Source organism: Brachypodium distachyon, chromosome 4 (assembly GCF_000005505.3).
Source record: "Brachypodium distachyon strain Bd21 chromosome 4, Brachypodium_distachyon_v3.0, whole genome shotgun sequence".
Classification (NCBI taxonomy): domain Eukaryota; kingdom Viridiplantae; phylum Streptophyta; class Magnoliopsida; order Poales; family Poaceae; genus Brachypodium; species Brachypodium distachyon.
Window position 1 is genome coordinate 6756708 of NC_016134.3, and position 121896 is coordinate 6878603.

Sequence of the window (121896 nt, forward strand, 5' to 3'; positions counted from 1 at the left end):
GGAATCGGAGAGGAATCGTGGGCGGTTCGGGGCGTGCGTGGCCGTGGAATCCGGACGGCAGTTGGAGGTTGAAGACGATGGCGGGGCCCGCCGGTCGGTCCAATTCGGCCGGTTCGGCTCGGTTTTTCTTTTCTTTTTTTCTATTTTCTGTTTTTGAACCTCAAAATTGATTCAAAGCTCCAAATCACTCCAAATAAATTGCAACAAAATTTGTAAAATCATATTTCCCTGTGATCCAACTTTTGGAACAAGAATTTTCTCAAAATAAAATATTTAAAATTACATTTGCCTATAAAATGGCTTATAGGGCCTTTTAGGCTTTCAAAATAATTTCAAAAGCAAACTTATAGGATAGCTTTTATATATGCATTAACTCTCTTTTTATACCAAAACCTTCATGGGTTAAAACACAAATGCTTGAAAGCAAGATCAAAGCCCAAAATCAAATAAAAGCACTTCTGAACAGGGATTCTCAAAGTAAACTTTAGGGTTTTCAAATGTGATTAAATGTAAGGGTGACATGATGCTTATGATATGCAATGCATATGAAGGGTTTTGAAACTTGGGACGTTACATCCTGCCAGGGAAATCCGCCGATGAAGGCCTTCGACCTAGGCGTTGGAACCGCACCACCCCCCGCTTCGCGAAACCGCAGCAAGCCAGCAACCGCCTCGAATCCACTGCTCGATCGATCACAATAGGAACCACGTGCGGCGTGGGCGCCCATCCAGGCGCTTATGTAGGCCCACGTCCGCACCGACCTGGATACGCACGCACGCACCCGAGGCGGGGCGCGTAGTGGGTCCGGAGCGTCACGACGGACGACGGGGATGACACCGGCGAAGGCGCGTAAGCCGGCAGCGCAGACGCATGGCGGCGGGGCCTGAGGCATCTGGATGCATCCCGGCGGCCGGAATCGACATGGCGGCGGCTGATTGCGGAGAGGAGGGCGAAGGGACTCGGACATCTCTGTTGAGAATAATTATTTATGATCAATTAGATTAATTATTAGTTAGTTAATGAATAATTAGTCAGTTGGTTATGTAACTGTTCGTATCCCAACGCGAAGGCAAAAGTTTGGGACACCAATGCATGTATTGATGCCTCTTCACTCTGCATAAATATCATCATCAATCAATGAAATAGAACAAGAATTTCATTCTAACACGTTATCAACCACGTTTTGCTCTACAATCACAAAGGTTAGAATCATGGCAATCAAGGATGTGTCCCTCTTTTTCCTTACTGTTCTTGAGTTCCCTGGCCACCAAGGACACAACCGTCGGTGGATCCCACGCCGCCGGTGGGCGTCCAGATGCTGGGCGCACGAGGATGCGCGCCGCCCGCGCCTCGCCCGCGACGCCGCGCCCCTGGCTCCCGCCGTGTCGGCCTCTGCACCAACGGCCGCCGCGCTCATGGAGGTCGCTGCGCCGGTTCCTGCACCAGCGGCCGCCGCGCCCCTGGCCCTCGCCTCGCCGGCCCCTGCACCAACTGACCCGGCTCCCCGGTCTACGAGCCCACCATGGAATGGATGATGGTCGGACCGGCGGCGCCGATGATCGGAGAAGAAGACGATTTTGTGCTCGCCCTTGCACCGCCTCCACTGCCGCTCTACTGCCCTATCCATGGCCATGGGCCATGCCCTACGCGCGATGGCACGGCACCACGAATCCCGTCTCCAACTCCGCCGGCGACTCCACCGGGGCTCGACGTCAAGACAGATGGCGGCGACGACCTTGAAGATGGATGAGACGACGATGGGGGACTCCACGCTGTGCCCCCGGAGGCGCGAAGGCTCCTCCGCAAGTACGAGGCTGCCATGGCCACTCACCAATCGGGACGGGCGCCGGCAGGTGGAACCCGGCCGCCCTTGGTCTCTCCTCCGTTGAGGGGGGGCTCTTCTCCAACAAAGCATGCGCGGAGGGAGGCGGCGACGGTGACGGACGGGCAGCGGCAGCGGATGGGCGACGGCAGCGGCCGAGACGGGCGGCGGCGGCAGGACGGGGTTAACCCTAACCACCCGCCCCCCCACCCCTCATAACTGCCCCGCCTCCTCAGTCCTTAACAGGCCGGCTGAAAGGCCTAGGCCCATGACCTCCCGAAGCCCAAAAACTCGCCTGCGCCATCCCTCCACTGGTTTAGGCCATTTTGCAGAAAAGCCCGGAACTTCCGGCTATTTGCGATTTGGTCCATGTATCTATTTAATAGTAGTATTTTACATACTTATAGGTTCCTGCACTTATATTTATTTAGATTCCAGTGGTTTTTAGGATATATTGCTACTAAAGACATATTCCTATGTAAATGTCAATGTAAATATTATCGTGTTCAATGTGTTTGTATAATATGCATCCCCTATTACATGTGATATTTACACTTTGCAATTGAGATCTTTATTTCTTGCATTTTTTAGAGTTTTGCTTCAACAATTAAATCCCAAAAAGGCACCAAAAATGCCCAAAAAAAAATTTGACTTGATTCAAGAAAAATCTCCATTCGTGGTAAACAAAAATTATCACCATGTGACTACCTCAATTTAATATATACGAATCACAAGGTACTATGGTCTTTCAATAACAGTAAAACGATATATTGCGTTGAATGTTCCGTGTGAACATACACCTTATTGAAAGCAACGAATTATTTCGCGTAGTGTTGAGAGGTCTACATTGTGCAAATAATCACAATGACTACCTTCACCGTGCTCTTCCAATATTAAATAACACAAGGTGCTACAGTTTTTCAATAACAGTAAAACGATATATTGCGTTGAATGTTCCGTGGGAGCATACACCTTATTGAAACCAGCGAATTATTTCTCGTAGAGCTGAGAGATCTACACCAATAAATCGGTGATTATATTCAAAGTGTTATTTGAGGTCTACACTATATGAATTTAACATTGATTAAATTTCATGCATCTTATTGCAATTTACTTACAACAATGACCACGGTATTTTGGCTTTACCTATTAGTAATTGACAAAATCAATGGTTTTTCAATCCCATGTAGGACAAAATGACCGGAAAAGAGTTTGATGAACTCGCCCTCGACGGTCAAAACTATCCAACTTGGGCAATGAACGTAAAAGTGAGTCCTGCGTCACGCGGACTTTCAGCGCCCATACAACCTCCTATAGAGGGACAAGCGCCCATCACAGATCTACACAAATATAATGCCTTATACATTATAAGGAACCACATCCATGTTGATCTCAAATTAGAGTATCTCATGGAAGAAGATCCATACACACTATGGCTTGCCCTTAAAACTAGATATGAACAGCAGAAGGCCGTAATTTCGCCTGAAGCCACACATGAATGGGCTCAACTACGCCTACAAGATTTTAAATCTATAGGAGAGTTCAATCATGCCGTTCATAAAATTTGTTCAAAGTTGCAATTTTGCGATAAGGAACCTTCTGAAGCGGAAAAGATCGAAAAGACCTTATCTACTATGCTTCCGTCCGATAGATCCTACAACACCAATATCGTGCACGTCAATTTAATAGATATTCTGATCTTATCCATGTTTTACTTCAGGCCGAAAAGCATGATGAACTTCTAATGAGAAATCATCATCAGCGTCCGGTAGGTGCTGCACCTTTACCTGAAGTACACGCTAATTTTCAGAAGAACAACAAGTTCAATGGATCGAATAATCAACCAAACAACTTCAAAGGCAAGCAAAAGGGCAACAACAAGAAAAAAAAGCCACGTGAATAGGATAAGGGGAAAGGCAATTTCAAACCACAATACGACAAATCTAAAGTTTGTCAAAAATGTGGGTGCTACAAGCACATTACAAAGAAATGCCGTACTCCTCGACATTCGGTACATCTGTACCTACAATCCGTAGGACGCGACCTGCTCATCAAGGATCAAGATTTGAAACACACTTCAATTTCCAATCCGACAATTCCAAGGAAGCCGGTTGTTCGCATGATATCAAAAAGCAACCAAGCAACAACCCGACAATCCGATCGTCCGAGGATCTAATGAGCACGGAGAACATGATCATTGAATTAACTTCAAATGATGTGTTTGGAGACCTAGAATAGTTCACCTATCTCTGAAATAGATATTATCTATATTTACGTTCATAAGTATTGTTGTAAATAAATTATAATGATCGTTGTCATCTATATTGTAATATTACATTATTGTATCAGCACATTGATACCAACATATTTGACATATGTATTGTAAATTACGATTGTATTATCAATTTAATACATAAATAAATTTGTATGTATTCTATATATCTATTAAGAATGATATTAAAATTCTTTCTTTTCCATATATAGTTTCTACGGGAGTCAATCCAAAATGGACGAAGAACTTTGCCTTGTGGATAGCGCCACCACAAACACTATACTTAGGGAAACAAAATATTTTCAAACCCTTACTAAAACGCAAGGGAATATTTTGACAATCGTTGGACGCGATACGTTAATTGTCGGTTCTGGACGAGCTATCATCACACTTCCTATGGGTACACAAGTAATAATCGAGGATGCTTTATTATACCCTGATTCAACTCGTACTCTAATAAGTTATAGGGATATCCGTCAAAATGGGATTCATATAGAAACCCACGATGACAACCATGAGGAATTTCTCCTATTTACAAAAATTAACGGATATGGCAAACAAATTCTTGAAAAAATTCCTTCTTTATCGTCCGGATTGTACTATACATACATAAAACCTGTAGCCCATGTTGCGTATAAAACAATTTTTCAGAATGTCAATACATTCCAGACTTGGCATGATCGCTTTGGTCACCCCGGTATCGGGATGATACGAAAAATTATTAATAATTATGTTGGTCATAATCTTAATAAAGCGAAATTCCAGAAATCTCAGGATTTTGTATGCACAGCATGTGCACAAGGCAAGCTAATTTAAGACCTTCTTATCTTAAAATACATGCGGAACCACTACAGTTCCTTGAACGAATTCAAGGAGATATTTGTGGCCCTATTCAACCATTGTCTGGACCATTTTAGGTATTTCATGGTATTAATTGACGCATCTACAATATGGTCTAACGTGTGTCTACTTTCCACACGTAACCATGCATTCGCAAAGATAATAAGCCAGATAATTATATTAACAGCTCGTTATCCAGAGCATCGAATTAAAACAATTCGAATGGGCAATGCCGCTGAATTCTCCTCACGTGCCTTCAATGATTATTGCATGGCATTAGGAATCGAAGTTCAGCACTCAGTCCCATACGTCCACACACAAAATGGTGTGGCTGAATCTTTTATTAAGAGAATTAAGTTTATTGCAAGACCTTTATTACAGAATTGTAATCTACCAACAATTTGTTGGGGTCATGCGGTTATACATGCCGCTGATTTAATTCAATTGCGACCAACTGCATATCACACTACTTCTCCCCTTCAATTAGTACATGGAAATCCACCAAGTATTTCCCATCTGTGAAAATTTGGTTGCGCTACATACGTACCAATCTCACCACCATAACGTACATCAATTGGACCACATAGAAAATTAGGGATCTATGTGGGGTACAAATCACCGTCAATTATCAAGTACCTAGAACCTCTCACAGGGGATTTATTCACTGCCCGGTACGCTGATTGTATTTTTAGTGAGGACCATTTCCCGGCATTAGGGGGAGATTTAAAGTACCAAAAACAAGAATACCAGGAAATCAATTGGAATGTCCAAGGCATTTCCGCCTCTGATCCATGTACTCAAGAAACTGAACAGCAAGTTCAGAAAATTATAAATTTGCAACATATTGCAAACAATTTACCAGACGCATTTGTTGATTACAAAGGTGTAACAAAATCCTATAATCCTGCACAGAACGTACCAAAAAGAGTGGAGGTACCTATAAATAACACTCAACCTCCTGCACCTACCGTTCAAAGAAAGAGGGGGAGAAGTACGACAACTAAAAAGGATTTAGCTTCCAGCAAGCAACAAAAGGAACAAACGAAAAAGCCGCGGCAAAGAAAACAGAAGAATAAACCTTCTGGACCTCCTTCAACAACAACAACAAATGTGAGTCAACATTTGATTGACCGAGATCAATTGGGTAATATACACCCCATGGATAACCAACATCCACAACCCAGCTCAATAGTGCACTCAATTACTGATGCTGGGACATCGGAAAACCTAGACTTAACCGCAACGGGAAATCGCGAACAGTCACCAAAGGTAAAAAAAATCCCATAAATTATTTAGATACTGGAGAAACATATAATAGAAAGGCTACATTTGTCGACACATATTTCTCAACTAAGATTGCAGACAACCTTCTAAATGATCATGATCCAAGAACCATAGCTGAGTGTGAAAAACGCTCCTAATGGTCTAAATAGAAGGATGCAATTCAAGTAGAAATAGCCTCGCTCAATAAAAGAAAAAGTATTTACAGAAGTAATACCTACACCTCCAAATGTTTTCCCAGTGGGATTCAAATGGGTTTTTGTCCAGAAAAGGAACGAAAACAATAAGGTGGTGAGATACAAAGCGAGACTAGTAGCACAAGGGTTCACGCAGAGACCCAGCATTGATTTCAATGAAACATATTCTCCGGTTATGAGTAGAATTACTTTCCGATATTTAATCTCATTGTCTGTTCAAAATCGTCTATCTATGCAGTTGATGGACGTCGTGACTGCATATCTTTATGGGTCATTAGATTCGAATATTTACATGAAGGTTCCGATGGAATCCAAATTCCGAATGCTAACGCAAGACGCAACATGTACTGTGTAAAGTTGAATAAATCTTTATACGGTTTAAAACAGTCAAGTAGAATGTGGTACAACCGACTAAGTGAGTTTCTCATTAAAAGGGGTTAATCTAACAGTGATGACTACCCATGTGTATTCATCAAGAAATCCAAAACAGGATTTTGCATTATCTCTGTATATGTTGATGATTTAAACATCATTGGCAACAAATAGGATATTGATGAGGCTCGTAATCATCTAATGACGGAATTTGAAATGAAAGATTTGGCTAAAACCAAGTTCTACTTAGGTTTACAACTTGAGCACCTTCCTTCGGGAATATTGGTTCACCAAGCTGCATATATCCAGAAAATCTTGAAGAAATTTAACATGGATAAATCCTATCCATGCAAAACACCTATGGTAGTTCGATCTCTAGACGTAGAGAAAGATCCATTCAGAACAAAAGGTGATGGAGAGAAAACTATGGGATCTGAATTCCCATATCTTAGTGCCATTGGAGCATTAATGTACTTAGCAAATTTCACCCGGCCGGATATTGCATTTGCGGTAAATTTACTAGCTAGACACAGCGCAGCTCCAACAAAACGCCATTGGGTAGGAGTCAAGCAAGTATTTCGCTACCTACAAGGAACTAAAAATCTAGGTCTATATTTTCAAAAGGAAAACCAAGACTCTGAACTAATCGGATACACTGATGCTGGCTATTTATCTGATCCCCACAATGCCAGATCCCAGACCGGTTTCGTGTTCCTGCACGGTGGGACAGCCATATCGTGGAAGTCTTCTAAACAGACTCTAGTGGCACGAAGCATCTCATGAAAGTGTATGGCTACGAAGACTGATTAACCACATACAACAATCATATGGTATTGGTTCAATTGAATCACCAACGATTATCTATGAGGATAATTCAGCTTGTGTTACTCAGATGCAATCAGGTTATATAAAAAACAATATAACTAAACATATTGCACCTAAACTATTCTATCCTCATGAATTACAACAAAATGGGGAGATAAATATCTTGCAAACCAAATCATGTGATATTCTTGCAGATTTGTTTACTAAGTCCTTACCCAACTCCACATTTCATAAATGTGTATATGGGATCGGTATGCGACAACTTAAAAATTTGCAAGCATCAGGGGGAGTGTTCACCTGTGTTTAACCTGTTCACAACATCATATTGCACTCTTTTCCTATTATGATTTTTACTCACTAGTTTCTCATAAAAGGTTTTTAATGAGACAATATTAACATAAGATTATATGTCATATTTTCTATTTTCCCTACCGGGGTTTTTATAGATAATATACAAGAGATATTTATTGTCCACATAATGCAATATGAATTATCAAGAGGCAATATTCAAAATATGTTATACCATTTTCTCCTTAATTTTCCCATTGGGTTTTTAAAGGGAGTTATCATAACATATCAATATTATTGTGATTTCCTCAATATTTTTCCCACAGGGTTTTGGAGGAAATTACAAGATTACAAGATTTCATGATGATTCGAGATTATACAAATCAACGAAGCAAATTGATCAAGGGGGAGTGTTGAGAATAATTATTTATCATCAATTAGATTAATTATTAGTTAGTTAATGAATAATTAGGCAGTTGGTTATGTAACTGTTCGTGTCCCAAATTTTCCAAAAGTTTGGGACACCAATGCATGTATTGGTGTCTCTTCACTCTGTATAAATATCATCATCAATAAATGGAATAGAACAAGAATTTCATTCTAACAATCTCGACGAACGGAACGTGATACTACCTCTTCTGAGTTGTTCTAACTTTTTTTTCTTGACCAGTTCTCAAAACAAAAATGTCAGTTCAAAAAAAGACTTTGTTTTGTTTCCCTAAAAAAAGAAACTTTGTTTTGTTGATTCAAACTTTCTTTAAGTTTAGTTTTGCTTAAATTGCCAGAAGTAGCTGTAAAATTGTTCCGACAAATTACCGCATTTTAAACATGTGAAGCAACTATGCGATGGTTGTCTCATCGAAAAGTAGAAACATGGGTTGTTCCCTTGATGGTTGTCTCATCGGAAAATAGAAACATGGGTTGCTCCCTTGAGAAGCATTGTTCAGAGCAAGCGGCTATGGAACCGATGTAAGGTGACTTGATTTTTTTAGGGTAGATGCACGGTGACTTATGTGATCCAATTTCACCGGACAATACTGTTGGCAAATAGAAATTGTTATGTCTTGGTGTTGTTGACGACTTCAGTTTCAGTCGATACATGTGGATCCTGCTGCTCAAGAGTCAAGAGCCGACGGTACTACTCAAGGTTGACAATAAATCAACAATTTCATTGTGCAAAAATCTTGTGCATCGCAATAGGAGCAAGCGAACTCATTACACGTACTCTGAGAGTATGGGGAAGAAGAAAAGATCGATGTTGACTGTGTGCACTGTGCACCGATGATGAGCTTTCTGCCATTTACCAAGTCGTTGGTGTCGATTTGGCGATCTTAGTGTTAGGGAGTGAGAGAAGAGAGAGGCATGAGCACTTGAGCAGGAAGTTGGGGAAAATTTCTGGATGGTTCTCGTCGCCCTGTGCTTTCTCTATGCTACAACTACATATGAGTCATATCATATTATCCATTTTACATTTTCATTCATATAATACTCTCTAATTCTGTGACACACGCCAACAGTTAGGAAGGGTGAAATTCATGGACATGTGGAACAGGATTAGCAGTGAAGCTGCAAACTGAAGCACAACATGCTTAGAGGGTGATTGTAGCATTAAGCAAGTTAGTAAAAAATCTCGCCTCCAAAGCCTAGTTTTTCTGTCTTGTGCTGTAAGGCTACCGCTACAGCGGCAACGATTATACGTTCTATCTTAAGCCATAAGGGCCGCAACAGAGATTCGATTGTGTTGTTTCAACATAGTGTTTATGTAGCTATCATGGTGGTGAGTATTAGTTACCACCATGGTGTCGATGTACTTACCTGACAGGTAATCGTTGCCGCCATACAACTTACAAATTATGGTGGTTATCGATGCATTACTGTCTAGTAACAAAAGAGTTTGAAAAAACTTTGTTGAATCATATCTCAATGAGATCTTGTTTGGAGACTTCATCGATACAAGCCGATAATGAAAATAGGTCGTGAATTGGTCAAATAATTTGAGCAACAAAACATGTTAATTTTCCAAAATCCACTTTGTGCCTTTTTTTTTGTGTGTGCTCTTAGTTGTTCTGTCCTTTCTTCATGTGTGCTCTTAGAAAATCTGAAATTATTATATGCCTAGAATTCATAGTTGTCTAGCCAAACAATCAAATTAGCAACCGAGAGGGGGGCACGCTCCGTAGGATGTAATTATATTCCTTTAATTATCGGTGCCTCATATTTACATAGTTTTGTGGAGACCTTGGTACAATTCACTCTCATGGATTTAGCAAACTGATTATGCGTCCTGCGTTTTTGGATAACAACGCTTCAAGGAATGTTCTCTTTATCAGATCACAAAGATGCACATGTGGGGGTCGGATTTGCAGCTTCCATCAGAATTTGACAGATGGTTTAGTCACGTCAGTTACTTAATAGTTTGGAGGTATGCCAAGTATTTCGTTTAGTTACTGGTGAGATCTGCTCTGCACCCAACTAATACTGTCAATCTAATAACTTTTCCTCAATTTTGATTCCTCGTCTGCTTCACGAATGGAGTGATCTCATACTTAGTTCAAGCATGCCATGTACGAAGTACTCTACCGATTTATCCAAAATACCACCTTATGCTTAAAGGCAATTGTCCTTGCAGCCTGCAGAACTTCATTGCCAGAATGATAATTGCCCTCTCAGTTTACAGAACCATTCGCTGACTTCAACAGTATAATTCTCAAGCAAAAACCTTTAACCAGTTTATAATGCTCAAACAAACGAGTGCTGTTATGCAACTAGGGGAGCACAAGAAATCTGACAACATGTTCAGATTTGGACACAACCAGCAAAGCCGCAGGCAAGACAACAATTTAACTACAGATAACAGGTCCAAACAAGTTGGAACACAAATTCAGAACTATAGACAATAGCAAGAACGCGCAAAAACAGGCATTGAGAGAGTTTCCCATTGCATTACTGATGATAACAAGGCAATAACAGTAGTACATCACACCATAGAACCTCAGGTATCATCATCGCAAGCACGAACCTTAAACACCGAATCTACCAAACAAACAGACATAAGTAAACCCATATAAAACGTCAAATGTCACTCCAGGCCAGGAACCTAGGCCCTCTCCCCACGGATGCGGCGCGCGAGCTGGATGTCCTTGGGCATGATGGTGACGCGCTTTGCGTGGATGGCGCAGAGGTTGGTGTCCTCGAAGAGCCCGACGAGGTAGGCCTCGGCGGCCTCCTGCAGCGCGGAGACGGCGGAGGACTGGAAGCGGAGGTCGGTCTTGAAGTCCTGCGCGATCTCCCTGACGAGGCGCTGGAAGGGGAGCTTGCGGATGAGCAGCTCCGTGCTCTTCTGGTACTTGCGGATCTCACGGAGCGCGACGGTGCCCGGGCGGAAGCGGTGGGGCTTCTTCACGCCGCCGGTGGCCGGGGCCGACTTGCGCGCCGCCTTGGTCGCCAGCTGCTTCCGCGGGGCCTTGCCGCCGGTCGACTTCCTCGCCGTCTGCTTCGTGCGGGCCATCGGGACGGGGAGGAGAGGCGACTAGGGTTTTACTTGTTGCGGGATTTGGAAGGGGAAATCGCGTGCTCTTGGAATTGGAAGCGTTGGGGAATGGGGATGAGGGTGGAAGAAGGGGATGCGGCGGGTTAAGTAGGCAGCGGGTGGGCGGGAGATCAGGAATTTTCGGGAGTGGGAAGCGGGCGGGGTTTGGGACGGAGGGATTTGGACCGTTGGATTGCTGGGACGTGGACGGCTGGGATCAGGATCTTGGTCGAGCACGCGGATCGTGGGTGAGAGACTCGGGTGTCTGGTTGGTCGGAGCTGTGAATACGCGGATCGTCGGGCCCGCCCCGCGTCTGGTGTTTCCTGTTCTTTTCTTTTCCTGCGGCAAAAAAGTCCAGCGGCTCGGCTCGCTCTGTTTCTCCATGCCTTTTCAGTTTTTTCAAAAATATCGCACGGGCATTTTGAAGTTTAGCTTTGTAAAAAATATATTATGTGGCTATACAAATTGCCTGATTTGTATCGGAGTCGTTGGATTATTATTTGAAAATCATTTGAATTATTTTCTTTCCATCGGTTCGTTCTGAATCTTAAAACACACGACCATATTCAATAACTGATCAATCTCTCTGACTAAAAGAATCAGGTGACTTAAATAAAACAAAACCTTACATCACATTGATCAAATTTAAATCACGAAATGTGTGAGTCGTTATTTGAGAAGGGGGGTATTAACTAGCTTTGGACCTTTGGTAATTCATCTCTATTGTGCACAATTTGGAACTAAGGATTTTAACAGGAAATAAATTCTATAGGAAATTTTCGTACGATGCCATTTGGATTTAGTATTGTCATTGGAAATTCTTATAGGAAAGTCACCTTTCCTTTGTGTTTTATAAAATTCCAAACATTTGCTCAAACGTCATGTGTTTTACTTCCTTTGATAAGTCCAAGCCAACATACTTCCTCCGTCCAACAAAGGATGTCTCGACTTTGACTAAATTTGAATGCATCTATACACTAAGTCATGTATAGATACATTCAATTTTGACAAACTTGAGACATTTTTTGTTGGACAGAGAGAGTATGTCTTTATCTCTCTTGTTTTCTCTCGTTTGAAGGAATACTCTTGTTTTCTCTCGTTTGAAGGAATACATCTGGTAAAATTCTTGTGAAGCATCCGAACAACAATGTTATATAATTCAAGTGTTTCATATTGATGTAGGAATCCCCAAAACATGACATCCAATTCATGCAATTTTCATGTTCACGTTTTTTCATATCCTTCATCCCAGATAAGGCCCAACATGTGATTCTTGGGTATGAATGACGCCAATCCCTCCTTTTCTGTTGGGCATTCCTCTATGGAAACGGTTGGTTTTGCTAGCATTTTCTGTTGTGTGCACTAATGATGGCAATGATGCTCCAATAGATGAGGATCAGATGTCACACCCATGACATGACTATGGTACCTCTACGAGTAACTTTGCTCATTGTATGTATCCCCTATAGGAGGTGGAGGACTTTGATCTGGTGCTATCCGAGGTGATCTTGGCTAGGTTGATGCACTCTCGGGAGAAGTTTTAGGATGGTTAGTTCCAGAGGAAACCTTAGCGGGTTTAGGCAGAGCCGTGGGTGGTTTAGTATGTCGATTTGGACACCGCTCGTGTTCAGAGAGAAAACCTCACGATATGGTTTTCACTGTTTGATCTGGAAACGACATATACATGTCTCTCCTTGTTAAAAACATTGTTTTTTTGTCGATGACCCGGCTTCGATTAATTGGACCCAACCTCCTGAATAAAAATCCATGACGTGACCTCCACACAAGTCAGAACCGGTTACTGGTGATGGTGAAATAAATGTTGGTTTTCTTAACATAAGTTTGGGAGGTAATAACACCCGCAGTACAGGAACTTGAGGCGTGCAAGCAATTTCAGACAAGAACTTGAAAAATGAGGTCAAGTGGTCCAAAACTTGTATTGCGGGTTCATTTTTTGTCAGATGCGCTCCGGAGCCGCCACGTGTCTTGCCAGTGTGGCAAAGTCACGGGCCGAGGGCTCGGTGATTTTACAAAAAAAAAACTCATTTCCCTACGCTCTTGCGAAAGCCCTCCCGCACATTATTCTTCTTTTAATTTCTTTCTCGAATTTCTTGTGGCCTAACCCTAAATCACTGAATCCCCGACGCGGCGAGGTATAGGGCAGCGAGGGAGAGGGCGGCAGGCGGAGAGGGAGAGGATGGCGACATGGCTGACATTGGTGAGCCTGGGTCGAGCCGACGAGGTGCTGTCACGGCAGGTATACGAAGAGGTACGGGGCTGGAATGGAAAATAGAAAGAAAACAGTGACATTTTTGCAAAAATTTCATTCACCTTGCATTGCCTGGAGATGAGAAAAAAAATTGTATTTCAATCACAGAGGTTAAAATAAAGAAATGCAAACCGCCCGGCGTGGCTAATTTTGAAATAATCTGGGCACTAATCACCAGCATAGACAAGTTTTGTACTACTTAGCCCCAATTTTCAAGTTCTTGAAATTGCTCGCGTGTTTCAAGTTTTTGTACTACGGGTGTTATTACCCTAAGTTTGATTTCAGGGAAAAGAAATAAAAATTGGTACTGACTTAACATCCCACCAATCACCAATGCGTTTTATTCTTCTTCATTATCAAATCCCCACAGCAAGAACAACACAAATTTAACACGGAAGATAGGCCGGATGAATCACCCCAAATCTGCACCCGAGGCTCGAGACCGCCACACTTACGGTGCCATCGAGGCAAGCAAACCCCTAAATCACAAAGTCACTCCAGACCGTGGCGACGTCCGGCGCAACCGAGCCGCCGCCTCCTCCGGCACCGTTGACGGCCGCCGCCGCCAGCTCCCACGCCTCCAGCTTGGAAACCTTGACGGCGCCGGCGCCGTGGTTGAACACGTACGTCCGGCTGCGGCCCTTCGCCGCGTGCTCCGGGTACACGCGCGCCGTCATGCACGTCCGCCCCCCGTTCCCGAAGCTCTCCACCACCGTATGATCGATCTGCATCGGTTCGCACGAATCATCTCATCGATCTCCGATTGCTAGCTTAGCTTGCTATGTATATCTCGGATAAAAATGGCAAATTAGGGGACTCACAAGTGTTCTCAGCGATATGCTCCTGTCCTTCTCCACGTCCACGTCGAGGAACGCACCGTAACATGGTTTGTTCACCCCTGCTTTGGTAGACGACCTGTGATGTGATCGAGTATACGCGTTATGCAGGACCGGCAAATTTGGCAGTATATACATACTCAGTTGGTTCATAATTCTTCTTGTCTTAAATTTGTCAAATATGAATGTATCTATTCCTAAAAAGTGTCTAGGATACATGTAATATTTCGACAAGAATTATTAAAAGAATGGAGCATATCTGTTCTTGGAAAAATGAAGATAGTCGATGATAAAAGTAAAGTATATACCTTGTGAGGTCGGTGCACATGAGGACCTTGTACTTGCCCTGGTGCCTGAACACCCGGAAGAAGACGGCGGTGTGCTCTTGCAGGCCACCGGAGGCCAAGACGAGCAACCCGAACGGGCCGACTCCGCCGTGCACGAAGGCGCCCTTCTCCGCGCACAGCCTCTGCGGGTCATCCAGCGCCCATTCCAGGTCGTCCAGCGTCTCGGCTTCCTCCAGGCTCGGGATCTCGAACACCACCTCCACGTCCGCCTGCGAGCTCTGGATCCCAGCGCCGATCTCGACCTTCCCGCCGGCGCCCACTTCAGTTCCTTCGGGTCCGAACCCGGAGTCGCGCTTCCTCCGCAGCGTCTCGATCTCCTCCACGGGCCACTGCACCAGCCCCTTCCCGTCGCCGTCCAGCCACATCGCCCTCGGGAACGCCTGGATGCCGGCCCAGCCCTTGGCTTCCGCGGCGCCGTCGTTCTCGTCCACCCAAGCCCACAGCACGCGCCGCTTCTTCCGCGCGTCGAAGAAGGACTTGGACGCGTAGAGGTGCCCGTGGTCGAGCCGCCGCCACCGCCCCGGGTCGTCCCCGCGCTCTGGCTCCGCCGGCGCGAAGGTGTCCCCCGCGAGCTCGTCGTACCGCCCCACCATGTAGTGGTCCTCCTTGGCGAAGTCGGTCAGCTTCAGCACGTGCGTCACCCCCCCGGAAGAAGAACCCCCGGCGGCCATCAACGCGTCCAGCCCCTCCTGCTCCGCCGCCGCCGCCATGGAGATCGGGAACAGATCCGGGCACTCGAGCACGGGCACGGCGGGAGAACTCGCGTGCAAGGGAGGCCCAGGGTTCCGCTCCCAGCGGAGGAAATCGGCGCTCCGGTACACGAGCAGCGTGCCCTTCCCCTCGACCTCGGCGGCGACGGCCACGCGCCAGAGCCCGTCGCTGCCGCGCCAGGGCTCCGTGGGGTCGCGGAAGTTGTTGCCGGTGACGTCCGCGGGGATCCCGATCACGGGGTTGCAGCTCGGCTTGTGCCAGTCACGGAGGAGCGGGTCGGAGGGGTTGCTGGCGAAGGCCACGTTCTGGACCTGGACCCTGTCGGCGTCGATGCCGGTGTAGAGGATCGCGGGGCGGCCGCCCGGGAGCACCGTGGCGGAGCCCGACCAGCAGCCGTTGGCGTCGAAGGGGGAGGTCGGGTCCAGGGCGTTGTCCAGGGCCGCCCAGTTCACCAGGTCGCCGGAGACGGAGTGGCCCCAGGAGAGCTTGCCGGCGTCCCAGGTTGGGCCGTGGGGGTTGTACTGGTAGAACAAGTGGTACATGCCGTTGTGGTACATAGGCCCTGCCCCCACATAACACAAAAAATAACCATTGCATTATGATCTGCAGAACCGAGTGGCTCAAGAATGTGGCTAGAGATCGATCATACATGGACGGAAGATGAAGAGGGGATAAGGTACATACCATTGGGATCTGTTCGTTTCCATCAGTGGCGCGTTCGTCCGAGCCCAGAGATGCAGACGAGGATCACAAAAATTGCGTTAGAATATTGTGCGAATGATAAAAGGTTGAATCACAGGGAATACGCACCATTTTGCCAATTCTTTGCCGGCTGGAAGTGGTAGGCAGTACGGCCATGCTGCGGGTTCTTAGTTCCATCCATGGCCAAGATCGGAGAGGAGACAAAGCTATGTGTTGGTCTGAATTGTTGGTTTGCAAATTGCACAACACGCCGGGCCAAGTACAAATAGCCATCCAAGGATGCAGATTTAATCAAGTCAATAAGACTTCCCTCCACTTGCATGGAAATTATTCGTAGTTTTAAAATGCGGTTTTGAAAATCGCAAAAGCCAGAAGACATCAAAGTACTAGCCGTTCAAGTGTCACGTTCCTTCTCTGCGGTCTCCGTGTGTAATGCAAAACATTGTTAATTCCAGACTTATACCGGTGGTGACTAGGATGAGTGCTAGCCATACGAGACTTCACCGCGTCATTGAGGAGTTGTTTACTTCGGTGGAAAAGAACAGCTCACTACACATTCTGTTTCGACGAAACTTCGCAATCCTGAATAACGCGTATTTAGGGATTAATATGTTATCCGATCCAGCTTCCCCAACAGTTTTTTTTACAGCAACATTCTGGTTTTATGGATTCATGAGACAATACAAAAGATCGAATGAACACAAATAACAGATACTCAATAAAACTAAAAATTTCACTGCAGTCCTTTAAAGTAAACTTCTCTTGATCCACACATCGCTTCTTGATGCTTCTTCACGTATTTATTGACAAAATTGCAAAATAACATGCTTGCACAAGCTGAACGCACAATGGCCAGAGTCATACCCACAAGCCGTAAAACTATTTTTCCGTCAATAAATAAATAAATAAAACATGTCGTGAGAACCATACTGACGTGGCATAGGACGAAGCTTCCTACGCAGCTAAATTGTGAAAGCGTAAGCGCGGATTGTTCCATGCGGCTTGCCGTCTGATGCATCCACAATTTCGTAAATAGGAGTACGCGTTACTCGAGATTGCGATCGCCGATCAGAGTGCTCAAGGAGCGCCGGAGCGACGCACGCTCCAAATTGCGTGCGGAAAACAATTTGAGACGAGGAAGATAGTTCGGGTGTGACCATGGAAAAGCCCTCTATTTCTATTGACGCTGGCATAATCCAATACAATCACCACAAAGTTCAGTCGATCAGGTGCAGTGCATCATCACAGCAGCATGATTTTGAAACAAACAATTAGATTCCCATTAGAGTACAGGTATACAAAATAGCCACAAGTATGTGAAATAAACGGCTTTGCCAGAATGAAAAATTTGATGTGACACGGAGATCAATAGCTGCGACCCCAGAATGACCACTTCTGCGCTGGCTTTCCGGAAGCAAAGCACACGGTCCCTGAATTTCGATGCAGAAGCTTAGTACCGCGTGCATATAAGCATCAGTTATAGGAACTGTAAAAAGAGAAAACACATAGCATACCGGCAGGAAGATCTGGCTGATCAAATGGAGTACACAACGTTTTCGCAGCTCCGAGTTCACCTTTCGTCCGAGCTTTCACGTCCTTCTCAACTTCCTGCACACAACAGAGGAGATATTATGATTAACATGCTTAGTTGTAAAGGCCTAGACAGCAGGATCAACATAGATGGTTCATTAAGCCAATTACAACAATGTTGAAGATTTCCGCAAGTAAATGCTAGTCCATTCAAATAAGTCACTCTAAGATTCAAATTTATTCCCAAATAGATCTATGATCTCAAACAATTTCTACTATTTTCTCATTTCTATACCCTGGCCACCCGTTCATTAGCCATGGTTACTCTCAAGGCCATTCAAAATATAACACGTGACATCCTATAAAACCGGTTTCGCAGTATTATGGAACAATGTACAGAAACTGTATGCGTTAGATAGAAACGTGTGCATAGTCATTAGCCCCATTATCAGTTAATAGTGACCCTGGAAAGAGTGAAGGTGGGAGGGAATATGAGAAGACTTCAAATACCTCTTCATCACACCATGGAGCCAAGATCAACTTTTTGTCATTCAGAGCTCCAATAAATTCATCCCAAGTGCTGATGGTTTTAATGCAGGCATCTCTTTTTTGCTTGGCTGTTTCCAACAAGTTTGCTTGAATCCCTTCCAGCAATGCTCCAACCTGCTCAACCACGTCGGTCGAAGGAATATCCACCTTTGCACCATTGTCTCGCCGGACAATTCGCACCTGAAATGATAAAAGATCATATTTACCAGCGAAATGGAAAATTCTGGAACGATAACAGATTAAATCTGAACAAGGCCATCATTTAGAAAATGGAGGCAAGACTACTCTCCCCCTGTTCCAAACTATAAGATGTTCTAGCTTTGTCCTAAGTCAAATTTCTTAAAGTTTGACCAAGGTTATAGAAAAATCTACCAATATCTACGACTCTAAATTAGTTTTATTAAATCTGTCGCGGTCTATCTTCATACTCCCTCCGATCCATATTAATTGTCTCAAATTTGCCAAAATATGGATGTATCTATGCCTAAAAAGCGTCTAGATACATGTAATATTTCGACAATTAATATGGATCGGAGGGAGTAGTATAATTACTTGATATCATTAGCACAGTTTACTATAACTTTAGTCAAATTGAAAAAGATTGACTCAGGAGAAAGATAGAACATTATATAATTTGAAACAGAAGGAGTAGATAAGTCTTTGCAAATAATTCCTGGAATACCTATGAGTAACTCTAACCCACTAAACCCATTTTTAAAGGTAGAAATACGTTCTTTCAGCTTTGAGGTCAACAACAAACAGGATTTAGGACTTGGTTTTTTCATGAATAATTGAACAGAAGCTTATTTGTAGAAGACTTTGAACAATATTCATTAACATAAAATCCACTTGCATTTAACTGTGAAAACAGCATCCTTCTTTCTTCAACTAGCCATTCAGTAATTATTCACTAAAAGTCAAGTGCAAAAAACAATAGCACAAACACACAATCCTCTAGTAGGAGTAATAAATTAGTACATAAGAAAACTGAATATTTCAACACATACTTTTTTTTTTCTCATTTTCACATTAAAATATAAATATTCTAACACTTTTAACACTCTGTTTATTGACTAGACATAGCCAAAACCGCTAAAACAAGTAACAAGTGAGAAGTACTACAAGTACAAGGCTATGTTTGGACGCGAGTGGAGATATTCCTCACGTCCATACTACTCCCTCCGTCCCATATTAAGTGACTCAAATTTGTCCAAATATGGATGTATCTATGGCTAAAAAGCGTCTAGATACATGTAATAGAAAGTCACTTAATATGGGACAGAGGGAGTATATCTTAGGCTTGAGAGAAACAAAACAACAACTACTAACTTGGAACCAATAGGAATAAGGACAAAAGGTAACATGTTATGAATCAACCAGTCCCCTATTGCATGTATCATGTGCTGGATATGGAAGGCAATAGGGCCAGCTGTGGTGAATATTTCTAGCAAACAAAAAGAAATAAGAACAAATTATGTAGCACACTGGTCTGTGGGATCAAGAATCAATAGCCAAAACGTTTGGTCACTGGCAGACAAGTAAACTAGTAAACTGAATGCTGACAGCTCAGTACCTGTTTGTTTGCCAGATCTTTTGGACCTATCTCGATTCTCAAAGGAACACCTTTCATTTCCCACTGAGAATATTTCCAACCTGGAGAGTAGTTTTCGCGAGCATCCAAGTCTGCACGAATCCCAGCTTGGTTCAAGGTGTAAACAGTCGACTCACATGCGCCTTTAATAGCCGTTGTGTCAGCATCTTTAAATGGCACAGGAATAACAATGACCTGGATAGGTGCCACTCTTGGTGGTAGCACTAAGCCCTTGTCATCACCATGGGTCATTACCATCACCCCGATCTGCAAGAAGAGCATATTATAGATGCGAATTGCAGTGACAGAATACCCCAAGAACAGAATAATGTACAATGCAATACATTATTTCAAAGAAAAACTCACGATAATATTGCTAAAAATTAACACATACAGCAATTTTGCCAACCCTTAGGAAGCTCTGGGGTGCTTGGGGTAAGGCACACAAAAGACTCAACAAATGATGGATAAAATAAAATGTAGCACCACATTTCATTATGAAAAAATGGAGTAGGAATTATTATGAGTTAGGCAACATAAAAAAAATTAGGTAAATAAAAATTGTACTATATTTTGGGGGCATGAAAACAAATCCAATATTTATAACCGCATTTCCCACATTACAAGTTCCTGTTTATTGAATGTGAATGTTTGGCAAAGTTAACATCATACTTTAAAAAAGGTAGCTAGCTGTATTAAGAAAGAAAAGGATGAGCATGATGCAACATACCTGTTTTGCCAACAGCGATTCTTATAAGATCAAATTATAAGCTTATTATTATATTTACAGCATCCAAAAAATGTCTAAGCAGCAAGTAGAGCGATACAAGTTAAAATGTAAAACCCATCTTGCCATTTCCAAGATTTTAGGACTAAAGAAGAACAAAGAAGAGAACCCAAACAAAATCCTTTTGAAGTAAAAGGAATATAAGAATTACCGAGCGGGTAGTGTATGCCCATGAATTCTGCCACACCATGGACCTTTCACCCTTTTCATTCTCGAAAGTGATGTCAAACATCTTTGCAAAGTTTTGACCAAGACAATGTGAAGTTGCACCTTGTATACCACGGCCAGTGTTTGGTATGAATGCCTGAAGAAATGATAAACTTTAAGTTAGCAGTGAAGAAAAATAGAGAAATCATTTGTCTTTTAACAGGACAGCCTAAAGAAAGCTGCATGCAGCAAACAATTTCATATCAATACCTCCACACTGGTGGTATAAAGTCCACCAGCAAACTTTTCCATCTCACTTTTCCTCCCTTTGTACACTGGAACTGCTAAAAATTCTTCATATATCCTCCGGTAGAGTTCCAATATTTGGAGGACCTGGTAACATTCCCATAAATGATTGGTCAACCTTTGATAATTAACGTGCAGAGTACATAAAAAAATCATTTCATCAAACACAAGCTTAGAACTAATATAATATTACATTTATTCAAGTGTCCCTCTGATACATGAGGAATGATTCAGATAGTTTTGGGGCGCAGAACAACTACTTGAATACATGAACTTTAATATTTCAAAATCATGCTAAGGAGGCGTGTATGTGGCGAGGTGCAATTTGTAAATTATCAAAGATCCGTATTTTATCCACAGCAGAAGTTGCATACGTAGTATCTTGTACTCCCTCCTTCCAACAAAGGATGTCTAACTTTGACTAAATTTCAATACATCTGTACAGTAAGTTATGTCTAGATACATCTAAATTTTGACAAACTTGAGACATCCTTTGTTGGACGGAGGGAGTAACTTCGTAAACTGCTGCTTCAGACTAGCCATCATATCATCTATATTCCCAATTGGATAGAAACCAACCCAGCATTAGTTGACTACTAGTTTAGAACAAAACCAGATTAAAATGGTGCAGAAATAAGTGCTTAGTCCCTCTGATTTCCTGAATACATGCCATTCTGGCATTCTTTGTTCTAATTCTACCATTTTGAGATGGAATCGGACAAATTTTGCCTTTCTATAACCCCCCATTTGGTCATTTCCAATTTAGTAACACTCCTTCCAATAGTGGCTTAAGGGAGATGGGTATTAAAGTTTATTCTGCATGTGCACTGGTTGGAGTGCAAATACACAAAAAGCAATGCATTCAAGAATAGAGAAAGTAATGTACCTCCTCATCTGCCTCCTCTTTAGTCGCAAAAACTGTATGCCCTTCCTGCCAAAGGAACTCACGGCTCCTGAGGAAATCCATTGCAAATCATGTCAAACAAATCAAAGGAGTTGCAGAATGTTTAGTGCAGACAGCTGATGAAAATTTATGTGGGGAAAAAGGCCAAGTAGATAAAGCCATCATGGTGCAGCTTTGCAGAATCAGAAGTTGCATGAAATTTCATTTTAGAAGTATTAACATCGTGGTATTGAGTTAGTGAGCATCAGATTGCTGCAATGTAACAGAGGAACAATACGAATGGTGGGAGTTACCAATACCACACACAAATACCATGCCAAAATGGTAAAGTGGCCACAACCAAAATTTCACTGCAAATTCTGAAGTTGCGGAACCTCATTTCCCAATCTTCTGTTGGTCATTTTGTTTCAAATGGCCTACCAAAAGATCGCAATGTTTGCCATTAATGTTTTGGCTAGAGACATTTCATGATTTTAATGTGAAGAATCAATGGGATGTAATTGACCCTTGGAATACTTTAAATAAATGGGTGGTGCCTAGGAGGAACTACCAAACTAGCCATCATTTCAATTAAGATAGTGTTGACAATTGAACCCTGTCTTGGTAGCCCACCATTCATGCTACTAACCAATAAGCCCTTGTGTAAGTTCTCACTGTTGGAATACTTTGGAAGCTTAATACCTCAAAAGGAATCTTTCGATTGTACTTATTCACCTTATAAATTAGTATTCGGCCTCTGTGATAATACATTACCAAGTAGGCAATTTAGGAACGACCGCACTGGTAGGTACTCCCTCTGATCCTAAATTCTTGACTCAAATTTGTCCAAATATGGATGTATCTATTCTTAAAAGAAATAAGTCCATTTTACCCCCCTCAACTACTCGAGAAGTCCAAAAAACACCCTAAACTATGAAACCGGGTATTTAACCCCCCCGAACTATCAAAACCAGGCACCCAACCCCCCTGTGCCTGTTTCCTGCTGGTCTGGGCGGTTTTGACCATGTTGACCGCCATGCTGGCATGCCAGGCTGGCAAGTGGCTGTCCCGAGCCCATCTGCCCAGACTTCTCTCTCCCGTCTGTCTTTTCTCTCACTCTTCTGTTCTTTAGCTCCCGCGACCAGAGTTAGCCGTTATTCGATTCGGTTTTCCTTCTCTTTTCCTCCGCTGGTATCCCTCTGATTTTTAGCCTTAATCATCTTCTCAAATCTGTTTGCAATTCTAGTTGCAGTCTAGGTCATCTTCCATTGCTCTGTAAGAACAGAAGAAAATGCAGCAAGCTAAGCATCGAGCAGAGGAGCAGAAGGAGAGGGAAAAAGAAGAAAAAAGCAGATGAACTCACCGAGCAGCAGCCGCCGGCGTCGGGGAGGAAGAAGAGGGGCGGGCGCAGGTTCCAGCAGTCGATTAGCAGCAGCCCCAACGCCCAATGTCCGCCTCCGCAAGGCCTGCGTCGTCCAGCCCCTGCCGACGCCAGAGCTAGGGTTCCCGATTTGGAATCTGAGAAGAGAGATAGAGGTCTAGGCGCGGGGTTAGGAGGGCTCGGGACAGACACTTGTTGCCAGCGTGGTGGTCAACATGGTCAAAACCGCCCAGACCAGCAGGAAACAGGCACAGGGGGGTCGGGTGCCCGGTTTTGATAGTTCGGGGGGGTTAAATACCCGGTTTCATAGTTTAGGGTGTTTTTTGGACTTATCGATTAGTTGAGGGGGGTAAAATGGACTTATTTCTTCTTAAAAAGCATCTAGATACATGTAATATTTAGACAACAATTTAGGATTGGAGGGAGTACTAACTAGTAATATAACGATGACAGAGTCCTGGAGGCACTAAAAGAAACAAGACAGAATGGGAGAAGTGTCTACAAAAATGAGATACACCAAGAAACAACGAGCTACCTTATGAAAGGAGTTGGATTGCTAAACTCCCATCTAACAACATTGCACCACTGGTTACACTTCAAAGGCAAGTCCCTGTGGCTTCGTATCCATTTAGAGAAGTATGGATACATGACAGTTTCACTTGTGGGACGGATTGCAATAGGAGCTTCCAGATCAGATTTTCCTGATTTAGTAACCCACGCTACCTGAAAGAAAAATGCAAAGGTTTGATACTTTCTAACATAAGTTGGCAGAGGACAGTATAAGAAATGGATAAAGTATCAACAAAAAATTTAGGTGAAATATGGCACAGATTATTAGGACCATAGTACAAAAGAACATTACAAAGAGTTAGCGCCATTGTTGGACAGGTTGATGTGCAGAACAAATCAATATCCTAACTGCCAAAGTACTTAAGTGACCTGGAGAAAATAAGAGAAGAAGGCAAACCTCAGGTGCAAAGCCCTCAATATGGTCCTTCTCCTTCTGGAGAACATTCTCCGTAACAAACAAAGGGAAATAATATGGTTTTAGCTTCAGCTTTTTAATTTCCGCATCAAAGAATTCCTGCACCAAATCTCATAGTGGTTATAAATAAAACCTGGCAACATAAATATATAGAAAGGGACAGCAAGGGCCTTAATATTTAAAACAATAGATATCAGCATGATTCAGAGAAACAAGGTATTGATAAGGGAAAATATACACCGGAAAACAGATAAAATAACAGCTTTCAAACATGAAAGCGGCTGAAGGAAAAATTGAATTTACATTTATAACAGTAAAAAAGGTGCTATAATATCATTAATTAATTGGATATGAAATGTCCATTGGACACAGAGAAGTTCAGAATTAGATGCCAAAAGAAGGAAGCAGGGCATATGCATGAAACAGAAGTTTCCGATGACACCCAAAACCAGTCTCTAGATAAAAACATGGCATTTCTAATCATCACATACACTGCCATTAGACGGATACATCACTTAAAGTTTATAACGAAGTACAGAAAATACAAGTAATAAATAGTACTCCCTTCGTTCCATAATTCTTGTCGAGATATTACATGTATCTAGACGCATTTTAGGAATAGATACATCCAATTTTGCGCAAATTTGAGACAAGAATTATGGAACGGGGGGAGTAGTCCAGATAGTGTTGAGAAAACTTACTTTCAGCAACTCCCATATTTCCATGGCCCAGGGCCTCAAGATATAACAACCAGAGATGTCATAGTACTCAATCATTTCACTGTTAACAACAACCTGGGCGCACAAACAAAAGAAGCTTAAATAAGCTTCTAGCAGAAACGGAATATTAAGGTTCAAGGCAATCTGGTTTGTGTATCAACTAATAATCATCCAACTAGCACACGGTTTTGACTCCAGAGGCAAAAACTGATTAGCTAAGATAACACATTATCGAATTCTTGGCTAGTTTCCCTTTCACACAACATACGAAAAGAACAACTGGCCTAGAACAGTTTGAAAAGAGCAACATCATCAATAATTGTGAGGAGTAATGCAGCAGTATCTGTTATACCAACGTTTAAGCTAACAGTATGAAATCTTGCCATGATACTTTGAGCGTCTTAAATACATCATCACTTCCACATTACACGGACCATGAGCCCAAATCGACTTGGTAAACCACAGATGACCGGCAAAGACGAAGTAAAACGGGCGAGAAAACGAACCTCGGAGTACCACTCCCCGAAGTTCTCGTCCTTCTTGAACGCCATCCCCAGCTTCGTCTCCTTCTTCACCTCCTTCTTCTTCTTCCCTGAAACCCACGCGCCAAGAAACCACCCCAGAGAACGCAAAAGAACGCACGATCAAAACCCAAATCCAGCCCAACCAAACAGCGCAAGACAACAAACACGAGCAGGGAAACGCACCTCCACCTCCACCACCACCTCCGCCCTTGTTGGTCGACATGGCTGGATCCGAACCCGCCGCCGCTGCAGCACGAGGAAAAACCAGGGAAACACAAATCTCGGCCAGATAAGGTCGGAGAAAAAGAAAAGAAAAAACGGGAACAGCGAAGGGGAGGGGATCTGGGGGGTTCGCTTGCCTTCTCTTCTTCCGCGACGGGATCCGGGGGGGCGCAGGGGAAGGGGAGAGAGGAAAATGCTTTGTGCGTTACGAGTTACGACTGCGGGCGAGTCCTAGGGTTTAAAGTGGAGGCAGCGGCGGCTGGGAAAGGGGATTGGGTCGAGTGGGGCGCAAGTTGCCAAGGGGACAAGGCGGCCGGCCGGATGCTTTGCTGGGTGAGGTGAGGTTGACGAGAGGGAGGCTATGGGGGCGAGCTGTCAGTGGGAGGGTGTAAGCGATGCCTCGTTAGCCGGAACACGGTCACGCCGTCACGGTGTCATTCCGCGTCATCTCTAGACCGGAAAACTTGGGCGCCACGTTGTCACCGCCAGTGATTTAGAGCAAGCAGAATTATAAAAAGACCAAATTTGAGTCACTTAATATGAGACGGAGGGATTAGTAACAACTCGGGTCAAGAGTTTCGGCGACATTCTTTTTTGTTTGAAATAGTGATCATCAGTGTACATCCTAAACGGGCGGCTAAATTATTTAGCCGAATAGACAGGAGTTGGATTAAGTAATTCGTCATAAACTTGGGATGGTCTTCTTGACGATTCTTGTGACTTGTTTCCGCCCAAAAGACAGAACCACCATGCGTGTTCATGTTGTGCACCTCATCAAGCATCATGAGAACTGTAATCTCCTCGTCTTTCTCCCATCCAATGAATTATCATAATGCATTTTCACACACAAAATTCATCTAACATTTATACAAACAATGCATCTCAAACTAATTGCAACAACAATTCCACACACATTCATGTTGAACAAAGTAGCCGAGAATAAAGAGGAAAGAAATACCTCCTTGGAATTTTGTCAAACATCTATTGCACGCCGTCGAGGACAACACCCGGAGAGAGGATGACATCGGCCATGCACAACCGAGGAGTTGGTCCATTAGAGGAGGTACGTGCTGGGCGGGATATGGGGTCACAGAGGTGACAGTGTGGGTGGTCGCGGCAAGGCCGCGCACATCTGAAGGATTGGTGTGTGAAACTGACTTAGAGCATCTCTAGCAGATACCGATCTGGGTTTGCGCGAACTTGGCGAGTTCGGTTGAGCTGAATTCATGTTTTCAATACAGAACGCTGCGGGGCAGAACAGAAACAGAACTAAAATTCGAACATTTTGAAAACTAAGATGCGCGGGTTGATTCTTGTCATATATAGCAACAAACCGATTCAAGTTCGTAGAACAGAACACATGAACATAACGAACACACATATATATAGATCCAACCGGTTATATCAATAAAGCGAAGTTCATACACTAGATCTAATAAACCGGAGTTCTAGTGAAGCGAATTCATACAATACATTAAATAACAAAACCGCGGAGGGGGATTCGACACCAACGCCGGCCTGCTTGTCGGTCTTGGAGCAGCGGACGGCCTCGCACATGTCAACGCTGAACTCCTCCTTGCGGCGCAAATCCTCTAGCGCCACCGTCCTCTCAGACTTCACACGATGGCCTCGATGACCTCCTCGTCTTCCTCGCGAACGAGCGAGAGGCGGACGGCCGTCTCCACCCTCGCCCGGTCCTGAGCTTCACGGCGGACGTCGTCGAGGACGAGGTGATCCAGGAGTCCTTGTCCCGCATGATGGGGTCGTCCTCCTCCTCCTCCTCCTCCTCAGACATCACTTACGAAGTGATGTCCCATGGAGACGAGTTGCCATCAGGCAACGGAATGATCTCTGACATGCTTGGGTTGCTGGGGATGGTGGAGGCGGCGGAGGTTGCGGGGTGGGGGGTGGGGGGGGGGGGAGAGGAGTCTTGCGCCTCCATTTTGGCTCGGTCTTGGTTGCTGGAGATGGTGGCGGCGACGACGGAGGGGGTTTCACGGCGGCGGATGCGTTTGGATTTGGAACCAATAAGCCTCTCCGAGCCGTAGATATACGTGCTGCGGAGGTGGAGATTCGGTTCCCCGAATCATTTTTTCTGGGCCGAGCCCGTTTCGGTTACTGATCGGGCCATTTTTTGGCCCAAATCTCGGGTCGCCCCAGTTCGGTTACAACCAGTGAACCAATCATCCTCAGCGAGTAACAGTAGCGATATTACATTATCGTCCAGTAATCACTAATAAGCTAGCCACAAGAAAGATAACGAGGATATGCTTTCAGCACTAAGATATTGCAAAATTCTAGAGCAAGAGTATATATATTCAATCTTGTAGCATTTGGTGTTGCAACGATGAAATTTTACACCCAAAATGTTAATGAAAATGGTGCTAGATTACATTATCTCTTCAAGTAACCCACTTGCCACAAGAAACATGATGAGGATGTGCAACTAATACAGAACATGATGAGTACATGCATTCAGCACGAATATACGCAGAACATCAGTACATATTCAATCTTGTAGCTTTGGCGCTGCAACTATGAAATGTAAGTAACTTCAAGGAGTAGATTCTCTTCAGTCACCCAAAGACCAACTATAGAAAATTACAAGCTGCAGAAATAGTTACTACCTCCGTTTCATAACTCTTGTTGAAATCTTACATGTATCTAGACAATTTTTAGGAATAGATACATCCATTTTTGGGCAAAGAATTATGGAACGGAGGGAGTAGCATTGATCGACAAAAAGGATAGAACCAAATGTATCAGGATCTTCAGCTCGCCTTGATGTGTTCCGCTGACAAATTTTGAGCACTGGATCCCTGAATACCGATGAGCAGTTCAAGGCATTTTGGTGCATACAGGAACACTTCATTGATTGTTACTGCAGTAATATGTTCTATACCCTTTCCATGGAAAACATCATGCTTCCTGCCAGCAGCGCATCATAAATTACAAGCAGTTTAACTCAGACCTCTCCCATATTCACCCAAAGTGCTCACATCTACATGAGACAAGATTCATCATAAAGACACATAAATGCATAATTGCATGGTAGGATCAAAATTATCTCGATAATCACAAGAGTTAATCTTCCTGAACATCACACAATATCTTTTACAAGTCTACTGTGGTTCTGATAGAAAAGAAACCATAAGAAATTAAGAATGCACGGGGTGTTCAGTGGTCTGCAGTGTAGTAAGGCCCACAGCAAAATGTTAAACATAAGAGTTATCTAGCGAACAACAAAAGTAGTGTTCTTTCTATTTGTCAGTGGAACATGTTTACTAATGAATGAATAAAACTGCATATAGCTGATCTGCACATCTGTAGCAAGTATAACCATTAAATATACTGAACAAAGTCCACTCTTTTACCAATGACTTTGCCTCACGTTCTCGTTTCAGGTCAAAACGTCTTAAGCCTCCCGTATTCCTTCTCAACTTAATTCACCCATGCAATGAATCAACTTTCGGTGTATTATCAGGCAAACCTCCCTTTTCTTCTACCCCAACTGACTGCCTCTGACCACACTTTCATGTTCTGGGTGAGATGATTAGCAGAAAGAGAGATCAACTAATCAATAGAAAATAAGGAGGACGGGCGCTCATATGGGGGACCAGGGGTGTAAATGAGCGGAGCTCGAGAGAATACACCAAGGTTTTGAGATCGACTTGCAACTCAAGCTTAAAGGTGGGCTCGAACTCGGCTCGTGAGCTTGGGGCTGAGCCCGAGCTAGACTCGTCGAAGGCTCGAGCAAGCTCATAATGTTCGTAATCTTTTCATTAATTTTTTATTTGCGCAGTACGTCGGCGCAAGAACTGGGCATATTGTTTTGTTTACCTGGCATCCCAAGCCTTTCTTTATAGCCAGTGCTCCACTTTCACTCTCCTGCAGAGATTTATGCTTGTTTGCTGCAATCATGGGCTCATAGCCTCGTAAACTCAATAGAGCTGAACCAAATGAATTGTGGCGAGGTCTGTTCTATCATAGGTTCGCAGCAGTTTTTGTTGTTAAGAACTTAAGATAGGCTTGTGGCTTGATGAAACGTGCGTGAATTGGAATGGCAGGATGGACTTCTCTTACATAATCTTGGGCTTAAACTATTCAGCTTCGACGCATTAGCTAAGAGCAGGAAGAACAGGAGACCCCAGGGCTTATGATATCTCCGAGGAAGTGAATTGGACTGCATGGTGCCTTATCAAACTTTCCAAGCTCGAGTCTGCAATAATTACGAGCTTCAGGCCCAAGCTTGGATTGTTTAGGTCTCGAGCTGGACCTAAAACAAATCAAGCTAGAACAATTTATTGAGTCCAGGCTTTTTTGACAGCCCAGTGAGAAGAATCTGACTCAGCTACCACGATTTCACATGAAAACCCGTGTGGAATGGGACGAAGGGGGCAAAGCAGATGGGTTTGAGAGTTTTGGGTCTGCTTCAAACGGTTTTGAAGTTTTAGGACGAAAAGTGCACTTGGGGCAAAGTTCAGGGTCAAGTGGACTTTTATCTAATAAACCACTTGTTGTTTAGGATGGATAGTTATGCCTGGGAGTATAGAAGCTCACAGACATATTTTAACTTCAAGTTTTACCTATAACAAGTTTCCTGGCACTTTTCTTAGTCGTCGCTCCTCACACACTGATTACTTAAGAGGTGCAACAACGTAGTATCCCGGTGTTCGGTTAAATCACCGAACCACTTATCTGTTGTGATGGTTGTTTATCTGTACTTACTTGAGTATCTCCATGCAATTAGATTGATAGGCTGCCAAATTGCCTATTCCATTCTTCATAAGTCCCCAGTTCGTTTGCGGAAACAGAAGGTCTGACCTCCTGCAGAGCGGCCTCAAAATCCTACCATCCAAATAAGCATTCAGAATTAGAATGTCATCATCTAAGGGAATGATCCATATGAAAGAAGCATGTTATACACAAATATTTGGAATAGATGACCAACTGAGAGAATAGTATATTTTTCCAGTGATCAGGAGCCCCTCATTAGTAAACTCAGATACGCAGACTAGTACCTTGAGCATCACCGGTCGCATATCCTCCTTGCTGAGTTCTGTGATTTCAACACCCCGCTGAAGAGCTTCTCTAAGTGGCCCCATGGAGGCATCTTTCACAAGATTTTTCATGTCAGATCCTGAGTAACCTGGAATTAACAAACAACATAATTCACAACAGGAAAATTCAGTAAGATGGCATGAAGCCTCTTAGTTATAGCAACAAGATGAAAGCAGAATGATTCTGTGCACCTTCTGTTAACTTGCAGACAACACTTGTTTCTTCCTCTGAGAGCTTGAAAAGGCCATCCTTCTCCAATAGATTGCGAATTATCCAAGCACGCGCTTCTTCACATCCACAGGAATATTAAGATTTCAACAGCTATGCCGTAGATGAACAGGAATGGAGCATTACCTGATGAAGGAAGGGGAATGTATAGTCGCTTTGTAAGTCGCCTGCGAGCCGCTTCATCTAATTCTTGAGGTCTGTTTGTTGCTCCTGCCATAATTTTTACTCCACACTGTTAGTATGCTCCTAGTAGTGGTCAAAATCAATGAATCAAAATGAACTACCAAACTAGTTGCCAGTTTCCACTGTTTGTGTACCATTTTTAACACCCCTAACACAGGCTATGCGATATAACTTTTTTGAGTGAATGTTTTAGGTGAATATGCAATATAACATCGAAACATAGCTAATCAAATACTCCCTCCGTTCCAAAATGTAGGGCGTATAACTTTTGTTGATTGTCAAACTTTCTAAAGTTTGACCAACCTTCTAACAAAAAATATCAACATCTACGGTGTCAAATAAAGATCATTAGATCCATTGTGAAATATATTTTCATAGTATCTTGGTTTGACACTTTATATGTTGATATTTCTGCTATAAGTAACTTTAGAAAGTTCGACTGTCAACAAAAGTTATAAGCCCTACATTTTGGAACAGTGGGATTATATGTTTGCAATAATGCATTCACAGATAAAGGGAAATTTCAGACTCAGTTGATGCTTGAAAGATTAAAACCCACTGGGTACTCTTAGCCCTACCATGACACAAATGGAATATCATATTAAATATTTTCAATGTTTGTTGCATGAGATACCTATAAGTAAAATTTGCTCGTTTCCACTGTCAAAACCTTCCATCTCGATTAGAAACTGTGTTTTCAACCTTCTACTTGATTCATGTTCACCATCTGATTTGCGCTGCAATCATGCGTAAGGCTGTCAGGTGTCAAAGCATGTAATGGATATGCGTATAAAAAACATTGAACAAAACCTGAGATAGTAGTGAATCTATCTCATCCACGAATATGACAGCAGGCTGACGACAACAGGCCACGCCAAATAGTGCTCGCACTAACTTTTCACCCTCTCCAATCTTGCATCAGAAAAAGAATTAACAATCAATACCAATATAGCAAAAGAACTCAAATCAGTATGCTCCAGGAGTTTGACTGAAGTAAGCATAGTCAAACTCCAGGAAAACAGAGAACCACTATACAAGCAGAAAACAAATCCCCATTTCATTCTTTCCAACATTTTTTCCTATAATCACAGAACAGAGTCATCACTAATTGCAAAGCTATAATAGACACCAATATGGGACTTTGAAGTTATCAAAAATATGTGAACCTGTAAAGTTCCATTAGAAAATATGACCAACTGTGGCCTACAAAAAAAATAGAACTAAATAATATTGCAGTTTAAAGTTCCATTAAAAAAATTGCACAAATGATTCATTCACATTCTGGATTCGTTTTTTCATCTGTACCATGATATATGAAATATAGAGAGGAAGAACCATTATTGGATATTCGTATAAGCCTAATCCAGATATATTATGAATCAAACTAAGGTCACACAAGAACACGTGCCAAAACAGTTCAGTTGAGCAGTTCAACTTGAATGCACAATCCAATCAATTTCATGTAGTGTAAACATGGCAATCAAGTAATAATACCAAAATAAAGAAAAAAATAACTGGAACCATATGTGTTTCTTTGTTTTGATGATATCAAAACTTATCGAGGAACACAGAAGGCTGCATGCTGCCGCAAGACGATTCATATAGGAAGTAATAGGTTCTAAAAAAGTATTGGAACGGATAAGTTTACGAACATGGTCGCACACGCTACTGAACCCTGCTTCCAATTCTTACTGTTAAGCTTGGAAAGCAAAGATAATGAAAAAATTATTATCACAAACATCAATTAGAACATCGAAACAGAAGCTATGTTCTTGTAACATTTCATTGGTTTGACAAAGATATGCATGCTAAAAAATCTTATCCAGACTTGACAGTAAAATGACAGAATTGAAAATTCAAAACAAGTGCCAGGGCAGACCCATTTGCTTGTGAGTGAACTTGCAGATATGTAGAAAAATGTTGCCTTGGCTTCGCCAGCTATTGCTTTTCCAATCATAGTTTTGCCTGTCCCCTGTGGAAACAGGTACGCATATTAACATTGAGAACATAAATAAGGGAAGGCAGAACATAGCCAGACGAGAAAGTACCCACAGGAGGTCCAAATAGTAGTAGACCTCTTCCAGGAGACCGACAACCACGAAAGATGTCTGGACGTAGTAGTGGCCAAATAACCATCTCTGTTACACACTTCTTAGCATGTTCCAAACCAGCTATTGCATGTTGGCACGGATTAGTCACACAAAGAGATAGAGATATCCTGGAGAACTAGAAGACAAAATGTGCCTACCTATGTCAACCCAGCGAACATTAGGGTCTTTATCCATTATTTCATTACTAACATGCTCGATGAGGCGAGGTTCCAGATTCCTCAGCTTCTCAGGAAGCTCACCATCAGGGCCACAAAGCATTTCTAAACTGATGGCAGTAAAATGAATTAGTAAGATATGAATATAAACACAAGAAAATATATTGGACATGCACATATATTTTGTAATGCTACTCATGCATGTGGAATCCACAACAGATAAAATACAATACAAAATACACATAACAACAAGAAATAAAAATAGTGGTTTGCATTCTCATGATTGAACACGTTTCAATAATGCACCTTCAGTTACATGATTTTTTTTTTCAAGTTTAGCTTTTAGTAATGGTCAGAACTTTAAACTGTATAGTTCTTGGTACATGTCTTCTTTCATACTTAAAGTTACGCATCCACCTGTTCAATTCATAAACCTCTTCTGCACTTCTCAAGGAACTGGTGGTGATATTGGCATACATTAACTTTACCTTGACCTTCAATACTCTGGACCAAATGTCATCGTAGCTATGTTCCAAATGAAAAGCTATCCAGACACCCAACAAAAATGTTGTAACATTGTGGATTGTGTAACCCACCAAAGAAAATAAAGTAAAGTAAGGCGGGATATACCAAATATGAACAGCTGAGAGTGTATAATACTGAATTATTTCCATAAAAGCATACTAAAGTTATCATAGCAGTGTGAACATGAAATACATTCCATTAAGTTGGAATTACAAACCATTTTTTTATTGAATCTTCCATGGAATCGTCATTTTTTCCAGTAACCCTTGAGGTGATTGTACTGCAAGCAGATCCCCCATTGTTTCGGATAGGGGGTACAAAATTACCACGTGGCCCACGACGAGAATTCCAGCTTGGCCTCACACCATAATTCCGTGTACCAAGGTTGTTATCACATTGTGGGGATACAGAAGCACCTTGGTGGCCATTATGCCCATGCTTTTTCACAGCATCCATCGCCTACACAAAAAAGAAAATGAATCAACCGGACAAGGTTACAACACGGATGTACATATATATTGAACTGTAATAAAATCGGCTGTAACTAAACTTCCAAATGAGGAGATTAACTTAACAAAAGAGTTGTCAGGCAAAAAGATAGGAGTAGTGAATTAGTTATGCCAACTTAACATTATTGTGGACGTAGATCCATGCAGCAAGAGCATCTTGCTTGCAACACAGGTGCAGCGGCAGCATTGTTGAGTTGTAGACCAGAACATGGCAGAACTAAGCAAATGAGGCAAAAACTGCCAGGACGTCCAGCAGCAACACACTGTCAGGTTGTTCAGGCATCCGTAACAAATACTAGTAGAGTGGCCAGTAAGAGGTTAGAGAAGTAGGGTCCATATGTTTTATCAATCTATTAGACATCCTCTGTAGTCATGTACTCATGTGTTAATGGTCTATTAGGCATGCTAATGTAGTCATGTGTTAATGATCTATTAGGCATCCTTGTCCAGGACATTTCCTTTGAGTGTCCATGTCAATCTAAATTATGCACCCTTAGCCCTTAGGATTTGAGTACTCGTGTATTAAAACAAAGTACTATAACATATTAAAATGCTTGAAAATATGGCCATACGTGCATTGTGGAAAAGAGACGGAACATAGACCTACATTACATAAGAGTAGTACAATCTTGTATTCATTTTTTTTTTCTATAGTGTACATATAATCATATTATTTTCAATAATTGTTGCATGTATACATACTGTAACATGTTCTGGTACTAAGAAAGTTTTAGGAACTTTTTAGAGCAAATAAATGTACTATCTCAATAAGGGTTGCATATGAACCCATGTTCATATGTTACTTTTCCGTGTATGTAGTCCCTATAAATGGATGGTATATGTACATATTTTCAGTTGAGCAAGAAGAAAGATTGCTCTATTCTATTTGCATCTCTCAACCACTCTGGTTCCCCATCCCAATACATGTCTATCCCTCTCCCATGACCCATCCCAATCCATGTCAGCCCCTCTCTACTAGAAACTCTAATCACATTTGGCACATAAATAATTCAAATGGACACCATACTGACAAAGTAAGGGGGTTGACAGTGACACAAAGCTATTTATTACAGCAGAATATAGCATTCATGTGCACGAGCAGCCCATTATGGAGGTGCTCACGTGGTTAGCGTAGCATGAACAATATCCATTTAAGATAGATTGTAATAGTTGCATAACTCACAACACTTTGACGTTCGACTTCAAAGATCAGGAACTAAATTTAGAAGCAACTCTATAAGGATTTAGCAAGTAGTAATATTTGTACAAATATAAAATTCCACCCAACATCTCCCAAACATGGCATGGTTTCAGGTAATACCACCAAGAAAAATTAATTTTAACTTCAGAAAATATTACAAACAATGATTTGTTGGGTGCTCTTTTGTATTTTGCATATGTCATCCTCTATCGAAGTCTTTCCAGCACTCTTTGGAATGTGCAATGCTGTTTTTTAATAGCATTCGAAGATTTAAATTTGACCAACTATTAGACTGATAAATGATGATTGTGGTTATGTGACACAAAAAATCATATCAATCGAAATACTTTTGAATGTGAATCCAATGATATAATTTTCATGTCCCTTAACCCACATTTTATACTCTAATTGTAGGTCAAACTAAAACCTTGGGATGCATGGGCACCTAGTGGATTCAGCTCTTGACAGGCTGACAGCAGACAGAGAAAAATAAAAGTAAAAATGCACAAAACTGTTAAGTAATAAAAATATAATAATCTAATCTTATATATCTAAGAGGAAGACCCCCACTACCTATTTTCCTGAGCATGGAGCCTAGCCACGTCAGCATATCAATTTCCCTTTTTTTCCCATACTTTTCCCATACATTATTGACAGCACAGCTAAGTAGTACATATTTTGATAAGTGCACATACCAACTTTATCTTGGCAGTAACGAAACCACTGGCACTGGCAGGAGCATCAGCTTCATCATTGCTTGATGGAGAATTTGCATGTTCACAAATTGGACTTCTGAATCCTGTATGCTTTCGTTTTGCACTCTGGAATTGCCCACAATGTTTCTCATCCTCTTCAACCCCCAGATAAATAGGATGCCTGTTATCATTTTGATTTGTTCTGATCTCATTTTCAACACCAGCAAAATCTTTAGATATGTCCCCCTCTGATTCAAACATATTCTTATCTGACAAACTATTTGCCTTCAAGGACTTGTTACCATACAATGATGTTATTTTTGTTTGTGTCATTAATTTTGAAGCCCTGATGCTAAGCTTCTCGTTCTCTATGCCAGCCTGGCTTTCCTCAAGCTGTTGCACTCCTTGAACTGTGAACTCTTGGCAAGTTGCGCTCTTTTGCATTAAAATGCATGCCAAAGAAAGAAAAGGGTAACAAAAGTTAGGAGGCAAACACCATGATTAGCAAATAGTTAACACACATTTCTATGTGGCTTTTCAAATAGTTGTTAAATAGAAGTAATACAGTCCAAAAGAGCTAAATGGCCTTCAGAAAACTTATAAAAAAAAAGGAAATTAAGCAAAAGACAATGTAGTATGGGTGACACCAGAAACAGCGAAACAAGGTAGTGAACGTATAATAGATTCCTTTCAGTGAGGTGCTTGAAGTACAACATAAAGTAGACATACCGGTTGAACAGCAGCATTTCCTTTGGACTTCTGATGAAGAGCCTGGAAATACTTTGAACATTTGATCTTTTCAATGCTGACGTCTCCTTGCTTTGCAAAAACACAATCAACGTCCTTTTTTGCGAGCTCAAACGCTGCACTGAACTCAAACCAAATCCAAAGTGAGGATTGGCACCAAAACGAAGGATATATGTAAGTACAGCATGCCAAAGATTAGGGATCTGTATGAGTACAAAGTGTGGAACAAAAGTAGAGCACAGATGATGGGATAAATTTTAGGGGTTTGCTTCGATACGACGCCCTCTTGAAAAGATTAGGGATCTCAAAGCAAAAAATGGTTCTTGGTAAAAGAAGAAGAAGAAGGAAACATGTACTAATTATTTTGCAGACTTTCTGGCCTTATCTAGATCTAAGTTCCCGTTCTATTCACAAGGAAAATTTGAATTAGTTGTAACTGTCTTGATTCATTTCTCCTAATAATCAGATTTGAAATCAGATTCCCCAATTCCTATTTTAAATCCGCTGATTACTTTATGATATGGAAGCCGCCACCAATGTCCTCCTTGAAGCACTCGTGCATGGTGACATGCAAAGATCCTGCAACATGATGTCCTCCCCTCATGGAAACACAATCAATATAGTTACTTGCAAGTACTGCATACGTGGGAGATTTGGAGAAACATGACATCAGTTTCATCTTTGGCTGGTTTGGCCGAAAAAAGGAATTATGATTGTAAAAGAACACCATACAAATTTGCCCCTTTTGATTATTATTATTTTTTCTTTGAGATCCGCAATCTTTTTAGGGGGGGTGCACTGAAGCAAACCTCTAAATTTTATTACATCTTCTAAAAGAGAGTTTATGCGGCATTCATGAACTAGTGTTTTGATGCCACATAGAGCATGCACTTTGAACATACTCCTACTTGAATATTCAAATTCTCCCATAGATGATGCAAGCATTCTCTAGCATAGCAGTTGTAAAAATGAACATATATATTCATAAAGACCAAGATTCGTTCGCATACCGATAAATTGTACTAATGTATAACCATCTACTGCATGGCTAGACATACTCCCTCTGATCCATAATAAGTGTCTCACATTTAGTAGTACAAAGTTAGTACAAAGTTGTACTAAACATGAGACACTTATTATGGATCGGAGGGAGTAGATTTCAGCATGTGTTATGTTACAGTATCTGGAACAATAAGACATGATCTGCAGAATTACACATAAAGTGATATCATTTACAATTGAGATGCTTGCAACTCATCGGTAACTTTCTTCAGTAAAGCATGACATATCGAAATTGCATTCTCCAACGATGTGCACACGAATCTACCGAAATCTGACTGATTCCCGAGGCTTCACGGCTACCGCATTTAGTGGATCTACAACCGAACTACAATACCCTTCGAACAGCACCCTGCCACCCTCAGTACCCCAAATCCTCGCGTCTACGGTCTACCGTGAACTGAGCCACATAAGACATCATATTGAATAAATCTGCCGGGTAGGGTTTATACCGGTCGGAATCGGAAGCGCGGGCGCGGGAGGCAGCGGCGAGGCGGGAGGAGGCTGCGGCACGGATGGGCGCGATGAAGGCGGCTTCGGGACCCGCGTCGGTGGAGAGGGTCTGGGAATCGAGGAAGCCGAGAAGACGGAGCGCGAGCACCTGCGCCACCGCGGCATCGCCGCGCTCGAGCGCGGCGTCGGCGCCGAAAAGGAGGGAGTGGAGCCGCTGAAGCCGCTCGTCCACCTCCTTCCTCCAGTTCGTCGGGCTTGCGGCGGCGGAGAAATCGGCGCGAGTCTGCTCCTCCATTTTGTGGGTTTTGGTGGCTCGGCTGGGTGATTTTGGCATTTCGGGGTTCTTGTGCTCCTTCCCGCTCTTTTGCTGGATGGTTTTGGCTAGAGATGTTTTTGGTTTGTTGTTTTTAATTTCAGCCGACTGTTTTTGAATTTGCTAACAAGAATCCTCGCCCTGGTAACATTTGGTTTTCTTCTTAATACTCCATCCGTTCCATATAAAATCACTTGGTACGGGACGGTGGTAGTATAATTTAAATTTTGCAGAGAGAAGACTTCGACCAAAAATGTTACTCCCTCCGTTCGAAATAAGTGGCGTGGAATCTATGCAAATCCACGTCACTTATTTTGGGACGGATGGAGTAATTAACATGATGAGGTTCTATAATACGGATTTTTGAACACGAATACAATGGTAGTATGACACTAATTTTATGCCATATAAAATTTGTTGAGAAAATAATTAGTCAAGGTCTTGCTTTTATGTCTTAACAAAACCTATACATGTATGATGTGGTGGTCACCGATTTATTCCATCAAAATTTTGAGACTACTCACTAGTACTCTAACAATTACTCTCAACTACTCAGGGTTACGTTTGCACCGCCCATCCAATCTTCCGAGGGTGTTGTAAGATGTGTGCTCCAACAATTTTTTATTCTACCATGAAGAGGTGTTGTCCGCCTAATGTGGAAATTTTGTGTTCTTTTTCCAAACATACTCCGTAGCGTATGTGTCTATATACGGGTTAAAATATAAGAAGAACGTAATGTGCAAAGGTGTGTTGATTTGAACTGTTGTTCTTCAAAATGTTAGTCACTTAATATGGGACGGAGACGGTATTCAAAATTTTGAATTTCTGAGCTAATGATTCTTGCTAGAAAAAAAGAGAGACAGAGCTCAACTGGGCCGTCTTCTTGGTACAAAAATACTCGTCCAGTTATAGCCCAGCATTCCTCTCAGAAAAAAAACAAACGTTATAGCCCCGCACGAATCTCCGAGCAAACCTGCCCGCACGAAACGCTTATCGCCCAGACCCAGAAGCAGCAGGCCGGCTCCGCGAACCCGCAACAGATCCAACTCCCAGCTCGCACTCCCTCCGTCCTCATCCCCTCCGGCGACTCTCGCGCGCGGCACGGCCTGCGACTAAGGTAATCTTCCGCGCCCTGCCTCTTCCTCGTCCCGTTCCTTCTCTTCTTCCACCCTGTAATCCAAGAATTCCTCTTCCGTTCGACCGGATCCACCGAAACCAAGCCCCGATCGCCGCAGATCCATCCAAGATCCACCCCTTTTTCTTGGACCGATCAAACCACCTGATCCCGTCACGTTCTTTCCTTGGTACGCAGATGGATTGGCAGGGGCAGAAGAGCGCCGAGATGCTGATGCAGGTACTGCTGGTGGCGTCGGCCGTGGCGGCGTTCCTGGTCGGGTACGCCATGGCGGACTTCCAGCTCATGCTGCTCGTCTACGCCGGTGGGGTCGTGCTCACGGCGCTCGTCACCGTGCCCAACTGGCCCTTCTTCAACCGGCACCCGCTCAAGTGGCTCGACCCCGCGGAGGCTGACCGCCACCCCCGTCCTATAGTCATCAGCGCGGCCGCGTTGACCGCGGTTAAGAAGAAGATCGGGAAGAATAAGTAATCCAGAGGAAGAGTTGTTATTGATCGAAATGCCGTGAACATGTTCTACTATATCAATTGCAGAACTTCTGATTATGAGATGTTAGATATGGCATGGCTTTCTTGTTGCTGATAATTAGCTTGCTTGCTGGTATCAAATATCTGCTTGGTGGTCCGGAAATCGGTATAATGATTACAGAGGGTGAAATATTGAACTAACTTCACAAAATAGTTTGGCCTTGATATTGAAAGTGATAAAGATGCCTGCCAATGAGTGTTCACTGCATTTTAGTGGTTTTTGTATACAATATTGTAGCAGCTGGACATGCCATCATATGCTATCATAATCACTCCCAGAGTTCTAACCAAACGATCATCATATTCAGAGTCGTGCCTGCTGGATTGCTGGTAAATCTAGCCCCAAACTACTTTATTCTATGATGAGGTGGCTTTCTTGTTTTGTGATGTTGATTCCTGCTGTTGCTTGCCTGCTTGAAGTACTGCTTAATCAATGGTCGTTTGGAGCAGGTAATGTGTGATTTTAGTTCAGTCGGTTGATGTTGTATTCCTGCTTAATCGCTAGTGATAACTCTTTTCTACTAGGAATCAAATCATCCATCGAAAATTTACTTCTAATGTACTTGGGTTTCTATGTTTGCTATCGTGTTCTTTTCTTCTACTGTTTGTCGGTTTCTGTAACTTCAGTATTGCACACTCAATATTTTGTTCATGTATTGTGCTAACTATACGAAGTTATCATCCAACTCTTAGTACTGAAATCTGATTGCACATATAAAATTAACTACATGTGATGGACATTCGGCAGTATACCAGTCTTTGCTACTTCAGTCTTGATGATATAATCAAACATCAAAACCCACTGCTTGCATGTTCTTTCATTTGTATGTTCCATATTGCGTATCTGTTCACATGTTGGTAGAAGTTTTTCTTACCATACTCATTTGGCCATATTAATTGTTTTATGGTATGGCTGAAAATTGACATCACTTGATCATTTGCACCCAGCAATTCGCCTTATAAGATCTATCTAATTAGACCATTAATCACTGTATGAAACATCCTATTATTTGCCAAAGCTATTAATCTGTGATGAGCAACATTGGTAGGCTAGGTCCTATCTTTTTTCAGATACTTTTGCCCTAAACTGCAGAACAGTTGGTTGTTAAAAATAAATTGACTTGTCTCATTACTCAGTCCAACCATTTCACTCATTTGATATGAAATGTTTTCTGTTTTGCCCTTAACTCTGCTTGGGGTTACTCTGATGAGATGTGTTTTGTAATCCCATAGCCACATTTGTTTCTTTTTGCCTTAATTACGTAATAAGTAAATTTTCCATGAAGACTCGTTTTCTTTTATGTTTGTGCCCATAGTGGTGTACATTTAAGGAAGATTTTATTCATGTTTTGATGACTTGATTATTTTGTATACATTGGTTTTGTCGTGTCTACTAGGTAGTTAGTTGATTTACTTATTGATTCACGTAGGTATGACTGCAATCCCACATTTCTAAGCATTTTGTTGTCACATTGAATTATATAGAGAACTCTTTGCAATCCATTGCTACTGTTGACCAAGTGGTCGTAAACAGATCATAGACTGTCACATGAAAGGTTTATTTCATCATTGATTTTACATTTTCCAGCCCATCCGTCAAGGGCATATTATAGTACTCTGTATAATCTATAAAGCCATTATCGCCGACGCTCTTCACCTGGGTAAGACCTTCACCGCAAGCCTCCCTACAGATCACTATGTCCACATATTTTCCTTAGTAACATTTTGTATGTTTGGGATACCTGCTCATTAATTTTGTGTGCTCTTTAATTTGGAGTACTATTTGTTTGTGCTCGAACTGTTATGCCGTCATTCTAATTCAGGGCATGTATATTTCTTTAGGGGGCATATGTTTTTGTGTGCATTGTTTGTTGGGGTGTTACTACCTTCTGTTAGGAGTGATGGCAGTTTAGCACATTCTTCATAGGCTGATAGACAGCTCTTTAGGAGATGGTTAAACCATCCTTTGCGACAGGCATCTACTACGAGACCTTCGGCCCTTATGGGCTGCAACTTACTGGTGTTGCTTTTGCATTACGCACTCATCGATGTTATATGGATTTAGTAAGTTGGTTTTGGTCTTGGTTTGCGTATTTATCTTCTAGAACCCGGAAAGGGCTGGATGTTTCTGCATTTCAATTTTTTTAAATAGGTTGGCCCTGTTTATAAGGAGATTTTCATTTTTCAACATGCCTGAAAGTCGATAGCCGGTTGTGGAAACTCGGACTTCAACAATTTCCATGGAGCCTGTTATATTTTTCCAAATTCAGGCAACAGTTGTGCCTGCTGTTATACATTCGTGCTTTTGACAACATTTGTGAGAGTTGCAGTGAACAATTCATTTGGCTTCCTCGAAGCATTAGCAAATCTGAGCTAGTGGTAGAGTTGTGCAGCCACTGCCCTCCTCGTCTTCAGGGACCGAGTATTGAAATATTATCTGCTGTGCACTCAGAATGGAGACATCGAAATTTTTTCTGCTGTCCAGAATGGACTTTCAGAGTTCAAATTTGAACTAAAATCACGACAAGAATTATGGAACGGAAGAAGTAACTTTCTGGGCCCATACTCGGTTACACGAGCTATGTACTCTCTCCGTCCGGTGTTAAGTGTGGCAACTTTGTCTGATACATATAACTAAAAAGCGTCTAAATACATGTGTATCAGATAAAGTTGCGACACATAATACTGAACGGAGGGAATAGTCATCTAGCCGATATACCTTTGGAAAGCAATCACCATAATCCAAATTTGTGTTGCCTAGATATTTTCTTGCCAAGTAGCGACAGGTGCAACACTACAGATCAACAAATTGGCAACAGACGCCGCCATTGTTAAAAGTAACCTTAGTTAGCAAGTAGTGTACATTGACAGATGCATAATTAGTAAAGTACATGGCACATGTCGCATCATGTGCGGCACGTATCAAACTGAGTCACTGAGAGGAGACAGTGATTGCCATGTTTCTTGCTGTCAAATTAACACGCACGAAAACACAAGTAGCTGGCTTAGCCTCCAACTCCAAGTTCATTGGTGCATTTACTTATTCCCATGTATCTCTGGTCACGCAAGCTAAAGTCAGTGAGCAGGCGCTAACCTATACGGATGTGAACGGAAGGATGTATAGTTTTCTACGAGTAGTAGGATATACGATCGATATCTCCCCTGATATAAACAAAGCTTGAAATAGGGGAATAGCTTGAAACAGCAATGATCGATGTTGTTGACACTGTTTCCAGTTTCCACGTGGACCTCGAGGTCGAGGCCACTGAAATAAAGTCTTTTCGGAGGAAAATTAGTTTACATGATTGATCGAGCACCTTCTTTTTTGAACGAAACAGGCTAGTGTTCTTGTCACGACCGTGTCCGAGAAAATATCATGTGCTCCCACTCTTTTGGCTGCTACCATCGTACCAACACACGGTAGCATTTTTATTTTCTTTTAGTTGAGTTCATTATGTATGTATCTAGAATCCCACAAAATTTCAAATGCAAACTTTTTATACACAAAGAGAAACGAAAAGACAAATCCAAATATGAATAGTGTCTAAATTTTGTCTTTTGTGACACAATTCATATTTGTGTGTCCCTTTTTTTTTATCTCTATATATGTATAATGAATTTGGATTTGAAATTTCTTGGGATTGTAAACATGTACCTAATCAACTCACTCTTTTATTTTCGAAAAAGAAAAAATGAACACTTTTTAGAGCTAAATGGGTGGGAGCACATGATATCCGGTATACTTTCTTGGCATTTTGTTTAAGGAAAAGACTGTAGGGGAAACTTCTAAAGTATAATTATGAGTACCAAAATTTGTAGGCATTTATATACTCCATGTCTCAAACCACATGTAACTGCAGGCAATTAAGAATGCCATACATGGCAAATGGTTTCACATTTTCACCTTTGCAAGTTGTGGTCAGAGAGTGCTATTTCTTACAGCGGCGATGCCTGACACGGATCGACGGCTTCATGTTGTATTGTCAGCGGACCATCGACTCGTGCTGGTGAAACGATGTGAAGAGTTTCTCATGGACATGGTTATTTTTCGTTCTCTGTAATGTTGGAGTTGTGGAACGAAAATCCTTTATTCTTTTGAAAGAAAGAAAATAAATTGACCGAAACTAACAAGTTTCCATGTGAATGTGCATTAGCAGCTGTTATTTAAACCCAAAGTCTTCAAAAACCATGAGGAATCTGTCTCACGATCAAATATCAAGAATTTTTGGGTTCCTAACTACAGGTCTTTTGAAATCAAGTAATCAACTCCACATTCCTAGAATCCGAACAGGATAAAAAACCTATAACTTGAAGAATTACATCTTAAACAATTGTGCGTGTGCGTGCACGATCGCGTGTTCACGGTGAAGTCAAACCTCACAACGAGATCAAACGGATGCTACGAAAAGAAAGAAAGTGAAGATTCGACGAGAAATTGAAACATCTCAAAAAGGAAGGACAAAAAAACTCTGTATTGCATATCATGATCGGTGTGTAGAGGGGACAGGTGTGATTTTACATGGGGGCAGCAATTATTCAGACACTCCCAGAAGAGAAGAAAATAAATCCTGAATCTACCTGCACATAAAAGAAGGAAGAAAAGAAAGAATTCTGTGAATCTCGCAGAAGCAAGCGAGCGTTCTCTTGCTCCGAAGACAACAACCATGGAGTGAAGCAATTCCCAAAATTGGTGCCGCCAAGCTTCAGTCTCAATGAGCCTTCCTTTTGTTTGCCAGGTGAGGAAACGCACCCAGAATGTTGTGCGCCCTCAGGTCCTGCCTCGTCAAGATCCCCACGATCGGAGATATCTGCGCAGCCAAAATAAGAATAAAATCAGCACAAATTCATCACCAAAATGCGTCACCACAGCGACAGGAACATTCATGTCCAATTTGGCAACAACAATTCTAATTTGCCACCTGGGAATGGATTTAGAAATTGGGGTCGCTCACCTCGGGTCCCTGGAACTTGGGCATGATGAGCATGTGCCGGAGCGCGACGGCGCGGAAGAGCACGACGGCCTTGGCCACCGACATGGTCTCCACGACGGTGTACGGCGTGGTGTTGGTAAACGGATGTAGATCGACGAACATCTCCATCTCCTCGGGCGTGATCTCCTGGAGGTCCTCGAGCTTCGCGCTCTTGTCGGCGAGCTCCACGGACGAGAACCGCTCCCGGGCCTCCCAGTCCTCCGTGCGCCTCTGCTCCGTCAGGAACCACCGCTTCCTGAGCACGGCGACGAGGTGCGAGCGGAGCACGAGCCCGTGAAGCTCCGACAGGCCGGGCCTGGGCCGGCCCACCACGGGGAACCCGTTGTGGCCCGTGCCCCTCAGCACTTCCACGATGGTGGAAACCCTCTCGACCACCTGGAGCGAGACCGTCCGCGGCTTGGCGGCGGCGAGCTCCCCTACTGTGAGGTCCTTCATCCAGGGCTCCGGCTTGGGCTCCAGGAACGGCAGCCCCTTGAGGTCGAGGATGATCTCGTAGATGCTGGGGTTGAAGGCGTCGCCGACCGTCTTGGCGATGAGCAGCACGAACATGGTCAGGGGGAGCAGCAGCAGGTTGTTGGTGAGCTCCAGGAAGATGACGCACAGGGAGACGGTCATCCTCATGGACCCCGACATGAGCGCCGCCGCACCCAGCACCGCGTAGAGGCCGTGGTCGATTTGAGCGAATCGCTGGAGAACCAGCGCCACGATCCGCCCGTAGGCGGCGCCCATGAGGATGATGGGGAGGAAGAGCCCCGAGGGGACGGCGATGCCGAAGGTGAAGAGGCCGAGAACGCAGTAGATGGCGAAGAAGATGAGCAGCGAGTCGAGCCGGAACTCGTGGGGAGTCCCCGTGGAGAAGATGTTCCGGGTCGCGTCGACGTTGGTCGCGTGGAGGAGCGTCGCCAGGTCGTTGTATTCCCCGGCGGCGCAGTTGAACTGCTTGAAGTTGCCGCTCTTCCCCGTGGACGGGCACGCCGCCCCGAACGCCGGGTCGCAGGGGGTGCAGGGAACGGCGAAGGGGAGCAGGTAGAGCCCGGCGGAGGTGAAGACGCAGACGGCGAGCGCGAGGCAGAGCTTGGCGGATTTCCCTTTGTCGTTGATGAGGTTATAGAGGCGGAGCACCATGTGGAGGAGGTAGTTGTAGAGGCTGCCGAGGATTCCCCCGATGACGCCCACGAGGGTCACGAGCAGGAGGTCGCCGACGTGGTACCGGACGGTGACGTCGCTGACGTCGAAGATGATGAGCCCGCCTTCGCCGAAGAGCCCGCACCGCCCGTCGCGGCAGACCTCGATGAACCCGCGCAGGACGACCACCACGGTCGCCGTGCTGAAGAAGGTCCGCCACAGCAGCGCGCTCCGCCACCACGTGGCCACCTCCTCCAGCGCGAAGAGGACGCCGCCGACCGGGGAACGGAACGCCGCGCAGACGCCCGAGGAGGCGCCGCAGGTGATCAGGTCCCGCCGGTCCCGGTCGTTGTTGAAGTAGCGGAGCCAGCGGATGCCGCCGCCCTGGCTCAGCAGGTTCGCCAGGCACGCCCCGATGTGCACCAGCGGGCCTTCCTTGCCCAGATCCAGCCCCGACGACACCGCGCAGATGCTGCCGATGATCTGAACAAGAAAAAAACATGGAAAAATCGATCAATAAAATACGAGCTGTCGGGTTAGCCGGTGACAGGCAGAGCAGGAGCAGGTTCAGGGAAGAAGCTAGGAACTGTGGTTAATTTTGACCTTGACGATGAGCTGCGGCATGCCGAACATGTTGGGCGTGTCGACGCCGTTGAGGTAGGCCTTGATCTCGGGGATGCCGGGGCCGGCGGCGGTGGGGGCGAAGACGACGCAGAGCACGGCGGCGACGAAGGTGAGCGCGAAGTTGATGCCGGAGAAGTAGAGGAACCCCGCCCAGTAGCGCTTGTCCCGGACGAGCTGGACCATGTGAAGCATCTTGAGGCCGGAGATGTTCTCGATGGCGAGGTTGATGAGCGACGCGATGACACCCGTCAGGAGGCCCACCAGGAACGCCAGCGCCCACTTGAGGAAGATGTACTGCAGCACCTCCCCGTTCGACCGCCGCCGCCAGTCGTGCTTGAACAGGTCGTTCTCGATGATCCTGCCATCAATTCAGTCAGAGCAACAACACATGATAATTGACAGTGCAAACGATTGAGTTCAAGGAAGGAATGCTCACTCGTAGTCGAGGCTCTCGATGTGGGAGACCTTGGCGCCGACCATGGCGAGATGGCTGGCAGTCAGGGTGTTGCTCCTCTTCAGCAGCGGCTGCTCCAGGGACCGGATGCCGCCATTGCCGCTCTCCTGGTTCTCCGGGTCCTCGTTGTCGTTGTTGACGCCGTCGTCGTGTTTGCCTTGTTGCGCTCCCGGACTCGCTGTCGTAGGCGGCTCTCCGGCGAGCCCCAGCTGGCTCTGCTCGCCCTCCATGCCCGTCCTTGGCACAGAGCTGTCGCAGAGCGTTTTGGTGGCTCTGTTTCTCCAAGTTTCCGAAGCAGGAAGAAGGTCTCGTGGCAAGTCAAGGATGGGATGTGTGTATATAAATGGAGTAGTGGACAGTTGGAGGCGCCATTTCAATGCTCCTTATCTGGCTTGCAAATGGATCGATTACTTGTGGCGACCCATTGGCAGGCTGAGCCCTGATGAGGGAGGCCATCTCTCATTAGAGCTACCCTCTTATAGGCAAAATATTTTGGCTTTTTCTTGCTCTTCTGCTTATTTTCTAGTGCCTAGTCCTCAGTTCTCACCACATGTATGTTAATTATATGTGGCTATTATTCACATGAATTAGTCCGTAAGTTGCCAGTTCATGTAAACTGTACCATGCCAATATATTTTTCCCATATTTAATTTCTTGTTTTCATAATTGGCATTTCATATTGTAAAGCCGTCCAATAACATTAGGAACTTTTCTTCAGAAGAGAAATATTAAATCTGGAGAACTGACCCTTGCCCTGCCCTTGAGAGGCGCCCATGCCTTTTGGGAAGCAAGTAAGGTTCTTCCTTTGGCTGCCAGGAAGAGTGCAATGTACACAGCAGCTCTTTGCTGGCCACTTGGTCTGCTTATCAAAACATTGGACAAATAAGATGGTCTGTAGTGGACGTATAGAACCATCTCATGGATGCCAACAAAAGGCTTATTAGCTGTTGTCTGCATCTACGGCGCCGAGTTGAACTTTCTGCTGTTTTGCCTACGACACTTTCAGGCCAGAGAGAGCTCTCTCAGATAGGTGCATTTGATTAATTTGCTGCTCCATACCGTCATCAGCAGCATTTCTACTATTTATTCTCTGCCTCAAAGTACACGACAAAAATCCCTCCTACTTATTATTCGTGATGTAAAATTTTCTTCACCTCAAATCGCCTTTGTGGTCTATTTGTGCCTAATTACGCCCAGGGTCTAGCTGCAGAGACGATTAAACCTGAGCAGAAGAAAAAGGATAGACCGATTCTTTTCAGTAGTGATTGAGATAAGAACGGGGAACAACTGAACAATATAAGGACAATATTTTTTTTTTGAGGAATCAGAGGGGGGGAGGGAGAGAATTCCCACCTGAATATATAACTCAAACCGGCGAAATTACATGGGTCGAGACCCGTGAGGACAAGTAGTCGCGTCACATAGCGGCGGCTACTTTCTGATCGGCATGCTTGAGCCGATGGGACCAAAGCGTGAAATCCGCGAGAATGTTACGAACGATTACAATAGGCAGCAGTATTACATGGCGGAAAACAACACTGTTACGAGAATCCCAAATTTTCCAAAGTGTAGTCATCAGCATCGCAGGCCACAGCAGTGGCAGAGCAGCTGTGCAGGGGGGCGCCGTCATCCAGGGCGCAGCCAGCGACGTGGGCATGAGGGTAATTTCATATGTGTTGAAAGTTACTGGCAGATTCTTCTAATTTAAGTTGCTGTTAACTTAACATTGTTTTGGTGCTTTGCACGATGAGATGCACTTTTTGTCCTTGGAATGCCTTTCGTTTCATCGAATCCAATGGACACTAGCTCAGTTTCCTGGGAAATAGGCTAACATGCATGTTCATCTTCACTGCAATTGGTACAGGTTTAAGGCTAGCTTCAAGCCATGTACGTTCTCAGGCTAGTCAAACAATTCCTTTTATCATTATGACCTAGTACAATTACAGTAATTGTGTCTTTTGGTTATTGACGTTAGCCATCTAGATAAACTCCAATGGCTAGTGTTAACTTTAACGTTGCCTGTCATTCAGAATTCCCACCACAAAAATTTACCTAGGTTCGGGCCCCTTGGATTGAGTAACAACGATACTCATGTCTTGTTTATATTACTGAAAACTTGGAGTACAGAAGTGTATACAATGAGGGGTACCCAGTGAGTCCCATAGTCCTCGAACTGGGCGGCAGTGGCGCCGGCAGCGGCGCTCCCCCCTTGGGGGTGGCATTTGGGGAAGCTAAATATTTGATGAGCGGGTCCTGGGGTCGAAGGGCGCCTGCTGGGCATGTGTTGGTCGGTGGCTCGGGCTGGCGTGCTCAATGTCAGGTTTGACAAGTTCAGTGCTTCGATCCCTGTCCTGAAAAAGGGGTGGCGGAAGACAGTGGCCACTAACTCTGAAGCGTGCACAGATGGCACATGTTGTGGATTTGCTTGACCGGTTGTGCCCTCATGCGGCCTACAGATTTAGATGCTGGACGGTGGTGTGCGGTCAGGGCACGCGGTCCTGATAATGGCCATACTCTTCATCAGTCTTGTTTGTGTAGCGATGTGGCTTTGGGTTAATCGATCGATGTATTCATTTGTCAAGCTTGTTGAATAAATTAATAAAATTTGGCCTTGTGCATCATTTTGATGGAGAGGCCGAGGGTTTCAACTTTTTTTCGAAAAAAAGTGAGCGGGATGACTCGACGGGTTAGAATGCGGTGTAGATTGCAGGCTCTGGAATTTTTTGATTGCTCTCTCCTTCTAGCGGACCCCTGGCCACCCTTTTATATACGCGGTATGCGGATTACTCTTCCATATATTTGTAGAACACCATGTCGCGCGGGCCGGTCTTCTGACTCCATATGAGGGAAATCCATAGTATACCTTTCAAGTATCTCGCAAGATTTCCTTTTGGCCCCCCATGGGTATCTCGGAGTAAGTCGGTGCGTCCCTGCACGGGTCTAGCTTTGGGCTGGTGTACTGTACGAGGGGACTATTCACCAACCCCGACAAATCATGCTTTGTAAGGCGACCAAACATATTATAAAAACATCGTCATGTGAACATTGTCAAGCATACGACGAGCGAGCTCATAAGACCGTCGTACATCTGTTACGCTTTAACCATCGTGCATTGATACCTCCTATATATAATAGTGTTGTTCGGGTGCAACAACATATACTTATTGGTTTAGTGCCCAAAAGTTTAATTCTTTTCATTGGTGCTCATCGTTATTGGTTCACACTGGATAACTCCAATAAAACTAATGAGATGCAAGAAGCTAACATTTCTAAGAAAACTTGCAACGGCAACAGTTTGTGATGCCAAAGGACGACACTGCCTTTTTCTATAATATGAAAGGACATTAGCTAGAGGCGCAGTTCGTACTGTGCCAGCTTTATGGTTAGGAAAAGTTCTTCCATGATTATACTGATCGTTCTAGAGAAAATCAATGCAATAGATGTTGCCTTATGCTTGTGGCAAGGGAAGATAAGGCAATAATTCATTTAACAATGGGTGATGAATGTTTGAACCGTTATTATATGCATGTCAGTAGTAGACTTTTGGTGATGAAGTTGGATTTGTGTCATCATATTTGTTAATAGTATGTTTAAACTTCTAGCTTTGTTGATCTTAAATCAAACTTCTCGAAAAGAAAGCCCACACAAAATATATGAATAAGACAATTTGAATTTAAGTATTTTCTTCTGCCACGACAAATAAAACTCCATGTGAATAAAACTCATTTTTTAGGAATAAAAAACTCATTTATGGAAAAGTCATGTAGACTTTTTGTATTGAAGGTAATTACCGACCACTTATGAACATCAAAAGGCACTCATACATTTATTTATCTTCAATTTTTTTGGTCAATGGTTGAAATTTTTGTTTCAAGTTAGTATGTGATCTTTTTTGCTTTCTTGTAAGAATGATGGTTTTTACATTTATAACTTGAAGTCGTATGCATTAATTGATGCAGATGCCAAGATACCCTCATTTTCGAAAAGGAAGAAGATAAGAAGACCGTGAGCATGTGTGGTGTGACCAAATACCTCAATACATTTTTAGTATGCTAATTACTTCCTTTGTCAGTTTGTAATTAATCTAAAAAACATACTTAAAAGTCTAAGATGAGCCTTCACCTATAAGCCTCTGGTTTTCTGCGATGGGACTTGCAGGTACAACGGCCAAACGCTGTCGGACTGTATTTCTGAATAGATCAGATCATTTATTAGGCTGCCAACATTCTATAACAGATCACATGATACGGGATGAGCTTGAGAGCTTCCCTTTACCAACAGGATCTCTTGAGTCCGGAAATGCATTGCTGCAAGCCCATCCTGAAGGTTTGCTCATTCAATCCTAAAAAAAAGTGCTAATTTCTGCATTTCGCAGAAACACAAAGCAATTATGTGCACTTGTATTTGCTATTGTAGACACTAGTTAGGCCCTTTTCTGGTTTATGTAGCATGGTATAATTGTGGTCAAAGAAAAAAAGGACATACTATAATAAAAAATTCGTGCATTCACACTGCATCCAACAATGTACTCCCTCCGTCTCATATTATGACTCCAATTTATCTAAATATGAAAGTATATGTATACTAAAATACGTCTAGATACATGTAATATTTTGGCACTTAATATTGGAGGAAGGAATATATTTTTTAAAATTTTCCTAGCTTGCATACATGCTTTTAATTTTCTTTTCTTCAATCCATCTGGGTGCTGCTACTCCTAACTTACAGAATCCGCTCATTTTACTTATAGATAGAAATGAGCTCTTTTTCCTCGAAACATTTAGAAATGTTCCAAGTTGTGAGGAACTGGAGATATAAGATCAAAACGGAGTTTACTAACTGGAGCAGGACAGTTTGAGGTGGTTGAGGTTTCTCGTCTCACCACCACTAGCACTCACTCATCATTTGGTAGGTACCGGTTCATCCAAGACAAACAAACACTTGGCTTTTCCGGTTTCTTTTTCTCCTCAGGTACCCCTTCAAGCATCCCAAGAAGAAACCACACGTGGATAACCCCTCATCATTATCAAGATCTAGGCGCCTCTAAATTTCTTCCCCCCACTCTTCTGTTCGTTTCTGCTTGTCGAGGGACAATAATTCCGACTTTGCTCAGCCCCATGTTACCTGGGAGTACGAGTAGCATATTTCTGTACATTGTTCACTCTAATGTCATTCTTGACATGTTGTAGCAATACGGCTGGAGCTGTCTGCTCGAGGAGTTTCACGTACAAAATCATCGTTCCTCCAGGGGCCAATTGCCAGCTGAAAACTACTCCTCCGGTCTTAAATTCTTGACTCAAATTTGTCTAAATATGGATATATCTCTCCGCAAAAAAAAATGGATATATCTATTCTTAAAAAGCGTTTAGATACATCTAATATTTTGACAACAATTTAGAATTGGAGAGAGTAATAAACACGAGGACATGAAGAAAGGTGTTTCGGCAATAACATTTCAGGGGGAGAGGTCATGATTCATGAATGCGTGTAGCTCTGACCAGATCTGGATCACATCCATGTTGCTGTCAAGTGATATATGGCGATCTGATCGGCAACTACACATGGAGTGTAAAGTAATACTCCTGTATAGGAGTATGTGTGTGACTCGGAGAAATGGGGAAGCAACGGCAGTAGTGCCGGCGGCGACAGATGGATGTATGATCCGTCCGTCCGACCGGTACAGAGATTCAGACAACGAAAGGGGCCCCAATAATGCAGCGGAGGGAGGCTCACGATCCCCGGCTTCCAAGTCACATGGATGGATCGGGACTGATTGATTGAGCAACCAGGAAAAACGGCCTTTGCATGCTGCCAAGGGACGCTTTATCCAGACATAAAATGGCCCCCGTTCATGGTTTCTCTTTAAATGACACCGGCAATGCAATTGTTTCACACAAATGCCACTGGTTATGCATACTGAACTACTGCTATTCTTGTATTGGTTTTCAACCGTAAATACGGCCAACATGCTAGTACCGTTAAGTTTGCTTCATTCATCATCTTAGTGTGCCTTGAAAAAATATCTTTATGGGTAACCAAAATCAATATGGGTAGGGGAGAGAAAATTTGGGTAGTCAAAACTTGTCCAACTTCCAATCTTCCCTAAATCTGGATACCCATATACACAACTTCCATCCCGGACCCACATGTCATTCTCCACTATTCTTCTCCCCTGCCTTCGTGCGCATCGCTGCTCCAGTCCTCTTCCCATGGGTCGCTCGTGGCCGGACTCACAATGGGAGAAAGCCGACGGCGTTGCCCAGCAGAGACGGAGCAGGCGGCTGTCGCGGCCGGAATCGGGGCGGCAGGCGTCGGACGCGCGGCCCCTGCTCTTCTTCCTCTCCGCATCTTGCCAAGGCAGCGCTTGGGTCGGGGAGGGGGCGCCGCGGGCAAGATTTGGCGATTTCGTTGGGGAGGGGGCGTCGCAGGTGGTTGTGGGAGGCCGGCGATGACGCCATTTGCCGGATTCGGCGGGGAAGGGGCGCCGCGGGGCCGGATTCGGCGGTTTCGCCGGGCGGAATTGGGGGAGGGCCCGTGGGCGGCGGCGCTCGGGCATCAGCTCGGGGCTGGGGGCCAGCGGACGACGCTGGAGGTCGGGGAGGCGAAGAGGACGAGCGGCGACGGTCTGCGGCGCTGCGCGCTACGGAGGCAGCGGTCGTCTCCTCCTTTGATCTGGGCGGCGACCGGCGACCTCGGGGAAGCAGCGTTGGGGATAGGGAAGCACGGTGGTGAGGGGCGCAGGGGCTAGGCGGAGCGGCCGGCAACGCGGGGACGGCGGTTGTGCGGTCCGGTGGCCGGAGTCGACGCCGGTGCTGGCGGGTTTCTTGCCGGACGGGGATGAAATTTCAGGTTTGCGACAGTTGGCTTCGCGCGTGGGATATGGGTAGCTACCCCCATATTTGGGTATTGGAGGATAAAATATGGGTAGGTATGCAAAAAATTTTGGGTATCCAACGAATATGAGTACGTTGCCGGAGCTGTTTTTGAGACAAAATATTCATATTAACAGTTTTTGAGTATTCTCTCGAAATATGTTGGAGATGCTTTTATGAAATTTACTGATTGTGGACGCCATGTAAACACAAATGGCATAACCGTAAATTGCTCTGGAACCATGAGAGTCGGACAAGGGAGGTCGGAGGAATTCCTGCCTGCAAATTCGGTCCGGTTCTCCACGTAGCGCGTGTGGACGGGCGTTTAACAAATCTAGCGACGGGGAACATGGGGCCATGGCGCTTTTGTTGGTGACACCTAATAACATGATTGCTAGCTTGTTTTTTTTTTCATGGTGTCGCCAGTGGGAGCAAAACTGCAAAAGCATCGCCTTAAATCAATTTTGATCAACAATCATTGGCGCATATATATGTGGTGGATGGAAGGATGGATCGGGTCGAAATGTAATTGACCCGGATACATCATCCGATGAAGAAATGAGAAAGTGAAGCCAAGGTTATAACCAAAGCGGTATATTCCCCGGGTAATTCGTGCCACGCCGCAAGCAGCCTGCAGCCTACGAGTTTAGGAATTATCTACACAAGTACTCTACGTAACAGAGTACCACACTCACTACACAACGTCCCATTTTTGGTGTCGGTTAACTGCCAGGAAAAGTCCACTTACGGTGGCAATTTAATTGATAGAAAAACTGAACTGCCGGAAAATATATTGGGAGGTATTTCAACTGCCGGGATAAGTATAGAAATGCAGGTAGAGTAGCTGCCGGGAAAACCCACAAGTTTCAGGGGCAGACAAACTGCCGGCCGGCACAGCCTACGGGAGGCAGTTTACCTGCCGGCAAAAAAACTATGACAGGTGGGGGCGGTAACATCTATATATACATCGCTCACAAACCCATTCCTCTCACAGTCTCACCCTCGATTCCCCATCACCCCCTCTCTAGGGTTTCCGCCACACCCCCAACGTCGCTGCCGCTGCCGCAACCTGCCATCCTTGTAACCTTGTCAACACCTGAAGCTCCTCCGCGTGCCCTGAAGGTCCGTCCTCGTCGCTGCCATCCTCGACCTGATCTCGTCATCGGCCATCTCGTCGGTGATGCGGCCATGATCCGGGCGTGGTTGTCTTAGCGTCTAAATGCACGCGCTCCGGCCATCCCGGCTTCGGCGTCATCTGCTCGCACGCGCTCTCATCAACGAGGTAGACCATGGTGGTGTTCTTGGCTCGCCGGTGTGTGGTGGCCATGACGTCGTAGCTTAGCACCCTCGATGCTCCGCCTACACCATCCCCGCGGGCCGTGCTCAACGACGAATCGGCCGCAAGCTCGCCACATCGGCTCCCTGCTAGTCCCCGTGTTGTAGCCTGGAGTTGGCTGCCTCCGCAAACATGCCTCTGTAGGTATGTATGCAATGATTTCCTGTTCTTCCTCATCCCCGTAGCCCCCTCCACCTCGCTGCAGCGCCGACAGTGCCGGCACTACTAGTACGTAAATTCGGAACGGATAAATAGTTTAGTACACAAGTTTAGAAAACACATACATCAAACACTAAGCTCGGATTATTGAAAGAGTTTAGTCCAAAAAGCTGTCGGAGAAGGTCAAAAGTGGACAAGTGGCCGCCACTTCACACTAAGCCTAGACCATGGGTTATATCTAGGTTTTCTCAAGGCTTTTCCAAAATCGCCAGGGATTATGAGGGAGGTGTATGGTCCATGGGCCCTCGCTCTCTATTATTTCTCTCCTGAAGACCTCCATGAGGTATTAGATACTTCACTGCGTTGTGCGCACCAAACAGACCGGAGCTGCCCCCAAGTGTGGGAGGCAGAGCGGCAAACCGACGACCAGGTTGCCGACGTGTGGATCTACCCCGGCGGCTAGGTGCCCCAGACATACGGCACCAGCATGTCGGGCAGCCCACCGTGGCGTATAAGAAGCCCCGTGGGAGGGAGATGGGAGGTGTCTAGCGAGATCGGTACGACAATGCGTAGCTGCGACTTGGCACGGGGGTTGTCATCCTGGCCAGTGCAGTTTGCCGGCCGAGACAGTGATGGATCCTGCATTGGCGGTAATGGCGACACATGCGGGATCTGCAAGGACGACCTCGATGCCCATGGAGTCGACTAGCGAGACCGTGGCGGCAGCGGGACGACCCCTGTCCGCCCACCGAGGGGCAGAGCTGTGAGGAAGAAGGGCGTCCGTCAACATTGTGGTATTTGAGCATTTGGGCAATCATGGTGGCTATATGGAATTTCCTCTTTGTTCTATGACGCCAGCTTTAAATTTTCTGTTTTGCTATTTCTAAGACGACCGAGAAATAACTATTTCTGAGTCGACGCTAACAATCATCCGATCCAATCACCGAGATTCGTGCAAGATTCATGTAAGTATAAATGATGAGAAAATCTTACTTGGATGGCTATGACCGTCGGCTGAGAAATAACTATTTCTAAGTCGATTGAGAAAAAGACACTCCCTTTCTTTCTTCGGTTTAGAGCAATATATATTCCGTATGTGGGTTCATGGTAATCTTCATGTTCACATCATGCAATCAACGAAAAAATGGTGGTTGACGGAACGAAATCTCTTTTCCTCTAGGAGCACGTGATGAATGGCCCAATTGCCGGGGCATTTTTGATATGTTAATGATCAACTGACAGGCGTGGAAGATTTTGAGATGCAACGGGACGTTGCAAATAGACACTCCGATCAAAAAAGAAATGACCGGAGAGAGATACAGATAGAACAAAGTTGTTATTCCTCTTATGTGCTTCTGTCTTCGATAAGTTGATAACTGCGCTTAATTATCAGGGACGGCCAGTAACTAGGCCTGGGCGGTTCCGGTTCTCACCAATGGCATGGAGACCTTTGTCTGTGATATATATATGCCGGGTCATAACCACAGCTGCTATATGCCTGGGCGGTTCCGGTTCTCTTATGCATGAAAAAGAGAAATTGGGTTGGGTACTATAAATGTAATAAATGTAGATTCTGCTCTTCAGAGGAATCGATCAGACACCTAATCTTTGGTTGTGTCGCTGCTAGTAATGTTTGGAGTGTGCTTAGCCATTTACTTGGGCCGGGGTCAGGCCAAGCTGTTTCTCTCGGTACTTTCGGTGGTTACCCACTTTGGCCCAGGTTTCCACTAATGTGCAGGTGGTTGGTTTAGCTGCTGTATGCTGGGCGTTGTGGATCGTAATAATGCATGTTTTGAGCATAAGAACTTACAGTTCCGTTCCAGTTTTCTGAATGGAGTGCGGCCGCATTGTATGTGGGCCGGTGGAAAAAAATAACCACAACTATATATATGATAGCAATTTTACGTATTCCTTCTGTCTCATATTAAGTGCCAAAATATTATATCTATCTAGACGTTTTTTAAGATATAGATACATTCATATTTCGACAAATTTAAGTCACTTAAGAGAGAGTACAATTAATCCATGCATGCAACGCGTGGCAGTTCTTAACATCCGTCTCTCCTCGATATCGATCAACGACCGACAACCAACAGCATTCTCATCAAGAAGCACAACCAGTACACGTGTCGGTCGGTTGATGTGCCTCCTGAGCAACTCAAAGATCGCGATAGGCCACAATCGTTCTCGTGGAGGAGTGTCAGGGGTGTATACTCTTTGGTTGGCGACATGCTTTGGGGTAACGGGGTCTATATAATGATGCAATGCCACCTTAAAACAAAGGTGGACGTCTCTTGTGTGACACCGTCGACCGTCACCCTCTGGCATGCATCGATTCACCGATAGGAATGCTTTCAGTCCTGCACTGCAGGAGAGAAGATCGTTCTCGTATCATCAAGCAGCAGCTCCTGCCAGCATAAACTTTGTACAGAGGTAGGGGTTCTTGAGGATTGAGGACTTCAACAACGCACTTCTATCTTTGCCGATGATCAGGGCCGTACCTGCAATTTTGAGGCCCTTGTGCAAAATCCAAAATGAAGCCCTGAAATTTGAGTTTTGGAAGCAAAATTATACTCTTTTCACAAGATATCTATGAAGGGCACCCTTTTGAGCTTGAGCGAGAAAACAAAGTGTGCTCGATTGTTGTCAACGGTGCAATCGATCGGAGAATCAGACGGACGTACGTACAGGCTTTTTTTTCTCCACGCTAGGTGGGCTGACCACGGTGTGGGCCTTTTCTTTTTTTCTCGTGCTTGTTGCTGTCACGGGCCTTTCCTTCTATTAACAGGCGATTAGTATTTGTTGCTATCTAATAAAAAGTTCATGCGTTAAAAAAAACATGCGATAGTATTAACTAAGTAAACTTTGGGGGGCCTAAAAAAATTGGAGGTCCTATTCCATCGTTCACTCTGCCTCTGCCACTGTACGGGCCTGCCGATGATGTGGCATTGTGGAAAGGTGGGATGAAAGACGGACCATCCCATCCTCACCAACTCTAATATTTATAGCAGCGAAAATTAAAAATAAAACAGACGTTCCTTTTTTACCCTTCATCTGATGGTACTTTCGTGTATGTACATTTGGCGGATAATTTAACCGTGACTGTTCCATCAGGCAATCTGAGATTGTAAGCATCGAAAGCAAAAGCAAAGAGAACTTTGCTTCAGTTAAATCCAGACTTTGCCATGCCATCCATGATCCTAGTGCACTGACGGCCTGACGCTGTCATTTTCACTTCTTCCTCCTCTCGTGGATGACACGCGCAAGCTGAGGGAAACAGCAACGGCCAGCTTCGTCTCCTGCACGAGAAGACCAGGCTCTGGAGAGTTCGTCGGCGCCATCGATACCAGCTTCTTGCTCCTCCTTAAGGAGGTCACCGAGCTTCATCTGCAGGGGCCGTGGCTTCAGGGGCTCAGCCTTCAGGATGGCCTCCAGCGTGGGCAGCTTCTGAGTCTGAGGCCCAAATGCTGTGGCCAGCTGGTTGTTGCTTGCAGAACTGAATGTTCTTGCAGGTGTAGCATCTAGGAGATGTGCAAAAATGGAATGGTAATTAGTTCATCAAAGTTGCTTCCATCTGGTCCATTTAACACTTCGAATCATGTGAATTTGCATGTTACCTCCATTGACACTGAAGAAATCGTCCTCACAATCTGAGTCTAACCAAGGAGAGGCTTCAAAGAAGGCTTCATCTCTGCTGCTGGCTGCACAATTCAAGCAGGTAATTATACTCTGAAAGTGATTGATAACTGAAACGGGTCACACTTCTGTTCAGACATAATAATGACAATAGCTCAACGGCCACTAGACAATAATTATGCAGGAAAGCGTGAGGCCCATGTTCGTCCCGCGATATCAATCTTCCGTCATTCATCATAAAGAAGATGAAACGTGCTTGCTCCCTACTCGTTAGCATCATTAAGAGATGCAGAGAAATGTCAACATTTTGTCAGCTCCAAGCCTCTAACGTACAGTTTGTACAGAGAAATGCCAACATGATATCTTGCTGATTCTTTTCTCTCATTTTTTTGAGATATTGGTTACTTTTCTTTAGTAGGGCACCAAATCTTCCTGTAGAATGATACAGATGCAAATAATCTTCATTATGTAATTTTTAGCAGTTTAATTATGAGTTGGCGATTGTCTGTTTAGTCGGGCGGCCACGTTCCTACTGAAAAATACATAATATATACTGATGAAGATTTTTTTTTCTGATCACGTAGTGAGTTTGATACACTCATACACAGATACAACTCTGTTTGCTTCCTTCAAAATTGAGCAAGTGCATCATGTCTCTGGTTAAATCCTAAACTTGAATATGATGATTGTTTCAAAAGGATCAATCAATAAAATTGAGAGGGTGGCAGCTTAGTTGTGGTGTGCTTGTGCCGGTGAATGTTCAGTGTGGCTGACAAACATCGGTATAATATTGTAACTGAGTTCCTAGGATCATACCCTTGTTCTGTACTGAACCATAAAACAAGGAACCTCCACTTATTTCGATAAAAAGAAGGAACTTCCACTAGAACAAGTCTCTGTTGAATGGATGCAATCGATGATATCGCTATTCGGTAGGTCATCGATTCGGTCTGAACAATGTTTTTAGAAATCCCAACGTTTGAAAATGCCAAATGACCAACAATTAATATGTGATCACAAAGCATATCTTTGGCAAGCAAGATAAGGAAATTTCTTGTGTAAAAGCCACACTTTCTGCCCTCTCACTAAACAAAAGTTATTCTGAAATCCCTTTAAAAAAGTTATTCTGAAATAAATGCTACGTTGTCACCGCATCAAAAGAAATCCCGAGCTATGTCCAACCCAAAATCGGAACAAGTACCGATATCTCGAAACCTAGTGAACTGATCAGAAACAAGAGACATGGAGACTGATAATCCACACCTACTGATTCAGAAACACAAACAAACAAAGGCCTAGAAAAAAAAGAAAAGCATTACGTACCATAGCCAATGGATGTGGTTCCAACGGGGAGGACATCATCAGGCGCTACTTGCCTGCTGTTGGAGCCAGCAGCTCCTCCATCAAGAGCTCCAGGGGATTGAAATGGAGCTGAGGAGACCTTCTTCGCCGATCTGGAACCTTTACCCCTGCGGATCAACAACATATCTACTCTCCCCTGCAACAACTAGCTAGCTAAGCTCGTGTTCTTGGACGGCTATACTTTGCAAGGTCAAACATGTAACATGGCTGGTTCAGAATTGCGCTGAGGAGATCTGCCACAATGTGGAGAGTCAGCGAGAGATGGTTTATTTTAGTGGGAGAAGTAGAGTACGGCTATGGAGTTCCAGAGTGGACTAATGGCCACAAGCAAGGCAGCATAAGAGACGGATCTGACTTGGGGTTTGTGCTTGTGCAGGAGAGGAAATCGGTTCGTGGGTATGTATGTATGTGTGATGTGACTGTATGAGATGCTTGCCTTGAGTGAGCAAGGCTGCCTGTTTGGGCAAGAGATGGGAATGGATGGTCGGATGGATGGAGGTTTGTGGTTCGACGGGTTGCTTGAAAGCTAACCCTGCATTTCTGGGAAACGCATGCGCAGACAAGAGGCCAAGACTGTACCCAACGACTTCATGATGTGCTGCAGGGGACTGGTGAGGCTAACAGAACAAATTGATTAGAAATAGGGGGGGCGTTTAGATGCCGGCACGAGGCGAAACCAGGCCCACGCGATGTTTAAAGTGGACGACATGGGGTCGCTGACACGTGGGGTCGGGGTGTGACGTACTCCGGGAAATCTTCCTCCTACTCTTGACAACACCCGAATTGACTATTTTTCTAGGGCCAGGCTTGCTAGGACATAGCGAGTGCGGGAGATGTTCGGCTTTGGCGTCCTCTATATATGGAGGTTGTCGGTTCCGAATTCACACTCCTTTGTACTCAGTTTCTGCACAACAAAGACTACTTCCTCGTCTCCGGCGGCAGATTCTTCTTCGGGGGTGCTCCCCTGCCTCTTTTCCGGATGAAGGTAAGTTTGACGTACGACATTAAGCAATGCATGTGCTAGAAATATGCCTTAGGAAGATGATTGTATTTGATTTATAAAGTATTGTCTTTCAATATCATCTTAAACATTGATACACAGTATGTGATTTGCTTATGGAACTCATGTAAAATGACTATTGTGAAGTGGCCATATGTGTAGACAGACATGTGTATTAGTGGATGACCATGTTTCACGTCTCCTAGGCACATAGATCCCGAACCAATAATCTGGACTCGTATTCTACTTTGCTAGTTTTCAGATAATCAGATGGAAATTAAGTTAAAACTTGTCTTATGTTATATTAATTCTGCCCAGGCCGACGGAGCTAGGATTCAGTTACAAGGGGGGCAAATGAAGAAGAAATAAAGATTGGACGGGGCATTTGTGTTTAGCTAGCAAATACACAATTTTTACTTCTAAATAGCACTGATTTTAACCTTGGTGAATAATTGCTAGGGGGCGGGGGAGCAAGAAGCGACCAAAATAAAGCTTTCTTTATTTTCATTTATGGATAACCAATCCATTTCCCAATATAGTTGGACGATTTTACTCAAGTAATGGGTACATATATAAGATGAAAAGATAGGAACATGGGAATAGATCATATACCAATACCGACTACCAATTTCCATCGGTGTGCTTTCTAAAATGATATACCAACCTCGCAAAAAAATAAAATAAAATGATATACCAAGTTCAAGTTTCGGTCGATATTTGCAGAGTGAATCATCCCTCTCAAAAACGCAGATTTGAAGTTGTCCATAATTTACTGAGTACTTGGTCTAACTCACGTATTCGTGTACAAACAAGTGCAGACGAAGTCACATGAATATCTCCGGTACTTAGTCTATTTCCAGCAGCTGCCAAGTGGGAGGGAGAAGTATGGGATATGTCTGGTGTTTCTTAATTCCATAAATCGTCTGGATTTACGTCGTATATCAACACATTATGGTTTCAAGGGCCATCCATGACGAAAAGACTTTCCTCTAAGTGGATATGTGGAAGTACGTTGTGATGGTCCAGAGAAACGTGTGGTTTCTGATGAGATGACCCAAGAATTTGCTATTTTGATTTGCTAAGTCCTTGGGAAGAACATAGTGACAGATAATTCCGAATCTACACTGGTCTAGTCGGGGACAAATCATTAGGAAATCCTATTTGCTTCTTAAGAACTTTTTTGAAATGAAAGAGTTTCCACCCGCGTCGGATATCATTTTTTTCAAATAAGGAAGAAGTGTTATCGAAGGATTTCCTTCCATTCTTGCTAGGGATGGCATATTTGGTTATGAACTCGCCCCCCTCCGTTTTGACTTCCCTTTCTCTTACAATAATGCCGAGGCACTTTTATTTGCTTGTTTCTGGCAATCAACTTCATATCAGACGCGTGTTCCATCCATGCTCACTGCAATCGGAGATTTGTACATATCGGACAATCAAGCTACTGGCAAATATGACAGTCGCAGCGTCCGTTCGACACATCAATGAGAAGTTAAAGATATCAGTGTACATCAAAATATTTCGTGGCTATCAGCAAAGCAACCAAGCTAAGACACTTGCCCTCTCCCAAAAAAAGCATCCAGCTGCCATTGAGAGGCATAAATTCCTCTCAGATCTTCACCCACCTGTACGCGCAAATTTCTTTTCGACGACAATATATGGGCAAATCTACTTCCCCCATCTCTCATCAATTCCTTTGAACTGTTACCTTGACGGAAAGCGCAATGAGCAGTGTAGTACAGGCATTGGAATGGCAACACGGACCTGCACAACAACACTTTTGCAAACCAGATATCACCTGCAAAGAAGTCACCAGAGACAGAACCAGAACTAACACTAGGAGCTGCCTGGCATATATCCTCCAACCTGGCCAATTCTGTGTGAGCTGAAAACGGATTCTTGGAAACGGTCACCTCGCACATTTCTGCGTGACTTGGCAGCAAGTTCTCGGCCAAATCTGCAATGTACCCAATGCCATCGCCCAACAAAGACAAACCCCCAATATTGCTTCTCAGGACTTTGCACCAAAAACGGCGATCCGGGTGCGCCTTCAGCATCCCTCCGACGATCTTGGCACCGAAGAACGACCCATTTAGTTTCTTCGTGATCGCTTCCCCCGCCGCTACCATCCTCGGGTCCTCCTCCACATCTCTCCCCGGAAAGGCATAGGCTTTGAAGAAGAACCAGTACTCGGGATGCGGCAAAACCTTCAGGTTGATCGGATCCACCGTCCCCATGCTTCTTGCCACACGCCTGTTATTGGTGGTGACAATGATCTTGCTCCCCTGCTTCCCCTGTCTCAAGATGGGCAGCAGCTCTTCCAACATCTGTTTCTTGCACATGTCAACATCCTCAAACACGATGAGGAACCTCTTGGTCCGATAATTCTCCTTGAGTACATGCAGCGATTCGATGAGATGTTCAGCGTCTCCGGCCGTGTGTTTGGATCGTAGAACAACGGCTGCTTCTCCCAGTACCATGGCTAAGGCAGCCGAGACGCTAGAGTAAATGATTACCGGGAAGTGGTTGCGCACCCTGGGATCATCGCAGACATGCTGCGCAAGGGTGGTCTTCCCGACTCCCATGTCGCCAACAATCGGTAGCACGCCCAGATTTCCGTTATTCGATCGGCTGCCGTCGTCGGCCTGCAGCAAGAAGTTGATGATCCTCTCCTTCTCGACGTGCCGGCCGAACATCTGCCCTTCCACGAAGATATTCGTGGTCAATGGACGGTGGACCGGCTGGCAGTTCTGCAGGAGCATCATGAACTCCTTGAGATCGCCAGATACCATCTCCAAGATCTCCACCACGCGGTCTATCTTCTCATGAACACCAACATCTTGCCGAGACAAGAGGAGGCTCTTCACGGTGAAGGCCGCTACACGCACGCGCTTTGCAGGATTGAACAAGGACAAGGAGAAAGGCTTTGCGGCTACCTTGTTGTGATCAGCAGCGAGCTCTTCTTCTTCTTCTTCTTCTTCTTCTTGAAGCTGTGGCTCTCTGCTGCATCCGACCGTGTCGAGCAAGTAGTGGCCCTGGTACACGCCGTCGTTGAGCTCCGTGAGCCAGTCGAGGGTGCCGTGGTTCGTGATCTGCCTCCCTTTGGCCTCCTCTATTGCGCTGTGAACCTTGATGAGCATATGGGATATCCTTCGTAGCTTGGCTTCGGTGGTGCACCGTTGCCCTTTGAAGTGGCCGGCGAGAAGGGATATCACCCTGCCCACCATGTCACCCACGACGGCCGAGAAGATGGCATCCGCCATGGTGATTTTCTCTAGCGGTAGCGGGGATCTTCGAACATACCGGTAGAGATGAATGTGTCAAGTATGTGCTGCAAGGTCACTGGCAGTTTCAATTTTCGTTTTGTTTTGCTGGAAATTCTAAAGTTCTAAGCCAATAAGAATCAACACGAGCACGTGCTATGGAACTGACTCGAACAAGTTATGTGGCTGCAAGTCGATCACTGGAAGTCTTCAATGCAAAGCTAGTTTACGGACGACCGTTTCCGTGTGGTCAATTTCAGACCGGCTCCACGGTCGGGAAACCAAGACCGTTGATTCTTTGCTTTCTACAGAGTATATCACAAGCTTCTTCGCTTTGTCTGTCACAATCCGAGCTTTTTTTTACTGTAAATGTGATGCGGGTGTTTGTTTTTAGAAAGACACATGGATTGAACCTTCTCCTCTTAAATAACAATTCCCGTCTTTATTCAGGATCGCTCTTAATCGTTAGGCTTCGGTGGCAGACGTGTTGAGAATCGATCCTCCTAATATTGCTTTCCGAAGGGCAATTATTGGGTCTCATTCAGTGGCTTGGTTGGAGCTATGTCAAAAGTTCAAGCAGTACAACTTGTTTTTCTTTTGCGGGGGAAAAAGCAGTACATCTTGTTGATCAGACTCTATAGATCTCTCATTAATTTTTAATTCCAGTTTCGTCGTAAGATTATTTGGAAGCTTAAGATCCCGCTTAAAATATTTTTTTGCATGATATCTTCGTCACGGGGTAGCACTTACGAAAGATAATTTAGCTAGAGCTCTTTTACTATAACCGCATGGGCAAAAGTGTATGCCTACCAACAGAAAATACTTATTTTTCTATTAATTTATTTTTCTGTGCGCCCGTCGACAACAGTTAGCCAACGGGAAAATTCCTCGGCCTGACGAGCCTCGACCTGACGACGGATTATAATATTATATCACTGTCGGTGGAAGACGGGAGTAGCCGACAGGATATCATCTCCTGTCGGTGAACACACATGCATATTGGATTATTCCTATGCAGCTATCCCTGTCAGCTGAGACACAGGAGTTCTATTCCTGTCAGGAAACGAATTTTCCAGACGGTTTTCGGCCGACAGATCGTGTCTGTGGTAATGGTGACCTAGGTGTGTGGGGAAGATGTTTCGGGTCATGTACAAACCTTTAGAAAGGAAAACCGAACCTGCGGGGTCACACGCCTAACGTCTAAAGGTTTGTAGATGTATTAGAGTTCAATTTTACTAAGTCTCAGTCGGCTGAGAAATCCAATTCCTCAGTCGACGAGCCTGCAAGGGAAGCGACCGATCGATCTTCTTGTCGGCTTCAGGTGAATAGGTGGCTCGTGGCCTTGTGGGTTTTTATGGCTAGGAATAAGGCTTTTGGGCTGGTCTGACATTGAGCTTTTTTATTTGTGTGTTTAGACCTATTGAATGGATGTTTTGCTAATGAAAAATAAAACATCATGGTTACGACTCTAATTTTCTCGGGCAATGTATTAGTGTTCGCATCACTTAAACTTCTTTTAGTAGTAAAATGGAGCGTCGCATGTTAACAATGTGATCTTTTTCATTTTACAATTTCTTTTTTTTGTTAAAATATCCGTCCCATCTAACCTGCAATTTTTAAGAATCGCGCATAAATTTTCACCTGCAATTTTTTAGAATCGCACCTAAACGTTCACCTGCAACTTATAGAATCGCGCATAAATTTTCTCCTGCAATTTTTAGAATCGCGTATAAAATTTCGCCTGCAAGTTTTAGAATCGAGCATAAAGTTTCGCCTGCAATTTTTAAAATCACGCATAAAGTTTCACCTGCAAGTTTTAAAATCACGCATAAAGTTTCATCTGCAATTATAAAATCACGCATAAAGTTTTACCTGTAATTTTTAAAATTTGATTGTTACTATTTTTGTTCCCTTTTTATTTTTTTCGTGGCGTTGGTGGTGCTGTGCAAATGTGTTTTCGTCAGGATCGGTAATTTTCAAATTTCAAGTTTTTAACACCATTTTAAAATTTGTAGCAATATACATGAGAAGCATATAAATGGGCTAGCTGAATTTATGTTACTATAAGGACGGATGTTTTATTGTGATCTCAAACTCCGAAAAAACACACGCACGCGTGTACCTATCGGGACATCACATACACACAAGAAAAAGGAGAATAGAAGATCAATCTATTGTGTGCTGCGCAAAAAAAAGACCGCGGAAAAAGCCCAGGCGCATGCAAACCGAAAAGAAAAAAACCAGAAAAGCCCAGACGCAAGAAGCAGTAGAAAAGAAAAAAAGAAAACTGCACAAATGGATCGACTGAGATTTAACAAATCGTTGACTGCTCCCTGGACACTGTTTCTGGAATTGAGATTAGCGCATCACAAGAAATTCAGTTGATCTCAAAATTGTTTTGGAAGTCCCAGGAGTGTGCCCGTGACAATTAGAAGGTATCAAAAGCGTGTAGATACATGTAATATTTCGACAAATAATGAGTCGGAGAGAGTACAAGATTTCGATAGACCACGGAAGCTTATGGAACATTTAGAATATTCTATGGGCTACATATGGATAGAAATCGAAAAGATCCAATGGATTAACCCCTAATAGGGCTATCTTAACCCTTATATGGCATCTAGATCTAATCCAACGGTTCTGATTAGTTGACTGATATCTAACCTTTTGCTTTAAAAGAATTCGTCCTCCGAAAAAGCAAATCTGATTTCGTGTACCGCATGCAGGAGGGATATTGGAAGTACTTGATCGCCATGTAATTCTTTTTCATACACTCAATATTTTATATAATCCTATTAATTAAGGACGACATGTGTTAAAGACTTCACATAAGTCGTTCGAGTCACTTTCATGCTACGTGCTCGTATTGACTCTTCTTCGCTTCCATCAGAACTTTGAAATTTCCAACAACAAAAAAAGGAAATGTGACCTTTGCAGCTCATACTTGACACGGAGCTTCTCTACCGGTACTATATTCGAAGACCCCTCTAGAGAAAACTACCATGGCCGATGCCATCTTCTCAGCCGTCGTGGGTGACATGGTGGGCAGGGTGATATCCCTTCTCGCCGGCCACTACAAAGCGCAACGGTTCACCGAAGCCAAGCTACGGAGGATATCCCATATGCTCATCAAGGTTCACAGCGCAATAGAGGAGGCCAAAGGGAGGCAGATCACGAACCACGGCACCCTCGACTGGCTCACGGAGCTCAACGACGGCGTGTACCAGGGCCGCTATTTTCTCGACACGGTAGGATGCGGCAGAGAGCCGGAGCTTGAAAAGGAAGAAGACGAGCTCGCTGCTGATCACAACAAGGTAGCTGCAAAACATTTCTCCCTGTCCTTGTTCAATCCTGCGAAGCGCGTGCGTGTAGCGGCGTGCACCGTGAAGAGCCTCCTCTTGCCTCGGCAAGATGTTGATGTTGATAAGAACATAGACCGGGTGGTGGAGATCTTGGAGATGATATCTGGAGATATCAAGGAGTTCCTGATGCTCCTGCAGAATTGCCAGCCGATGCACCGTCCATTGACCACGAATATCTTCATGGAAGGGCAGATGTTCGGCCGGCACGTGGAGAAGGAGAGGATCATCAACTTCTTGCTGCAGGCCGACGACGGCAGCCGATTGAATAACGGAAATCTGGGCGTGCTTCCGATTGTTGGCGACATGGGAGTCGGGAAGACCACCCTTGCGCAGCATGTCTGTGATGATCCCAGGGTGCGCAGCCACTTCCCAGTAATCATCTATTCTATTTTCTCATGTATCTTAGCTATGGTACGGGGAGAAGCAGGGGTTGTTCTACAATCCAAACACACGGTTGGAGACGCTCAAAACCTCATCGAGTCACTGCGTGTACTCAGGGAGAATTACCGCAGCAAGAGGTTCCTCATCGTATTTGAGGATGTTGACATGTGCAAGAAACAGACGATGGAAGAGCTGCTGCCCATCTTAAGACAGGGGAAACAGGGGAGCAAGATCATCGTCACCACCAATAACAGGCGTGTGGCAAGAACCATGGGGACGGTGGATCCAATCATTCTGAAGGTTATGCCGCACGCCGAGTACTGGTTCTTCTTCAAGGCCTGTGCGTTTCCGGGAAGAGATGTGGAAGAGAACCCGAGGATGGTAGCGGCAGGTGAAGCGATAGCTAAGAAGCTAAGTGGGTCGTTCTTCGGTGCCAAGATGGTCGGAGGGATGCTGAAAGCGCACCCGGATCGCCGTTTCTGGTGCAAGGTCCTGAGAAGCAACATTGGGGGTTTGTCTCTGTTGGGGGATGGCATTGGGTACATTGCAGATTTGGCCGAGAACTTGCTGCCAAGTCACGCAGAAATGTGTGAAGTAACCGTTTCCAAGAATCCATTTTCAGCTCACACAGAATTGGCCAGGTTGGAAGATATATGTCAGGAACCTCCTGGTGCTGATTCTGCCTCTGATGGCTTTATTGGAGGTTATGTCCGGTTTGCAAGAGTGCTGTTGTGCAGATCTGTGTTGCCATTCCATTGCATGTACTACACTGCTCATTGCTCTGTTCGTGAAGCTGCCAGTTCAAAGGAAGTGATCAGAGATGGGGGGAGTAGATTTGCCCCATTGGTCGTCAAAAGGAGATTTGCGCGTACAGGTCGGTGAAGATCTATGAGCAATTATGCCTGGCTGGATGCTTTTTTGTGGCTTAGGTTGTTTTGCTCAAAGAAAACATACACGAAATATTTTTAATGTATAGTAAATGCCCGTAGATTTACGAAAATGTACATGGTTGCATAAATGTGTTTTTGTCCTTGTATTTCTATTGTTGCTGACTAACCATTATCTCAAAATACACATCAATCAAAATAATTCTAGGTCAATTTTTTTTTCAAGCAATATGAAAGATATTGATAGAGCGGGATTACGTTGAGTTTTTATCAATTTACGGAACAGTCTTAACGGAGTAAACGGATGACCACTAACTCAAATCTTCATAAGAATTAAAGAAATTGTATGGTCCAAGAGGGTGCCGACTTTTTTCGGCGAGCACCCCACCTATACCTAGAGTTTTTGGAGCCATGAAACACACCATTCATCATGCGGGAGTGGATTGAGAAGTTTAGTCCGGCGTCGCTGGACCGGTGCGATAGGCTCCAGCACGGATAAAATCACCGAGTTAGGCTTGTGTTCCAATATGGGATCAGGATGAACACTTGAGTTTTTGCAGAGTCGCTTTCCTAGTAATAAATTCTCCATTCTCCAATTCAAAATCTGAGGAGATGTCGTGTGTTGAGATTCACCATCTATTGGTGCTCACCTTGACTTTTGATCCAATCAGATTGTCAGAACCTTTGAATTGTCAAAAAAAAAAGGCTAGTGTGACAGTGACCTAGCTAGGAGCACATACAGGACATACATATCCGTATCTTCTCGGCGGTCGTCAGCGACACAGTGAGCAGAGTGATATTTCTTACTCGCCGGCCCGTTCAGGCTATCAGCGACCAACAGAGCAGCAACGCGAAGCTAATAGTAAATTGGTTTGCTACTTGGACTGCAGGTCAGGGCGCTTCCAGTCTCGGCTACAAAATCTGTTGGTGCTCACCTTAATTTGACTATTTATTGATTCCAGTCACAAAATTATTGGAATTGTCAAAATCTGCTGGTGCTCACCTTTGACAGAATCCGTAGATCTGGTGCCAGAGAAACTTTTACCATGGCGGAGGCCGTCTTCTCGGCGGTCGTCGGCGACGTCGTGAGCAGAGTGATCTCCCTCGTCGCCGGCCGTTTCGGCGACCAACAGAGCACCGACACCGACGCCAAGCTAAAACGGATATGCCGTATGCTCATCAGGATCCACAGCGTGGTGGAGGAGGCCAAAGGGAGGCAAATCACCAACCACGGCGCCCTCGACTGGCTCTCGGAGCTCAACGACGGCGTGTACGAGGGCCGCTATTTGCTCGACACGGCCGGATGCTGCAGAGACCAGCCCGAGCTTGAAGATCACCAGGTAGCAGCACAGCCTTTCACCTTGTCCTCCTTCAATCCTGCGAAGCGCATCCGGGTCGCTGCGTGCGCGGTGAAGAGCATATTGTCTCTCCGGCCTGATGCTGGTGCTGATGAGATCGACAGGGTGCTCGAGAGCTTGCGAAGCTTGTCCGGCGATCTCCGGGAGTTCATGATGCTCCTGCAAGGCTGCAAGAAGCGGATCCGCCGGCCTTTGGCCACCAATATCTTCGCCGAAGGCCAGATGTTCGGCCGGCATGTCGAGAAAGAGAGGATCATCAACTTCTTGCTGCACGACGACGACGGTCCCTTGACAGAGAAGCTCCTGGTGCCGCTGCTTCCGGTTGTCGGCGACATCGGATCCGGGAAGACCACCCTGGTTCAGCATGTCTGCGACGACGCCAGGGTGCGCAGCCGGTTTCCGATAATCATGCTGTTCAATATCACATCCACCTATGCCATGGCCATGGGTGAAGCAACGGTTGTGATAAGGTCCAAGCATGTGATTGGAGACTCTGGAAACCTCAAACATCCATTGCACGTGCTCGACGGGGATTTCCGGAAGAAGCGGTTTCTCATGGTATTTGAGGATGTGGACATGCACAAGAAGCAGATGCTGGAGGAGCTTCTGCCGAGACTGAGAAATGGCAAGCTGGGGAGCAAGATCATAGTCACCACAAGCAATGGGCATGTCGCCAGAATGGGGACAGTTGAGCCGATCAAGCTCAAAGCTCTGCGGCACCCGGAATACTGGTTCTTCTTCAAGGCGCACGCCTTCGCGGGCACGGACGTCGAGGAGGACCCGAGGATGGTAGCGGCGGGGAAAGGGATCGCGAGGAAGCTAAATGGTTCGTTCTTCGGTGCCAAGATCGTCGGAGGGGTTCTGAAAGCGCGCCCGGATCCCCGGTTCTGGCGCCGTGTCCTGAGAAGCAATATTGGGGAGTTGTCGTCACTGGGGGATGGCCTTGGGTACATGGCAGATCTGGCAGAGAATTTGCTGCCGAGCCATGTGAACATGCGCCAGCTGATCATATCTAAGAAACCGTTTTCGGCGAATCAGCCTGAATTTGCCAAGTTGCATGATATGTTTCTGCCAAGTGCTCCTAATGCTATTGCTGCCCTGGATAGCTGTCGTCCAGATGTTGTTCGTAACGAGAAGGTGTTGTTGTGTAGGTCAGTTTTGCCGTTCTACTGTTTGTACTACAATGCTCATTGTACTGTACGCGGATGAATTCACAGTTCATCAGAATTCAGACTATAATTATGACTTGAATTCAGGCCATGACTGTAGCAGGGAAACATAAGACTTGTATGCCGGAATCCTATGTGTAACAGTGTAAGCTATTATTTCTTTCTCTTGTAAGTAGTAGAAATACTATGAATACTATGTAACGGGGTTTCTTTTTGAACTACCCAGTAAGTATTTATTTTTCACCGATGACCGAGGAGACAAGGGCCTCCAGCCATGGTAAAACTTCCCAGATGGAAGACCAGTCTTATGAATAATTTCTGCTGAAATTTCCCTATAGAACTAGAGGAGATCCATGTTCACCATTTGCAATGAATTTATGTGGTAAAAATCAGAAGACAAGTCAAAGAAAATTCATTGAGAGGACAGGGGATGACAGATGGTTTGTCACTTCTTCTTTTCTTTTTTTTGAGGGAAAAACAGTAGATCAATACTCTACACGTATCCAGAATTCCAGATGATGCCTGAATAGTTATTGATGAAGACCAAAGACTTCTGATTACTATACCTAGATTTCAAGTGGACGAGGAAAGTAGAGTAAAAGTCAGATAGACCAGGAATCAAAGATTTGATAATTGATAAAGATGGCTTAGGACAATTGAGTTCCATAGAAACTCTCACCTGCCTCAAACTGCTTAGCCGCCTTTGGTACTCAGAAGTCTTTGCTCTTAAGTGGTTGGTAGTGACTTAATCATGTTCACAGCACCTTTATGTCCTTGTCTGTCTGGCAGTATTTTTGTTCAGGATGCACAGGTCTGTATTTTTTGTTTAAACAAAGCATGCGATTAGCAAAATCCTAAAGTAATTTCGTTTTTCCAAACCATGCGTGAGGACTGCATGTAATAGAAAGAAAAAAGGAGTGCAGCACAAGGAAACGAGACCTGAGACACTTGCAGTTCACAAAATAAGCGGAGAAACAATCATACAGAAATGACCTACGACAATCACACTAACACAGCCCACATTACGGGCAAAATGGCGCGCAGACCCTCGGCACCAGCCATACACCATTTCTTACAGTCATCTTTGAACTTGTCGACCAAGGAATGAAGCGGGGTGATCTGATTGTTGAAATGTTGAAGACTCGATTATTTCACTTTTTCCAGATTGACCATGCTCCAAAAAACAGAAGGCTATCAAAACCTTTTCTTACCCTTCTCTGCATAGGGAGTTGACTCAAAAGCCACGGATCATCGAAGCTGAGATTGAACCCAGGTCAAGCATCAAGGCTGACCCAACTGATGATCTGATTCCAAAAGATACGCATCACACTACATCACAACAGGAAGTGATCAGTATCTTCCTGAGCCGAATTGCAGAAGGCGCAATGGGTATTGTGGGGAAGTTCATGTCCTCTCCAGTCTGTCAGCCGTCCAAATATGCTTCCAAAGCATCACACATATACAGGTCTTGCAGCTCAAAGGCGCCCAGACCTTCCAGATATGACAAGAGCCTTTGAAATCTGTAAATGCCACAAAGAAAGCCCCATAAACCGACCTGGTAGACTAGCGACCTGAACTATCCCTTTCCATGACCAGCAGTCAGGCATATCCGGTGTGATATCAACGTTCCAGATGGACTCAAGCACATCCAGAACCTGGTGAAAAGTAGAGATTGGTAAAGGGTTGCGAATGTCCAGCACTCCAGCAACCAACCAGGCAGCCAGCATTTTGAAGAGCAACAGCGACCAACCTTGATGATATGACAGCCAGGGAAACAATACTGTACAGGTTGGGAGCAATCTCTTCAATCCAAATGTCATTGATCCATTTGCCTTCCCAGAGAAAAGAGTTTCTCCCATAACCAATCTGAAACTTGGCAGCGACTTTAAAAAATTTGCCCGTTCAACACAATCAGAAGGGAGGGGGCAAACAACACCAAGATTTTTCAGGCACTCGAAGAAACCACATCCAACATAACCTGAGAGCGACGCCAAGGATGCAGAGATCCAAAATGCCTAGACCACCAGAGCTTTTCGGTCTACAAACTGACAATCAATTAACGAGGCAATGACCCCAGAAAGAGCCTCTGTGCCCTCCCATAGAAAGACTCCTTTCATGGCTTTCTGATAGACAGAGGCAGGCCCAGGTACAAAACTTGCAGCCTGAAATTGGAGAGTGAGTGTTGCCAATTTGAAGAATCTCCATCATCACAATGAATCAGAGAGAAATAGCTTTTCCTGAACTTGCACCACAGACCACTAGCATGACCAAACACTTCTAGTACGAATTTGGTGATTTGAAGATCAATCTCCTGAGGGTGAATGAACAGGAACGTGTGAAGCGATAGACGCTGCGGGGTCATCACCCATTCACCCTAGCAGCAAAAGCGGACAGAAGTCCATCTTCTTCAGCTTTAGAGAACATTAAGTTTAGGAATTCCATAACAATCAACAAAAGCAGCGGGGACAAGACATCGCCTTGTCTAAGACTCCTAGCATACCAAAACCACGGTCTGGGAAGCCCATTCAACAGAATGATAGTGGATCCTGAAGTAATTTCCATATTTTCCATTTCAAGACGACATTATTCTATTACATACAGATCACCAAGTAAGCAAGGGAAAATACAGGCTTACAGCTTACACCTTCACAGTTTACTAGATGCACCAAGATACTTTGAATAGCGAGCTTGAGCAATGATTTTGCCAGATTTCTTCTTCAGTTCGACAGTAGCCACTCCTACTGCCTTTCCAGCACGCAGAACCTTGGCCTCGATATCAATCTCTTCCTGCAAAAATGGTAACAGATGCTGTTATAGATCATCTGTACAATCACAAGAACTTCAGAAATGTAGGATTAGTATTCGTAACAGATCAACTTCTGAATCAAGATTAACATGTGCTCATCCATGAACTGTGGAATGAAAAGAACAAGTACAATTGGCCTTTAGCACTTGAGCATTTTTAACCAGAATTTTAAACTAAAAATGTCTTGATACTTCCAGAATTTCAGAGCCATAATTTATATAGAACTTTTTACAAGAATTGTAAACTAAAATACCAAATAAACAATGCTTTAGCTTTATCATGTTCGGTGGCATCAATACATGGTGGCTGGTGCAGCACATTTTCATACCAATCCACTGCAAAATGGAACGGTACAATTGTCCGAACTACTCCCTCCGATCCATATTAATTGCGCAAATATGGATGTATCTATGCCTAAAAAACGTCTAGATACATGTAATATTTCGACAATTAATATGGAACGGAGGGAGTACAAATTATTGATGCTGTGTGAATATAAAAAACATTGACCTCACCGTCAGATATCAAGGCATGTTTAGCATAAGAGGCTAGATCATGCGCAAACTCAGTTAACTGCAACATAAAGTATGCTGCATTTACGTTTAGAGATCGCCAATAGATTTAGATAATAGGTGTTGCCGATGCCAGACCAACAAGTAATACTTTTATGATAACTTGGTTCATGGGGGTAATGATTAGGAAAAAACAAGAAAACACCCACATGTGAATCGATCAGTTGATCACATACATCAGCAAACGGGCCTCTGACAAACCAACATGTACTCACACCAGATTCGTTAAGAGGGAGACTCACATCTGAAAATGCAGCATCCAGGTAGGAGATATTCATCTCTAGTGGTGAGCCCCTTGTCTGTGCACCGGTGGTGTAGAAGACAGCAGAGCCCACCAAGTCAACAAGGGACGCAGTTGCACCACCGTGCAGGAAGTTGCCCGAGTTCTGCGATTGCTCAAAACAAACAGCCATCAGCGGAAGGCAGTAACAGGCTGCTCCATGCAGGATGGCAGCACAACTTGCTTAATTGAACGTCATTACTGAGCAGATATGAACAAATTAGGTGATGAAGTGCGCAAGATTGACAGATACTCTAAATTTTAGGTTGATTAGCTACCAAAAGGCAATAGGAAGGTAATTTTGTGAGAAATTACCAGTACGCTACAATAGTTGGGGGAAACTAAGCGTGTATACTAGTACCGCAGTAGGTAGCGAGCATCAAACGAGAATTGATAAGAGAAGAGGCTAGATTAGATCTAAGGGAAGCTCACGAGGAGACGGGAGGGGACGGTGAAGTGGCAGAGGAGGCGGCCAGGCTCGACGACGTGGACGCGGATGCCGCAGAGCACGAAGGCGTCGTAGAAGCCGGAGGGCAGCGCGTCCACCTGCTCCGTCGGAAGCGTCTCGCCTGCGGCATCCTCCAGCAGCCGGCGAGCCGTTTCTAACGCCGCCGCCGACGAGGCCATCGGTCAAGTCCGGCACCACCGATCTGATGACTGATGAGAAAGAGGAACGGATGTGGATTTCCTCTCACTTCCTCAAGTCTCCGTTTCCGCTGCTGGCCATTGGGCCGGCCCCGTCCAGGGATTATACGAGCTTCGCCCAGCCCGGCCCCTCAGGCCCAACCAGGCCGGGCGGGCTGGCCTGCCCGTTAAGCCTGATAGGCCCAACAAAGCCCTCCTCAGCAGTTGGACCAAATGTGTAGAACACGTAAAAAAACAGAAGGGTTAGTGGGCCAAAGGGGAAGAAGAGTTGGGATGGGCCAAATGTAGAAAAATACTGTATGGCCTGACCGGCACGTGGGCTGCAGGTAGAGACCTCGGCTCCTGCCGGGCACGGGCTGGCCCGACCCGATTAGTTCTGTGTCGGGCTAAGCCCCTCTCGGGCCTGACACCCTCGTCACCGGGCCGTACGGCCACTCAATGGGACTGTGGAACTTGCTTATGCTTTCAAGACGTATCAACCAGGTGTATAATAAGATGGGTGTAATACAATGAAACTAACTCAGGCAAGTTTAAATACTCAGGAAGTATCATATTTTGTTTAGTTGGAGAAGAAAGAAGGACGGAGTGAAGAGAAGCGAATTGTAAATTAAGATCCAGCTAACACGCGAGCTTCTAAAAACTTTGTGAGAGCATGATGTGCACCAACTATTCTTATTTTAGAGATCGTTGGCAGATAAAATCCTACATAAACTTATTTCTAAAAGGAAGCCCGAGCAGCAATACATCTTGTTGGAGCAGAGAACACAAAGAAAACATAAAAATCCAGTAATTTCTCCGTCCAACAAAGGACGTCTCAATTTTGATTAAATCTGAATGCATCTATACACTAATTCATGTCTAAGTACATCCAATTTTTGACAAACTTGAGACATCTTTTGTTGGACGGAAGGAGTACATAATTATAACACAACACAAAATAAATTCCTATACATCAGCTAAACTGCCTTTAGGAGACAAACGACGAGCAGAAAAGGGGGCTGTCGATGTACGCACTGACGGTTGAAGACAGCACAGAAACAAAACTCTGAGCCACAACATTTGAGCCTGATCATGATTGGATGGCTAAATTTTCCAATGTTGAGACTGATCATGATTGAAACTGATAGTGATTATTAGATGGTGAAATTGAGAACAGATAAAGATGGTGAAACTGATAGATTATTAGATACGAAAATACTTTCCACTAAAAAGAATAAAGAATCCTTAGCTAAAACAAATACTTCCCCAATCTTGAGACCGGTCATGATTGGATAGCTAAATTCGTCGATATTAACAAATCCTACTCCAATTTTTCTAATCTCCGGATGTCCTTTGAGAACTTTTTTCCTGACCAGGATGTCACTATACTGACAAGTTATTTTGTGGGAAGAAAAAGACATATATTGTAGTGGTAACTATTTAAGAATGCATGGAGAGCTCGCAGCAACGTGTCCTCCCCGGACATAGGGTCGCTGACATGTGGGGTCGTCTGACATGAGGCCTCTGTCAGCGACCCAACTGCAAGGTAACTTATGTTATGGCAATGTTGAAATGAATTAAATCAAATCATGGCGATGTTGAAATGACTTACTTAAGCACGTAAAGCTGACCTTCTCCACCTGAGTCCGTTTCGATCGTATCTTATACTCCCTGATCACCTCTATAATGAACGCGTAGTAGACTTACAAATTTGATGCAAATATGATCATTTGTCTCATATATAGCGCGCAGATTGTTAAAGGTTATAATTGTAGTGAAGATTATGTTTTTTTTTTCAAAAAGAAGGATAACCCTCGGCCTCTGCAACGATCGATGCACACAGTCATATATTATTAAAACCAGGCAAAGTAAGTAGCAAAGCCGAACAAAGCCGACCCAGAAAAGAAAAACAGAAACTTCACCAAATTAGCACTAAACCCTTGGTATAAGCCGAAGCGAACGAAAAGACATACAACTCTTATGCAAAGTCTTCAAGAAGGAACGCCGCACGTGCGATGATGACGAATCCAACCATAGATCGAACTCGGGATTTTCATTTCCAAAGCCAATTTTCGATCCACCACCTTCAACAATGACACGACGCATACGCGCGACGACATTGACTGATCTGGCACCAAGTGTTTCCACCGGAGAGCGTAGACTTGTCGCCGAAACTAACTGTACCATCATCACATCACCGCCTCCGAACCAACAACAACATTCATGACTTGGCGGCTCAGCATGAGTCGCTATTCGTAGCACCTCCCTGCCGCCAACAAACATGTTGTAGTGAACATTATGTTGTTTAGAAGCAGAAAAAAATGCAAAAAGGAAGAAAAGTGCACGGTGAATGAAGTCGTATTTTTGCACCCAAATTTGCAAGTGTAAGTGCCGAGTTTATGCAAAGTGCATCATGTCTGCTTTAGCTCCAAAGGATTGAAACTTGTGGTCGCCGGCCGGTGGGTTCGTCCATTATCGATGTACATATAGTACGTGTACATACCTACTGGCATGAGAAATACTTACTCCATCTGGGTACGCAAGGTCTGCACGGAATTTTATGAAAAACTTTGACAAAAAAAATAGTTATATGAGTTTATTGTGACACAAAAAAGATATCGTTAAATACATATTGGAAAACTTTTTCTAATGGTATAACTTTTATATACATATGTTAAATGTTATTTGTATAATTGTTAGTCAAAGTTTGGCAGAAAACCAAATAGAGGCCTTATGAACCCGGACGGAGGTAGTATCTAATATGAATTTGTTCAAAGAAATTTTCAACATTTTAGCAGAGGGAAGATATTTAGAGGGAGTGAATCAGCCTGCGAGGAGATAACCATTTTTGCTAACGCTCGCGACTGACATTTTCTTCCCCGACAAGACAAGGATTGGTTGCAAGAATACAAGTCTTACAAAGTGTACTCCGTGCTAAACTTTTCAAAAAAAAGAAGAAGTTCTCTGCAACAATTTACACAGGATTTACAAATTCTGAATTCACGACAGCACGAACTAATTACTCCCAGCATGCATCATGTGGTGGGTAAATAACGACAATCATTGGTTAACACTAACGTAATCCTCTTATTAGGGTCACGCATGCATCGCTATCTGGGTGTCATCATCCCGAGCGCCTTCTCGAGGTTGGCCACGACGCCGGACATGTCCGGGCGTACCTCCGCGGTTGGCCACAGGCAGCGCTCCGCCGTGTACGCAACGAGCTCCAGCGCCTCCGTCATCTTCTTCTCCGGCGCCGGCCGGGCGTCCAGCACGTCGACCCGCAGCTTCCCGTGGTCGTCGAGCGCGGACTCCACCAGCGTCACCGGATCTGAGTCCCAGCCAGATGAGCTGCCGCCGGTGGCTTCCACGGGCGGCCTCCCCGTGAGGGCCTCCAGCATCACCACGCCGTAGCTGTACACGTCGCTGGCCGGACCCACGAGCCCCGTGCTGAGGTACTCCGGGTCAAGGTAGCCGTGCGCGCCCACGACCTCCGACACGGCCTGCCGCTCGTGGCCGGCCGTGCAGGCTCGGAAGACCGCGGCGCCGAAGCCGGCCAGGCGCGGCGCCCAGCGCGCGTCCAGGAGGATGCTGGACGAGCTCACGTCCCGGTGGATGACCCCGCGGCGGTGCAGGTGGTCGAGGGCGCGGGCGGGCCCGAGGAGGGCCTCCAGGCGCGCTCTCCAGGTAGCGGACACCGGAGACGAAGCGCCGGCGCCGCCGCGCAGGTGGTCTCTGAGCGTGCCGTTGCTGGCATGGTCGTAGACGAACGCGCGCCGCTCGCCGGCGTCCGCGCACCAGCCGACGAGGCGGACGACGTGGTCGTGGCGGACGCTGCAGAGGACCTCGAACTCCGCCACGAACGCGTCGTCCATGCCCCGGCGCCCGTGCTTCCCCAGCCGCTTCACGGCCACGTCCCGGCCGTCGGGGGCGGGCGGCATCCGGCCCCTGTACACCGTGGACGACGACCCCCTGCCTACGCCGACCACGGCTGCCCAGTTGTCCGTCGCCGCCGTGATCTCCGCCCACGTCAGCTTCTTCACAACCCCATCATCATCATCACTCGAGCTCGCCACAGTACCGGTGGGCTTGGAGCCCCCGGAGCCCGCTATTGTTTGTTTCTGTTTGGGAGGAAGGGGAAGAAGAAGCTGGGCCTGCTGGCTCGTCGTGATTTCTTCGAGGCGGCTGACAATGGAGATGTGGCTGAGCAAGGGGATGAGGTTTAGCTGCCGGTCGATCCTGCAGTTGACCTCCCTGAACCGCTCGGCGTGCCGGTCGGCGCCGACGAGCGCGCGCACCCGGTCGCGTTTCCTCTGGCTCTTCTGGCAGCAGCCGTCCACGAGGCCGTGCGCCTCCAGGAGCGCGTCGCGGAGCCCGGCCAGAGGCGCCGCCACCCATGGTTCTTGCTGCTTCAGCCGTTGCAGCACCTCGCCGATCACCGACACGCGGCGCGCCAGCTCCTTGCACTCCAGCTTGTTCCGGCGAGCCGTCTCCGCCAACCCCACGATGGTGAAGATGAGCTTCACCACGTACGCGACCAGCTGCGCCACCGCCGCCGCTTGCCCCACCCCATCCATGACTATACTAACAATTAACTCAAGATGATCAAGAATTCAAGATCCAGAACGGCAAGAGCAAGGGCAGAAAGCTGAAAGCCATCACCCACTACCCAGCGTGTATATAGCTTTGAAATGGTGTGTGGCTATTAACTGTGATATATCTCGGTCGAGTCGAAATATCGGATGGGTATCCGCACGTGGTCACTGCTTCCTATATATCCTTCGTTAAAAGTCGTGACTTGGAGTCTTGGACGTAACAAAACCGTTTAGAATTATACACACCCTTTAGAATACGCGTGAGAAACATCGGTCGATCCACTTAATATTTTCTACTCCAATAGCGATGTGTGTTGAAATCTTCTTCGCAAAAAAAAAGATGTGTATTGAAATCTGGGCATTTATATGGTCTACGATTTTATTTTTATTTTTTAAGATTCATGGGAAATTTCTTGGGTTTTTCCTCCCTCCGCCCGGCATACTGAGTACTTTTTTTTTGCGGGGACCGGCATATTGTGTACTTGTGTGTACTGACGACCGTCCGGGCGTGCATGCCGACATGGTGTGGGAACGGAGAAATTCCTTCGGTACTCTTTTCGTTTTATCTCTTCTATCTACTACAGTCGTATTTTTCATTTGGATTCTAATACTATTTGCAACATCGGAAGTTTTAGTTCCGGCGTTTAATTTACAGTCCGTCCGACTGTCCGGCCGCGCCAACGTTGTGGGGAAGACTGGGTTGACTAGCTAGCTTTGGTTTTGCTGCCATTCTTATAGTCTGTGCTTGCATGCAATTTGAATTTGCTACATACACACATTAACAAAATAATTACTATGTTCACATAGGAAAAGCATAGGTTGGCGGTCTAGCTTGCAAATTCAGAATGCTTAGAAGTGCTATTTTTCTTTCGTTGTAACTATTGATTTTAGTTCCGTACTTTGTTTGGCTGTATGCGTCTCGGCACCGAGGCCGGGGGTGTGATACTATATGGTTGTGTCGTTTGATATTGCTTGAGATCAATAAAAAAGCACAGGTGATGCATCACTAGTAAGTGCACGTGTTATACGAGATCCAACTTTTACATTTTATTTTTTTATTCAAAGAATTTAATTTTTCAACGTGTAGTTTTTAAAATTCATTTGCGAACTTTTAATTGTTTGTGAGAAAAAAGCTCACCTACGGGCTCACGGCAGCGCAAGAGCGAGCTCCTGACGGCGGATCCGCACATTGGCGAGTTCCCGACGACGGCAGGCTCCTGGCGGCGGATCCAAGCACCCACTAAAATCTGTCCTCCGCCAGAGGTTGTGATAGAGGATGGCGATGCCATACCGAGCGGAACGACGGGGGGCGGAGCCACCAAGGCCGGATCCAGGCCGTAGGGAGCTAGCCCGGCAGTGTTGGATCCGTCCTTAGGGAGGAGAGTGAGTGACGACGAAGAAAGCGCAAGGAGTGTGTGGTGGATGCGGAGGCGGTGTGTGTGACCACTACAAAACAGTGTATATGTGATGACTCATCAGTGACGGGCCTTTCGCGCCCGTCACTGATGACCATCATCAGTGACGGGCGCATAAAACCCGTCACTGATGCGCCACTGATGAACCCTCATCAGTGACGGGCGGGGAAAGCCCGTCACTAATATGCACGTCTGAAAAATCACAAAATTCACCAAAACACACATCAATGGTGGGCTTTACATCTAGGTCCGCCACTGATGACTGTTCGAGGCCAACTTTTTTAATGGGCCGGCCCAACATTTTTAGGGTTTGAGGAGGAGGTATAAAATACCCCCTCCCCTCAGCTCTTCTCTCTCTATTTCCTCCCTTGGCTGGTCAGCCCCGCCGTCACTGAACTCCCTCACTTCTCTCTCTCTTTTCTCCACTGCCGAGCGACTCTCTCCTCTACCCCTTCTTCTCCACTCCCGAGAAACCCCCTCCTATCCCCCTTATCTTCTACACGAGCTGCCGGTTCCGACCTTCCCTTCACCGGCCCCCATCTCTCGTCTCCTCCAACCCCATCCCGGCGCCAGCCGCCCCCGACTCTGGCATGGAGCACCCGCCCGCGGGGCCTGGAGAACCAGCGGCGGCGCTGGAGACCTCGTCCACCTGGATCCGGCGGCCCCGACGCCATATCCGGCCGCCCCGACACCTGATCTGGCCGCCGTCCCCCCTTCCCCAACCTCAGGTAATCTCTCCCCCTCATGGCTCCCTCTAAATCTCTCTTCTTCTCTCTCTCGGTTCCTCCCTCTAACTCTTTCTCTCTCTCTCTCTCATGGTGGTGGCCGGGTCTTCGAGCAAGAATCGGGCGACGAAGAATATACCGATTTCTTGTGGTGTCCAAATTATTGCTTGTATCTCTACAGATTTGTTGTGATTAATTGCTTTATCTGATTCCACGATTAATTCGGTGAATTGATGAACGTGCGGGCCTGGGGCCTGCCTTTTTTTTTGAATCGCGAAATCCATATTAGTGTCGGTTGGAGATGGATGCCCGCCACTGATGTTCGTACTATCACTAACAGGCGTTGTGCCCGTGACTGATGAAGCGCTCATCGCTGGCATCTAATTAGTTGCGGGCACCCTGCCCGTCACTGATAGAGTTTTAAGTCCGTTACTGATGTCCTGTTTTGTAGTATATGTGTGTGCGCAGGGGCGTGTGCGTGCGTGTGTGGGAGAGAGAAGACGGTGTAGGTGGGGGCTAGGGCGCCTGGCTATTGAGCCAGTTCGGCTCGACTTAGTTTAGCTCGCTAAGATAACGAGCTAGCTAGCTCGACTCGAGTCGTTAAGATAAGGAGATCAAAATCAAACTCGGCTCATAACTTACGAGTTAGCTCATTTAGATCGGTAATCAAATTGGGCATGTAGGATCTAAATTTGACTATCTCCACACATACCACATCTATAGAAACACAAGAGCTAGTTAGGGAGACGCGAGACTGGTATCGGTCTCAGCCTTATGAGTGCCACATGGCTAGGGCCGGCCAGCAAAATCCGAGGCCTGTGCGAAATTGTAAAATGCGGCCTCCTTCACTAGAAAATCGTGTTTTCTCTATTTATTTTCATTCATTTTTGGCATCAAATTCATGCTTTCTAACATACATAACTTATTAATTGATTAGGTGGAATGAAATCTTGAAACACTGGATACAAAATATGAATAAAACAAAATTAGAGGAATTCGGACCATCAATTTATTGACGGATTACTTGATTAGGCGGAAAATTAGGCGGATTAAGGCATTAACCTGTGTGGCTGTGTCCTGGTCAAATTGCTGCTGCTGCGCTACGGCTCCAGGACTCTGGCGACGAGTTCACGAGAAAACAGGCGTCGACGATTGGGACCGGGCGAAGACGATTGTGTACCGCGCGATGCAAGAAGCAGCATCTGGCTCATCTTTCGCGTCCTGATGCTTCTTCTTCCATCGCGCGGTACATATTCCCGAATCTCTGAACTCGTAGGACCGAAAGGCGAATAGACGAGCAGGTGGTGAAGCACTAGAGTCACGCGAGGGCTGAGGGAAGACAATGCGCTCGCCACTCGGTCACTCGACCTAATAGGCCGGCTGCCAAAGCACATAGGCGGTGCTGCAAGGGGCCGGCCGCGGGGCTGCGAGGCGAAGGCGGCTGGGCTGGGCCGGCGGCGGTGATGCAAGGGGCCGGAGGCGGTGATGCGAGGTGGAGGCGCCTGTGCTGCGAGTGGCCGGAGACAGTGTAGCCGGCGGCGGTGTTCCGAGTGGCCGACGGCAGTGCTTCAATGGGCTGCCGTCCATGCTTCGAGTGTGAGACATATCATACTGCAGGGACAAGTCAATCCAACGGCTCTGGCCGCTTCGATCGAATGGCTCGGAAGGGGCGGGGCCGATCCCCCCGGGACACCTAGCATGCCGCGCTTGGAAATCGTCCACCGAGCACCAAACGTCTTTTTCGACATATGTGTGCATGTGTTCTATTTGGCTTCGTACTTCCGGAAAAGCCTGCCTGGCCGGCGCTCGACCGCGTCTGTCACTGAACAACGCCTTAGTGGACCAGTAACTAAGCCAAACATGCGTCCATCCGTCCACTCACCGTTTCCTGTCTCCTTTCCCGACCAGATTCGCGTCGTACGTCTTTGAACTGGAAACAATGATGAACATAAGCGTCGTCGACCCGTTAGTCGTACTATGGATTGTCTCTAGGTTTTTCTTGCCCGGGAAGTTTCTATTGAGTCCCTTTCGAAAATAAAATAAAATAAAATAAAAATTACACCCCTGTCCATGTCCCATATAAGTCATAACTAATTTAACTTAGTACTAGTGAACACCAAGAAAAGATATCGAGGACAGCGACGGAGCTGCTACTAGCAAGCAGCCAAATCCCAAATGGTTTTCAACCGGTTTGTCGCTAGTCAAATAGAGTACCCGCTTCTATTCATATTAATCGTCCAAATATTACATGTATCTAAATTTTTTAGACATAAATACATTCATATTTGAGCAATTAATATTTACTAATATTTTGACAATTAATATGAATCAGAAGGAATAGCTAGTTTTTTTTATACCACGTATGCCTCTCTTGCTACTTCCCAATTGATTCCAAATTTTCAATATGTGTCATACTTGTGTCTGTCTACACAACTGAGCGTAGGTAGCTTCCTACATACTCCCTTCTATATTAAATTATTATTAAAATATTATATTAATGTAGACGTTTTTTAAGAATAGATACATTCATATTTGGACAAATTTAAGTCAAGAATTTAACATTAGAGAGAGTAGGTGCAAACAACAAACTAAGACGAATTGTGTATCGTTTTCACGTGTGCTCGTAAGTTTTCTACTCCGTAGAAATTAACACATGAGCGCACTGTTCTCGCTAAGGATAGGTTGGGTTTCATCGGGTGTGGGGGAAGACAAGATACAACTTACCATGTCGTCACAAGGATGAATCTTTTGGTGGAGAGAGAGGCCTTAAGACTTCTTATAATCTTGCAATCAATCAACGATGAAGAACGTCAACTTACGTGTTCTTTATAGAGGTGCGATCAGGGAGTATATATAATTAAGATACGAAAGGCACTACACGGGTGAAGAACGTCAGCTTTTACACGCTTAGGACATTTCAACACCGGCATAAGTCAGCGCGGTTCGCTGCGAGCTCTGCATGAACCCTTAAATAATTACTGCTGCTTCCTTTTCTTCCCACAAGATAAGTAAGTTGGCAATAGTGACATCCTGGGGCCAGGAAAAAAAGTAATTTCTCAAAGGACAAGCCGAGATTGGAAAAATCGTAATAGGATTTGTTAATGCTTAAATGTCCACGATTCTAGCCACATCAGACTCGAGATAGAAGAATTCTTAAATGAAATTACTTCCTCCATCCCATAATTCTTGTCTCAAATTTATCCAAAACGGATATATCTATTCTTAAAAAACGTCTAGATACATGTAATATTTCGAAAAAGAATTATGAGATGGAGGGAGTACTATAATCAGTCAGCGGCGCCTAGGGCTGGACATAAAGCTCGAAACTCGACAAGCCTAACGAACACTCGTTAGCTCGGCTCATTTAAGCTCATGCTCGTTTGCAAACGAACCGAGCTGAGTTTTGTTTTCAACTCGATAGCACTAACGAGGCTAACGAACCGAGTACCGAGTTTCACGAGCTACTCGATAAGCTCGATAACAGAGCAGGGCATTCCTAGTTCCATATAGTCTGGCTGTTTCTATACTTTTAATTGTGATGTTTTATATTCTTTATTATACTCAACTTTTTTGAATTAAGTGCCAGACTCTTTGTGCGTCAGTGTATGCCTAGTTGGCTTGCTATTTTGCTAAACAGTGTTGTGTTTATGCATTTGTGCAATTCTGCTAAAGGCTGATCTGCTCCTATCCTATTATGCTTTGCTGCTGCAGACTTGTATAAATTATGCAAATGTGATTCACTACTGCTAACATGTTGTCATCTAACGAGTTTTAACGAGTGCTCGCGAGATTTTAACGAACCGAGTCAAACTTGAGTTTTAACTCGTTAAGCATAACGAGTTTAACGAGCCGAGCCTTAGCGATCACGAGCCTTAACGAGCCGAGCTGATCGATAGTCAGCCCCTATCGGCGCCGGTCTCATTAATTAAGCAAGAGTGAATATTCTGTACAGAAAGAGAAAACTAAAGGAAAGCGGAAAGAAGCAGCGAAACTATAAAAATTAAGCAGCGGCAACATCACCACGTACTGAAAGAGGTAATCGAATATCACGACGGATCAAACCAGTTCAACGCTCTTTCCAGCCTGCAGGAAGCTTCCAGATGCATGGTCACATCTTCAACCATTGAATCAGGTTGAGGAGTCTCGTCGTCGGCGCAGGTCGAAGCGAGACTTGATGCGTCGCCAGAGCTCAGGGGTGAGAGACCGATTCATTATTCTGGAAGTGGCAAAGGGAGCAGCTGATGGGATTGTGACTTGTTAGGCCGGCCAGCCTCCTCTCTTCGCAAGGTCGTCCAGGTTTGTTATCCACTAAGAATTCTTTTTAGCGGAGAGTATTTTCGTATCTACTGCCGATCGGTTTCATCATCGTCATCCCTTGCAAGAAGCTTACTTCGATAGCTTATCTTAATTAATTTCTACGTCTCATTGATTCAGTCCAGTACTTCTCCTTCCTCGTTCCCACCAGGGCCATGTATGGCACTCCCCTTCAGCCTTGATACTTAAGCATATATACTCTGCTCAAATTGTTCCAATTCATCCATCCTGCTTTTCTCTCCCCTCCAACTAAGAAAGGATATAATATTTAAATCCTTATAGTTTGCTTACATCACCTTATTATTCTTGCTCACAGAGGAGAAGTGTTTGAGTTTAATTTTAGGCGTTGTCTGCGGGGGGGTCAGCTGTAGCTTGGAATGAGTTGCCTCCAATCATTCCGAGTCTTCTGACTACAACTTTGTCTGGGAAAAATGATTCTGCTAGGTGGCTTATGGGGGCAAAAGCTTTCCAGTGAAGTCTATGTACTTCCTCCATCCAACAAAGATGTCTTAACTTTGACTAAATTTGAATGCATTTATACGCTAAGTCATGTCTAAATACATCGAAATTCTGACAAACTTAAGACATCTTTTGTTGGACAGAGGGGGTATAATTCTCTTCAGACTAGATGGCCTAAAAATGTTTATAAGCAACTGCGGAAATTGAAACCGTTCAAAAATTAAAATTTTCTTATGACTTGTGATGTGGGGAGAGAATCTTGACGGAAAACAATCTGTTCAAGGATCACCGGGGCATGTTTTGTGCCAGAGAGGGCGCGCGCGCGCGCGCGCTCGTGTGTTTGTTCGGGGTTCTACTGGTTGGTTTTGTCGCTGGGGAACCGGCCTCATTGGAGTCCTGGGTGGGTCAGTTCCATGGTATGGTCTGGATGATTTGGCTGCCGCTAAGATTTTCCTGGCGGCAGTATGCTGGACTTTGTGGAAAGCCCGAAATAGGGCATGCTTTGATAATGTGACTCATTATGGTCCAGTACGTAGGCATCATTTATCATATTTGCCATTGGCTGATTACTGGAGGAGGTGCGAAAGGCGTTGCTTCCCGGAGCTATTCTTCGACGGGTGGCTGGGGAGATCTTCAACAGATCAAGTGGCTGCAGCCTGGCGGGAAGGAGGATTGAAGCTGGCTGACTCTTGAAGTGGATGTCTGGTTTTGGATGGGCATATAGATGGCCTCGGGCTGGGCCTTTGCGAAAAGCCCAAAAGCCCAGCAGGCTTGGCCCATTTGTGCCGGGCCCGACAATAATCTAATCAGGCTGTGCCGGCTTGAGGCCCGCCAGGGCTTCAACCTTATTTTTTTAGTTTTTCTATATTTGGCCCATCAATCCTCAAAATTCTGGTCCATCCCAACAACTTTGGCCCACCCTAACCCTATTTTTTCTTAGCAGGGTCTTATGCAGAGATGGGCTTTTCTCAGGCCCCACAGAGCCTTAAAGGCCCGAGTTGACCTAACCAGCTCTGTGCCGCGGCTAGGCTGAGAGGCTTCCATTTGGGGCTGGCCGGGCCCGGCCCCTCTAATGTCGGGCTTCACCTGGCTGCGCCCGGGCCAGTCCCGTTTATCCCGTGCCAGGCCGCGTTAGCCATCGATACATGGGCACCTGTGCATGCGTTTTCTGTGCAAAACAGATACCCCACACCTAGTCTGTATAGCCGAATATTCACATCTGGCCCATCCAGCCCACCTCATGGTCATCTTCCTCCTCTCGCACATCACAGAAGAACACGCATCTGTCTCATGAAATCACTATTAACTCTAGACCGTTTTTCCTCAAATTGAAACATAGGATTTAATCTCCATCATTCCAATCAATCCACACGATTCAGACAAACAATTTGTTGTTTCCCCAAGGTTAACCGCCCCATCTTGACGCCATTGATGGCCGACCTTGAACCACCAAAGGCGGCTGTACGACATGGCCAGACGAGGAAGACACGAGGCCAGGGGCGCCGGAGGATGCTCTAGCACGCGCTTCGCCTCACCATGCCCCGTCGGGTCTGTAGAAGGAGCTCCACCTGCTGCATGTACCATCCACAAAACGTGAGTTCCGGCCACGACTCATGCCCGCAAATCGAACCTCCTCGCAGAGAATTGGGGTTTGCCACGGGAATCGAACTTCGTCGCCGGAAATTTGGCTGGCTTCCAGCGAGTCCTCGCCGGTCCGATGACGGTTGGGCTAAAATTTCCCTCCCACCAACCATCGCGTGGATTGTTAACGTGTTTAGTTTGACTCCGGTCCCGGAAATGCGGGGTTTGGAAGGCTCGTATTCGGTTGATCTAAACCTTTTTTTTTTACGGAATTCACAAATATACGGGTTCTATTCAGGTCGTTTTTTCACCTAAACCGCAAGTAGGCGGTTATTTGCAAGTTCAGTACCATATACGAGATCTACTAGAGATTCTCTAAGCTAGTTCCACTGAGGCCCAGTTGTGTGAATTGTGTGTTTGGATATTATGCAAAAGAACCGCTCGCTAGTATAGAAACCTCATTTCTGATCTATTTTTATTCCTCACTCATTATCAGTGTGGCGACTGGCCGGCGATCTGCTGTGGCACGACATTGGCACTGACACCTGTTGAGCTACCAATCGGCCAAGAGGTCTAAGCAGATGAACCAACCAAGGGGGACAGGGTCACGCCTCTCCCAATACATCACCCCCCTTGGCCACAATAAATGCTAAGACACCATCTTTCCAGTGCATTGTCTATTACTGTTGTATCTAAATTAAGTGCATTGTCTATTACTGTTGTATCTAAATTAGCAGTTACTTCTTTTATGCCAGTGAATGTTTTTTTTAGGACGCAATGGTCGATCCCGTGATTTGATTAGAAGAATAGAGTTGGCCCTGTTTATGAGGAAAACCGGACAAACCGGGCACGAAAACCGATACAAATGGGCGGTTTATTCAAGGAAAGCCGTGCGAAAAACTCTGACAAAAAGCATACATAGGAACCGAATAAACAAGCCGCTACCGCAAAGACGAAGACCTCCTCCGCCCCAACGACACCGAACAGGGAACGGCTCCTTGCGCCAGAAGAAGGTAGGCAGAGCGGAGTTTCTTCGAGGACCGGAGCCAGAAGAGATTGCCCCGACGGGAACAGCTCGGGACAACCTCTTCTGGCTCCAAGGAGCATGCGGCTTCCGAGGACGTCATCGTTACCCGACCCGGAAACCGGATGAGAGCTTTCGCTCGTAGTCACCTCATTTGCGAAGGGTGGGATGTGGCAGAGCTGCACAACGACGCCTTCAAGAAAGAAGCGACGTCCGAGGACGCCGTCTTCGCCAGCACCAACCACATCGATGCTGAGTTTTCACCCGCAGCCACCAAACCAACTGCGGACAGGAGCAAATAGAGCAATAGCCGAGTCTGACCAGAGGCTACCGCACTACGCCACGCGCCAAACCACCACCAGGCACCGGCCAGGGCGCCGCAACCCACGCACCAGATCAGGCCACGCCACCCCTGGCCACACAATCAGTGGAACAGGGCAGCATGGCCAGGCCCAGATCAGGCCCCCATCATCGCGGACGGCGGCGCAAACTCCACTAGCGCCCAGCCTAGCACCAGATCCAGCGCCGCCCGCCCCGGATCCGGCATCCCCACCGGCGGATGTGGCCCAGCCGGCCATCGAACCGCCACACCTCCGCCCGCCAAGTCGGCGTAGCTCCTCCACACGGCAGCAGCATGGCTGCATCTGTTGTTCTCTGCCTACTAGCTACTAGTGAATGTCGTTAGTACTTCTTTTATGGATTCATACAAAATTTAAAAGAGGTTCATTAGTACACTTGCATAGAAGATAATGGACTAATCTCGCTAGTACTTCTTTTATGGATTCACACAACATGTAAAAGAGGTTAATTATTATACTTGCATAGAAGATAATGGACTAGTCAGTTGTGTTTATTTTCAATGTCTCCAATAATATTATTAACTTGTTCAAAGAGCTTGGTAATTGTACATGTCAGTTTAAACTGATATAAATATGGAGTTTGGAAGACATATATTGTTATGCTTTGATACCAATGCTAATTTAGACTTTATATTATGTTATTATAATATAATTTAATGCGTGTTCTTTGTCTTTTTGCCCCCCTCAATTTTAAATCCTGGCTCCGTCCCCCAGACCAACTTTGGTAATAGTTACCATGGCATTATAAGATAAGCTCGATGTAACACGGCTCAACCGCTATGTGTGCTTTAATGGTCTGTGCTACCCTACGGAACCCCAAAGGACAATGTGAGAATGGTTTTCCTAGGTTATTAGTCCTGTGTGAGTGTGTGGTAGATGACTTCCTGTCTTCCCTCACCCCTTTCGGCCCCGTTCGGTTCTCCCCATCCTTGGGGAGTTGGAGGATTGGCCGGGATTTGAGCTAAAATCTCAACAATCTTGTCAATCCCCCACCGGTAAATCGCTAACCGAACAAGGCCTTCATGGTGAGGCACTTGTCTACACTCAAGATTGACTTAGGCGCTCAACTCCAGTGGACATGGAAGAGAACACAAAGTGCTGACCAAGCTGGAACAGGGTAGCTTAGAAAAATATGTCTAAATATTTGCTTTTCCTTCATTATTTCAGTTTGTAATGCATGCTACCTTTGTTTATGATCAGAAATTCGGAATTGATTGACGAGTACAATGTCGAATGCAAGCTCCAAAGCACATCTAAGTCACAGGCTAGCAAGTCAACAACTACAGCCAAGCCTAGTTCTTTAAGTTTGGTAAACTGCTGCCCTGCTGGCTGCTGCCGAAGTGTACAGTTGTGCTACGTGCCAGCAGCATGGCTGCATCTGTTGTTCTCTGCCTAGTGGCTACCGCCTTTTAGTTTCATCTCAATTCTCAAGTTAGATGTTAAATATTGAGCTGCAGGCTGCAGCTATCTTTGAGTCCACGACTGAAGTCTGGTGTTCATGTCAGTTTGTGTGAAACATTGAGATTATCAAATGTTTGTCTGTGTTCGAAATCCCCAATTTTAATTGATGATTTTTATGTCAGATTCTATGGTCAAATGTCGCTGTTATCCAACCATATATTGTCAGTTGTTAGATGTTGTTTCAACAAATATTAGATAGATGCTGTTCAAATTTTGAGTAGCATCGATTGGTGGGTTCACAGATCTTTGGTACTGTTCGGTTGTAAGTTTCTAACCAAGAACCTAACCGAACTGCCAGTGCACCAACGTTCTCAGTTACTGCTTTTTCATCCAACCGATCAGTGCCCAGTATTGGATAACCAAATTTTTTACCCGAAACACCGAACCAAACGGTTCCCATGCATCCTGACATGCCACGGGAGCAACAGAAGGACATCCCTATGCACGCCATATGACTCAGCCAGTTGCAAAAGGTACAATTCTAAAGGAGAGCCATACAAACTACAAAGTAAGCCAAAATTGAGAAAATGGAACGCGCAGATGACAGTGGCACGGCCTTTTCATTGGTCAAATCCCCTATTACAATGAATCTAGTGAAAAATCCTAATTTCCCATTTGCTTCTGTTTTTTTATCAAAATTTCTTTTGCCTCTGGCACCATAGAATTCAGCTCTCATTTTATATGGTAATTTTGCCAGCTTAAAACAGTCTAGACATAAACAATGATCTTATTGTAAAAAGAGTCAACTGTTAAGGTGACTAAGTAACCACAAATAAAATACAGAAAATGTTTTTACAGCTAAGAAAACCAGATAGCTACGGAAATAATATTGTACTTCATCATCTCTTGGGATCATAATCATGGATCACATAACCATACCTGGCCACTTCTGTTCAAGTAAATGTAAACCCAATTAGCAGGTACATATTATGCTTGTATCAACTCATAGTTCAGGTTTTGATGCGCACAACAAAAGAACCTGCCAGTTATAACAAATTGTTAGGACTTCCTGTACTTCCGACAACATGGAATATGTGTTGTAAAAATAGCATATTTCAGTATGCCTCAATTACTGAAAAAACAATTGTGGCATGCTCTTAAAAAATGCAGAAAATAGTAGTTGTTCAATAATTATAGTAGTGCTTCTTTGTCCTTCTGGAAACTATGAATAATAATTGATGGTAATGCAATGTTAAGCTATAACACGGCAATGACGACATACGCTTCCTAGGAGGCTTGGAATAATCAACCAAGGTCCTTGCTTTCAGATTTCAATGAACAGAAAAAATTTCATTTCTTTTTTCTGCTCAGTCAAGATCAATCATTATACATTATACCAATGCATAAGAAAGGCAAAGATCCAACACAACAGTCACCCCACAAACATGCCAACTTCTGTAATAGTCGTGGTGATACACACCAACAGAGCGAATTAAGCCCTAGACCGGCCCAGCAAATGGCCTTCTTTGCCATGCCACTGAGCATGGTAACATTAATGGTATGAAGTGTGGGTTGGTCATGCCACTGTCCAAAAGGGTTTGATCGTATAATAGTCTGGCAAAAGATCATAAATAGAAACAAAAAAGTTGAATAATAAAATATGTCAAACACTAAGGCCCCATTTGGAACACAGGAACAGGGAAAACATAGGAACAGGAAAAGATTGCCTATAAAAGATAGAGGATTGTGAAACATAGGAAAAATATGCAAGAGCTTGTTTGGGACGTGGGAAAGCAAAAACATAGGATTTCACAACAAAGAAGATAGTAATGTACTGATCAATAAACTTCACCCAGAATTTCTCCAGACACTATCCAAATCCTAAGGACAGAATTGGGGTCACTAGACTGAGAACCCACAAGTCATAGAGAAAAACTAAAGCCCATGCTCTATAGATCCTCCTCATTCATTTATTCTTGTCCGAACTCTCCCCAATCTCCTAGGCAACCACTGCATTTCCCCAGTCTGCCTAATCCATTAGCCCATCCCAATCTGCCCAGGATGCTAGCAATTTGTTCAATCCATAAAAGAATTCCATCCCGATCAACTAATCCAGCCAAAAAAGAGCTTATCTTCCACAGGCGGCAACATGCGCCTCAGCTAGCGGTGGCAGCAGCAGAAATCGAGTGGTGGAAGCAGCAGAGGTACAACCTCGGCGATCATGAGATGCCAGCGTCTTATGGCAGATGGACAACTGGCCGCACGCCGAGCTTGCGGATCCATCAGCGAGGGGTGTCTCTTGGTCCAGCACTGTGCATCAGTGAGGAAGAAGCAGGTAACATTTGATAGTCAGGAGTAGATACCTTGATCTTGATGGTACTGTATGTATATCTGGCTAGGAATTATGGCTGTCAAAAAAGGTGTAGCTCCTTTGTTTGCTTCGATCAACGCAAAGGAAAGAAATAATAGAGGTTGCAGTGGATGTTTCGTTTCCTTCATAAAAACGCTGGTACAAGAAACTTTGCTTTTCCTAAGACAGATTCCTGTGTTCCAAAGGGTGTAACAGATTTTTTTTATTCCTATGAATCTTTTCTTTCAAAAAAAACTGTGTCCCAAACGGGGAGATTTTACAAATGGCCTAAATGAGAGAGATATGAATCCAATACTTAACTTACTGTTAAGCAGACCAAAGGAAAATACACAGAACTACTCTGAGAAATAATGGAGACCATCCAGCTTAGCAGTCTAGTGCACATATAGTGAACAACATGGTGAAACAAATATCCTCCGAATGACCAATGGTGGCAAATGCACTCATCGGCCTCAATATATTGATATAGTTTCCTAGCCTTCAGTAAGTGTAACTGAATTCACCTAGCTTGTCAAAAGATACATTGCCTCATGGAACAACAAAGCTCTAACTTAAAAGATAAGTCAGGTTTGTTTGACTCCATTGGTTGGTCTACAAACTAACATGCATTATACAAGTTAAATATGGATGATTATCTACTGCAAAGTGCTATAACAAAAACATGCACCCATAAGCACTAGCTCACAAGTTGCTTTTTTTTAGCACTAGACATTTTTTTCGGCACAGGACACAGAAATGATCTGTATTCCAAGAAAATTTATAAGTACAAAAAGGACAAAAGGTATTTTTTTTGGAAATTTTTGCATTCCAATTTTAGTTTTTTTTTACTGTTCACTGCAGGAGCAGAAGTTCTCAGTGGCCATTTTGCTGCTCTTCTGCCATGTAATAGTGTGGAGCATACCATATAAATAGTTCAAAGTACAGTAAAATAAAGTAAAAACAAAAAAATGATGGTTTCAAAATGGTCTACAGGTATACATAATCATGTGCTATCATAATAGATTTTTGTTGGTATATTTGAAAACAAAAGTTACCCAGAATTCATGAACTAAAAAAAGGAAAAGAGAACATAATTCATTAGCCACATATAATAGACTTTATTATAGAACCTTAGAAATATCGTCAAATGCATTGCTTGGATTCATCAAATTGCATGCTTGAGAAAAGGTCGTGATGAAGAACAGCTTTACTCACATGCTGGAAGGTTTGACATGTCTGCAGAGACAGCACATGGAATTCCCAAGTTGGTCAAGGCCCCTCTGATGATCCCGCATGGGAAATACAAAAGCATGCTTGTTGTTTGGGCTGCAGTATCACCTAATAATGCAGGGTCACTCTCAGTTGCATCTGTGCTTTCCATAGATGGGTCTAGAGAAACATGAGTTAGCCATGGGAAACAGTTATCTTGAAGAACAAAGGTACCCTGCATATGTTGGAAGTAGGTTAAAGTCATAACACTAACTTGAAGACATAATGAGACAAATGTTCTGCTCATTACCCTGTGATTAGTCTTCAAATTATCAATTTGTTTCTTGAATAGCTCTGACCAAAAATCTTTGCAGATAAATTTGATTGCTTCCAGATGATCAGTAAATCGAGGGCGGTCCATTGTATATCTGAATATGAACATAAATTTGCTATGATTATCAGTACCAGAGCTTTAAGAAAAAACAATGAATGGGCCAAGCTAAGATAAATGCATTCATATTATTATTTTTGTTAGGATTTAAGTGGTGAGAACTAAGTAGTATTGCTGTTAGGACTTAGGATTCAAGCGGCGCCAATACTTTTGGAAATCCTTGATCGTTTGGGAACAATGTACTCCCTCCGTCCTAAAATAAGTGATGCGCATTTGTATAAGAATCTATACAAAACCATATCACTTAATTTGGGACGGAGGGAGTAATTTGTAACCCAAAAAAGTAGTAACTATTTTGCTAGTCTTACTTGAGAGTGGATAACTTGGATGAATTGTAATAATGGCAGAATTTTTTTCAGCCAATTCTTATGCCCCTTGCAAATAATTTAAAATAAGGTGAACCAAATTGTAGGCAAGGTTCCAAAAACAAAGCTAGACAAGGTCAATTCTCAACATTGTCTCGGAATCTGGCATGTGGCGATTAATACACCCTAGATTTACTTGCACAGACAAGAGAGACCGGTGATCGAATAAAATGTTTCTTGGATCTGAGAGTTAAATCTAGGAAGACGCCCGCATGAATGGATCCCAACAGATAATTGATTGGATCCGCGAAAGCGTGAAAGGGACGCACCTCTCGGAGAGCTGGTGGCCGACCTGGAAGCCAATGGCCTCGATGCGGCCGGCGGCAAGCTCCGGCTTGGCGGCATAGAAGCGGCCGCAGTAGGCGGACACCATCTCCATCACCACCCCGTCTAGGCAGCTCCCCGCCACCTCCCGGCCCATCCCCTAGCAGCTCTCCTCTTCCCCAGACTCCTCGTTTGCTCCGAGCGAGAGATCTCGCTAGGGCCTCCTAGGGGGTTGGAGCCGAAAAGCCCGAGATGTTCAGCAAGGTTCGTTTTTGGTTTGTTAGGTGAATGTCCGTCGGATAGGAAATCCTTGACTCAAATTCGCCAAATATGAATATATCTATTCTTAAAAAACGTATAGATAGATGTAATATTTCGACAACAATTTAGAATCGGAGGGAGTACCTAAATACTGAAATTATTTTAGTTTTATTCTATCAAAGTTAAAAAAAAACTTAAAGTTGATCAAAAAGTATGAAAAAAATATAAATATAAATATATATATCATGACGATTTAATGAAATTATCTTGGTTCTAGATATTGGTAGCTTGTTCTATAAATTTGATCAAACTTTAAAAAATTGACTTGGGACAAAGATGTAGTACCTCCGTTCCTAGATATACGATGTTCACTAGCTAAATACACGTGCTTCCCTACGAAATTAAGAAGCTGTATTATTCATGATTTTTCTAAATATTTGTGCCTTGAATTTTTCAAATTTGTGGTAAATAACTATCCCAATCGTTTTTTTACATATATCTTGAGACATCATCAAAACCAATCAACCATAGTCAAGATACATATATGTATTGTATAGAATGAGTGACAATTAGATGATTCTGTAGCAATCAAGGGGTAGTCTTGTGGGAGCGAACGGACATTAGTCAAACTTCTTCGAGTTTGACCAAATTTATAATAAAATGTACTAATATCTATAATACGAAATAGGCCCACTCCGCTCCCTTCATTTCTCCCTTCATTTTTGCAAGACCCAGCCCGCAGTCCAAATCCTCCGGCCCCTTCCTATCTTCCCCACGCGAGGATCGGCCGCCGCCACGCCCGCCCCTGCGCATCTCCCCACGTGCGCCCACTGATGCCTGCCGCCACCGATTCCTGCCACCGGAGGCGCTGGAAGCCTCCCCCATCCACCTCCCGCTCCCACCGGCCTTCCTACCCCTACTGCCCTGCCCGACGCCTTCCCGCTGGGTCCATCCTCCTCGCCTCCGACCCTGACGCCGTCGCAATGTTCGACGCCCGCGCTGCAGGTCTCCCCTACCCCTCTGCCGCCTTCGAGGCCAGCTTCGAGGCCCAACCCGATGCTGCATCAGTCGCCACCCCCCTACAAGGAGGAGGGGCGCAGCCATGGCGGCTCGCCGTCCCCAACGAGCCCACGAAGCAGCCTCGCCACGCGCGCCGCCGCCTACACAACGTTACGCCGCTGCCGCCCTCCATCCTCCTTCTCCGCCGCAACGGGCCACGAGCCGTCCGCAGGTGCACCGCCTCTAGGATGGTGGTGGGATCCAAAGGGACGACGGCAGCAGCGGGATCCAAAGGGGACGACGCCCTCCTGCTCCGGTCGTCTCACCTCTCTGGCGGTGGCAGCGGATGCGTGAGCTCGGGCGGTGGTTGCAGCGGCTGAACGGCAGGCGGCAGGCTTGCCCTCCATCTCCCAATTCTCTGAATTTTTATGAGAGCACCTGATGGACGACGATGGTGATACGGCTGAAATGTACCTCACGGAGAAGACGAGGAGGATGTAGCATCATTGTTAGATGAGCAGGGCCTTCAGGGAATTGGAAATAATGTGGTTGGCCCATCTCTCTCTGCTCCAGTTTCCCCAGATTCATCACCCCCTCTACCTCGCTGAGAAGCAATTTAGTTTTGTCAGAAGCGGGCACGACAACTTCAAAAGCTCAGAGAGCAGTCAGTATAACATAGAATAACTGGAAATGTTGTTGGAGGCTTACTTTGTGGTTACTGACTACACTCGCAGCAAAATTAACTTCGATATGAAGCCTCAATATTTATACATTGGCCTCTCCTTCAGCTTTTCTTTCATTCTTTTTTGTAAGAACATCAGCTATTATTCTTTTTTTTTCAGCTGAAGGGATTATATTGATGAGACAGAGGATTTCATCAATATACAGCTGGTATAGTCCCCAATTCCATCCTTTAATTGTCAATCAAACTTGGCCATTGCTCAGAGTTCATATAGAAAATCGAGTTGAAACAAAGATCTGAAGATTGCACGGCCTTTGTTATCTGAAGATTGCAAAGATCGATGACGATGATTTAGCAATAGGTCTGAGTTTTGTTGAATACTTAAACAAGCAGGTATGTTCTGTATTGAGGGTAGGAAGAACACCGGTCATTTCCTTCAATACTGATCTTTCTGCTTTTCTCTTCTTCTTTTTGTATTCTGCAGCCAGCTATTGGAGTAAGAGATAGGTACATGCACATTATATTAAGAACTTAGAGCAACCTTTCTTCAGGTGTACTGATTACTTTGGGCATTTTAGTGATTAGAGCGGTAGAGTTGTTCGTATTGGACTTTTTAGTGATTCAGGTATGTAAGTTCTGAATCAACTTGTGACGATCACCCAGCCTGCTATTTTCTGGTCAAGTCTCACTTACACATTTTTGGCTGTCTCCAAGCTACGCGACAATTGAATCAAGTTATTCGTTAAGTTTCATTTATTGGGCAGAAGCCGTCGCGACTGGGAAATTTATTCGTTAAGTGGATGGTGCAAAATGCAAAGTCTTCAATTGAATCAACTTGATGAAAAGATCCGCTCAAAATTACAAGCAGAATGAATGAGTAGATTCAATTTTCACCGGTTCAAACAATAGAATAGAACACTGTTTGTGCGGACAGCAGAAATGCCATGCTTGATTGTATATTTAGTAAGTTAATGGCACTTTGATTAATACCATTGTTCGGTTCATTTCGATTGAATCTCAAATTATGTTGTTGTGTTTTCTACAAACATCAATTGTCGCATGCATTACATTTACATGTGAAAGTGAAAGAAATTAAGTGACCGTGACAACGCACGGACACTGTACTATAAGTATACTATAGCATGAGGGACCTAACCAAACTAATTTAGAGTTATAAAAATTGCTAGATTTTTCTATAAACTTGATCAAACTTTGCAGGGAAAAGATAGTTCCCAAAGTTGTTCCTACAACACTATTACTGCTTATTCTCATTTTCTACGAGCCCCGATTCTTTCTAAATCAATTGCACGTTTCAGAAATCATGGTTGCACAAAAAGTACAAGTGAAACTGTGATATTTATATAACGATTGTATTTTTGACAAGTTGATATTTCCCAAAGTCAAGGTTCTTAAATTTTGACAAGTTAATATAAAGTATACTAATATCTTTCACTTAGAAAAAGATATACAATAATGATATATGTCATGATGTCAAAATTTAAGAAGTTTAACTTAGAAAAAGATAGAACATCTCACGAAAGAAACGAAGGAAGTAAGAACTTTGCTTACTTCTCAGCCACCTGAGCAATAGACAACTCTTAAAATAAAATTAATAATTAGCACATATGCAAGATAAATTATACTTTCTCCATTCCTAAATATAAGATGTTCTAACTTTATCCCAATTCAAACTTCTTAAAGTTTAACTAAGTTTGCAGTAAAATCTAATAACATCTTCAATTCTAAATTAGTATTATTAAATCTGTCATTTATATTTTCATTATATACTTATAACTTATTTTATGCCGTAAATATTAATATATTTTTCTAAAAACATTGTCAAAGAAGTTTGACTTAGGACAAAACTAAAACATCTTATATTCAGGAGCGGAGGTAGTGGTACATTATATACTAGAAAGTTACATCGGCATAAACTAAAGTTGCAAGACAAAATTACTGTAAGTTTCATATTTTGCACTAATCTTCAAGGCATTATGTGGGTTGCTAAAAGAAAGAGCGACGAATAGAAAAATAGTCCAGTGTAGAATACTAAAAGCATTCTTTTTGTATTGGTTGGATGAGCCATTTTATCTGGGGTTGAAAAGGTAAGAGGTGGATGAGATAAGCCTATTTTGTATTTTGTGGGTCAGAACATACATCGCCTTACGGAGCAGGGCGGAGTCAGCAACACTAGCTTGATTGAACAACATGTTGTTTTGGCGTTGATAGGGATCGATCGGCCTACCGGGGTAAAGGATTTCCCCAAAAATTATTTACATCCTTTCCAGTCAGCTGCACCATCCAATTTTCAACTCACGTGGAAACGAGGCACCTCTTACAAACTTCGAGCTTCTTTTCCTTCGAAAATAAACTCCGAGCTTCCTGTCATCGCCTTGTTGTGAACCCCCGCCATCCAGAGAGAAAGCTGGCAGGGGATGCACATTGCTGATATTCTAACCTGACATGGGTTTCACAGAACATCCGTTATCCAGTTTGATTTTCTTATGTGAGACGTTGACTTCATCAGCCCAGTTTGCCGTATCAACATCTCTTTTGTGAGCACCGCCGGAGACGTGTGAAATATGGTCCGCATTGTGAGAGCACACTTGAGTAGTATTTACATGGTTGGCATCCATGAGGTGCTCAGCATTGTCATGGTTGACAACTGTGTTCGCCTTGCCTGGTTCTCATATACAAAAAATTAGATAATAAAAAATAAAAATAATTTAAAAGTGAAAAGTAACTGACCATTATGATCTGCACAGTCCCGCATTTTTTCCTCCTGTTCTGAATAAGCATGTTCCTGCGTAGACATAGTTAAACAGTAAACTTGTACGTGATAACAGCAACCATATGAATGCTTTTGTTAAACAAATTCATGAAATGACAGATGGCCAGCAGGTAAAGGCCAGTAGGCGAGATGACGTAAGCAGGAACACTGGCACATCCAAAGACACAATGGCGGTTGTCATCTTATTATTCATTTAAATTCATCCGGTAGAATGGTTAAAGTTTTCTTAAACAATCCAAAAGTAAAAATATAGCATAGATTAAGTTAAAACAAATCACTCGTCAAGTAGACTTTATCTGGAAGAACAAGCAGCAAACACTCACCTGGTTTTTTCTTGTCGGCGCAGTGACAAAATCATTAATAGCGCTACTGTTATTTGTTGAAAAGCTTGCTGTGATTGAATCAGGGTGCTGATATTCTGGAGGCCCTCTACACAGAGGATGATTTGAGTTCTCACCGTAGTGGCACCTCTCATGATTGGCTTCCAAAGGCTGGAGACATTGAAGGTCTTCACAAGTACCTGATTAAAAAAACCAGGGTCTGATTCAGCACCATTATTCTGGTGTTTAGAGAATGATTGAGCAAAATAAAAAGCAGAAGTTCTCCGATCCGCAGCCACAATTCCTCGCTGAAAGAACATTTAACTTATAGGTACGTGAGGTGGAAGATTCTGACCATTTCTTCTGACCCTAAATACACCCCATAGGTAATAGAGCATGTTCCATCCTGAAGCAGAATAAGGAAGAATAAGATCAATGATTGAAAGGTATTACTTGAATGGGTGAGCGAACTCTTACTTTGAAAGTTCTTTGACAGGATATTGGAAGGGAATATGAGCAATTCAGCTGTTTCAATGTTTCCTCTGAGCGCTAAATCATCCTTCAGCATATTTTCTACTAATTTATTGTAATGATTTTCATAGCTGCACAGAAAAGATAAGAAATTTAAACTAGATCTTTGTTTACAGTTCAACTAATATCCTTTCAAATGACTGAATAACAATATGAACAATGAGATGAGCTCCAAGGGAAGTACCTCTGGATATCTCTTGCAAAGAAGAAAAGACCAATACTGTCATATATAGGGACATTTTCATGGAACTGGAGGGGCCATAAATTCTGACGAGGAAGTTCCTCGAGCTGGATTTTAGAAGGGAATTTCTTTGCTATTTCCAGCACTTTTGGTGAAGCAGAAGATGATAAGTGCACTTGCAAACCCTCACAAAGCTCAGGCGATTTTCCAGTCCTCCATAGTTCGAAACAACCCCTATTAAAATACATTGAAATTAAAATGCATATCATGAAAAAAAGTACTTGCTTCACAATAACAATAGTATGAGATTGAGAGGTAAGAATATTACTGCCAAATGCAAGCCAACTCTGGAAAAGTTGGAGCTGTTCCTTCATCACTAGGTGAAAATATTGGTGTTTTGTCCGTCAGCTCAGTAGAATTGCTGTCCAAATATCTTCTTCCCATGGCAGATACAGCCTGATGCTCTTTGTATTTTAGCTCGAGACAATGTACAGAAGATGCACTGCTAGGAGTAGATATACAATTTCCCATCTTCTGTTCATTACTTTGCGCATGGCTACTGGAGTTACATGAAACATCTATAGGCTTATATAATGAGTTGTGACAAGGACGGCGTTTCAGAATTGGCTCAGGTTGATCTGCTGATCTCAAAATATCGTCTTCAGTAACAACCAAAGTAGTAGCTTCAGATGTTCTATTACTTCTGGCAGTTTGGCCATTGGTTTGCTCATTCAAAGGTTTTCTTGCAAACAAGCTAAATCTGTCAACAGGACAGAGTAATATAGAATGGCCCACATCATTACATCGTTCACAACGCATTGTTTGACTGCTGCTAGAAGCACGCGATTTCAAGCTAGGTGGGTTCTTTATCTTATCAACTCGTGAAGTATCTGGGTTCTGAATTACCTTCCTCTGTGCACCTGAACAAAGCAAACATGAGGATGTCTCAGCACTAGTTGGTACAAGCTTTCTCTTTGGTTCACTATGTGTTGAAAATTAAACTATAATTCTCCTACAGTGCAAACTATGCCATCAGAAATACATGATATACAACATATAAAGACATGAGGTCTAAAATTAATGTAAAAATAGACACGGGGCAAAAGGAGAAGGGAAGGAAAAAAAGAATGTACCAGAGTTCATACCGCCTTGTCTATAAGGCATGCCTAAATTATCCATGTTATTTCGATTATTAAGACACTGAGCTGCGGACTGTGCTTCCGAAGAAAATGGCGCAATCATTGATGCAGCATCGGAGGGGTACCCGGATATAGAAGCACCTCTCTTATCTGTTACATTTCGGTTCATTGGTGAATTCATCAATCTTGGCTCCTCACCATGTGGCTCACTTGAGTTTGGCTGTTTGAATGATGCTGACTTAGCAAGTGTGCTCATTGGCCCCTTTTGTTTTGTAATACAGGACAGAGGTCCCTTAAAATTTTTGGGCTTTGGAGGAACTTCAATTACTAGTGGTTTCACCTTAGGGACCTTTGAGTTGTTGAAAGAAATGGACTTCGAGAGTGAACCTGCAGAAACCGTGCTGATTATAGTTTTCTTCAATAGCAGCTCGTAGGAATGGTCCCCACGATGATGATAGATGTTGAAGATTCTACATTGTAGGTAAAGTTCCTCAACAGAAGATAATGATAATTTACAAATTTACCATGAAGAGGTGTTGCCTGATTATTTGCAAGTTTACCACAAAGAGCTGGTGCCTGATTCTTTCGAGCATGAGATAGCAATGAGGATAGCATTTGCCTAGTGGGTTCCTTTCCTTTCTTTGAATCCAACTTAAGTGAGCTTTCGTGCGACGGTGGAACTCTTTTTCTGGAGTCACCTTGCATCGATACACCTCCAGGTTCAGAAAGTTTTTCTCTAATCACTGAATTAATCCCTGCATCTTTTTCCGTCCTCGTAGAAGCCATACCATCAGGTTGATTTCTCATGTTTGGCTCTTTACTACCCACCATTTCAGCCTCAGAAGAACTTCTGCTATTTCTATCATTCACAAGTTTGTTCGTTTGTCCTTCAAAGGACTGTCCTTGAGAGGTACCAACCATTACTTCAAGTTTTTGTAGTTTCATCCTTTTCTTTGTAATTTCCACCTCGGATTGGCATGCTTCACACAACCACTTGACGTCTGGAACCTTTTCCATCATCACCCTCATACAATAACTGGAGGAAAGAAAAGGGTTCAAAACTTGAAAGCATAATAACACCACTGCTTACTGAGAACAAATTAAGCAAAGAAATGCTGAATTGAGAAGTTCAGTTCCTGCTATGTTGAACACAGAGAGGATAATGATTGTGTAAGCTTGTCATTTATCACTGTGCATAATAAAGTTGCTGGGCTTACAGTTTACATGCCAAAAAAAACGATAGCTTGACCTTAACCATGATGATACGCCATCCATCAAACAAGCATGACCAATACAGAAAAGGGACAGAGCAAAGAAATCTTACACATGCTCAGCACCATCATTGCATCTACCGCAAATGGCAAGCTTCTCCACCTCACCGACATCTCCACATATATCACATACTTTCACCTTTTGTCATTTAAAAAGAAGACCAAACACACAGTGATCAGAGTAAGAAGTACACCCTAATCGCATTTTACATGCAACCTTGAGCTGTAGTTAAGAGATAAACAGAACAGAGGAAACTTTAAATTTTGAACTCACATCTTCAATCTCTTCATAAGATTTGGCCTCAGTATGTGTATTTAACCTTTTGTTCCAAGCAGCCACATTAGACATGCCTTCTTCCTTCCTCTTAACAGTTATATCATTGCCCTGATTTTCTTCCCTCGAATCTTTATGGCCCACATTTCCATTATCCACTCTGTTCTCTGATGAAATCATGCCAACATTTACTTGAGATTCTTCTAGTTTCTTCTTTTCTATTTCTACCTCAGCTTGGCATTCCTCACACAGCCACCCGCTCTCTGGTACCTCTTTTATCATTACCCGCATACAATAACTGGAAAGAAAAATAGAGGTAGCAACTCCAAGAAGTTAAACAGCACAATCTTTAGAGAAGATAATATGGAAAAATAAACAAGTATATCACATTCCAAGGCAGCAAAAAGTGTAACTCCAAATATTATGGCATGCATTACAACAATCTTCACTGGCCAGTTTAAATGGAAGAGAATAAAATAAAGAAATCTCACGTGTGCGCAGCACCATCATTGCACCTACAGCAAACTGCGAGCTTCTTCTCCTTACCAACATCTCCACATATGTCACAGACTTTCACCTATAGTAAATCAATTAGATCCCACAATTCAGGTGATTTAACACCAGAATGGTAAGCAATTAGAGCAAGGAAAACGTTCCTTTCATGTTTTGATTGCAATCTGCTGTGGTGGTAAAAGACGACAGAAATTTAATTTAGAGTTCTGGGCTTACATCTTCAGTTTCTTCCGAACTAGTCTCCTCACAGGAGGCAATATTTTCTTCCGCATCAGACACAAGCTGGTTAATTCAAACGATTTCCACGGAATTAGATTTGCAGTAAAAATTCAAAGAGATATGGTATGTAGGTTGAATTGACCAACACGATTTGAAATAAAATCAATCACAACAAGAAAATACAAGTAAAGAACAAAAACAGACTGGGCATACACCGCTTGAAAAAAATATCTGATCATAGATGAAACAAACAAGCTGGAATAAACAAAATTGTAAAAAAGGCACTCACGTCATCCATCAAATGTAGCCTGTCCCTGGTTCTGGTTTAACAAGGTTCGGACTCACGGATGTGCTTTCTTCCTTGAGAGGGAAATTGCCCTAATAATTATAACATGTAAATTCAAAAGGAACAAGTAACTTCAAATGACTATTCCTAATCTGAGTTTCGAACTGCCAATAATCACTGAAAATCTGAAGAGTAAAAATTGGTGCTCCAGAAAACAAGCGTATATGCAATAAACCATATAGTATCATATACTCGACAATGGTAATGCAAAATATGTTGCTGTATTCCGTCAGTAATAAAAATAAAATATAGAACTGATTAGCTTGGTATGTATCAGATATTTATTTTGGTGATGCATTAAGTTTATTTATACCAGACAAAAGATTTGAAGAAGGATCGTATTTTAAAGCTAGAGGAAAAAGTTCAAACAAAGTGATGCATGAAGTTTAGTTGTTCATTCAACGATTTTGTTATAACCTGGATTCCAAGTGCAACTTCAGCACAGTGACCAAATAAATATACACATCGTGGTGGTTGTAAAAAACTGTATCGTGGAATTTATCAAAATACTATAAATGAAATAGCATGGAAGTGCTGAAGGAATTATATATGAAAAAGACATGTTTCAGAAAGGAAAAAAGCACCACCGCTGGACTTGATCTATGATCCCTTATATCAGGGGTAGAAAAAACTTGGGGAAGGGTCTATCTCTAAAGATTTCTAAGAGCAGATAGGAAAAAGACTATCAAAGGGAAATGATATTGTGTTCAATAATCGGAAAGTTCCAAAAAAAATTTGTAGGCTATCCATCTCGCTACTCATTGGATCTGTACCTAGTGCCCACTTCAGCAAGAGGTGATGCGGGATCCTTCGGCTATTGGGTGCAGCCAGTTGGAGATGGTAGCATGGGAGTTGCTCAACCAGTTTGGGTGGCCTACTAGTAATAGATTATGTGATGCTTGAGTTGTATCGTGTTTTCTATTATTTCTGAAAGATTGTATTAACATGAAATACGCTAATAATGGATGGCTGTGTGCATCAAATTGATGCAGAGGCCGGGGGGACTCCCTCCTTTTCGAAAGAAAAAAAAAGACTATCAGAACGAAGGATATCACTTCTTATTCTTGAACCTAATGCAATATCACCTTTCCTTTAAATAGAGGAAGGCCCAAGAACCCAATCTAAGAGAAGATGGACAAGGGAACACTAGATAACAAAACTATTTCCTAACAAACTAAATCATATTTACATCCTTTTGTGCCAGTCACTGCTGCCGGCACGTGTTATAACAACAGTGATGATACGTAACTTACTGTGAGCTCCATGCAATGACATCTTGGTCACCAAAAAAGGTGCATAATAGAACATGATTAGACCTTAAATTGTCAAGTAGTTATGCATAATGCACAGCCTCAAATACCAGGAATATACAAGAATGAACAAACAACGTAGAACATAACAGTTCCATAAGGGCATACATAAAAAGATGCAAATATTAGAATAATCATTTGAGTTACTCGCTTGGTGCCACGCAGGGGAATGACCAGAAGCAGATGGGGACTCTCCAGTGCGACCGGTAAAAAACCTAAATAATATATCCACAATGAATACACAGGTATAAATAATCAACAAACCAACCCTGTACACTTGATAATGAAATAGCTTGTCAAATCATTTTCCTACACCCTAGGTTAATCTGCACATAGCTTCCAGTGGCCATAATTTTTTCCATGTACAGATGAAGATGAACTCAAAACCTAAATTGACTGGCCGGGAAAGCAGTGAAGACCATAAAATTGTCCAAAAACCCAAGTCTAACATTTACAACATGAAAATATATAGGCGAAGTAAAATGACATAATAAGATAAGCCGAAAATAATTGTGTAACCCAATCCCAAATTGAGTGAAGCAACTTCCCCATGCTGGATGGAAATAGTCTACACCCCATAGAAACATCAATTTAATCCACTGGATGTCTACAACAATGGTTAAAATCACTCCGAAATCCAGTGTTTCATAAATTTTTCAATCTGAAATCATGCTTCATGCACAAGTTCGATGCCAATTTCATGTCCTTAGCATTCACGGATTTTACAATGCACATAGTAACAATCAGATCCACGAGAAACCACTCAATATAAGTTTGGAAATGCATTTTCGAAAGTACAGAGCGACGCATACCTATCGGTTGCGGATATAGGAGTTCCGGAGACCTAGCTAGAGCGTGTCTGCAGCTGTGTCCCTGTGTCCACTGTCCAGTGATGTCTCGAGGCCCACACCGCAGTAGGGAGAAGCACGGCTAGAGGTGGCAGCAAGTAGCAGGCCACGCTGTGGAGGAAGGATGCAGCGGCCGACGGTCACCTCCGCCTCGCCGACTAAACTGGACGGGGATGGCGCTGTTCGTCCGTTGCGCGGCTCCAGCGCGACACTTTCGGACGGAAGCGGCGGCGGCGGCGGCGAACCGCAGGCGGACGACGAAGGTCGTGGCAGGCGGTCGACTGGCTCCTCCTAAGCTCCCCCTCGCCGGTTTCTCCCTCACACGGCAGAAGAGTATGGCGATGGGCGACGGCGGCGTAAGCTACCTTGGATGAACCGCACGGCTGAGTAAAAAGGAAAGGGAAAAGGACGAGGCAAATTTGGACAAGCGGTGAAACACGATTCTATTTTAACAGTGCGTGTGGTCCTCGCCATCGATCAACACTAAACCAGTGTCACAGAGAGAGAAACAGAAAGAAAGAAAATATGCTTCTGAGTCTAATTTTAAAACGCTTAAACCATTCAGAAAAGAGGATAAGACAATTTTTTATTGCACTTGATTCTTCACATTTATTTATTTAATTTTATTCGTTTGAAACGTTAATTGCAAAACATCAATTGGAAGAGAGGACATAAGAGATAACCTATTGTCGAGTTAGAAAATTTTAGCACCGCGGCGTTCACCATATTATATATAAACAGACAATCTAACTAGGAGACGTGTGCAGCGTTGCCTTATTGTGCGGCGCGCGTCAATATTCCCGCGAGGGCGATCAAACGGCCAATTCGTTTCTTCCTCCCCTGATTTCTCCTTGCTTGTTCTCTTCTCCCACAATATCGCAGCGTCGCTCGATCTCCCTCAACGCAACAACAGCAGGCAGCGGCGTGGGACTAGGCGCCGCGGCGGCGCTGGATCAAGAGCGGGGGCGCTAGACGCAGGCGTGGCAGACGAGCAGGTAGGACCGCGGCGCCGTTGGAGGTGGCAGGTGCGGCAAGACTGGAGGAGGCACGCGCGCCGGAGTACAAGCGCAGGCCCACTGCGGCGCTGGAGGAGCCGCGGTGGCGCTGGATTCAGGCTGGGCGGCGGCGCCGGATCAGGGGCGGGGCCGCTGGAGGCAGGCGGGACGGAGGAGCAGGTAGGGCCGCGACGCCGTTGGAGGAGGAAGGTGCGGATGGACTGGAAGAGGCACACGCGGGGGATGTAAGGCCCCGGGACCGGAATTATGCAATTTAGCTCCAAATTGCTAACCTTTGCATAATTCAAGCCTCAGGTTCTTAACCTACGATAAACACTTCAATACATACATGCATTAATGTGCTCATCGCAGGGCTTTGCAACATGAATATCATTACCAAAACTCTACGGAAGAGAGTAATTACAAAGCTCGTACAAGGAGCAAAATAACAATTATTAGAAATAGAGGACACATGTCCCAACATTACACCATTACATCAGCGGAAGTCGAATTATGCCTGAGTACGGACAAGAATACAGCATGGCCTGAAGAGGCTGGAAGCTGGAAGGAAACCCGCCACGAGTCTCAGAACCCTGATCTGGATCTCCTGGCTGAACATCGAATCCAACGTCGTGCTCCACGAAGAAGCTAGCGGCTCACCTGCTCTGCTAGAACCTCTGAAGAAAACAATGTTGCAAAGCAACTGAGTACAAAGTACTCGCAAAGTAAATATGCAACAAGTCTCAAAGGAGGGATATGGTGGGGTTATGCAGTAGCAACAATATCTGGAGAGACACTCTAATAACAACGTCTAATAAGAGGATGAGAAGCGTCTACAAGGTGTAAGGTGATTAACCTAATTACTAAACACCAAACAACACAATCCTCATATCACTCCCTCAACCCCCTGTGAGGAAATGATCCAAAGTCACTCACACTTAAACAGTTTTAAGCATATCCATGATTAAAGGCTAATTACTACTCAAGTTGTTGAGATTAAGTTGGTTAAGTTCTCTATGATCAAGTAATGACCAACCAAGTCGTCCATAACCGCGGACACGGCTTTCCGAAAGATTTATCCCTGCATGGTGTGCCAATTTACTCGTACACGTTCGTCCAACCCTTGTTGCAACTCGAGTAGGAACACACAAAAGGTGTGTCGGCAGGATTAGGCGACACGACGTTTCCAAGCCCCACAACTAATCCAGGAAACCACCCAACTGAGTCTAATCCGAAACGAGAGCCCGGCCGAAGCGTCGTACGGAGTCAAGAGTTGCGAGGACAGCTGGTAGTGGTTCAGTGTCCACAGAATGACCACTCCAGACTAGTGCCGCAATCCTATATGAATGCAAAGTCACCAACAAGTCTCCAACACAACACCAGTGCATATGCATTATGCCAAATGGAACGTCCGAACTATGTGGCCCCTGGAAGAGCTGAGGATCAAGTACTAAGTCGAGGGGGAACCCATATATTCTCCCACGAGCGGTTAGCGCGAAGTTTCTTGGATCGGCGAAAACGAGAACTCAGTCCTTAGGTCGGCGCAAATGGAACAAATCACCAATGCGTTAGAGCACGGCCTCCCATCTTTGCCTTGTTATAGTTAAATATCATACCACGGTTTAATAAATTGCAATTTAAATACAAGAAGTAGCATGTGGATGAAGCAATTGTGGAACCCCAGATATAAGGACACTAGACTCGCAACTAAGCATGACATCTAATGACCAAGAACTATGGCAACAAGCAAATATGTGACAAGGTAATAGGACAAGTAACAAGACAAAGGCATTTGAGTAGAACTGACTAAAAGCTATGGAATCCTAGAGGCATCGTGACAAGACTGAGAACGTAACTTAGTGCAAGAATGAGAGAGAGGCATTGGGTATAAATCAACATGGTCAAGGAATGGCTGCTTGCCTGGAGTACTCAATTGCCCGGAATTGAGCAAGAATCTTGAAAGAAGAATACAAGTGTAGTCGTCGTTGTAGGAATCGAAGACTAGCGAGGAAGAAGCAAATACACCACATAAGAGAAAAATATAAGCATACAAGATACACATGGTAATGTTAAATGCGCAATCAAAGGATGATGCATGACATCTTAACAGTAAGTGAGTAGATGATACACTAATCATATTAAATGGATTGGAATTCCTAAAGCAATGGAATTCCAACTCCATAAGCAAGAGGTAAGGTGTTTTAGGCTAAACAGTAGGTTACAGTTGCTCAAACGTGAATGAGAATGCCATATTAGTATTCTTGCATTTTTGTGATCAATTTACATATCAAGTTCGCATGATTTGGACATGGGTAGGTGTAACACATGATTTAACAAAAATAGCACAAAGAACCGACAAGGTCGTGGTTGCACACACTAGTGGAACAAGATACCTGCAACTATCGACACTATCGGTACAAACACGGGCATCTCATACAACACATGAATATCAACAATCGCAACCTACGGGTCTATGCCGAAGATCGGTGGCCTCACGGGACGATCGCATGTTATACCTTGGACACGTGCGGCGTCGCAATGTAGAAGAAGTAGTCGACGTAGTCGAGGTAGTCGTACACAATGTAGCCGTCGTAGGCGAATTAGTTGTTCAACCGTCGCGGTCGTAGTCGTTCATGGCTCCGACTCCGGGGTTCGTCAGTCTTCGCGGCGCATGGCAAGGTCTTGGGCAGCGGCACGGCGAAGCACACGCGGAGCGGCGGCAACATCAGCACAGCAGCAAGCACATGGAGGCGCTGACCAGCAGGGCCCACACGTCAGGTTTCAAGCAATTTCAGAAAAACAGAAAAACAAAGGGGCACGGGCCTGCTTGTCTTGGGCCTGCGGGTTGGAGGAGATGGGCCAGGGGGGCTCGGCGACAGCAGCAAAGGAGGCCAGGGACAGAGCGGCACCGGGCGAGGTGGAAGGGGAGGCGCGGTGGAGGCGAGCGACGGGGAGGCGGAGCGGTTGCGGGCGGCGTGGCCAGGAGCAAGGGGAGGTGGAGCGGGGGAGCAAGGCAGGCGCGCGAGCGGCGGGAGCAGGGGAAGAGGCACGGCCGGGCGGCGCTCGGGGAAGCAGAGGGCGGAGCGGCCGGCGAGGTGGAGACGGCGTCGGCGGGGAAGCGGAGGGCGGAGTGGCGCGCGTGGAAGCCAGGTGAGGAGAGTGGGAGGCGCGCGCGCGGGGAGGCAGCAGGCATGCGAGGCCGGGGAGAGGAAGAGCGGCACGGCGCAGAGGAACGGGGGGAGCACGGGAGAGAGAGAGAGAGAGGCCGTGGGGAGAGGGAGCTCGGGGGGCGGCGCTGGCCAGGGGAGGAGGATCGGGCGCCTGAAGAGGAAGAAGAGAAGGGGATCGGGAGGAGGAAGAAGGGTGGCGGTGGCAGGAGGAAGAGAAAGAAAAAGAAAGAAAGAAAAAGAAAAAGAGAGGAGGGGATTAAATAGGTAGGGTTAGGGTTTGCTAGGTGGGCTTTTGGGCCAACAAAAGTCTCAAACAAAAATACGGTTTTTGCAATTTTAGATTTTCGCAATAATTAAGACAAGAGACGAGTGGTCTAATTAAACACGGAATTAATTTGTCAAACTCAAATTAGGATTTGTACAACATAGTTTTTTTTAGGTTTTCGCAAACACACGAAAAGGCAAGCACACGACAACACAAAAGAAGTGACATTTCGTGCAAACGAAATGTGAGATGATGCTAATGACATTGCATATATGCAGATGATGGCACGAGCACGACAACATGATGAAGATAAATAAATTACAAAACAGTCCAAAAGGGCTTAAAAGAAAAAGGGTTGCTCTCGGGCTGTTACAGGGGAGTACCAGCGCAGGCCCACGGCGGCGCTGGAGGAGCCGCGGTGGCGCCGGATGGAGGCTGGGCAGCGACGCTTCAGACTCGTCGTCGGAGCAGCTCAGGGTCGTCGCGCGACGCTGGATGCATGCGCCGCGGCAGAGCAGCAGCGGACGACTCACGTCCGCCTTCCTGCAACCCCTTGACCTGCCGGCAGCTCATTCCCTACGACAATGGCAGCACCGTCACCGATGACCAATGCCAGTACCGCGTCCAGTACCTCGACTGCTCGGCCTTGGCCAACACATACACATCCGACGTGCTCACGCTCAACCGGACCAAGCCTGTCGCCGCCATGGGCGAGTTTCGGTTCGGTTGTAGCCACGCGCTAAAGACCCCGAGCACTTCAGCAGCAAGACCATTGGGATAATGGCGCTCGGACGCGGTACCACAACATGACAACATGGAGCAAGAATAGGTCGTGTCGATGTCGTCATGGTGGAGATGTCGCCATGTCCGCATCTCTTAGTAGTGAGACACAAACGCTGGTAACCAAGGGATATTAACCTGGTAAACAAGTGACTAAGATGGTAAGCAAGCAATATTAATCTGGTAAACAAGTGAATATAACCTGGTAATCAAGCGATATTAACATGGTAAACAAGCAATGATAACCTGGTGACGAAGAAATATTAACCTGGTAAACAAGGGACCATAACCTGATAAACAATCGATAGTCTTTTTAGGTAGGTGCACGTTGATGCTCCGCAAACTGGTAACCAAGTGATATTAATCCGGTAAACAAGGGACCATAACCTGATAAACAATAGATAATCTTTTTAGGTAGGGGCACGTTGATACTCAGCAAACTGGTAAGCAAGTGATATTAATCCGGTAAACAAGGGACCATAACCTGGTAAACAAGCGACTAACCTGATGAACAAGTGACGTTAACCTGGTAAACAAGTGACAATAACATGGTAAACAATGGACTACAATGCGTACTAGTACAAGGGATGATAGCAATATAGATTTCCAGGCTTTTTATTTCTCTTTTTCATTTTTCATGCCAAGGCGCAAAAAGCCCATCGGTCGCACTGAGCCCGTCGCACTGCCCGCTGACGCATTCGGTTTGGCTAGCCGGCGCGTCCGCTTGCTGCACAACCCTACACACTCTCCGCGACATATATGAGAGTGCTACTTTTAGGGGACACTGGTGTATTGATGAGTTTTGTACATTTTAGATCGATCAAATTTGTATACTCTACCAAAAATGTCTAATTTAGAAGGAAAAAAAATCCTAAAGCAAATAGACCTAAGGCTGAGGCCACTTTCTTCGCTCGGACGGACCGCTGGACTGGAGCCACCGCAGCCAGGCAGTGGGCTCTGTAAGACATCCCCTGCTGGGCCAACGGGTGTTGCTAGGCCATCGTGCAAATGCGAATGCGGAGACGGTGCCCTCTGTCGCATTTGCACCCACGGTGCTAGCCACACAATCGGCTGTACTTTCATGGTCTGGTTAATTTCTCAAATTGGGGAAGTCCATTTTGATCAATAAATCTGTCGCGTCAAGACCTAGGGGCGCAGGCATGGGTCCGGTTGATTTGAGATGCCCTGTCCTTGCGTACTGCCGGGTCTGTCACAAAAGCACTGTGTTAGAAATAAATGAGAGGGAGAAACACATCCGTCTAAAATATCTCTTCTTCTTGCTCCCTTTGTTCCTCAAGCACGAAGCTTTAGGCCCTGTCTGCCATTGTTGATGGCATAGATCTAGAGATTGCATCTGTTCTTTGCAATCTCTTATTTTGCTTTTCTCGGTTTCATAGAGTTCCGAGGGTTGAAGGTACGTACATGGATCGTCCTTTTTTGTAGGGACAGGAGTACCGAATCCTCTTCACGAACTAACCCATGTACTTCTTTGTTTAGACAAATGGATCCACCAGATACATGTGGTTCATCATGCAGTGCTGCTGCCGATTGTGGGAACGTCAATGGCGGTAGAAGTTATGGTTCCAATTATGGACCCGAAATTCCAGAAGGGTCAATTGAGATTTGGAGCGAGGCTGGGCCATCCGTCGATGAGAGTGGTCTGTGCGAGTCTTTGAAAAGGTGTTGTTTCTTACTTTTCAAGTCCTGACGATTTGGAGGGAGGCTGTTTCTTTCTGTTCCTTATTTAGGAACGTACTTCTTGAATTTTGGTTCATAGTTTCTTGCGGGACAATGTAGTTGTACAATGTACATTAGTTGATGTTTTGCTTTGGAGGAGAATATGAACTAATGTTTAATGTACGTGAGTTTAGTTTGGTACAAATCAGTACACATGTTCATTTTTATTATTTATCAATTTTTGCAGGACCAGATTTAGTTCTTTGTAGTAACGAGTACTGCCATGAGAATCATGTAATTACGAAAAATGCATGTATAAAAAAATCTGTAGTTAGTGTACTTCTGAAGCACCCGTTGTGCGTTGTGTTATTAATGGAAATCATTTGTTCTTAATAATTTCTGATTATATGATCAAAAGATACATATAAAAAGTTTAATACATTGTACCACAATTTATTTTATTTCAAGTACTTATATTTCTTTTTTATCAATGCGTGTACGTAGGAAAAAGTTTGAAGCTGGTCCTTCTGCGCGACCTCCAGTACCTGGGAGAGCTGGACCCCTTGAGATCGCACTAAGAGGTTTTGCTCATAGGCGTGGTGAAAGTATATTGTTTGTGGAAACTGGTCTTTGCTTTGACTCCCTGCCTGAAGCGTACAAGTACTTCAATTTGTACTCATGGGAGGTTGGGTTTGGTATCCGTTATGGAAAAGGTTGCAATTACAAACGAAAATCGGGCCCTAAAAAAGATGTTGAGTACGGTACAATGCAACAGATTGTTTGTGGATGTCAGGTACTAGGTCTATTTGTGTTTTAGTACTTGTTGAATGTTGTGAATTCTGAAATAGTACTAAATGACGTTTCATATTGTAGGGTCTCCCGAAGAAGAAGAACACATGTTCAATCAGGTGTGATTGCAAGGTTATGATTAGACTTCTCAGAAGCGAAGACCATGGTTGGTACATTAAGGAATGCATACTTCAGCACAATCATCCGGTTTCGCGGAACGATGGAGAGAAGAAGTGTTGGCCTTCGCATAAGCATATAGATCGTTACACAAGGGAGTTGGTACGTAACTTGAGGGAGAACAATGTACCCCTTACAAAAGTGTACATCATACTTGGTAGTTATTTTGGTGCAGTTGAGGATATACCATTCAACAAGCGTTCATTGGAGAATCTTTGTAAGCAACTTTCTAAGGAAGAAGCAAATTCTGATGTACGGAAGACTATGGAGTTATTTTCCAAGATGAGAGACGAGGACCCATCATTTGTCTATACTGCTGATTTAGATTGTGATGGGAGAATTAGAACATTAATCTGGGTCAATGGCAAGAGCAAGATGGATTACAGGTATTTTGGTGATGCCATCACATTTGATACTACGTACAAGACCAATCTTTATGGCATACCATTTGGTCTGTTTGTCGGAGTGAACAATCACTTTCAGAGCATCATATTCAGCGGTGTGCTGATGAGACAAGAAACCATTGAAAGTTTTGAATGGATTTTCCGTGAATTCACATCATTAATGGGTGGTAAACATCCAGTTACTATACTTACAGGTACTTTAAATCTGTTGTACATGTACTTACAATTTCTGGATAGTTCATATGTACACCATTTAAGAGGTACATTTATAGTACATAGTTACATTTATGGTTTACATGTACTGCAGATCAATGTAGAGCAACGGAAGTTACCATTGAACGAGTATTCAACAACACAACTCACGGGTGGTGCAAGTGGCATGTTCTCAAAATGGCAAAAGAGAAGCTTGGTTCTGTTTACAGCAAGTACAATACTTTCAAAGCTGAATTCCATAAGCTTATCAACTATAGTATTACGGTTGTAGAATTTGAGGATGCTTGGGAAGAGCTAATTGGGAAGTACCACCTCAGAGATCATCATTTCCTAACTCCTATCTATGAAAGCCATCATCGTTGGGCAAAACCATACTTTGCCGGGATTTTCTGTGCCAAGATGACTAGCACCCAACACAGCGAGAGTGCAAATCATATGTTGAAAGGATATGTACCTCCAGGTGCTCCAATGCATTTGTTCGTGAAACAATATAACAAGCTAATTGCTGATTGTGTTTCCAAGGAAGATTCCGAGAACCAACGTACACGTATGGTACGTTAAATTTGTATGATTTGTCCGTGCAACTCAATTGTACCATGTTTTCAAGTAATTATGAATGCTATTGCAGGGGGGAGTTGTTCTCAGAACGGGATGGCCTATCGAGAAGCATGCTGCTACTGTGTACACAAGTAAAATGCTCGAGATGTTCAGTGACCATATATTTGACAGTGCAGCGTACAATGTCACTGAAATTGTGGAAAAGAAGACATACTTGCTTAGTCATTCGGATGCAAGCAGGAGAGAGAGGTGGTGCAAGGTACACTACGAGGTTACCATAAGTGACGATGGTGGTAAGTACAAATGTGAATGTGGACTTGCAGAACATATGGGCATGCTTTGTTGTCATGCAATTAGGGTAATGCTACAACTTGGCGTTCAGAAGATCCCTGAGGGCCACATATTAAAGCGATGGACCAGAAACGCGAGCGATGTTCTTCCTGATCATCTTGCTCATCTGTAGAAGGATCGTGGTTCGTTGAGGTCCCAAAGTTATCGACATGCGTCTCTGCACGTTGCAGCTCTTGAACTTGCTGCAATTGGTGACAAGAATACAGATGCGTACCATGATGTGTTGAAGTATATCGAAGATGGCAAGACCAAGTTTGCTGATATGTACCCACACAATGATGGGCGTAGTCTCGAAGAATTACTTGCTAATCCAATAGTTGACCCAGAAGAACCAGATAATTTATTGATTGTACCAGGACAGCTTCATCAAGGAGTGACACCACCTGCGCATAAACGTCCGAAGGCAGGCCAACCAACACAAGAGACAAGCCTCCTTATGAGTTGAAGAGGAAGAGAACAAAGTTCTGTACACTCTGCAAATTAAGTGGACACAATCGTTCTGTATGCAATGAGAACAAAGATAGAGGAACCGTGAAGAGGACAGAGCCTAAGTGCGGCAAATGTGGTCTGCCCGGTCATCGACGGAATGTCTGTTCTACTTCAGTAGATGTAGCACAGATTGAGCATGAATTAGGCAGCTAGCTAGTGTAATATGAGATGCAGGACCTTTTGTGCTTTCATGTGTTGTGTATGGATATATTGTTATATTCATGAAACTGCCATCCTCTGTAATGTCTGGAAGTTGGAACTTAGTTATATTGAGTAATGGACTTTACATTTTGCGTCTGTAATAGATGTAATTTGTTATATTCACCTGTTATATCATAAGTTTACCAATGGTCAAAGCTCGTACATTATTAGTATGCAATCATGGTACCTTGTATGTACCAGGACATGTACTTGTTGCTTATTTTCTTAATTCCGTTGATGAGTTTTTTTTATGTACTATGTATTTCACAATTCTTGCTGTAACATCCCAGAATTTTCCAATTCTGGAATGTTAAATAAAATAATTATTTTAATGAAAATATTGGCTTCGGAAATATTTTGGTTGTGAATTTCCGAAGAATTTGAAATTTTTAGGACTTATTTAAATTTTTCCACACCATGTTTGAATAATCAACAAAAGAGTGGATTAATTTGACTATCCAAATTATACAACATGGTTGGGACATTTACATAAGTTCAAAGTATTCTATTTGGAACCATTTGCATATTATGATTCTAGCCGAACTATTATTCGCATCTAGTAAATCCTATTTTCTTTCTGAAGGATTTACTAACACACTAAGATTCCAATTTGGATGCCATGACCATTTGAGAGCATCGTTGGAATATTTAAATGGATCAGAAATGTTCTCCAACATTTATCTAAATGTTAAAGGGAATAATATGACTTTCTAAGTATATGGTTGGAAAACATATTTAATGATTCGCTTATGTTTTTCCCGATATTTGCTTGGTCGTGTTCATTTTGTTTCCGAGAGAAAACTATCAAATATTCGAGAAGATGATAACGTGACATCCTCGTGTGCAAATGTTATTCCAACATTTATTCCGTCGTTGAGAGTGGGATAACGTGACTTCCCAAATATATATATAGTTGGAAACATCTGCGAGGGTTTACATGATTTGAGATTTGGTGTTATAAAGCTATTAGGGAATTTTATTGAACCGTATAATTATTATGAGATCTTCTTTGGAGTTCAACCCAATGGGGTATTTAGCTAAAGAAGGATTTTAGTGCAAAGTATGCCAACCCAATATGTTTATTGGAGTTTAAACTAATTTATGAACAAAGGTTTCATAATAGATTTCAAAACCTATTTTATGTATTACTTATAAAGCTCTAATGACATTTATATAAGCAAAAGTATTTTTACTTATTTTATTTTTGAAAGGATTCAAGTCCCAAAATTTCACACTTTAGAGAATTTAAATTTACAAATTTTCTGAAGTTTATTTGGACTTATTTGGAATTAGGAATCAAAAGTTATTAATAAAAAAAGAAATGAAAAAAAAGAAAAGAATGGACCGACCCAACTGGGCCGGCCCATCTCCACCGAACGCCCCAGCCAGCCACGAGCACGAGCTCGTGCTTCCTCCTCCTCTGCAAGTAAGAAATCCTTTCTTTCCGTATTTTCTTTCTTCAATTTCTTTCCTTTTCGCGCGTCTCTCTCCAAAAGGAAACCACCCCATAAATCCTCACCATCCCGGGAACCCATTCAGGAAATCAATTTGAAGTTTCCTCTAATTATCGCAGTTTCCAAAATAGGTGCCCCGAATGTCGGCCGTCGACATCCACGCCCGATCTCCCTCCTCGGCCACTATAAAAGGATTCCACACGCGTCACTTTGAGCCTTTGCCTCTCCTCTCCCTTTCCCATGTAGAAAGTTTGGCCTAAAAACCTCTGTACAGCCGGCTACGTCGACGTCTTCCTCCGTCGGTCACCACCACCATTGTTGCCGGTGAGATCACCCCGAACCTCCGTTCTTCGATTCCTTTGACCGGTAGACTCATGTGACCCTTACCTACCTTTGTGACAAGGCTTCGTGACCTCTTGATGCCGTTGGCCGCGCCGTCCCCGAACCCATGCCGAAGCCGCGCCCGGAGCTCCGCCCGTCGCCATCCGGAGATGCTACGACCGTGCAATCCGCGTCACGGTGTCTGCCTCAACGTCTTACACCGCCCCACCGAACCCTAGGTCAACATCATCGCCATCCTTCTTCAACTCCGGCGAACTCCGTGTCTTTTCCGGTGAGCAACTTTTCAGCCGCAGCAGTTTTGATTAGCCATGTTTACAAGCCCATATCTTTTGATCAGTGTATCATTTTTGTCCGAATATTTCTGTTGTAGTTAGAGCACGTCCACCTCTCTATACCAGACTAGATTTTATACCCCGTCTCCATGATCTTCAGTACGGCATCTTCGTTGGAAATTGCTATTCACAGTATGCTGTTTCTGGATTAGCCACCTTTCGAAATTCATATAAATTGTTCCATTGATCCGTTTGGTTACAAACCTTCTGTAGTTCATCAATTAGATCATGTTCTACGCATTAGTGTACATCTTGAACAACTTAGGATTCATCTACAGAGGTGCATTTTCAATCAAAAGTCGTATCTGTTAACACTGTCACATCAGTTAGCTATCTTCCGGAGCCTATATCTTTTGATCCATTACTTGAAACTAGATGATTCTTTCCTTCATGTCAAGATCAAATCCAAATCTAAATCATAGA

The 121896-nt window shown here is 44.3% G+C and overlaps 13 protein-coding genes and 3 long non-coding RNA genes across 19 annotated transcripts; 4 read left to right on the forward strand and 12 right to left on the reverse strand.

Annotated features, from left to right (window-relative positions):
• Positions 1 to 10801: 10801 nt before the first annotated feature.
• On the reverse strand, positions 10802 to 11516 carry LOC100840958 (histone H3.2). Its single transcript, XM_010238977.3, has one exon. The coding sequence runs from the start codon at positions 11403 to 11405 to the stop codon at positions 10995 to 10997; it is 411 nt and encodes a 136-aa protein (XP_010237279.1). The 5' UTR covers positions 11406 to 11516; the 3' UTR covers positions 10802 to 10994.
• Positions 11517 to 14003: 2487 nt separating this feature from the next.
• On the reverse strand, positions 14004 to 16528 carry LOC100843896 (beta-fructofuranosidase, insoluble isoenzyme 7). The gene is made up of 5 exons (XM_003575498.4): positions 16401 to 16528; positions 16275 to 16283; positions 14841 to 16152; positions 14518 to 14611; positions 14004 to 14421 (listed from the first exon to the last, which is right to left on the reverse strand). The coding sequence occupies exons 1-5, from the start codon at positions 16471 to 16473 to the stop codon at positions 14176 to 14178; spliced, it is 1734 nt and encodes a 577-aa protein (XP_003575546.4). The 5' UTR covers positions 16474 to 16528; the 3' UTR covers positions 14004 to 14175.
• On the forward strand, positions 15965 to 16997 carry LOC112272494. Its single transcript, XR_002966352.1, has 2 exons — positions 15965 to 16091; positions 16200 to 16997. It is a non-coding gene; the product is annotated as an uncharacterized LOC112272494 (long non-coding RNA).
• Positions 16998 to 17445: 448 nt separating this feature from the next.
• LOC100845525 (proline--tRNA ligase, cytoplasmic) lies at positions 17446 to 26211 on the reverse strand. Its single transcript, XM_003576460.4, has 13 exons — positions 26054 to 26211; positions 25878 to 25940; positions 25677 to 25762; positions 25153 to 25245; positions 24434 to 24550; positions 24002 to 24189; positions 22089 to 22155; positions 21167 to 21289; positions 20901 to 21053; positions 19945 to 20229; positions 18333 to 18551; positions 17807 to 17900; positions 17446 to 17722 (listed from the first exon to the last, which is right to left on the reverse strand). Exons 2-13 carry the CDS (start codon positions 25915 to 25917, stop codon positions 17658 to 17660), a joined length of 1530 nt encoding a protein of 509 aa, XP_003576508.1. The 5' UTR covers positions 25918 to 25940; positions 26054 to 26211; the 3' UTR covers positions 17446 to 17657.
• LOC112272493 lies at positions 22781 to 23995 on the reverse strand. Its single transcript, XR_002966351.1, has 2 exons — positions 23449 to 23995; positions 22781 to 23358 (listed from the first exon to the last, which is right to left on the reverse strand). It is a non-coding gene; the product is annotated as an uncharacterized LOC112272493 (long non-coding RNA).
• Positions 26212 to 28283: 2072 nt separating the features above from the next.
• LOC100821538 (ATPase family AAA domain-containing protein FIGL1) lies at positions 28284 to 39204 on the reverse strand. 2 transcript variants are annotated; one of them, XM_014902064.2, is made up of 14 exons: positions 38843 to 39204; positions 37314 to 37452; positions 36585 to 37019; positions 34397 to 34638; positions 33637 to 33764; positions 33441 to 33559; positions 33268 to 33360; positions 32199 to 32300; positions 32023 to 32125; positions 31332 to 31415; positions 31169 to 31264; positions 30938 to 31065; positions 30645 to 30764; positions 28284 to 28844 (listed from the first exon to the last, which is right to left on the reverse strand). In XM_014902064.2, the coding sequence occupies exons 1-13, from the start codon at positions 39175 to 39177 to the stop codon at positions 30663 to 30665; spliced, it is 2106 nt and encodes a 701-aa protein (XP_014757550.2). In that variant the 5' UTR covers positions 39178 to 39204; the 3' UTR covers positions 28284 to 28844; positions 30645 to 30662. The 2 variants fall into 2 exon arrangements, with proteins under 2 accessions (XP_014757550.2, XP_010237280.2); XM_010238978.3 differs by having other exon boundaries at positions 28284 to 28917; positions 38843 to 39203.
• Positions 39205 to 40112: 908 nt separating this feature from the next.
• Positions 40113 to 41026, forward strand: LOC100844194 (probable signal peptidase complex subunit 1). Its single transcript, XM_010238979.3, has 2 exons — positions 40113 to 40273; positions 40469 to 41026. Exon 2 carries the CDS (start codon positions 40469 to 40471, stop codon positions 40760 to 40762), a length of 294 nt encoding a protein of 97 aa, XP_010237281.1. The 5' UTR covers positions 40113 to 40273; the 3' UTR covers positions 40763 to 41026.
• Positions 41027 to 45266: 4240 nt separating this feature from the next.
• Positions 45267 to 48655, reverse strand: LOC100825238 (chloride channel protein CLC-a). The gene is made up of 4 exons (XM_003576477.4): positions 47995 to 48655; positions 47538 to 47916; positions 45771 to 47417; positions 45267 to 45626 (listed from the first exon to the last, which is right to left on the reverse strand). Exons 1-4 carry the CDS (start codon positions 48240 to 48242, stop codon positions 45528 to 45530), a joined length of 2373 nt encoding a protein of 790 aa, XP_003576525.1. The 5' UTR covers positions 48243 to 48655; the 3' UTR covers positions 45267 to 45527.
• Positions 48656 to 59396: 10741 nt separating this feature from the next.
• On the reverse strand, positions 59397 to 61929 carry LOC100826793. Its single transcript, XM_003576482.4, has 3 exons — positions 61339 to 61929; positions 59997 to 60080; positions 59397 to 59900 (listed from the first exon to the last, which is right to left on the reverse strand). Exons 1-3 carry the CDS (start codon positions 61499 to 61501, stop codon positions 59611 to 59613), a joined length of 537 nt encoding a protein of 178 aa, XP_003576530.1. The 5' UTR covers positions 61502 to 61929; the 3' UTR covers positions 59397 to 59610.
• A 1773-nt stretch (positions 61930 to 63702) lies between these two features.
• Positions 63703 to 65824, reverse strand: LOC100844802 (disease resistance protein RGA2). Of its 2 annotated transcripts, XM_024462699.1 has the most exons (2): positions 65314 to 65824; positions 63703 to 65127 (listed from the first exon to the last, which is right to left on the reverse strand). In XM_024462699.1, exons 1-2 carry the CDS (start codon positions 65638 to 65640, stop codon positions 63925 to 63927), a joined length of 1530 nt encoding a protein of 509 aa, XP_024318467.1. In that variant the 5' UTR covers positions 65641 to 65824; the 3' UTR covers positions 63703 to 63924. The 2 variants fall into 2 exon arrangements, with proteins under 2 accessions (XP_024318467.1, XP_010237282.1); XM_010238980.3 differs by having other exon boundaries at positions 63703 to 65824.
• Positions 65825 to 68581: 2757 nt separating this feature from the next.
• Positions 68582 to 73040, forward strand: LOC100834432. The gene is made up of 2 exons (XM_014903239.2): positions 68582 to 70129; positions 71304 to 73040. The coding sequence occupies exons 1-2, from the start codon at positions 68643 to 68645 to the stop codon at positions 72835 to 72837; spliced, it is 3021 nt and encodes a 1006-aa protein (XP_014758725.1). The 5' UTR covers positions 68582 to 68642; the 3' UTR covers positions 72838 to 73040.
• Positions 73041 to 75331: 2291 nt separating this feature from the next.
• On the reverse strand, positions 75332 to 77165 carry LOC100838030 (acyl-coenzyme A thioesterase 13). Its single transcript, XM_003576509.4, has 3 exons — positions 76888 to 77165; positions 76418 to 76561; positions 75332 to 75584 (listed from the first exon to the last, which is right to left on the reverse strand). Exons 1-3 carry the CDS (start codon positions 77080 to 77082, stop codon positions 75444 to 75446), a joined length of 480 nt encoding a protein of 159 aa, XP_003576557.1. The 5' UTR covers positions 77083 to 77165; the 3' UTR covers positions 75332 to 75443.
• Positions 77166 to 79924: 2759 nt separating this feature from the next.
• On the reverse strand, positions 79925 to 81850 carry LOC100845418 (probable serine/threonine-protein kinase PBL23). Its single transcript, XM_003575502.4, has one exon. The coding sequence runs from the start codon at positions 81654 to 81656 to the stop codon at positions 80190 to 80192; it is 1467 nt and encodes a 488-aa protein (XP_003575550.1). The 5' UTR covers positions 81657 to 81850; the 3' UTR covers positions 79925 to 80189.
• A 5980-nt stretch (positions 81851 to 87830) lies between these two features.
• LOC112272355 lies at positions 87831 to 90917 on the forward strand. Its single transcript, XR_002966037.1, has 2 exons — positions 87831 to 88110; positions 90665 to 90917. It is a non-coding gene; the product is annotated as an uncharacterized LOC112272355 (long non-coding RNA).
• A 2686-nt stretch (positions 90918 to 93603) lies between these two features.
• LOC100842892 (trafficking protein particle complex subunit 6B) lies at positions 93604 to 97882 on the reverse strand. The gene is made up of 4 exons (XM_003576521.4): positions 97597 to 97882; positions 96822 to 96939; positions 96518 to 96746; positions 93604 to 93991 (listed from the first exon to the last, which is right to left on the reverse strand). The coding sequence occupies exons 1-4, from the start codon at positions 97746 to 97748 to the stop codon at positions 93963 to 93965; spliced, it is 528 nt and encodes a 175-aa protein (XP_003576569.1). The 5' UTR covers positions 97749 to 97882; the 3' UTR covers positions 93604 to 93962.
• Positions 97883 to 101486: 3604 nt separating this feature from the next.
• Positions 101487 to 109690, reverse strand: LOC100845718. Of its 2 annotated transcripts, XM_010238981.3 has the most exons (16): positions 109241 to 109690; positions 108576 to 108643; positions 107062 to 107150; positions 106770 to 106835; positions 106532 to 106617; positions 106041 to 106338; positions 105820 to 105905; positions 105020 to 105531; positions 104490 to 104882; positions 103685 to 104276; positions 103360 to 103590; positions 103122 to 103246; positions 103000 to 103050; positions 102648 to 102844; positions 102282 to 102336; positions 101487 to 102219 (listed from the first exon to the last, which is right to left on the reverse strand). In XM_010238981.3, the coding sequence occupies exons 3-16, from the start codon at positions 107068 to 107070 to the stop codon at positions 101987 to 101989; spliced, it is 2934 nt and encodes a 977-aa protein (XP_010237283.1). In that variant the 5' UTR covers positions 107071 to 107150; positions 108576 to 108643; positions 109241 to 109690; the 3' UTR covers positions 101487 to 101986. The 2 variants fall into 2 exon arrangements, 1 of the variants encoding a protein (XP_010237283.1); XR_002966036.1 differs by having other exon boundaries at positions 102071 to 102213; positions 102648 to 103050.
• Between the last annotated feature and the right edge of the window lie 12206 nt (positions 109691 to 121896).

What these genes read in the sequence shown, in the direction of transcription:
- LOC100840958 (XM_010238977.3), bottom strand. Translation starts at nt 11,405, where the DNA reads ATGGCCCGCACGAAGCAGACGGCGAGGAAGTCGACCGGCGGCAAGGCC.
- LOC100843896 (XM_003575498.4), bottom strand. Translation starts at nt 16,473, where the DNA reads ATGGATGGAACTAAGAACCCGCAGCATGGCCGTACTGCCTACCACTTC. An exon ending in ATGTGCACCGACCTCACAAG is followed by an intron (nt 14,612 to 14,840) that starts GTATATACTTTA and finishes ATCACATCACAG; the next exon opens with GTCGTCTACCAAAGCAGGGG. An exon ending in GCATATCGCTGAGAACACTT is followed by an intron (nt 14,422 to 14,517) that starts GTGAGTCCCCTA and finishes GAACCGATGCAG; the next exon opens with ATCGATCATACGGTGGTGGA.
- LOC100845525 (XM_003576460.4), bottom strand. Translation starts at nt 25,917, where the DNA reads ATGTCGACCAACAAGGGCGGAGGTGGTGGTGGAGGTGGAG. An exon ending in AGGTGGTGGTGGAGGTGGAG is followed by an intron (nt 25,763 to 25,877) that starts GTGCGTTTCCCT and finishes CGTGGGTTTCAG; the next exon opens with GGAAGAAGAAGAAGGAGGTG. An exon ending in AAGAGGAGGCAGATGAGGAG is followed by an intron (nt 21,290 to 22,088) that starts GTACATTACTTT and finishes GAATGTTACCAG; the next exon opens with GTCCTCCAAATATTGGAACT.
- LOC100821538 (XM_014902064.2), bottom strand. Translation starts at nt 39,177, where the DNA reads ATGCCAAAATCACCCAGCCGAGCCACCAAAACCCACAAAATGGAGGAG. An exon ending in GAAATGCTGCTGTTCAACCG is followed by an intron (nt 37,020 to 37,313) that starts GTATGTCTACTT and finishes TTAATGCAAAAG; the next exon opens with AGCGCAACTTGCCAAGAGTT. An exon ending in CGAGCAAATTTTACTTATAG is followed by an intron (nt 31,416 to 32,022) that starts GTATCTCATGCA and finishes AAATTATGGCAG; the next exon opens with GAGCAACAAACAGACCTCAA.
- LOC100844194 (XM_010238979.3), top strand. Translation starts at nt 40,469, where the DNA reads ATGGATTGGCAGGGGCAGAAGAGCGCCGAGATGCTGATGCAGGTACTG.
- LOC100825238 (XM_003576477.4), bottom strand. Translation starts at nt 48,242, where the DNA reads ATGGAGGGCGAGCAGAGCCAGCTGGGGCTCGCCGGAGAGCCGCCTACG. An exon ending in ATCGAGAGCCTCGACTACGA is followed by an intron (nt 47,917 to 47,994) that starts GTGAGCATTCCT and finishes AATTGATGGCAG; the next exon opens with GATCATCGAGAACGACCTGT. An exon ending in TGCCGCAGCTCATCGTCAAG is followed by an intron (nt 47,418 to 47,537) that starts GTCAAAATTAAC and finishes TTTCTTGTTCAG; the next exon opens with ATCATCGGCAGCATCTGCGC.
- LOC100826793 (XM_003576482.4), bottom strand. Translation starts at nt 61,501, where the DNA reads ATGTTGTTGATCCGCAGGGGTAAAGGTTCCAGATCGGCGAAGAAGGTC. An exon ending in AACCACATCCATTGGCTATG is followed by an intron (nt 60,081 to 61,338) that starts GTACGTAATGCT and finishes TGAATTGTGCAG; the next exon opens with CCAGCAGCAGAGATGAAGCC. An exon ending in TTTCTTCAGTGTCAATGGAG is followed by an intron (nt 59,901 to 59,996) that starts GTAACATGCAAA and finishes CACATCTCCTAG; the next exon opens with ATGCTACACCTGCAAGAACA.
- LOC100844802 (XM_010238980.3), bottom strand. Translation starts at nt 65,640, where the DNA reads ATGGCGGATGCCATCTTCTCGGCCGTCGTGGGTGACATGGTGGGCAGG.
- LOC100834432 (XM_014903239.2), top strand. Translation starts at nt 68,643, where the DNA reads ATGGCCGATGCCATCTTCTCAGCCGTCGTGGGTGACATGGTGGGCAGG. An exon ending in CTGTTGTGCAGATCTGTGTT is followed by an intron (nt 70,130 to 71,303) that starts GCCATTCCATTG and finishes ATCTGGTGCCAG; the next exon opens with AGAAACTTTTACCATGGCGG.
- LOC100838030 (XM_003576509.4), bottom strand. Translation starts at nt 77,082, where the DNA reads ATGGCCTCGTCGGCGGCGGCGTTAGAAACGGCTCGCCGGCTGCTGGAG. An exon ending in CCGTCCCCTCCCGTCTCCTC is followed by an intron (nt 76,562 to 76,887) that starts GTGAGCTTCCCT and finishes GAGCAATCGCAG; the next exon opens with AACTCGGGCAACTTCCTGCA. An exon ending in TGGATGCTGCATTTTCAGAT is followed by an intron (nt 75,585 to 76,417) that starts GTGAGTCTCCCT and finishes CCATTTTTGCAG; the next exon opens with GAAGAGATTGATATCGAGGC.
- LOC100845418 (XM_003575502.4), bottom strand. Translation starts at nt 81,656, where the DNA reads ATGGATGGGGTGGGGCAAGCGGCGGCGGTGGCGCAGCTGGTCGCGTAC.
- LOC100842892 (XM_003576521.4), bottom strand. Translation starts at nt 97,748, where the DNA reads ATGGGCCGGGAGGTGGCGGGGAGCTGCCTAGACGGGGTGGTGATGGAG. An exon ending in GGCCACCAGCTCTCCGAGAG is followed by an intron (nt 96,940 to 97,596) that starts GTGCGTCCCTTT and finishes GTTCATATTCAG; the next exon opens with ATATACAATGGACCGCCCTC. An exon ending in CATGTCAAACCTTCCAGCAT is followed by an intron (nt 93,992 to 96,517) that starts GTGAGTAAAGCT and finishes TATAACTGGCAG; the next exon opens with GTTCTTTTGTTGTGCGCATC.
- LOC100845718 (XM_010238981.3), bottom strand. An exon ending in AATGATGGTGCTGCGCACAC is followed by an intron (nt 106,339 to 106,531) that starts GTGAGATTTCTT and finishes TTTTCTTTCCAG; the next exon opens with TTATTGTATGCGGGTAATGA. An exon ending in ATTTAGGGTCAGAAGAAATG is followed by an intron (nt 102,845 to 102,999) that starts GTCAGAATCTTC and finishes TTTTTTAATCAG; the next exon opens with GTACTTGTGAAGACCTTCAA.